This window comes from Adiantum capillus-veneris, chromosome 19 (assembly GCF_014529385.1).
Source record: "Adiantum capillus-veneris isolate H3 chromosome 19, ASM1452938v2, whole genome shotgun sequence".
In the NCBI taxonomy this organism is placed as follows: domain Eukaryota; kingdom Viridiplantae; phylum Streptophyta; class Polypodiopsida; order Polypodiales; family Pteridaceae; genus Adiantum; species Adiantum capillus-veneris.
Window position 1 is genome coordinate 108,866,788 of NC_140949.1, and position 144,179 is coordinate 109,010,966.

At 42.5% G+C, this 144,179-nt stretch overlaps 2 protein-coding genes and 1 pseudogene across 5 annotated transcripts; 1 reads left to right on the top strand and 2 right to left on the bottom strand.

Moving 5' to 3' along the window:
- Window positions 1-17,578: 17,578 nt before the first annotated feature.
- Window positions 17,579-18,143, bottom strand: LOC147434636 (uncharacterized; annotated as a pseudogene).
- Window positions 18,144-60,558: 42,415 nt separating this feature from the next.
- Window positions 60,559-112,141, top strand: LOC147434637 (uncharacterized protein At2g27730, mitochondrial-like). 4 transcript variants are annotated; one of them, XM_086491091.1, is made up of 4 exons: window positions 60,559-60,800; window positions 111,531-111,569; window positions 111,718-111,831; window positions 111,981-112,005. In XM_086491091.1, exons 1-3 carry the CDS (start codon window positions 60,579-60,581, stop codon window positions 111,823-111,825), a joined length of 369 nt encoding a protein of 122 aa, XP_086347217.1. In that variant the 5' UTR covers window positions 60,559-60,578; the 3' UTR covers window positions 111,826-111,831; window positions 111,981-112,005. The 4 variants fall into 4 exon arrangements, with proteins under 4 accessions (XP_086347217.1, XP_086347216.1, XP_086347215.1 ...); XM_086491089.1 differs by having other exon boundaries at window positions 60,609-60,800; window positions 111,714-111,831; window positions 111,981-112,141; XM_086491090.1 differs by having other exon boundaries at window positions 60,594-60,800; window positions 111,718-112,141.
- Window positions 112,142-135,187: 23,046 nt separating this feature from the next.
- LOC147434638 (uncharacterized) lies at window positions 135,188-137,307 on the bottom strand. The gene is made up of 2 exons (XM_086489658.1): window positions 137,248-137,307; window positions 135,188-135,811 (listed from the first exon to the last, which is right to left on the bottom strand). The coding sequence occupies exons 1-2, from the start codon at window positions 137,305-137,307 to the stop codon at window positions 135,188-135,190; spliced, it is 684 nt and encodes a 227-aa protein (XP_086345784.1).
- Window positions 137,308-144,179: the final 6,872 nt, after the last annotated feature.

Sequence of the window (144,179 nt, forward strand, 5' to 3'; positions counted from 1 at the left end):
TAATTGAAGATATTGTTGAGATCATGATATAAGTGAATAGTATAACTAAGAAAATCAAATATTGAGGGGTCTAAAAAATATGTACATGTCAAATATAAATAATATAAGTGGAAAAAATATAAAGGGGTCAAAAGAAATCTCTCTCATTATGAGGCTACCATAAAAAGATAAATATTTTGGTGTTCTAAATTTTTAGAAAAAAAAAAATAGATGTAGGAAGGGAAAAATCACAATAGTGAAAAATATACACATAAATAAAACTAGTTTTTTTGGATTTTTGTTGGGGTGGAGTTACACCAAATATAAGAGAAGCTTACAAAATATTTCTATATGGAATAAAGAGTATGAAAAATGGTAAGAAAAATTGTGGTAATTGTGAGGCAATGTACAGAGCATAAATAACACACACCTAGGTAGAATATTTAAATAAATACCAAAATAATTATGAAAAAATCTTTTATTTAGGCCCTATATACAAAGAAATATTTACATATGCATGGGCCATAATATACTTATTTTTTTTATTTTTTTTATTTTTTTTGGCTCAACTAGCCCAATGACTAGCTAATTGAGGGTTTTTTAACAAGATATGGGAAAAGTCCCGTGACTCACGCACGCCTATGTACAGTGAAATGGTAGGGATAGCCATAGTGTTTGGGTGATTTTGGTAGGGTGAGGTAACTCACTGTGGCAATTACAAAGAGCCGAAAAACGGCTATCAGCGTCAACATCAACATCATAGTCTCCTTTCACAAAAGACTTAATAATAGCTACATTTGTAGTGGAACCAGCCTCTTTTTCCTTCAATTTTGGACATTGCTTGACCAATTTAGCTTTACAATAATGGCAACACATCTTCTTGTTGTGCTTATCACTAGAATTTTCAAACAAATTGTTGCCATCAAAATTATTAGGAACAAGTGATTTACCATTCGCAAAAGAACCATGAGAAGTGGCTACATTGCTGTTACCACCTTTTCTTTGAGCATCAATAAAGGCATGTTCAATTTCATGATGTCTAGTCCTTCACAAACATGTTTGACAAGTGCTTCAAGAGGCGACAAAGAAGCAACCACATCAGATTTCTGCAAACACAAAAATTGGCAAAATTCAAATGCCCAAAACGTGCATGCCAAAGTTTTGCATCTGAAAGAGCCTTGGAATCCACAACTACATTTGCAAAATTTTTCCCACACTTGTCATACAAAGTGAGCTTATACAGCTCACAACATAAAATGCCTGATGCAATAATCTCATTACCAAAACTAAGATCTAGAACTATACGTCTATCATCCACAAATTTCACAACAAGACCAAGTCTAGAAAGTGCAGATATAGACAAAAGGGTCTTCTTGATCCAAGGTACATAAAGTGCATCAACAATTGTGAAATTTCTTCCATTTGGAGCAGTTAGCACAATATTTCTAACTCCCTTGATGGGATAAGAGGCATTTTTGACACAAGTGATTGAATTTCCATGAGGGACATCCTCAAGAGAGGTAAACAAGTCATGTGATGAGAGGTAATGTGCTTTGTAGCACCACTATCAAAATACCACACATGAGCATAAGTGTACTATGCACTAAAAGCCCATTTTGCGTCAACATCAACATCATAGTCTCCTTTCACAAAAGACTCAATAATAGCTGCATTTGTAGTGGAACCAGCCTCTTTTGCCTTCAATTTTGGACATTGATTGACCAATTGATCATTAGCTTTACAATAATAGCAACGCGTCTTCTTTTTGCGCTTATTAGTAGAATTTTCAAGCGAATTTTTGCTATCAAAATTATTAGGAACAAGTGATTTACCATTCGCAAAAGAACAATGAGAAGTGGCTACATTGCTGTTACCACCTTTTCTTTGAGCATCAATAAAGGCATGTTCAATTGCATGATGTCTAGTCCTGTTTTTTTGGGGAAGTGACTCTTGCAACAGCAATGTGCATAATGCATCAAACTTGACAACTTTTGGATTTCCTTGGGTCATAAGTCTCCAAGTACTAGCAAAAGTCTGGTAAGTATCTAGCAAAGCATCAAGGACAATCTGCACAAGGAAACTGTCAGAAATGACTTCGCCTGTAGAAAAACATTGCTCATTGATATCCTTGATACCAGCAAGGAAAGTGCTTAAATCATCTTGCTCCTGAATAATCTTTGACTCCATCTCTTTATGTAGCAATGCAAGTTTAGGGGATGGCCTCTATAACACCTGCCATCACAATCACAAGATGAGGATCAAGAAAGGGATCTTCAAAGAGAGGTATGGAATGCACTCTTTCCTCTACACCACTCTCAAAGTCAACACCTCCCCTACCCTTGACTAGTCCCTAAATCTACACATTTGCAGAGATCGTTATGGCCAACTCCCATGCAACGCCAAGAAGGATACTAAAACTCTTAAAAAACCCAAAATCTATGTAAAGATTTTATTTTTTTATGCTACTACACTTGGTTTACAACTTATCCACTTCATGGTGACCATAGGTGCTCATGAATACACACCGTATTGGGGAAAATCAAACACAAACCAAGAGGAATTAAAAACCTAACAAGCCCAAAACCTGAGGTAATCTCTACATTTTCATGTATGAAAAATTAAGGCTTCTATCCACAAGACTTGGCCTCGACTACACACAAGAAGGAGGGTAGAACTCACCAAGCTGGTTCAAATTGTAGGGGTACTTTTTTAGGGCAGATAATTAAAGGAGCCGCTCATAATTAAAAGATAGTAATTAACTATTAAAATAACTTGAGGAAGATGACCAAATACAAATGCAAAATTAGGTACTAGATTTTTTATTGAAGTTTGTACAAAAGTGCTCTTATATAGAGCTACAAAGGACACACAATATTGACACACAAGCTAACATATGGTTGACACACACTGGCTAACACATCGTTGTGCATATAGTCTGACACATGAAGAGCGGTTACACATGGGGATTGTTGCAAAACCCGCAATCCTTACAATCCTCCATTTTTTGTGGGTTTTGGATACACAAAATAGCACTCACATATTTCACAATTGCCTCCCCTCAAAACACACTACGGTGATGCACACAATTCACAAGCCTCCTCTTGAACACAAAGTTGCCTCCCCTCAAAACACACTAGGGTGAGGCACACAATTCACAAACCTCCCCTTGAACACAAAGTTGGCTCCCCTAGACACAAAGGGTGTAGGCATACAAAACAGCAGGGTGTAGGCATACACAATCCTCCCTTGGAACACATGTAGGGTATGAAACATTAGATCCCCAACACAAGGTGAGATCACACAAATCCTTCCCTTACAAACACATACAAAATAGGGATCAAAAGTTTAAGACTTTGTTGAGTAAGCTATGTGCATAAGCTTTATTTTCTTGGTCGAGGTCACTTTCGCCGCATTCTTCCACAGGTGTAGGTATCGGTGTTGATAGAGCAATGGGAGGTTGAGGATTCCACAAGCATATATCCTCTTGAATTGGTTGGTGCCGCAAGACAAATTTACCTCTTAAATTCTTGGACTTGTGTTCGGTTGATTTAGATGAATATTTCGGCTTTGATTTTGAAGTATTGTTGATGGTAGCCATATAATTATCAGTGTTTATGTGAAGCACCTCTTCACCTATAGCGAAGCCACTCTTCACAAAAAAACTCAAGCTTGCGTACCGCCGCAAGGAGTCACACTTGGGGTCGTGCAGGTATTGATTTTGAGGCTTTGATGAGCTAGCTCTGAATGGTTAACCTTTTGTAAGATCCTTCTCCTGAGTGCTTTGAACTCACGGTGGCTCTTTGTGAATATTGTAGAATATTATGCGGGAGGAAGTAGTGACCGCTTGGAGCTCGGTGGAACAAGGGCTTTGATGGATAATAAAAATAAAATACAAAATAACAACAAGGTTGCAATTGATCGATATTTTTATTGGGTCACCACGACGGACGTCTGCAACATAGCTTTTTGGTACTAACATAATGTCAATACTTAGGGAAATGACTCGGATGGGGCACGGAGACTCTTTGAGATCGTCAATCTCAAGAAGTGAACCTTAACAAGCAAACACACTAACTCGACAAGCAAACAAACACCCAAAGATCAGGGAAATTTGTCTATGTCCTTTCTCACAGCTCTAGGTCCATCATGCCATTATGGCACTCAAACGGAATCGAAATGCAACGAAAGTTTAGGAGGAGATATAGGACACCTAGGGGCACTATCCTACCAAGTCTGGTTGCAATCCAACAAGGTACCAAAATCATGATCCGTCATGGAAAAGGTCCTAAAAACTATGATCGATCAATCCATAAAGGTCGCCCTATGGTCTAGGAACACTCTCCTATTATCAAAAATGACTAAAAACAATGATTTAAGCACTCAAATCTGAAGATTAGGCTCACTAACGCGTAGTCATGAACCGCAACAAAACTGACAATGCTTATACTTGAATGAAAGAGCAAAGAGAGAGGAACACAATGCAAGTTTCAGAATTGAAAAGTGATTACCCAATCTTTAGTTACGATGATTGCATGTTGGAGCTGCTCCGTAGCTTAAGCGTACGTTTTCAGAGCTCCCTTCTTCTCTAAAGATACGCCTCCTTTTGACATTAAGGTTATTGACCTTTATACCTAGGGCATTCTAAATGGCCAATGGACAGCTCACATGGACCTTTACAAATGTCGTGATAGCATTACAACTCAGGAAATTGATCCGCTACTCTGGAATCAAGATTACACAGAGTATCACTACACTAGCTCGGAAAAATAATTGACTGCAAATGTGGTGTCCGGCTACGTTTTTGACCAGGTGGACACCCGTTTGATCTGTCTCTTAACATTCCCCCCTTCCTAATTCGTGTCGTCCCTTGACACGACCTTGTGCAGTCTTGTCATAGGGTTGTCTTCAGCTTTGTCTTCAAGGTAGGACTTCAGCTTGGGAAGTGTTGGAGTGATTCATATATGCCATGTTGTTGATACGTGATTGGATCTTTGATTATCGAGATAACTTTTCCTCTCATTGCACAGTCTTCTCTTTGTTGCCAGTCTTGGCCACCATGAAGAAGGATTTTAATGTTTTTGAGTTTATAGAACCAATCCTCTTTGTGGCGTGGATTTTATGATGGGTATGCTTTCCATGTCCGCTGTAATTTGAGTTGTCTACAATAGGTCACCAATGTTGAAGCACTATGTGAGCTACTTTTGATTGTTGTTGATGAATCTCTTGTGGAATTTGTCATTGTTTGTCATTGTAGGCCATTCTTTGACTTGCCTTTTTTGATGGAGATTTGTTTTCGACCTAGGAGATAAAAGATTCTCTTGATAAGCATATGGAGACCTGCAGTTTTTGCTCCAAGTCGTTGTCAATTGATTTGGGTAGACATTTCCTTATTGTTGATGTAGAAGGAATATATGCAAGAAGTCGATGACGAGGGTTTCTAGATTAGGGTCTTAAAACCTGGATGACCAAAGGGGAAAAACCCGGTGGAAAAAAAGTGTCTTTGGTATACGCTCTTATTGGAGTTCAACATTTGGACTTGAAGTACCTGTCATGCAAGGTGAGTGCTTGGGAGAAACAAATGAAGAGTGACTAATGCAAGTGCCAATTATGGAACACTCTATATGCATATGAAAATTTATCAAACAAAAGATGCAGTGTAAGAGATGGAGATGATGGGTGTTTCAAGGAACAAATGTAGGCACGTGTGAAATCAAAAAAAGTCTCAATAGCTTCCACATTTTCAAGAAGGGTTTTCAATGTAGAAGCTTGTCCACTCATACCTCACTGTGCTAAGTGTATGAGTATCTTTTGGACTTCCTCCTTCACTTACCACTATACTACAATGACTTTGACTCTTATGCTCACCTATACCAGTATGAGCAACACAACGTAATTATGCTCAACTCTTCCATCTCGATGTAGAAGCTTGTCCACTCATACCTCACTGTGCTAAGTGTATGAGTGTCTTTTGGACTTACTCCTTCACTTACCACTATACTACAATGACTTTGACTCTTATGCTCACCTATACCAGTATGAGCAATACAACGTAAATATGCTCAACTCTTCCATCTTGAACAGTACCTAGAATAACTAAGATAATATTACATGAAGGTTTGGGACTAACGCCTTGCTCATTTAGTGGCGTAGCTGCCTGACGTTTATGCCATATATTTTTAATGGCAACTTGGACTTACCTGTTCAAGGCCAGAAACCCAATTCCATAAGTTCTAGAAATTTAGGCCTTTTCCATTGTGTTGGTCTCTGGATGCCACCATTTTTTTTATTAGGCTGGCATATTGTGGCTCCACGTGACTCGCTTGTTGTATGTTCACACTGCTTTTTGTGAAACAAGTCCTTCAGCGCTTGTAGGGACTGATGTAGTTTTTGCTTTATCTCCCATGAGAAGCGATTGTTGATTTGTGTGGGTTATTTGTGATTGAGTTTCTACCAACAATTTTGGAACCCACCTTGTCTTTGGTCCTTGTGTGACCGTCTTTTGCATTTGATTCTTTTTCTCAATGACTTGATGGACACTAAACTTCGATATCCATAACTGATTGTTTCCTTTGTAGAAGCCCTAATTCTCTAATTGATGACGAGGTATCCATCTATATATTGGAGCAGTCTTGGTTGCAATTGGCTTCTGTTGGCTTTTGGTTGTCATTGCTTGCCTTTGGATAGAAGCTTGTGCTGCCTGCTTTCTCTTGGTTTTTCCACATTGAGCTACAAATTTTGGCAACCATATTTGAGTGTTACCTTTGTAAAATCCTTGTGATTCAAGTATCTTGACTGGAATCAACCACTGCTTCACCTGTTTGTGTTGGGTAGCTTCGCCGAGGTCTGACTTTGGTACCCAAACTTGTCTCATTGTTTGTTGCTTTGATGTTTGCTTTTGCCTTTTGTGGTTGTTCTTTCTCCTAATTGAGTTGATGGTCTTGCATTTATAGCTCGACTTGCTCTTTGCAGAACTCTTTGATTGAGGAGAGAAAGATACAAGCTGTTACTTTAGGCTTTTTGGCCCAAACACTGGTGCTTCCTTGGAAGTAGCCATGAGCAATGATTGACTCATTGGATGCTACCCACCCTGTCACCTTTTGTTGTTGTGGTCGAACTTGTGCTTCATGTATCCAAACTAGGTCTTTGACATGGATGTGCTCTTTGGATACTAACACTTGGTTGATTCCCTTTGGCTTCTTCTTGATTCTTTTTTGTGATGGAAACTTTGGTTGATAGACTTTTTGTTTTGGTTTCCATTGCATTGTCCATGGTTTGGCTCTTGATGTAGAGTCTTTGCAAGAAGTTTTTTGTAAGCTCATTGAAGGTAAAGTAGTCTTGCGAGGTTGATATAATTCAGTGTTTACCTTTGCTTTATCTTTTTCCGCTATGCTTGGTTGCTTCTTTTTTGCATTGACTTGAGGTTCTTTTGGGGCTTTTGATGATGTTGTTGTTGAAGCTTTTGGTTGTTGTTGAAAGAAGATGTTCCTCTAGCTCTCTGTCGGGATCAGACTCTCTTTGATATGATGGGAGTCAATTATGTGGAAAGTATCTTTGTACTCCCCGATACTCAACTTGAGTACGGCTTCTGCCATGCCAAAGCTAGGAATTAGCATTTTAGAACTTGTGTATACCATGTCCTCTAGCTCGTTGATTGGTGGCTTTTCCATCATTATCCATGTTCCATAAGTCATTAGATGCTTTGTCTCTTTTGGATCTATCACTGCTGCACATGTAATTTTGAGTCATGTTTCTCCACATATGCTAAATCTGATTGTCATAGGAGACAATCGATCTTTGTCCTTATCCTTGTTCTTCTTTTGATCGTTGAACTTCAAAGTGGAGTGTACTATTTCTAGACAAGAGATTGACAACCTCTGAGCATGCCTCCATGCCCTAGTCAAGTCACTTGCTTCCCAAGATTGAAATTTTACTCTTGGTTCCATCTCTTTTGGAGATGTGATAGGTATTGGCCATTATGGTCCCTAGACATTTGCGTCATTGCCAAGGAACAAGTACCTATACTAGTGTCAACATAGTCCAGCAAGACAAAGTTGCCTTAGGTAGATTAGTAGATAAAATAGGTTAGAAAAGGAGATAAGGGTTTCCTTGGTCTTTGTTTTGTGTGATTGTGATTAGGGTAAGTGTTTTATATAGGTTTAGAGCTTGGTGCAAGAATTCATTGATTAATAGAATGGTAAAGCTTGTAGCAAGCGAGAAAAACAAATGAAAAAAAAAATAGATTTTAGTTAGGGAGTTGTTTGTTGAGCATTTGGAGCCTATTCTCAATGGATTTCTTTCGTCTTGGGAGTAGGGTAAGTAGACAAGTGCGACCAGTTCTCTCATCATTCCACATCTGCATGTTGCTGAAAGATCTTTTGTCCAAAGTACTGAAATCTCAAAGGAGGATAGTGCATCTTTGAAAGTTGGTGATTTAGAGCATGAGATGTAGGAACAAGAGTGTGTGAATGCACAACCGCCCTTAGAATTCTCAAAAAGTTACTCATCAGCTATTATAAAAGAAAATTGTGATTTTCTCCTACAGATTCGAACTGGAGATAATTGTATGCTTGGTATTTAACCAGTGTGTTTAACTTGCTTGTTTAAGCACATAAATGACGTTTTGTTGCAAGTTGATTTGCAGAAGGTGAGAAAAAGCCAGTTTGGGGGTGTCAAGAGGACTAACCACTTGTTGACTCCAACCTACAAGGCTAAAACAAGCTACAGGCTGGTAGTTATGACTGAAAGAGAGTTATAAAGATCATAGATCTAGGAAAAAGGACAAAAAGTGCATTCTTGGGATAACTCCTAGACTTGCGCGGTTATGTGACTATCACATGAGTGCAGCAGAAGGAGTTATTGAATTAATCTTTTCTCACATTTTCACATACAAAAGGGTACTTTAAAATAGAATTGAAAAAAAATTTACAGATTGAATAGAAAAAGGGTGTCTTTTATATGTCAAAAAATTACAAATAAGCAGTCTTAAAAATAGTCCTTGAATGCATGTGATATACACAATTTACACATAGTTTACCCCCCCCCCCCCCCCCCCCCCCCCCCCCCCCCCGAGCTCCTAGAGAAAATCGTGTTTTTCTCTCTTTTCCCAGCTTTGGAGCTTAGAAGTCTACAAGGTTGAGATCAGGCAATCACCTCGATCCAAGAAGGCCAACCATCAATTCCAAAATAAATTTGGGCACCAAGAGTGAGGGTGGAGCCAAGAGTTGGCTTTTAGACCAAAAAATTTGTTTAAATTGTACTTGCGGTCATATCAATTGTTCATTTAGGGTGAAAATTGATAAATGTACTCTTAAAGAAGGGTAAAACACCTTGGGATTGCCAGAGTTTGGAAAAGTGGTCAAAGCAGGAGTGAGAGGAAAAATCATGATTTTTCCTTGAAATTCTACTAGAAATGGAATGTTTGGCTAAGTTTCATCCTAAGAGCCTATCTTAGGGTAATAACCACAGTCACTGAGAGTTGAGGTTGCAATTGTGCATTTTTCTAGTTAGGGTGGAAAAAATCACAATTTTCCAGTGGTTTTCTGCTATCTCAAGCATTTTGGGCCGACACTTGCACCATAGGAATCCCTTAAGGCAAGGAACGCATCCATAGAGTCAAATTTGGAATTAAGTCTATGTACATGAGATTAAGCCAATTTCCATCTAGGAAGTAGACAAAAAGTGGGTTGAGTGACCCTTGAAACCATCAGAGGAATCTAAACCTTAGGGTTGCTGAATTGAGTTTTTGGGAGTGTGTGGTATGCCTCTAAGAGAGATGAAGTGAAAAATATCTCAAAAGGCCCCAAGGGAGGAGAAAATCGTGATTTTCTCCTACATTGCAAGAAGCAAAACTTTTAGGCAAACTTTGGTTTCACCCACTGAAATGAGATATGTAGAGCATTAGTGGGCCTTGAGATCAAGAAAATTGTGCATGAAGTCTTGTGGTTTGCTAAAGTTGTGTATACATCAATTACCAGCTTGACATAATTCCATCAGTGCTCTAGTTTTTCATGAGTCTTGTATAAGCAAGGAGATTGGTACACGTGTTAAGTATGGAGCCAAATTCAACCCTTGTAATTTTAAGTCTCAAAACCACACATTTTTAAGGCCCCCGTTATGAGGAGAAGCCATCGTGCGTGAGAAAAATCACTCACCGAAAAACCAAAGATTCACGTCCAGTTTTGAGAGCTTTGTTGGAGACTTTGTTTGTTAGAATATTATTTTTTGCCGGAATATTATGGCCAGATGGCGCGCGAAAAGTGATCAAAAAACAGTCGGTGGTTGGCCGGTTGGCCGATGGTCGGAAGTATTTGGCTAATGGCCGAATTCAATGGCCGATAGAATAATTTCAGGCGGACTTGACTACAACTACACATGGGTACATAGACAAGTTTCAGGCGGACTTGTCTACCAAAGGGCGGCCACACATGGGCACATGGGAGAGTTCAACTTGGACTTGTCTACACAAGAGTGGCTACACACATGGGTGTCTCTCATGAGAGAGGGAATCCCTTTTGTCCTATAAAAGGAGGCCTCTTCTACACACAAAATGGATTGTGGTGTTTCATTTTGAAGGTGTGTGAGTTGGTGAAGTGTGAAGTGGTGGTGAGAGTGAAGCAATGTGGGATTTCCATAAAGGGTTTCTAATAACTTTTGTAATCTACTTCAAGATTGAAGTGTAAAGCCATTAAGTGACTGCTTTCCCATGGATGTAGCCCACATTGGGTGAACGACGTATATTGTTCTCTCTCTCTCTCTCTCTCTCTCTCTCTCTCTCTCTCTCTCTCTCTCTCTCTCTCTCTCGTGTGTGAAAATTATCTCTCTCCATTAAGTAAAATACTCTAATCTCTACTTAGCTACGGCTTTTTTTCCTAACAAAGGGTTGAAGTACAAAAAAGGTTCCAAGGGATCCAAAGAATTCTAGTTAGTAGGTCACGTTTGAAATTCATAAATTGTTCATGTTCTTCAGATCTTGAGCTTGGTATTGGTCAGTGTTGGCAGACTGCTGCTGCCGAGAGATAAGGTAATTCAAGGGTCTATTGAAGTGAGTGTCAATCAGGTAAACCTAGAACACTTATCGACTGACCAAGAAGAGGTGGTCTCTAACACTTCTTCTGAACCAGCCTTCATTGTCCTTATGGCCAAGAAAGCACCAAAAATGAGCTATCATAGTGAGGGAAATGAAGCGGGTACTTCACAAAGACCAAAAATTCCATCAACCATGCAGGTGTACTTAGCACCATTACACTAATGGCAAGGGAGCAAGAACCTCTATAGACATCCATCATAAGTGCTATGTTTGTGAAGACTTGGAAAAGCCTGAGTAATGAGAGCAAGTTGAGGTTGGTGATAATGGAGACCGATATATTGACAAGAGAGGGGTTGCCTATCCTAGGACTAATAATCTTGATCTAGTAGATGCAACGAGCATGGCTGAAACCAAAGACAAAATTGATGAACGAATCAAGAGACCTCTTTGGAGAATAATCCAAGAGCTAAGTTCATAGCTACTAAAGAGCTAGAGAGAGCACATGTAGATGACCCTCGAGTGGGGTTATACAAGTTATGACTAGAGAAGGGGAACAATATTACATCAAGGAAGATGTGAGCCTGATGGAGCTTACTGACATCAAGCAGATGTACATGTATGTCTACATTTTGAAACTCAAAAATAGCCTATTTTGGTAGATAGCAAGGGGCATAAGTATAGGTACGCGTATGTGGCAAACATGGAAAATCTTTCCTGTTGGGGAGAACCTTTTCCGGTCATTTACTTAAATCAACTGGCCCACAAAAAACCTATTGAGGAAGATATAAGTTTTATGGATAGAGTCACTAAAATTCCACCCCATGTAGAGAGTACCCTTGGGATAGTATCGGGAATACCAGACGTTCCAGATCCTTGGATAAGAAGGAGTCACTTTCAAAACTAGAGCCTATTAGAGGTGGCTATATGATTGTTAAGGGGTCATTTGTGCCACACCATACTAAGCAAATAAGGCCCAATGTGACTATGAGAGAAGGACCCAGAATGTCAGCATCTCCATACAAAGAAGTTTTGCAGGAGCTCCAAGAATGGTGAGATATGTGGTTGAGCCAAGGTCCATGCACCCATCCCAAGTTGTGAAATGCATGGATTCAAAGTATAAGGGATCATGTGATCCCCATGCACATTTAGCATCATTCAAACAGGTATTGATAGTTGAGTATGTCACAAATATCCACTTCTAGTTTGAAGGATTTGGGTTGAGGCAGAGCCCGCACTTGGTTCCAACCTCTAAAAAAGAAAGACTATGGGAATATAGAAGCATTGCTACAGGCTTTTGTAGAGAATTTTTCCATGAGAGGAATCAAGCACAATAGAGTGTCTCGCTTTCATTTCTTCAAGCAGAAAGAAGGTGAAAAGAGAGTCCACCTTGCAATTCAAGCAATGCATTGAGAGATTTCCACCACATGAGAAACCTCAAGAGGATTGCCAAGTGGTGTTATTCATTGAGGAAATCAAGAACGAGCACTTCAAGAAGGATTTTCACTTGAAAAATTGTATGCAAAACAAGTCATCTCCTTAGTGGAAAATTGTCCAATTTATGGAGAAGTGTCACAAGATGTAGATGTGAATACGATAGATTATTGATATGTAGCTAGTAGATCAAGTACGACAAAAACACCATCACAATAGTAGATACCTATGAATACTGAGCAGCTTGCAAATGAACTTGTGAAGATGAACTTGTGAGGAGAATGGGGTAGAAGCTGGGGTTTTAAAATTAGAGAGTGCCACAATTGACATGTGGAGGGGACCATCCAATGCCACAGTGCACTATGTTGCCAGAGCCATATATCCTAAGCAGTAATGGTGTGTCATTGAGAGCAATTGAACAGACCATACCAATGAAGAATGCTACTATGATGGAGGACAAGTTAGGCCTTATCATCCTAACCCTCAGTACCAGCAAAACATGCCAATAAATCCTCAGTATCAACAAGAACAGACCAGTATCACCGCCATTGAGGTATGCCTCACGGCCAATTAAACCACAACTACGAGTAGAGAGTCTTACAAGATGGTGAGCAAGTTTTTTTGAGCGACCAAAAAAATGAGCAAGTCCCTCATTAAAGTTATTTGTGAATTAAATAGATTTTCAAACATCATAAGGAAAAAGAGGCATGATAAGTATGATTACATTGTGATAAGTGGTTGTAGAGTATAATAAAGAAATTCATCTAATCTACCCAAGCTAAATATGTACTAACATCCAAGCAAACTTTTTTGTCCCCAATATATCAAGTACATCATCACAACCATATGCTCTACAACTACTTGATCTTGTCCAAAGAGCTTGTTGCTTCAAAAACGAAACAACTATCAAAAAGACTTAAACCAATCAATTAACTACTTGTCCTCTTAACAGTGAACAAAACATACGAGCTTGCGTGGTTCTACTAGATGCAAAAGGGAAAGAGGGTGGATAAGCTACATCCATGGGAAATGACGGCTTTGAACGATGCTCCCCTAAACTGTGCATCATCATGTAACTTGTGCTCTATAGCAAGAGCATGACCTCTTTCCATATTGATCCACCATAGAGAATGCTCAATCTCTCATTAAGAGAGATGATCCATGGTCAATGGATACATGCATCCCTTGTCGCTCTTGACATGAGCCCAAGAATATGCAAGCATAGGCATTGCTGCAATGTGGCTCATGCTCAAAAGATGAGCAAAGTATCTGCAACATGACATATTTTATGGCATGCTCAAAACAACTACAAATATATACAACTCTCAAATGAAATATAGAGACAACTTAACTACCATCTATAAAGTAGGAATCGAGATGCCATGTGGTAGTACTAGATTTTCTTCAATCCTTGTAGCTCCACATCCTTCGTTTTATTTTCTAAGTGGAAAAATATATTTTCCACCCTCCTACAATATCTATGTGTAGTACATTTGCATGGTGCATCCAAGTGGGATATTAATCCCTTCAGGCACATCAGCATAGTCAATGAGGAGCTTGCTAGATCTATCTAAGATTATATGCAAGGATCCAAAGTTCAAGCTACATGAAAAGACACAAGCTCCAAAGTAGCGTCTTGCCTTGTTTTGATTATTGTCTAGCTTCTCCAACATGCTCGGGGCATTTCTTTTCATACAAATGTGATTAGGCTTAACCAAGAAGCTTATTTCATAACCAAACAAAAACAAAAAACATCCTCAGCAACGCTCAATCCCATTGTAACACCACTAGGATCCACCATCTTCGACAATTGCACCGCCTTGTGCTAGAACCGGTCCGAGCTGGTGCGGATTGATTTGGACTAGTTTCACCAAGGCCATATGTAATGATTATCTAGATTCATATAGCCAATTGAAGACAATTGTATAAAAAGAACAAAAAGGACATTGACGAGCTAATTAGGTGTTGAAGCTTTGCATTAGAACAATGTCTCTCTCGTTGTCTCGCTTATATATCTTTAAGCTCTCTTAAAAGTCTTCATACAACATCAAAATTCACTTCTTCTCCCTCCCTCCCTCTCTCTCTCTCTCTCTCTCTCTCTCTCTCTCTCTCTCTCTCTCTCTCTCTCTCTCTCTCTCTCTCTCTCTCTCTCTCTCAAGTTCCTCGACCAAGTGATAGTAAATAACCGTGGTCTAGCGTATTTTAACCCACTGAAATTGTAAAATCCTGGTTAGATTTTGAGCTTGCCTTTAAGAAAGCAGGGACTTTTGCACAAGTAAATATCTACAAAAGCTTCATATTTTGATCTAAAAATGGGAGAATTTCAGGTTTTCCCTTATTTTCACCGGCTGGGATAATGTATTTTTCTACCCCTGCCTCGACCATAGCATCTTTGTGAAAGTAACTTTAATTTGAAGGTTTTTTCAAAATTTGTATGAGCTCATCATGCATCAACCTACGTTGAGCTCATAACTTTAATTTGTGAAAGTAACTTTAATTTGAAGGTTTTTTCAAAATTTGTATGAGCTCATCATGCATCAACCTACGTTGCATGAAGCCTCAGGCATGTACTCGCATCAAATTACTGCGCCCGCATGCGTGTACACACACAAACACACAGGATTAGAGTGCTTGCTCATTGGTCATCTCTATGGAGTCAACATGTGCACAAACTAGCCAGCTTCTCTCTCTCTCTCACACACACACACACATACTCTCACTCTCATGTGTGTAGACTCAATAGTCCTAGGGATCTCACAATCCATGTGCACAAACTGGCCAGCTTCTCTCTCTCTCACACACACACACACATACTCTCACTCTCATGTGTGTAGACTCAATAGTCCTAGGGATCTCAAAATCCAAGTAGAGAGTGAAGTGGATGAAGTGCAGCTTAATGATGTGTTTTATCTGCAAGGCAATGGTGACATCACCCACCAAATTTGGATGAACGTGCCTAATTTGGTGGCCCAACTAATTTTATTTTCCGATTTTGGAATTCATAGATTTTGGCTTTACACCTTCATTTGATCCTTATTGTCTGCATTTTGCAACTCTTATAGCAATCAGTATGGGTTGTTCAATGGTGAAAAAGGTCTATTGATGTTGGCGCCAGGCGGCTACCCCCTGCAATGATCACAAGAGAGAGAGAGAGAGAGAGAGAGAGAGAGAGAGAGAGAGAGAGAGAGAGAGAGAGAGAGAGAGAGATTGGATTACCGTCCATGAAGGTCAGATATGACCTATGGGACCATCAAAACAAAAACAAAACATTACAACGGCTTGTTGCTTCTAAGTGAAGCTATCAGATGCATATCGATTAGGGACTGAGGGTCCATCGTTAGGGTGAATAAGGAAGAAATAGAAACAAGACCTAAGAAGGGTTAGGTAAAGCCTTTTTAGGGGCTCGAAATTGTTGGATAATGGCTTTACCACCTCGATATACTGCCCATTTGTAATGAAATTGGCCTATTTAATTTGAGAGTAGCGGAAATTAATGAGAGTAGTTTTGATAAATGACTTTGTGAGCATAGCGGGTGAACATAATTGAAGATAGCAACATAATCATAGCAATTAGCTAACTTGGCATGAACAATACTTTTGCAAGAAAGAGAATTTAGAGAACATGACAACAGTTGAGGACCGGATTTATGTGGATCCGGTCCCCCCTCCAATAGGCATTTGTATTATGATTTCTCCCATTAAGAGACTTGTTACAATACAATCTTTGTGTTCCTTGTGACCTAGGTGATGCAATGAAGATGGAAAGCTTCATGCATCACAAACATAACATAAACTTGAAGAAAGCTTTAACTATCCCAAGCCTCAGTCCCAAGACCTCAAACACCTTCGAAGGTGGAGAGAGCTACCAGGGAATGAGGGTAGGGAAGAGGAAGAAGAAACATTTCGTAGGAGAAAGAATTAGTTCCTCACTTATCATAACTCTTGTTGCTAGCATACATAATAGCATAGTAATGAAGAAGAAGGAGATGGCAAGCTTAAGCATTGAAGCATGGCTCTTGGTTGGATTTTCACTCCATATCCAAGAGTGTTGGTGTAGGCTCTCAACCTCTACTTGCTTGGAGAAGGAGAGGGAGCTCTTGCACTTTGCATAGCACACAATGAGAGTGTTTGTGAGTGTGTGTGGGTGAGTATACCCCCTAAGCAACCCCCTAGCTTGCTTGGGTCGACCCCCCCTTGTAGCTCATGCTTGAAGCTCATTGGACCCCTCCAAGCCTAGCCAATCACAAGCAGGATGCATTACAAGCAGCAAGGGTAGCCTTGAGACAAGTGTCCCCCTTTCCCCTTTGAGAGAGAGGGCTAGATAAATGCTAAATCAATTAATTAAATCTCCTAAATTATTATTGGACCCCTTGGGTGGCCAACCAATAGGCTTCAGGCACACCATGAGGGCAACATGAGGAGGAACTTGACAAGTGTCCCTTTTGCTTTCTTTGTACCATGCATGCCTTGTGTGAGTGTGTGGGTGTTCTCTTTCATCCCCCCTCATGTAGGGCTCGCCCCCTCCTTGTAGGGATTGAATCTTTGACTTTTTGACACCTCAAGCCCCTCATGCATAGGCCCAGTTCCCACCACAAGCTTGGCTCATAAGAACTTTAAGCTTGGGCTGGGTTCTCACCTCAATTGCAACCCTAGCATCTCAAGCATATCAAGCACCTCAAGCATCTCAATAATTAAGCACCTCAATCATCAAACACCTCAAGCACCTTAGTCATCAAGCATGACAAGCAGGACAAGCACCTTGAGCTGGGTCGTGTTCCCGCGCCTCAAGCTCAGCCCTAGCTTACCTAAGGTCAAAGGCCTTTTACACACATTATTGGAGGTCTTCAATGAAGCTAAACCTAAGGTCTTACGCTCCATTTGTTAGCCTTGCTCTTTGATAGACCATCTCTCATTTGGGCCCCTTTACCATTGGCCCCGTGTTGAGATAGATCTATAATCACATGTCTATATCTTAACACTTGTTCCCGTTTATTCTCCCACATTAAGTGATCAATGTAATATGAGAAAATCATTTGGGTTGGTTAGATATTAGATATTAGATTTTATGACACCATTTACCTTGCTTGCAGGCTTCATGCATCTTCTTGAGCTCACTCTTTTTTATTTTTAGTTGATTCATTGTCAGCTCCTTGCTAATCCAAACCTATGTCCCATTGAGGAGTCAAGATTGCCATAGCAATTGCATCCAATCCTCTTTGTCCTTGAGAGTGAGAAGACAATGCTCGAGCGGCACTTGTTTATGTGTGTCGTTGATCCAAGAAACTGTTTCAGGTTTGATGTTAATTGGTTGAAGGATGTCGTTGAGCTTGGTGATTGCTTCTTCAAGAGTGTCCTTGGTGGTGCACCATGATGAGGGAAGCCCCCCTATGTGAACCTTGAGAGTGTTTTCTTCTTGGAGTTTTTGTTCGGGGAACTCCGTTGTCACACAAGTTTGTACCTTGGCAAAGGCAGCTAAGTGGGCTTGATTGACCTTTGCTTCTACTTCTTTTACTTTGTCGGTGGTGAGATGGACAATCGAGTCGAAGCGTGCCTCGAGCTTACTAAGTCGATTTTTGAGATCATGGTTCTCGTCCATAACCCGATCAAGGGCTTCTTAAAGCTATCCAATCTGCATGAGCTTGCTTGGAGCTACTACAACTACCGTAAAGCTTGGCCAAACCCTTGCGGTGAGCTTCGGGGTATTCATCACCGGAGATAAATCTGAACTGTTGTGTGACCAAGCTCTAGGAAAGTAGGCTTAGTGTGTATTAGGGTTGAAAATGACAAACCCTCACAGGTTGGGCATTTTGTGGCGGGTTGGGGCAGATAGAGGGTTTGTGGTAGTGAGGGGGACCACACAACGAGCAGCTAGCTCTGTAGAGCATCGCCCAAACCGTACAAGCTTAGGCGGAATTGTTGTGCAGAGCTGATGTAGAATCGGGTTGTGAGCAGCCCAACAGAATTGGTGGGAGGAGCTACAAAGCATGGAGGGTGGGGGGTTTCCTCAGCGAGGAGGGTGAGGCTTGTGAAGCAGCCCTCGCACCCAGCGGCTGTAGGGGTTGTTCGTCTACTTGGGGGGGGGGGGGGGGGGGGGGGGGGGGGGGGGGGGGGGGGGGGGGGGGGGGAGAGAGAGAGAGAGAGAGAGAGAGAGAGAACCTATACATGATAGGTGCAGCCCATGATTAGCATTCGAGCATGCATGCACGAACCAATCCGCATCAGTGCGGATTGGTTCTGACATGTTTCACAAGGGTAGAGACACAACAAGGAGAGTGGTAATAGCACATGCTGCACAACAAAGGATAGCTTGAGAGTAGTAATATCACATCTCTCATTAGTGTGTAGTTGAGTATCACATGATCTCTAATTACTCAGAGTCAAGTCTTAAATACTATTGATCACTAATACTCTTAATCCATTTTGACTAATAGCACGCTCTCTTAGTAAGGCATGATAGGCCATTAGCCTTTCACGTAATAGGCACAACCCATCATTCGGGAGGATGCATGTTGGAACTAGTCCGCATTGGCGTGGACTGATTTTAACATGTTTCACAAGAGAGGAGACACACAAAGGGGGGTGGCCACAATCAAATATTGATAACTAATAATGTTACTCCATTTTGTCTCCTTTTAGCTCGCTCTCTTTGAGCCTCTGCTCCAAAATGCATGAGGTGTATGCTCTTTTTGTGTCCAAAATTCTTTACTGGTGATGGGTGCGATGATGACGTTGGTCACCCTAACTCCATGGAAGTAGCTCTCCTTCACAATGCAGCATCCCTATCATGTGTAGCTCAAGCTTTAGCTCCATCTGCTTATCTCCAACTACCCAATGCATTATGTTTCCACCCTTGTCACTAGCATTTTCTTCTTCGGCCAACATGTTTAAGTCAACACTCCTCATTTGAAGAAGGGTGAAGGAGGATATTTCAGAGGGTGTAGGATTAAACACTTGTACCCAAATCGCCCTCAAAACTTAGACAAAAGGGGAAAAGTGATGATAAACATTATGGAGGTCTTACCTTCTTCAAGTGGGCCAGACTGAGAGAAAAAAATAACATTGAAAGCAATAACGAGAGCTCATGAAAAATAGAAAGCGACAAGCGAGAAAGAGGGTAGCAACTCTCAAAAAAAAATTGGTGCAAAATCAGCCAAAAAAGCCACACGAGATAGAGTTAGATCCTAGTATCATAAGAAGTTAAAGGCTGTTACAATTGAGCTGCCACATGCATGAGAGCAATCACAACAACAACCAAAACCCATGTCTAATGTTATACTAGAGGAAGTACTTGAGAATGAACAAAAACCAAGCAAAACAAAGACGAAAGAAACTAGTTCCAAAGGTTTGGTGCTAGTCGATAAGAAATTTGATCCATTGGAAGCAATTCTCAAGGCATATGAAGCCAGACTAGACAACTATGTGTGAGTGCGCAAATGCGGTGCGTGTGTAGAGAGAGAGAGAGAGAGAGAGAGAGAGAGAGAGAGAGAGAGAGAGAGAGAGAGAGAGAGAGAGAGAGAGAGAACACAGGGTGGGTGGAGTAGCTCAACACACTATGTGTGAGAGAGCCCCTTATTCTTCTAACTAGTAAAGAATAAGGTGTGTACAACTAATGGACGGTTGGACGTCTCTAGCGTGTTCGACCGGGATAAGAGGCACACCGCCTTTACCCCAATAATCTCCCACTTAAAGGAAAATGTGTCGATAAGTGGTACTAATATAGGACCCAGTAGTATGTACATTAGGTAAGGGAGGAATCTCATCTCAACCTATGCCCATTGGCTCTGTCAAAGCCAATGCATGCCGCCATGTAGACTTTAGCAGTGTGCAAAAGCACATATCCGTGCTAGAATCAGCATGCATAACTTCAAGGTATCTTGTATTGACCTACACCACTGGGACACCACTACATGATGCATCATGCTAATGTCAACCATCACACGACTGACAACCCCAACTAGAAATGCTCCCATTGCAGCTGCTATGTCAGGTCTCGACACAAAGAGGTCATACATGAGAGTCCCGAAAGCTGATGAAATTCGTGCAACCTTGGCTAGCATGTCCCTATCAACCACCTCCAATTGTGTCAATCTTTGCACCATCAGGAATAGACACAATTGAATGTGACAAATTAGGGGTGCTCAACATTGCCACCGTCCCTGCATCCATCACACCATGCTCTACCTATCCCGACATCACCATGTCACCATCTAGCATGGGCATGTCAAAGAACTCCATATCTCTCATCTCCATGGTAGGAGGTATCTCTGTCCTAAGAGGATCAATCGATGTGTCTCGCTAGAGCATGGCCACTCTTAACTCTGCATCTATAGACATGTCATGCACAACACTCTAGAGCTCATTTGCAAAAGTACATGTCTGCAAAGTCATTGAGACTACACTGTCTCGTACATGTGACTCATTGTTCTGTTACCATAAACATATGGTAGTGATGTGTGTGAACACACTAGGACCACCTGGGCATTCTTTCCCTCTTTAGGAGGTTTTTTCCCTCGAGCATTATATATACGCCCATCACTCTAGGGCTATCTATCTTTCCATTGCACACTAAGTAACACACTCTCTATTGTGTGCCTTGACCTTCCTTCGTCTTCTCCAAGCTGTGTGTGTTTCTTTGCAACCCTAATTCCAACAATTGGTATCAGAGCAGGTTATGTCCTGTCGGGCTTAGTCGCGAGCTGCTCCACCACACGCCTGCTCACTTTCTCCGATTACAATGAGGTTTGGCGAGAGTTCGAAGGTCAACAAATATTTTGGGATAACTTGTAGAGCTCAGTCTGCTCAAATTTCTGATTAGGGCTCATTTCGGCCTCCGTTTCCACTACAGGCAGGTCTACACATGCAATTTCATCATTTTGTGCAGAATTTTTGTCAGTGCCAATTTTTGCATAACAGGTGCCTTATAGTCCTCTATGGTTTGTGCTATATAGCATGTGTTGTTTCCGCTCAGTTTCTCTTATTTTCGGGCAATTTTCACATCAAGTGCAGCATTTACCATGGCAGACAACAACACAGATGTCTTCAAGATGTTTGCTGTTGAGGACAGGTTGGATGGGGACAATTACCCTATGTGGGCTTATATGATGCAACACGCTCTTGTGTCAAAGGGCGTCTGGAATATTGTGCAGGGCATTGATGTACGTCCTGGTGCTGAGGATGTAGGCGATGTTGAGGATGTTGCAGGTCTTGCTGCAAGGATTGCTGCTATTAGAGTTGTTTCGTTGGGATGTAAAGGATGCACAGGCTCATGCATTGATTGCGTTGTCTGTGAAGCGCACCATTGTTCCTCACATTCGTTCAGCAAAATCTCCAAAACAGGCTTGGGATATTTTGGTTGGTCTTTATGCAAGTCTCAATGAGGCTAAAATTGCTTTGCTACGTAAAGAGCTGGAGTCGAAGATTATGCATGAGGAAGATGATATGGACACTTTACTTGCTAGTGTCAAGGATATCAATGAGCAACTTATTTCTGCAGGTGAAGTCATTTGAGACAGTTCCCTTGTGCAAATTGTTCTTGATGCCTTATCAGATTCTTACCAGACTTTTGCTAGTACTTGGAGACTTATGACCCAAGGAAATCCAGAAGTTGTCAAGTTTGATGCATTATGCACATTGCTGTTGCGAGAGTCACTTTCCAAAAAAACACGACTAGATAGCGTGCAGTTGAACAGGGTTTTATTTCTTCTCAAAGAAAGGGTGGTAACAACAATGCAGCCACTTCTTATGGTTCTTCTGCGAGTGTCAAAACTTATTTTCCCAATGCTTCTGCTGGCAGCACTTCGTCTAGCAGTTCTGGTGATAGGGGAAATAAGAAGATGCATTGCCATTATTGTAAAGCTAATGATCACTTGATCAAGCAGTATCCTAAGTTGAAGGCCAAAGAGGCTAAGCAGAAAGAGGGTGGTTCCACTGCAAATGTTGGTTCCACTACAAATGCAGTTGTTGTTGAGTCCTCTTTGGAAGGAGAATGTGTTGCTGATGTTGATGTAGAATGGGCTTTTAACGCAACATGCTTATTGCATATTCACATGTGTGGTATTTTGATAGTGGTGCTACAAAGCACATTACCTCACATCGTGAATTGTTCACCTCTCTTGAGTCTGTCCCTCATGGGAATTCAGTCACTTATGCCAACAATGCCTCTTATCCGGTTCAGGGATCTGGAAAGATTGTGCTTACTGCTGCAAATGGCAGTTCCTTCACACTTGTTGATACACTTTATGTACCTCGGATCAAGAAGAATCTCTTGTCTATATCCGCACTTGCTAGACTTGGACTTGTAGTCAAATTTGTGGATGACAGATGTACAGTTCATGATCTCAATTTTGGTGATGAAATTGTTGCATCTGGCCTTTTGTGATGTGGGCTATATAAGCTTACTTTCTATGACAAGTGTGGACAAAATTTTGTAAATGTTGTTGCAGATTCAAGGGCTATTTCAGATGCAAAACTTTGGCATGCACGTTTTGGTCATCTGAATTTTGCCAGTTTGCTGCGTTTGCAAAAATCTAATATGGTTGCTTCTTTGCCGCCTCTTGAAGCACCTATCAAACATGTTTGTGAAGGCTATATTCTGGGTAAAATGCAACGTTCTAACTTTCCAAAGAATGGTTCAATTAGGGCCACATGCACGTTGCACTTTGTGCATAGTGATGTTTGTGGGCCCATGCACACTCCGTCCTTGGGCAATTACCTGTACTTTGTGACTTTCATTGAGATTACTCTAGGCATGCATGGGTATTTCCACTTAAAGCGAAGTCCAAAGTTTTTATGCGCTTCAAAAAATTTCTAGCTATGGTTGAAAATGTATCGAAATGTACTATGGGCACCCTCCATTCCGATAGAGGGGAGGGAGTAAATGTCTCATGAATTTAATGCATTTCTGGCTAGTTGTGGGATAAAACACAAATGTATAGTGCCTTATACACCTCAGCCAAATGGTGTTGTTGAGAGGAAAAATAGGTCACTTACGAAAATGGCACGATGTATGGTCAAAACTCAAGCTTTGCCGCATTCTTTTTGGCTTGAGTACATCATGTGTGCCACTTATGTACTAAACAAGTATCCTACGAAAGCTTTGCAGTCTATTACTCCATATGAAGCATGGCACAATAGAAAGCCTTCTATTGAGCACATGCGTGTTTTTGGCTGTTTGGCATATGCTTTGGTGCCACAAACGCAGCGCAGAAAATTGGATGATAAGGCTGTCAAATGTATTTTTGTTGGTTATAGTGCTGAAAGCAAAGGTTACAGGTTGTATCATCCACAAACAAAACGTATTCTGGTTTCACAGGATGTAGTGTTTGTGGATATCTGTTCAGCCTTTGTTGTCATGTACTAGAGACAGTAATGTAAGCTCAGAGGACATTATGACACTTTGTTGCCTCTTTTTAATGGTGGAAATACGAATGTAAGTTTCAATGAGGCAAATGTACAGCCTATAGGGGTTTCTGAAAATGTTACAGATCAGCCTATTACTGATGTAGATGTACATGATGTACTTGATGAGGAAAGGGCTGAAAATGAGCAGGCTAGAGGTATGCCAAAATGGTTGGTGCACACTTTGTGTGACAGTAAATTGGATGCACCTTTGTCTAGTCGTACACGTTCAGGCTCTCGCCATGCATCTTATGCATCAGATTGTTATGCTTTGGCTGTGTCTAGCTTACATGATGTTGAGGAGCCTCTATCTTTTGATGAAGCACAAAATTCAAAAAATTGGATGGCTGCCATGCAATCAGAATATGATGCACTAATAGAAAATGACACGTGGACTTTATGTGATTTCCCTCCTGGCAAAAAGGCCATTGGTATGAAGTGGGTTTACAGGTTGAAACGCAAGCCGGATAGTGAGATCGATCTCCATAAGGCTCAACTTGTTGCAAAGGGTTATGCACAGCAAAAAGGCATAGATTGTGAAGAGACTTTTGCTCCCACTTGTTGTATGACTACTGTGCATTTTCTACATGCATTGGCAGCTCATTTTCGTTGGGATGTACATCAATCAGACATTGTTACTGCTTTCTTGAATGGTGACATATTTGAGGAAGTTTATGTAACGTAGCCTCGCGGTTTGTCATAAAAGGACAAGAGGACAAAAGTGTGCAAATGTAAGAAGGCTTTGTATGGGTTGAAGCAATCTCCTCGTGCTTGGTATGAGAAAGCTGACACTCATTTGGTCAAACGAGGCTTTCTTAATAGTCCAACAGAAAGCACATTGTATGTAAAGCGTGAGGGTGATATACTTCTCAATGTGGTTCTTTATCTCGATGATTTGTTGATCACTGGACCAAATAAGAGACATATTGCTGAATTTAAGGCTGATTTGAATGATACTTTCAAGATGAAATATTTGGAGCTATTGCATCATTACTTGGGTATACAGTTTAAGTAGTGTGATGGTGGTATTCCTTGTGCCAGAAAAGTTACATAAAGATATTGCTATGTAAAGTTTGGACTTGAGGATTGCAAACCTATTGCCACTCCCATGGAAACAGGTTTGAAGTTGAGTCTACATGATGCTGGCAATCCTGCTGATGTCACTCTTTACCAAACTGTTGTTGGCTGCCTCATTTATGTATGCAACACGAGGCCAGATATTCACCACAACCAGTGACTGCTCTAGTCATGCACTCAAAGAGTTGTTCTGATCTACATATCTTTACCAAGAACCTGCATGCACAATGAGCAAAGTGTCACACCGCTCATCAGCAAAGTGTACTCGCCTAGACTGTTAATGTATGCATGGCAACGGACTCACAGAGACTATGTCTCTGATACGAAGAACATATAGAAGAGTCAAACAAGCACCAGAATGGCCTCACGCTATCACAAGCAAGCCTCTCCTCATCAAGTAAGCCTCATCAATCAACTGGACATGACACCCATGATCTCTGAGCTGTGAGATGGAGATCAAACTCATATGAGCATCAAGCACATACTGAACATCATGGATCACAAGCATACTCCCACTAGCAAAGTGAAAATGAATGTCACCCACACCATGAGCACCATCATGTCTGAAAGCCAAAAATGTACTAAGCCACTCCTTGCAAGGAGTAACATGGTGTAAATCACTACTCTCTAGCTGCCAATCATGAGACAAAGTCCACGCATGTGTAGGTGAACCTAGGGAAGCAATGGATACCTCTGTTGTCTCCAATGCCATAAAAAGTGTCTCCTCATGTGCCTTGGTTTGTCACAATGCTAGCAAACCACATGTATGCACCTCTGGGGTCTATCTAATACACCAACCTATGTATCCAATGACAAATTATCAATACGAGATGCCATAACTAAGAACAAAATGAGTCTACAGATCCGCCCACACAAAGTGTAAATGCACTATCCACAAGAGCATAACCGCTCAACACAATGCAAAAGAAAACCAACTAATCAAACACCTTCAACAAAAACTATGGCAAAGATTGCATAAAGTGCATAACCCTCTGCCAAAACCAAGAACCAATCATGCATAATATGTGACCATACACAATGAGAGCGCAAGTAAAATGACCATCTGCATAGGCACAAGTCAAAACTTGGCTAAAATAACTCTCTACTAGCACCTATCACAAAATGCATAAACCTGATGAAAGACGACAGAGTCTCCTCTATAACTAGAGAAAATGTCACCAAAATTTGAGGAGATAAACAATTTCAAAACACTATGGCACAATGCTAAACACAATGGAAAACAATCTGTGAATCCCTTGATCAGAATCAATGAGCGTAAAGCTCTCACAATGTCCATACATGAGTTCTACCTGCTACATAAGACACTGCAAATATGTGAACTAATTACCAAGATCATCCAATGTGGTATTAAGGTACAAACACACTAATCTCCCACCTATAGAGAATATTGCACAAGCCCTGAGTGCAACTTGCAATCACGACTTCACTACATCAAATCATGCGCATAAAACTGCTGGAAAAAAAAATTACTATAGTTTCGTCAATATTTTGGCTATTTACCATAAATAAACATACGTTGGTGTAGCTATAGTTGGTCGAAGCTAGCAAGTGGTCTATGCCAAGCCAAGACATCAATCGAGTGCAGTGTAGAAGACTAAGGTAGGTGCCAAGGCCCTTAGCATCCAAAGGGTAGCGGGAATGTATGCTTAAAGCGGTTTTCTAGGCCAAAAAGGCAGCATAGTAGTCCAGATGGGATGGCAGATGAAGGTGTCCAAAATGCCAAGTCAAAGCTCTAGAATGTAGAGTTCAGCATGCTCTAGAAGCCCGTTCAGACGGCTCGTCAAACGGAGCCCTGGTGCCCAAGATATTGCAGTTTAAAGAAAGGGTATGTAGCAGATCCCCGACGGACAGGGTAGCTGGGGACAGGTGGCCCGGGCTGATGTCAGTGTATATGTGTGTGTTGCTCGAGTTGTGAAGCATGCCTGTCTTTTCGGATCGTAAATCAGAGTTCTGGATAGCAAGTTAAAGTCAGTTGAAGATTTTCCGGGGGTCGGGTCTGAGCCCACTTGACCGCATTGGGAAATGGGCCATTTGGCAGTTTTTTGGCCTCGCCAAGATTCTCGGTCAAAGGGTGTACCATATGGAGCTAGTCAGAATCGACTACACGTCAATCGGATGCTCGGTCGGTCAGATACAGCAAGATGAAGTCGAGAGCCTTGGGCGGTAAAAAGCTTGAAGGTAAATTTCCCGTTTTCTGGCGGCCCCGGACGACGAACCTAGAGAAGTCAAAGGGCGGTGAAGTTTGCATGGCATTGGCCTGATAAAGTGAAAATCCGGTCCGGCTCAGCAGCTTGTGGTTCCGACCTTCGGGCAATGTATGGAAGCCTGGGAGAAGAAGGCCACAAGAGTGGTTTTATATATATATATATATATATGAAGGTTTTGTTGGAACATTGAGGGCCTTGGAAGGTGAGGCTGCCACGTGGCGAGCACAGTGGTCCCACATGCGCGCGCAGGTCGCGGACTCGGGCTATTTAGGCTGGGCCGTGTGCCCCTTATTGAGCATGAAGGGGAGTGTGAGGAGCTCCCCTGGAGTGTGGCTATGACGTTGTCCGCAGGCGACGCCAGGGGCGCTGCGCAGGCGGAGACGTCAAAGGTTTTGGCAGTGGCCGATGGCGCCTGAATCGGTTGGCGGTGATGATGTGGTGCCCGGCATGAGGCAATTCCCACGGGCCCATGGGGCCTCAAAGTTTTAAAGGAAAAGGGAGGGGGCAATAGCGACATCGCTATTGCCTCCACCCCTCAGGTAAGAGGTGAGTCCCGCAGCAGCAGAGAGGGGAGGCGAGAAACTCGGAGATAACCAAAGTGGGCAAAGCCAAGCAAGGCCAAGTGGCAGGGCAAAGGGGAAGACCAAAGAAGCCAGGCAAATCAAAGGGTGCAAAGCCAAACCAAGTGCAAGGCCAAAAGAGGACAAAGAGGAGCCAGATAAGGAGTGAAGGTCAGAGTCAAAAAATGAGCAGTATAAGGCTAAACCAAAAGAGGGTAAAAGGTGAAAAATAAAAAATAAAAAATGAAGAGCCTATGGGGCAATAGCGACATTGCTAATGCCCCCCTCTCAAGTGCAAAGAGTGAAGAAGAGAGAGATAGAGCAAAGCGGTGCCCTCCTTCCCAAAAGATACCAATTCAAGATGCCATGTGGACCAATTGAAATGCAAATTCCCAAATTAAGGGCCCCCCCTATAAAAGTCAAAAAAGGATCAAATCAAGGGCTTTTTTCTTGGCCTTTGAAGGTGCCGTTTGAAGCCTGCAAAGTGGAGTTCTCTAGCAAGCTAGCCCCTTTGTAACTGTTGCTTGAAAATGGCCATGGTGATGGCATTGCATGCCGGTGTATGTGTTTTTTGAAGTGCAATCAAGCCACAGCTGCCTCCCGTGCTGTTGTTTCCCCTTCCCCCCTTCTCTTTCTCCTGATTTCATGTCCCTCCTCGGTGTCGGCTGTGTGGAAGTGTGTGCCCCCCCGGACCGATGGTGTTTTGAGTGAGAGAGTGAGATTGAGTGGCTGTGAGCGTGTGTAAGGGTGGAGACAGACAGTGGTAGTAGGTGTATCTTGTGTGGTGGTTTGTAGAGTGTGTGAGTAGTGGAAATTGAGTAGGCGGTGGTCTGCTAGTGTTAAGTGTTTCTTTGAAGGTGTTTTCTGAGAGGATAGAGGTGTTGTGAATACCCTGAGCTATAGAGAGGCCCTTTTGTTTGTGCCGGGCGTGTTCCCCCATTCCCCCTCTCCATCTTCTGGTGCCCCCACTGAGGAGCACACTGATTGTTCCCAGTTGATCGAAAAGAAGCGGGTTTTCGTGTTGGAAGTCATGACAGCTAGAAGCTATGGACCGATTTTTACAAGAGAGGAGAGCCCTGACAAGTGGATGTCAGATTTTGAGTTGTACATGCTATCGTTACGTATGCCGAATGAGGATAGCAAAATGCAAACTTTTCCTCTGGTGATGCGTGGTAGAGCTAAAGCATGGTAGGACGCATTGGAAGGCGAGCCGAAGCAAGAATGGCCGGCTCTAAAGGCGAGGTTTCTTCACGACTTTCGCAAGGAGACTTCCCCATTCGAAATGGATGCAAAGCTGAAGGCGCTTAATCAAGATGTAAGTGAAGAGTTCAATTTGTTTTTAGGTCATTTTGAAGAGTGTTGGGCAAAGTTAGCGGCAGCCATGCAATTGGCTAATGGAGACTACTTTAAGCTGGACAAATTCATGGCGTGTCTTCTAGGATAATCCTTTGGATAGTGTCCACATTTTTCTACCACATTACATTCAATAAGCCTCAATTGGCCCAACATTCTTATCATGCTATGGACAATCATTTTTCTAATGATCATCAGATCTATAGTTATGGCAATTTCTTATTCTTGGTTTTGGTTTGTTTCACCATGGGTGGCCTAGCTCCTTGGTTTGCAATGAAGTAAAGTGTTGTTGCCTCTAGGAGTGCTTGATAGACTGGTTCTCCCATTGTAGTTTGTGGTTGAATATGCCACTCTTCCTCTACTTCCTCAATTGACGAACTAGCCTCATTGTAGGGCATAATCGGTACTATGGATTACTCCTCCTCTGGGTGCATGTACTTGACTTGCACAACATTGTTTCCTGATAGGGGTGGTTGCTAACCTACCACTCATTGTGGTCTCTCCATATGCATGGGTGGTTTGTGCATTTGCCCCATGTTAGGTGGATACCTATACATAGGTTGTCCCTATTGCCTCATAGGCATAAATTGGACAATTCCATCGTATTTGGGTGTATAATAGCACTCGTTGGTCTCATGGTTTGTCCATTTCCCTTCAACGGCACACCACTTAGATGGCCTTGCTGGTCCCATGGGTTGTCCTTGTGATGGACCTTGTAAGATCCCCAATTTTTGGGTCTCTTCTAAAAATAAGAAAAATAACTTTCAATATCTGTTTCATCGAATTTTGATGCTTGATTGAAAATATTGGAAAGTCATAGTTATGTCAGGATATTACGGTGTGGTGTAGTCTAGCTACGGTTTCCATTAGTTGGCCAGATACTGCTCGGATGGTCAATTTGATGTAAAAATTGAATGGTAAGTGGAAGAGTTGACCACCAAAAAGCAAAGGTTTGTTTTTAGGAAAGAAAGAGTCTTTTTAGAAAAGAGAGGAGGAGCTTAGTTTAGAGCTCTTTTCTTGGAATCCAAGCTTCTTCTTAGAGTCTCTAAATCGTGCATCAAAAACTGTGCCCGCAAGAAGAATTTTTTAAAAAAAGAAGATGTGAACGTGCGCGACCTTGTCTCTCTTTGCTCACTCTATTCTTGACTTGTGCTTTTGGCGTTGGGAGCCTATATAAACACCTCTCTTCCTTCACTTGAAGACACATAGATACACTCTCAGATGCGGAAGCTCTCTTGCCTTGACGTCAGAATTACCTATCTATTATATGGAGTGGTGCAAGCTCCTCATCACCATCTCCATAAGTTCTTCTCTCTCAAGAAGAAGAAGAAGGATACCGTCTCTCTACTTGCTTATTATCTTCTCTCTCGTTTCACGGTGTACGCACTCTCCGGAAGCTTTCGTGGCAGATACCTCTATGTAGCTCTCATCACTGCTCTCTTGCGGCAAAGCAAGAAACCTTTTGACAACCCCAAATCGATTCTAAAGCACGGTGAGAAACTGTAAAGTCCATAGTCATCATCTCTCTCTCTCTCTCTCTCTCTCTCTCTCTCTCTCTCTCTCTCTCTCTCTCTCTCTCTCTCTCTCTCTCTCTCTCTCTCTCTCTATGTCGTTTCTCTGTGTAATCACCCTCTCGGTGATTGTTTTTTCTCATACGAGTGCATGTATGGACTAACCAAGTACATACAAAGTTTCCCCATGATTATTTTCTCATGTTTAACACGTTAATTTATGCACATGATGCATTTATGATCACGTGCGTGCATAAAAAGCGCTTTTTGTTTCACGTCATGGAGACGGTAGGAACACTGTTTTGGTCATAAATCACAAACCATTATGAATCAGCCCGAACCTTTCATACCAAAGATAGAATACATCATTTATAACATTTTTTCTTTTTGGTGTCATGCAAAAAACACGCACAAGCTAAGAGATATGGTAAAAAAACAGATAGCTACCCACTACACAACCAAAAAAAATTTACTCCAGGCTCCTTGGAGAACCACTATATAGATTCATCGGATGGACAAACCCACTTAACCAATTGAAAATATTGATGAAACTTGATGATAAATGAATTTAGGTCTCCATTATCACATCGGGAATGCGAGTTATTAATCACTATATTATCGGTTTTACCTAAACGAGTAGGAGTACCATCAAGGGGGGATACCATATGACGTCGTGAGTTAACCGAGCCGTTTTGATATGTTTTATGGTTTTTTTGGTGATTTCAATTATTATATGGCCATAAAATTGTGTGGGAGTATATGGTTAAACATCCTGAACCGCATAGGCAGATATGAATAAAGTGCCTTTTTTGGGGTTACCGTTTCTTGTGTGAGTACCATATGGTCAAAGTGATGTGATGGAGTGGTAGTCTATATTATGGAGCTGAAGTTGATGCATTGGTTTGAGGTCAAACACTTTCATTTGCATGTTTTGCATGCTCCCAAAAATGTCCAAGAATTGTTTTTTGCATATGTGTGAAGTAATGGTTTATGGTTGACCTAAAGGTCGGAGTTGTTTTGCATCATGCTTATGGTGTTGGAATGATATCATATGATGTATGGAAACTAATGGATTGATGTGGATGCCTCATATGCATGGTTATGATAGCTTTCTATCTTTGTAGGTCAAAACTAGGTGAAGTGCAGATGTGATGAATCAACTTTGCATGATTGGATGTTGTCAAAAATTGGATTTTATATCATGATTAGTTGCTGGTCGAACTCTTTTTATGCATGAAAGAATCACATCTTAAGGGTCACATGTGTGTAGACTCCGATTGATTGCAGGAGATGGGTCAAACTCCAAAGTGTGGGAGTTGGTTCAATGTGATTATGATTTATGGTCAAAGGCTGAGATCCCTCATGGATTATGGTTGAAATTTTATGGTGGAAGCCGGTGTGGATTATGGTTTTTTTTTTTGGATTGAGTTATGCTACCAAATCTTTTGCAGCCATGTTATGTTCTAAAGTGATTATGCAGGATTGGTCGTGCCTCACCCAAGTAGGGTGGAGTGCTCAACCATGTGGTGTGATTGGACTATGGTTTATGGTTTTTGGATTGGATCATGAAGTGATCAAGATGTTCTATGGTAGACGTGTAAGGGTAGAGACCCTGTACAGTCTAACTGTTTGGAAAAGGATTGTTTGTGCATCTGGGAAGTGCTATTGTGATTGGACTCATGTGTTGTGTTTCTCATGGCAGCGTTGCTACAAGACTAGGATCACCTACATCACTTAGCCTTAGACTAAAGGGTCATTGACCTGGGGCTTTGCTGGATTGGGGGTTTTGCCTAGGTCTTCTTCTTTTTGTTAGGCTCATCTACACGGTTAGTGCGTCGGGGGTTGAATGACCTACACGGCTAACATGTCAGGGATCTTGCCTTGGCTTGGCCTAAACACCCAATGCTAGGCATCGAAGAGGAGTGGCGCCTAAACTGATATGGTTGGTGTTGATACCCTACCACCTACTTGTATTTGGGATCCTTTCAGAGCTCATGTTCATGGAGGGAGGCGAAGCGGCCTCACCTATGTCTAGCTCAGGTAGGATGGAGGTGTTCTGGCTCGCTCCCAGCGAAGTGAAATTCTCTATGTCCGTAGTAGAGCGAAATTGGATTGGTGGACCGGTCGATCCCTACACAGGGTCCGGTGCTCTGCTAGTTGTTTTGTCATAAACTTTTTGATGTTATGGTATACCCAGATTTTGTCATTGCATTAATACATGGTTGCTTGTTCCATTTAGATGGGCATTTAAAGATTCCCTATTGTCATCTTCTCATGTCTCTATGCACTCTATTTCACCCTCCACCATATTCTCTCTCTCTCTCTCTCTCTCTCTCTCTCTCTCTCTCTCTCTCTCTCTCTCTCTCTCTCTCTCTCTCTCTCTCTCTCTCTCTCTCTCCGCAACGCGGTATACACATATATTCACCCTCCACAATGTTATATTTTTCTTGAGTATGCTTTCATTCATAATACCCATTCAGGGGTAGCACTAGTCGCTAGGTACCTCTGGATGCAGTCCGGCTTATGGCCTAAACTCCATGCTTGGTCGGGCGATGAGAACTCCTCCCCTATGCAAATGCTTCCGCAAATCTAATGTATATTGAAAATTGTATAACAGTGTAAATTGTATATTTTGTGCATAGACCCTTGGGGAAGGGTATCTCTCAGACCTGGTCCTAGACCTCTCATTGACATTGGTTACATTTTTCTCATTGTATCATTCATGCGCTTGAGCATGTCTTTGATGGCATTCATAGGAGCCACCACAATTAAACTTGTGTTGGCATAGTATATGTGATTGGCTCACTTTGCATGATGTCCTTAATAGTGCTCTCTTCATTAAAGATCTCACAGTTATTCCTCAAGTCTATAGCATCTAGAATGCATGCTTCCAGGGTTGTATGTTTCTTGCTATACAAAATACCGTGCAATTCCTTGTTGATTAAGCCTTCAAGGAACAATGAGAGACATCTCTTCTTGTTTGGAATTCCCAACTCCATACATATGTCTATGAAATGTCTCATTCAACTTACACAGTCTCTTACATACTCCCCTTGTTTTTTGTTGAAGCTATAGATTTGTGATACTATGTTGTGCTTGATTCCCATTTTTGAACAAGCAACAACCAATATCATTGCCAATGATGGAAACTCTGTAATGGATCCAGGAGGTATGGTCTGAGACCATGTTAAAGCCTTACCTTCCAAAGTCATTCCAAATCCCTCGAACTGAGTATGGAAAATCGATATTCTCTCTGCTCTCAATAATTGCCTGAAGCTTGCTAGGTGGTCATATGGATCCCAAGTCGAATGTACTTTTTGGCCCTTTTTTGGAAATCAGATGGTCTGACTCTACTCTTATGTTAAGCACCCGCTCTTCTAGATGGTGGTCCTCCATCTAGGTCTTCAAACTAGTTGCTTGGTGGTGGGGACTTATTTGGCCCTATTTTGGTCTTGGTGCCACCCGCTCTTCCTTGCTTTGCAGTGGCTTTCGCACCTTTCACCCAATTCTCATCATTGAGGTGGCTTCCTTGGGCAACATTGCTTTGTTGGTCGGACATACTTCTAAAGGATCTCTCTTGCAGTCCAAATTTCTATTCCATCTCATGTACCATATGCGTGATCATCTTTCAAATTGATTAGCCCTGATACTTGGTCAATTCAACCTCATTTGTAGTCATCATAACAAAGTTATTGTTATAAGAATCCCTAAAGAGGTGTACGAAAACGTTTGTTGACCCTTTTTCTTATTCTTAAAAATGTACATGCTTTTCGAGGGTGTTAGTAGCCCTAGTTTAGAGTGAGCTATCCACAAAAAATCTGTAATATTATTGTCATCCCAACAATAAACTCCATGTCATGGATTGTCCATCGGTATGTGTTTTAGAGATTTAGCATCTACTTGGTCATACCTTCTAGGTCTAACACTGGTGGTCCTTCTTTAGTGATTATGTTTGGAATCAATACATCAACTTTCAAACCCCATTGGTCCATAGTGTTGGGATTTCCAATTTCTAGATATTACACTCCATTTTAGTCCATGTAGAAGGTGCCATGTTTGCTGGCTCTAACCTCTTCCTCATATTCAATTGTGTGGCCATCGACTCTAACAAAGTACTCTTCATTAGGGTCCAAATAAATTTGATCCACATATGTGTTGGTTTTGTAGATGGTCAACATGTGTTTGAACCTGAGAGAGGTTCTCATCCTCAACTGAGTGGAAAAGGAATACATCTATGAGCTTGAGTCGTCAGAGTAAGTGTCAGGCAGTTCTTTCACTATAATCTGTAAGATTCTCCCTTGGTTTTTCCACTCCTCATTAGATACTCTACTCTCAGTTTCTAAATGATAATCCTGATTTGCTATGATACACCCTAATCTAAGGTGCGTAAAGACCCAACACACTCAATGAAATGAAATACCTAGTATTTAGAACCAATAGCAATCCATTTAGTTGTCATAACTCCAAGTTGGCTATAACTTAAGCTTGATCTCAATCACTCCTATACAATCAACAGTATACAAGATCTACAAGTATATACAAAGACACTTGGTCAAATTTTTTAGCTTAACTCCTACCAAACCAGCCAAAGGACCATTTGCAACCTTCAATTCCAAAAAGCTCAATTTCTAGTGGCAAACAGTGCCCAATGACTCCAATTTTTTTAGGCTATCTCTATGTCTACTAACCTTGGAACCAAAAAATGTCAAAAATGAGTTCTATGGCTAGCAAGAGATAATAATAGTGCTTAATGTCTACTTACTCAAAAAAGCATAATTTTCCTCTCTAGTTGATGCCCATTGGTCAAGTGTGTGGTCAATAAGCTCTAAATGGAGTTTTACAATTTTTGGGCAAATTTGGTTCAATTCCCTAGCAAGTTTTGTGTATATGCAATTAAAGCGGCCATGCAAGCCAAAAGTTGTTCAAACTACTTGAAACTCCTCACGCAAGTACTCTATTACTACCCTAGATCCAATCCCCTTTGATTTTTTTTCCAAAAGTTGAAGTTTTACAATAAGAGATTATAAACGCGGTTATTATCTCTTGGGTCAGGATGAAAAGTTTTTGCCACTTTTTCTACTTGTACTGGATGTTTACACTATAAACAAGTCACTCATTAAGTTTGGTTTAGTTTCCAAGTCTCTAGGCCAGATTTTGTATATGTAGTTGGATCTTAGTGAATTCTAGGCCTATCTAGAGACACTCAATCCAAATGAAACCAAACATTATACTATGTTCAAGCCTATGATGTTGTTAAACGTTTCCAAGCCCCATCATAAAAATCGCGATTGATATCTAGGTGCCCAATTTTGCAAGTTATTTCCACTTTTTTAACTCGCCCAGTTATAACAAGGTATTTCAAGACCTATCAAGAGGTTTCAACAATTTTTGCTGAGTTTTGAGTGTTTTTATTGTCACTGACATGTCTATCCGAGATGGAAGTTGTTTTGGCTCAATTTTTGCACTCAAATGGAATCAAATTTTTTAGAGCCTTCAAAAAAGTATTAACACTTCACCTAGGTAAGATGTGCTTGTGAAAAAAGTTCAGTTATGGACCTTAAAAACATCACTCATTATTTATAGGCTAGAATATGATGCAATTTTTTGAAATTCTGATGGCAATCAGGTCTTATGCAAGCTATTGCAAGTACTTTTGGCAAAAAAAAAAAATCACATTTGCATGCATCTAACATACAGGAGTTAATACTATTGAGCATTGAGGTTTTGGATAATACTACTGAGCATTGAGGTTTTTCCCTAGTTTAGGTCACCTCGTACCTAGCACTAGGTAAACCTAGAGGATGTTTTGGATACTACTACTAGGCATTGAGGTGTTTTTCCTAGTTTAGGTCACCTTGTACTCGACAACAGTGCCAAAATGTGAGCTCGTGGTTGCCAAGCCTTGCTATCTTATTGTAGAGACAATGAGAAAAACATACATAAATGTCATACGGTGGGGTGGAGTCAACTCGACTAGTGCATGGAGGCTACAAGAGGTTGTCAAAATATTGAAAAACACACTTAGTCTCTATCTACTCAAAGCTAGGTTCAATTGAATGTTAAGTAGCAAAAGATAATTACAATATCCGCAAGAGGAGGGTCTTTTTGATTCACTTTGACCATGTTGATGAGGTTAATGCATTTTAAAACACTATGCTATGCAAGAGGAGGGTCTTGAGGTGATTGCCAAGGGTTTTTTATGTCAAGTTTCCTGCTGAGTACGTACTCATTCTTTGATATTTTGTGGGGAACAACCATCTATTTCTGCTTGATTATTCTGTGGAGAGATTGGTTGTTGCTTTCATGGCTGCTGAACCGTTGGCACCCATTTGTAAACCAATTTTCTTGATTTTTTGAATTCTGACTTGTCTTTTGGTATCCACTTGTAAACCATCTTGGTGGTTGCTTTGCTTCATGCCTCATCGTTGGCACCCACACCCACTTGATCTTTGGTGACGGCTCTTTCTTGCTTTGTCGGGGTTGTGGAGTTGGTTGTGGTGATTTTCTATGCTTAGTGATTGTTTTCTAGGCATCCAAATCTGTTTAATATTTTCTTGCAGTTGCACTTTTGGTAACCAATATTGCATGGTTCCTTGCATGCCTGAGTTATGAGGATAGATCTTGTGTTGAACCGCTCATATAGGTGTTGTTCTTGGACTTTGTTTTTCCAATTTTGAGGCCATTAGGTTGACTTTCCACTCTTCCTTCCTATAAGAAAATGCTCATCTGGAATGTAGATAAATGTGTGTGGACAAGGAAATCCTGCACAAAGATATCTAGGTTGATCGTTACCAATGTTAGAGTAAACTCTTTATGACATACCTTCGTAGTCTAATTTATGTAATTCTAATAACTTATCGCGTTTTTTGTGGCACCTATATCTACTAATGACTTTACTTTTAATTTATATTTTAGGGTCTCTTTTATCCTCATATCTAGTCCATCCAACCATTCATCATACGTCTCTACCTCATCCTCTGCTAAGGCTTGAGTGAAATGTAGAGTCTAGACTTGAAGCATATAAACTAGTATTACTTTAGAGTTTGGCGGCATTGTCACTTTTCTCTTTACAACTTGAATGTGAGCTTCCTCCTGGGCTTATTCAATGACCTATTGTTGCTTGATCTTGCATTCTTTTGCTACATGCATCCTTTGTAAGAGATCATTAGTCAGTGGTACGATAGTGACCATTTGACTCCCATTTGGATTGGAACAATGTCATAGCTTTCATTCTCACAGAACAAGGTTGGTGTGGACTCATTGACACAAACATCCATTGTAGAAAAAATTTTACTCCACTCAAATGGCTCAAAAAAATGTTAAGGAAAGGTTTATGGCACGTAATCGGCATCGTTTACTTCTTGATCCAAGATAAAAAGTAAACTACCCTTCTTTGAAGCTCTACACATCCAAATAGGTGTGTCCTTGTTCAACCATGATGGTAATTTAGTTTTGGTTGATGTTTTTGAATCAAGCTCCTGGATTGGTGTTTTTAGGACATCCTTGTACGCGTGATCTTTCAATTTTACATGTGTAATTGATTATTGTTACAAGAATAAGTAGTCAATTTCCTAGTCATGGATCACTTGTATTTGCCTCATGAAAGGTCATCCAAAAATGATTTCATAGTGTTTTTTTTTAAATCTACAATGGCTAATGTGTGTTGTTAGTCAATCTCACATGAGCTAACTATCAAATTTTCTAAAAATCCCATGCGTCGTTCGATGTGCCCATCCACCCCGGGGGGCCATCTTTCAAAAATACCTATAGCACGTGCATTAAAGAGGTAATTTTAAAACCCCTCTACACACACACACTTCATCATGAATTAAAAGACTCCTCTTCCTTCATAAACCTGTAACTTTTTTTCAATTTTTCATTTTTAAACACCTCTTGTACATGTAATTCTATAACTGTTTGGTATATTAAAACCCCCTCTGGGTGAACTCACAGGCTACACTTACATATTTTGAGGTGGATCCCCTAGGCCATCCACCAATTGCAGCTTCATTCTTATCTGCCTAATTGCAGATCTTCTCCAGGCTTCCGAGACTGCTTTTGTTGCTATGGCAATGCTTGCTCCATTATCTAGTACTACCATGGAGGTTACATCATTATATTGCATAAGAAGAGTTATGTCTCCTTCATTTCCTTCGCAGCAATCTCCTACCTTGTTCATAGGAATATATTTGACAAGTTTGCTTTGAGATTCTTCTAAGCTCAACTCTTTGGCTTTTTCTTTTGCTAGTCATATTATCCCCACTTCGTCTAAAGTTCTTTGCATATCTTTTCATAGATGCGGTCAGATCTTTAACAACTTACCCAATGTTACGGTGCATTGAACAGGTGTTGACATGATAGACTGTAGGTTTTGTACATCTAGAGTCTGCTTTTCAAGGTTTAGTTTTGTGGTCTTGCATACCAAAAATGTTTCTTCATTATCTCCCAAATATGAGGGTAATGTTTTGGGGGGTTTGGGATTTTGAAAAGCTCGACCCTTCTGATCCCCAATCTTCATACAAAGACTATCCATCCAACACCATGGGTGGTTGGCCTAGTTAGGCTTCTTTGGTTGGAGATGATTTCAGAGTCAGGCTTCCATCGTTAACTTCTCTAAATCTTTCCCATAGGTGATTTGGCCAATCCTCCTCCACTAGGGAGATTCCATCTAGCCCGTCCTCACTACCTGGTACTATCAGTTCAGGGTTGTCATTTTTTATTAAACCACGTTTATGGGTTCATAAAGTTTGTCTACCAACACTGATCCTCCCAATCTTGGCTTCGATTCTTTGAACTCCATCGACATCGACTTCATTCTTTTCTCAAACATTTTGTGGGCTTCCTCTTCAACTTCCCTTCAGTATTGTTCTCTTCTAAGCCTATAGCATTGAAATATCTCTTTCTTGGAGTCTTTAGAAGAGTTCTTGCTACTACCTGAGTTGCAAGATTTTTTCTATTTGTTTTTCTTGGCATGTGTCCTTGTCATTATCTTGAATGGAACCGTAGGTTCACTCGCTAAAGAGCTAAGCAGCATGACTTGTACTATGTTTATGGCCATGTTCCCCTTATTTGCAAGATTTCTAAGACAATCCTTTGCATAGTGTCCACCTTTTCTACCACATTGCACGCAATTAGCCTCAATTAGCATGGAATTTTTATCAGGCTGTGGCAAATCATTTCCAATGATTACAGATCTGCAGTTATGGAAATTTCATGTTCTTGCTTTAGCATTTGTTTCACGATGGAACGTTTAGCTCCCTAGTTTGCAATGACGTAAACCGGTGTTGTCTCTAGAGGTGTCTAATAGAATGGTTCTACCATGGTAGTCAGCGATTGAAAATACCACTCTTCCTCCTCTACCTTAGTTAATGAATTGCCTCATTGTAGGGCATAAACAATACTATGGCTTGCTCCTCTACTTGTCCTTCAAGATGCATGTACTTAAATCACAAAGTATTGTCTTCAGGCAAGGGTGGTTGTTAACCTAACACTCACTGTGGTCTCTCCATAGCCACCCACGGGATAGTTTCTACATTTGCCCATGTTAGGTGGATACCTATACATAGGTTGTCCCTATTGTCTCATAGGCACATATTGGACATTTCCATCATGTTTGGGTCTATAATATCAATTGTTGGTCTCAACACTCGTCGGTCTCATGATTTTCCCCCCATTTTTCCATTTCCCTTCAAAGGCACACCACTTAAGTGGCCTTGCTAGTCCCACAGGTTGCCCTTGTGGTGAACCTAGTCTTGGCCCTCTCATTGGTGACATTCTCTACATATTGCTCATTCATATGCTTAAGAATGTCTTCAATGTAATTCATAGGAGCTACCACAATAGTTCCCACTTGTGTTCCCCTTGTGTTGGCACAATAGATGCGATTCGCTCACTTTGCATGTTCTTAATAGTGCTCTCTTAATTGAAGATCTCACAATTATTCCCCAAGTCTATAGCATCTAGGATGCATGATTCCAGGGTTGTATGTTTCTTGCTATACAAAATAGCATGCAACTCCTTGGTGAGTAAGCCTTCAAGGAATAATGAGAGACGTCTCTCCTCGTTTGGAATTTCTAACTCGGATCATTTGTTGATGTACTATCTCATTCAACTTACCTACATACTCCCCTCGTTTTTTTTTTGACGTTGTAGATTTGTGCTAATATGGTGTGCTTGATTCCCATTTTTGAATAAACAACAACAAATCTCATTGCCAATGTCAAAAGATCTATAATGGATCCAGGAGGTATGGTCTAAAACCATGTTAAAGCCTTACCTTCCAAAGTCGTTTCAAATCCCTCAAACTGAGTATCAAAACCCAATATTCTCTCAGCTCTTGGTACTTGTCTAAATCTTGCAAGTGGTCATATTGATCCCAAGATCCAATGTGCTTTTTGACCTGTTTTTGAAAATCGGACGGTCTGACTCTATGGTTATGTTCAAAACCTACTCTTCTCACTAGTGGTCCTGCATCTAGGCCTTCAAACCACTTGCTTAGTGGTAGTGACTCATTTGGCCCTATTTTGATCTTGGTGTCACCCGTTCTTCCTTGGTTTGTGGCGGTTTTTGCACCTCTCACCCAATTCTCATCATTGAGATGGCTTCCTTGGGCTACACTGCATTTTTGGTTGTACATACTATCAAAGGATCTCTCATGCGATCCAAATTTTGGTTCAATCTCAGGTCCATATCCATGATTATCTCTCGAATTGAGTAGCCTTGATACTTGGTCTATTTAACCTCCTTTGGAATCATCATAACAAAGTTATTGTTACAACAATCCTTACAAAGGTGTACAGGAAGGTTTGTTGGACCCTTTTCCATGATCTTAAGAATGCACATGATTTTCAAGGGTGTTAGTTGCCCTAGTTTAGCGTGAGCTATCCACAACAAATCCGTAACATTACTGTCCTGCCAAAATTAAACTCTGAGTCATGGGTTGTCTATCGATATGTGTTTTAGAGGTTTAACATCTACATGGTCAAACCCTTCTAGCTCTAGCACTCATGGTCCTTCTTGAAATCGATATATCAAGTTCCAAAGCCCATTGGTCCACACTGTTGGGATTTCCAATTTTCAATATTGCACTCCGTTTTAGTCCATGTAGAAGGTATCATGTTTGCTGGCTCTAAGCTCCTCATTGAATTCAATTGTGTGGTCATTGACTCTAACCACACACTCTTCATTAGTGTCGAGATAAATCTGAGCCCGTGGAACTTGGTTTTATAGAAGGTCAACATGTGTTTGAACCTAAGAGAGGTTCTTGTTCTCGATTGAGCAGAAAAGGAATGCTCTTGCTGAAGGGGAAGGATGGTTTAGTCACATGTGCATAGACTACCAATGTTTGAACAAGGTTACTAAGAAAAATAAGTATCATATGCCTATAGTTGATGATATTTTAACTCTATGTGGATGTCTACTTCATGAAGATTGATTTGCGATATGGATTTCATCAATTACGAATTGATGCAAGAGATATTCCTAAAACAGCTTTCCAAACACGGTTTGGATATTTTGAGTTTTTCATTTTCCCTTTGGGTCGAAAAATGCTTTAACGTTGTTTATGACTCTTATGGACATGGTTTTACAACCTTAGTTGGGAAAATTTGTAATTGTCTTTCTCTTTATTACATACTTATTTATACCTGTTCTAAGGAATGATATTTAGATCATTTAGGTTTTTGCTATGCTTAGGAAGCATGCTTTACATGCCAAGAAAAGCAAATGTGCTTTTATTCAAAGAGAAATGCAATATCTTGATCTTATTATTTCAGCTGAGGGTCTTAAGATGGATCTCAACAAAGTAGAGGCTATTTTGACATGGCCTTCTCCCAAAAAATTGGAATTTAAAGCTTTTTTATTGTGTGGGGATGGATGGCTTTTATCGCACGTTCATAAAAAATTATGCAAAGATAGTTGTGCCTATGAATGAACAATTGAAGGGCTAGGGTCATCAATTTTCTGGCAAGTAGGGCAATAGAGTAGCTTTGTCGAGCTTAAGATAGCTTTAGCTACTACTCCTTTTTTGAACATCATTGATCAATAAAACCTTTTGTTTTGGAGGCTTATGCTAGCAATAATGCTATTGGTGTAGTACTATTTCAAGAGGGTAGACTAGCTGCCTTTGAAAGTAAGAAATTAGATAGTGCTCAATAGCATTACTCTGCATACGAGTGTAAGCTATATGCCATTATACATGTCCTTCACATATAAAGGTATTATTTATATGGTGCAAAGTTTGAGATTGTGTCCGATGTTGGGGTATAAAGCCCAATGTGGTCGCCCAGGTAAGTGGGCGGGCCGCCAGGTATGTACACATATTCTTTTGTAAAAACCTAATAAGAACTCACTATGCTCTACACATTACAGTAGATCGAGTTCACCATATCATCGTGCTCTTCTTCTCGCACTCTCTCTCGTGTCGTACTTCCGCTCGTACTCCTTCAACTGGTATCAGAGCTCAGATCGAGGCTCGGGGCAGCACTACAGGAGGCTAGAGTCACCAACTCAGATTGGAGTGAAATTCGACAGGCGAAGACACGGCCCCAAATCCTGTGGGACAACCCGAAGGGCTTGGTGTTCTTAGAATTTCATTCTGAGGTCATCTCGGCCACCCTTCGGCTTCGACAAAGGTCTGCGCAGGCCATTTTCGACTACGTGGTCTCGACGGGTGCATATCCGACTCTGCAAATTTGGGGTTTTTCGGCCTACGACTGCAGGTGCTGAGGATATCGACACTCCCAGAGTGTTGATTTGTGGCTGTCTACACATCGAAGGATGGCTCACAGTTCTTGGAGGTGTGTCACATACGACACGGGCGCATCTACACACAGACTGTAGGCGACATCCACTAGTTCATCAGGTACCTTGTGTTTGCTGCTTGATATTCCAAATTTCATCCTGACATTGCAGGTACTTCCACATGGGATGTATTGTCAGAGATGATGTATGTCTGTTGAGGGTTTGCTGGCTGTGAGTCACGCAGCAAACAACCGCCACAGCGGTTATAGCATACAGTGGGAAATTTGTGGATGTATGACTTTGTGGGAAGTCTATGTACTGTCAGATTTACTGTAGCCTTTGTTGAGGGTCGAGTGAGGTTTTATTGAGCTGGGGGATTCTCGAATGTTGAGATCCTTTCGGTGATACAGGTCTTGGAGCCATCCCTCGAGCACCCTTAGATAGGCAGCTAGGATGTATTGAATGTGAGTTAGACAGTTGGGATTGCATCTTTGCTTTACTGCCGTTGAGGCATTGTCGCACTCTATGCTTATAGGACAGTGACAGGACAGTGAGAGACAGTACAGGTGCAGGACAGGTTTACCCGCAGCTTACAGTGTCAGAGAGACAGGGTTTTCTGAGCTGTTTTTTGGTCTGTTTTTAGTACACCAGAGCCATTTTACAAAGGAGACTCTGCCAAAATTTCTGCAGAATCTGAAGCTTTCTTGGTTCATTTGATAGGTTGATATTGGTTCAGAGGTCAGTTTACAGGGGAAACTCTGCCGAATTTTTCCCAAAAAAGTAAACTACTGTGAAGCGTAGCTATGGCTGGATCATAGGACATTGCTCTTTACAATATCAAGAAGCTGGATGGAACCAATTTCCCATTGTGGAAGAAGCAGATTTGGCACGTGTTGGTACAAAAGAAGCAGATAAAACCTATAAAGCTCAAGGGGATAAAACCAGAAGATATGGACGAAGATGAATGGAGCGAAATGGATGAATTGGCACTTTCTACCATTATGCTGACTTTGGCAGAAAGCGTTTACTTCAATGTAGCAGACGAGATGTCGGCTTATCAAGCATGGTTAAAGCTGAGTGATCTTTATGAGAAGCAGAGTGCAGCTTCACAGGTATACTGGCTTAAGAAGCTTGTTGACTTGAAGATGAAAAAAGGGACACCTATGTCCAATCATCTGAATGAATTCAACACAATCTATAGTCAGTTGTCAGCTCAAGGTGTCAAGTTTGATGAACCTGTTAGAGCTATGTTCCTGTTGATCACATTGCCGGAAAGTTGGGACACTTTTCGCACAGCTTTGAGTAATTGTGCACCTCCAGATGGTTTGAACATAGCAGGTGTAGAAGGAAGTCTGCTTACTGAAGCAACCAATAGAAAGACAATGGACAAAGGCGAAGGAACAACCTTAGTTGTCAGGGGAAGGACCAAAGAAAAGTACAAAGGTGGAAAGAGGAATCAGTCTCGTAGCAAGTCCCGTAGTGCTAAAGGCAAGAGTGACATAGAATGCTACCATTGTGGCAAGAAGGGTCACATGAAAAGAGACTGTAGAGAATGGAAAGCAGAAAAAGGCAAAGAGAAAGCTGAAGACCATGGTGAGAAGAACAAGTCCTCAGTGAAGATTCAAGAAATAAATGTGACACAGTGTTGCAGAGGATGATAGTCTAGTGTCAGGAGACATCTACTTCTTGAAGAATACAATGGACTCAGCTCTTCTTACAGCATCTGATGGAAATGCACTGAGTGACTGGATTATAGACTCAGGGGCATCACTTCATGTGTCTCCAAACAAGGAGTGGTTTACTTCTTATGTGACCACTAAAGATCATGTTCGGCTAGGCAATGGGCAGACATGTGAGATCTTAGGTGTTGGAGATGTTCAATTGAAGTTTCAGAATGGCTCTTCTTTCACGCTGAAGAATGTGAGACATGTTCCCGCAATTACAAAGAGCTTGATCAGCACATGTTTACTTGATGATGCTGGCTACGTCACCACTTTTGGACAGAACATGTGGAAGATATCCAAGGGTTCTATGACAGTAGCACATGGAGTAAAGTCTGGAGGACTTTACATGATTTATGTATCAAATGTCTCTAAAAATGTAATCAATGTAACCGAGCAGCCGAACGTTTCTTTGTGGCATAGCCGGTTAGGACATATGTCCAAGAAGGGAATGGAAATCTTGTCTCGTTCTGGTTATTTGCCTGGCTTTTCATTTAATGATTTTGAATTCTGTGAACATTGTCTGTATGGTAAGCAAACACAACAGCCACATAAGCATAGAAGCAGTAGAAGAGATACACAATTGGCACTTGTTCATAGTGATTTGTGTGGACCTATGCCTAACCTATCTCTAGGGGGAGCTTCTTACTTTATGACATTTATAGATGATTACTCGAGGATAGTATGGGTTTACTTTCTCAAGCACAAGGATGAAGCGTTTAGTGTTTTCAAAACATTTGTGACACTTGTGGAGAATCAGAGTGGCAAGAAGCTTAAATGCTTACGCACTGACAATGGTGGAGAGTATGTTTCAAAGGCCTTTCAGGACTTTTGTGAGTCAAAAGGTATAAAACGTGAACTTACTACTCCTTACAATCCTCCTCAAAATGGTGTTGCTGAGAGGATGAATAGGACCATACAAGAGAAGGTTAGAAGTATGTTGTCTAATGCACAACTGCCAAATGGGTTTTGGGCTGAAGCTGTTCATCTTGTAAATAGATCTCCTAGCAAGGTTTTGCAGAAGGATTCAATGCCAGAGATGGTATGGTCAGGCAAAATGCCCTCATACAAGCATCTCAAAGTTTTTGGCTGTGAGGCATATACTCATGTTCCAAAGGAATTTAGGAACAAACTTGAGCCAAAGAGTAGAAAGTGCATCTTTCTAGGCTATGGTAATTCTAGTGAGATGGGGTACAGACTTTGGGATCCCGAATCCAGAAAGGTTGTCCGCAGCAATGATGTTCACTTTAATGAATCCAAACATCATTCTAAACCAGAGAGGGTTGAGGAGATTAGAAGAGTTGTCTTCCAAGAAGATGGACCTTCACGTGCAAGACATAATGTCAGGGCTCAAGAGGAGCAAGGATAGGATAGAGTGGAACCACAGGTTGTGGCTGAGCCTGAGCCACCTATTGTGCGTAGATCTGGACGTGTCACGCGACCTCCTGATAGGTTTGTTCCATCTATGAACTATGTCATGTTGACTGATTGCAATGAGCCTTCATGTTACAAGGAAGCAGTGCAAATAAAGGACTCCGGGAATTGGCAATTGGCCATGCAGTCAGAGATGACAGCTCTGCATAAAAACCAGGCATGGAAGCTAGTTAAATTACCACGCGGCAAAAAGGCTCTACCCTGTAAATGGGTTTACAGGTATAAGATCACCACTCATGATAGTCAGCCAAAGTACAAAGCAAGGCTTGTTGCCAAGGGCTTTAAGCAAGAACAAGGCATTGACTTTGATGAAGTCTTCTCTCCGGTGGTCAAGATGACTACATTGAGATGCTTTCTTGCATTGGTTGCCATATTAGATTTGGTGTTGCACCAAATGGATGTCAAGACAGCGTTCTTGCATGCTGATTTAGATGTGGAAATTTACATGCAGCAGCCAGAAGGGTTTGTTGAGAAAGGCAAGGAAGATTGGGTATGCCAGTTGTTAAAGAGTCTTTATGGCTTAAAACAATCACCGAGGGCATGGTACCATAAATTCCACAAGTTTATGCTTTCTCAATGCTACAAACGTAGTGAGTTCGATCACTGTCTATATACAAAGAAGGCTAAGGATGGCAGTTGGCTGATCCTTATTTTGTATGTGGATGACATGTTGATTGCTGGCAAGCACTTGGAAGAAATTTCAGCTTTGAAGTCAAAGATGGCAAAATCGTTTGACATGAAAGACATGGGTGCGGCAAGTCATATACTTGGTATGCGATGTGGAGAAATTTGCGGTCTTGCCAGGAAAGCACCGGGCTTATGGCTGTGAGAGTTTGTGAGAGAACTCAACAAAAACTATATGAAGGAGTTAAACCATAGATGCCATGAAGACTAGGGTTTGGAAAGAAGTGCAATCAAAGAAGACTCACTCTTTCTCTCTTGCATTCATACACACAAAGAAAGAACGCAAAAGAGAATGTCAAAACAATATGAAGATGAAAACATCAAGGCTATGTTCATATCGTATCATGGGTAATATGAAAGGGTTAATGGATGAGTTAATGGCATTCAATCTTGGCTGACCAAATAGGCTACGAATTGTTCTTTGGAATTGTAGTTTTGTGCTTACCATAATATATATATTTTGTCTAGTGATTGGGATTAATTGTGTGTACAAATCCTCTTGGTTCATAGCAAGATAACTACGCTTACATCAAAAGAAAAATTATAGTCTATGAGAGGTAGTATGATGGGATCCGGTGATAGAAGTATTTCATTAAGCCTTTCTGGGCCAAAGAGAAACACTATACGTTGTTGAAAGTGTATTTTTCGGCTAATCCATACGTTAATTCTAATAGATCGTACAGAGTGAAAGCGATAGAAATGATCATCATGTGGGTTATTCATCTAGGATAGTATGTGAGAAATGTAGATATGAGAGAAGTGAAGAGATGAGAAGTTTCCCTCCCAAGCCCTATTCTTGCCCGTAGGCAATAAGGATACTGCGGGGAGAGATGTACCTGTAGCAAAGAGAACCTAGAGAGGATGAATGAATGGGAGAGATTGGTTTGGTTAAGGAGATGAGATTAGATACATATATATAAGTTTGATTAGAGATGAAAATGAAAACAACAAGAAATCAAGAAAACATCAATGTAGAACACATCTTACTTGAAACCCTTCGGCACCATTATTGATGGAGAGAGAAGAAGAGTGGATAATTCCACTTTGATTGATACGCCAAGTACAACACCTTCTTTGATTAGAGTTGATCCTCCAAGGATGGCGTACAAGAATGGCTAGTTTTCCTCTAGGAGAAAGTGTAGGCTTGGGCTTATGTTAATGGGGCTAAGTACAATTAGGCATTACTACTCACTCCCTCAAGAATTCCTCTCATCAATGGCTTGAATGCTTGAGTTCCTTCCAAGGAAGAAGAGGTCCCCTTTTATAGGTGAAGGGAACCCACAAGGGTTTACACAAGAAGAGAGGAGCCAGTGTGAACAGGAATTGGAAAAGTTGGAAATGAGCTGTCCCTGCATGATGTGGGCAGATTGGGGTCCAGTATTTTGATCATATCTCCTCAACCGTAGCTCCAAATAAAAAAATAAAAATATGGGCAGAAACTTCAGCTCATTAGCTACGATTTTCATTTTAAAATCATTCTCCAATTCGGATTGGAACCTTGTGTAAAAAATTCATCAAAATAGGGTCCATTTATGGCAGCAAAAGTCTTCATGTGGTCTCCTTAGCCTTGACTTTCATTTAATTCTCAAGGACACCTCATGCCATATGAAAGCATGACATTTCTCCTTGACAAAGTTTTGTAACCATGCTTGCAATAATGCATTAAAATAAGTGTATCTTTGAAATCATGCCACCTAGTGTCCCACTAGGATTTGATTCTCTCCTAGTAGCTATTTAAAAAGAAATATAAGAAAAGTATAAAAAATACATATATATATATATTGGAGTTTACCCTAGATATAGGATCTAGCTAGGGTGTGAGATGATAATGAAATAGTAGAAATAAAGAGTCAATGCTTTTTGCCCCAAGTTAAAGAGGCGGAGCTATTGACACTTTTCCCATAGTATTTTTTGATGGTAAAGTAAGAATACATTACCCTTGAGATAAATAATAAGATGAGATAGAAAGCTTATTTTTATACTTACATATGCATATGTACATTATAGGAAATATAATTATGTATCTAAAAAGTTACAAGATATCTCTTGTAGCATGTGTTCCCACTATGTACATGTCACAGCACGACATCCACCCCCTCTAAACCTGCACATCCTCCGGTATGTGCCAAATTATTTCTTTGTAAGATCAGCCCTCTTGTACATCTTCCTTGCTTTCATCTTCACTGGATGATTCCAGAGCTTCATTTTCACTTTGATCTTCACCTGTGTTTTGCTCTTCTTCCTCATCAGCATTTTCTGGATCATTGTCTCCTCTTGTCTTAAACATTTTGATCCTTTTTCCTGCAATGGGAATCTTTACTTCTGTGCCATCTAGTTCAGACAAGCTATAAGTAGCATTTTCATGCACATGTTTTACAACATATGGTCCAAACCATCTTTTTGAAAACTTACGCATGACTGTGTGTTGGTTATCAAGGCTACTATCATACACTAAAACCCAGTCACCTTTGTCAATTGCTTTGCTCTTGAGTCGATGTCGCTTATCAAAATAGTCCTTGTTTTTCAACCTTGCATTTTTGAGTCGTTCTTTTGCAGCTTCAATGTCTCCAGGTCTTCTCTCTAGCTGCCTTATACGCAGTGCAAGGAGATCTTCCCTACTAAGCCCCTCTTGCCAAGGTAGTACATTCCATGTAGGAATTGTATCTTCAATCGGCATCACTGGCTTTTGACCATACATTAGCTCCGCAGGCATGTAGCCAGTTACTGAGCTATGTATTGTACGATCAACCCATAAAGCATATGGTAACAGTTTTGGCCACTCACCAACTCTTCCTTCGCAAGCCTTGGCCAAAGCTTTGATGATAGGAGGATGCCCTCTTTCACTCTTTCCATTGCCTTCAGGGTTGTAAGCTGTAGTAAGAGAAAGCTTGATCCCTAATCTAGAAAAGAACTCCCTTGCTTCTTCGGCATCCAGTTCACCTCGATCTGCAGTGATTTTTCCCACACAACCATAACGGCAAATCACCTCATCAAGAAGGAATTTGCACACAGCTTCTGTGGTCTTAGCTCTTAATGCTCTTCCTTCAACCTGGTTAGTTAGGTCCTCTCGTGCAAGAACCAAGTATCTCATCTGCCAGAGTCCTAAAGGCATCGTGACTAGATCCACAACCCATTTATAGTGCATGGCTAGTGGATATGTAGGGTGCAATCCATCACGATGTCGAACATTTGAATACATTTGACAAGTTACACATGACTCTACAAATTGAGATACATCTTTATACATACCCTTCCACCAGTATTTTTCTTTCAACTTGGAGAAGGTTGCCCACACACCCCTGTGTCCAGCCCATAAACTCTCATGAAACTCTTGCATGAGCTTTACTTGAGTCTCTTTTTTACATATAACCCTTTGTGGTGTAGCACCCTTTTGTTTAGGATGCTTCCACAGGTAACCATCCCTCAAAAAGTAACCATATGCTTTCCTGCGTATCCTCTTGAATTCTTGTTCAGACCAATCATCCTGTTTTGTTAGAGTACTCAAGTACCTTCCAATAGAAAGCCAATCACCTTCATAAAGATCTTTCAAGAACAATTCAAGTGAATTAGTCATGCAGACATTGTTACCTTTGACATGAGAGATAGAATAGAATTTTGTGCCTACATCATCTCCCTCATCAATCATTTGTGACTCATCTTCATACCTTGCCCTTGATAGCATATCTGCCACTGTATTGTCTTTACCTTCAATGTGCTTAAACTCGGGATTTAAGGACTTAATGTAGGCAATCCACCGCAACATAGCAATGTCTGGTGTTGAGCAGCTTGTAATCATCCCAAGAAGTGGTAGACAATCTGTTTCTACAACCACACATGCACCAATTAGGTACTCTTTTCCACTTTTCAAGGCTGTAACCATACCCCATAACTCTCTCTTTATCTGTGGATAGTTTCTTTGGCGAGCACTTAGTACCTTTGCTCCAAATCTTACCACATACCTGTGTCCTTCTTTGTCATCTTGCCCTATTGCCCATCCAATCCCTGTAGGGCTGGTATCTACTGTCACAATCACTGGACTTTGACACTCATAGTCTACCTTTCTCAAAGTCGTTGCTGACTGGAGTAACTCCTTTAGCTTTTTCATGGATTTTACATGTGCTTCTGTCCATTTAAACTTTTGATTCTTTCTAAGCAGCTTATAAAGAGGATCAGCTACATGCGCATAATGTGGAATCCAAATAACATAGAAGACACATGCTCCCAGAAACCTTCTAACCTCAATGATGCTAGTGCATGTTTCTTTCATTCTTTGGATGGCATCTACCTTTGATGGACAAGGTTTCCTACCATATGGCCCGCACATGTGCCCCACAATGAGCACTTCTTTGACACCAAACATAGACTTTTTCCCTGACAATGTAAGATTCACTTCTTCCAACCTAGACAAAATTCTATCACAATCATTTATGTGATTTACCACAAACCTGCGACATCCCTTGAGATCCAAAGCTTCATCTTTGTCACTTTCTTCACATCCTTTTATAGGCAAATCATCAATGAAAGGCATTGTGATTTGAGGAATAAAGTCATGTAAGACCTTATTCATCCCATTCATCATATGTGCAACCGAGTTGGTTGCTCCCTGTGGCAAGGTACACATCCTTACCAAACCCAAAGGTGTCCTCATGGTTGTCAAGTCTCTGCTTTCGATTGCAAGTTGAAATTGATCATACCCTGAGTAGAGATCCTCCATTGAGTAGATTGCTCTCCCTGCAAACGCCTCTGCAAATTCATCCACAATTGGACCTGTACCTACATTTCTAATTGTCACCTTGTTCACTGGTTGCATATCTTGGATGAAGCGTAGAGAACCATTCTTCTTTGGAACTGTGAACCACCTGTTTGAGTATGGAGCACAAGAAGGCTCCAAGATTCCCATTTTGATTTTCTCATTCAGTAGCTCTACTAACTTTCGCAAATGAGCCTTTGGAACCGGAATAGGCCGCAGATTCCAAGGCACATGAGGTATTGTGAAAATTACCATAGGAGCTACAATATAAGGATCCACACATCCTATCTCATGTGGCTCAAATGCAAAAGCCTTACCATGCTTTGAAAGCATTTCTTTGAAGCACTTTGTCTCCTCCTGTGTTAGAAACTCCTCGCAACCAATCTGCAACTCTTGAAAGGACTCCTTTGTGAAGGTATGCCCGATCTTTTTAGGATTCCGCAAACTTGGTTGTAAAGAAGCCTGTTCAATCTTTTCTCTGTTGTTGGGTGGTAAGGGTGAAGCTACTGGTTTCACCTTCTTTGCTACACTCTTGTATTTAGTTTCAACATGGACTTCTGGGCCTACTGTTTGGCTTTCTTTAAAGGCTTCTATTACTTGATACATTTCCATAGAGCAAACTTCCACAACTTCATTTTCAAGATGCAAACTAGACCTCATTATAGCATCAAGCTCACCCATAGTATCTACAAAAGAAACTTGTTCACACAAACCCAAAACATTTTCAGTAGGCTCTAGCAACCCACTCTATTTCATGCCTATTTGTACATTATGCACATATTGCTTCTCATATCTCTTCAAATCTTTAAGTTTTGTAAAACATACTGATCCATTCCTTGTTACCAAGGAGCTCATCGAGAAAGTTTCACCTATTTTTGGTTCAAGCGAGACCCTTTTTCTTTCTGTACCACTGCAATCCCGCTTTACAATGGTACTTGGCCAAAACCCATCATTTCTCTATGATCATGAAACTCTTTGCTTACCTTTGGTAGAGGATGTTCTCTGAGGTTGTCACGATTTCTTTCATGGTTTACACAGACTGTGAGAAATTGGACAGCACGTTTACCATCTTTGCTACGTATCCTAGCATATGCTGAACCATCGTCCCTTACCTTTGTTTCCATTCGAACTCCCACACTGTAGGGCTGTCCAAGGATGAGATGATATGAAGATGTATCCTGTACAAAGAAGTTTTGGTCAATCTTTACATCACCTATTGTTACCTTCACACCTGGACATGCTGCATACAATTCACCGGATGAATTGTTTGCCACTTTTACCATCCAGCCATGATATGTGTCCATCGGCCATTTGCACTTGTTGTAGAGACTTTTTGACATTATGTTTATTTTTGAACCATGGTCAATCAAGGCAACAAATGGCTCTTCAAGATCACCTACCTTGACCAAAGTTTCTGTAGTAGCCCTTGCCCAATGACTTCGTGAATAGTAACTCTTAGGAATATCTTCAACTTCTTCATCATCATTTGAGAAATACACTTGCTTCACTCTCCCACTAGATTGGTAGCATCCTACCACAGCTCCATCATTCTCCTTATTTTGCAGTTGCATCCCTTGTGTCTTTGAGGTTTCCCCTTCAGCCTGTGGACGAGAAACTTCAGCAAGGGTTTGCCTCTTTCTCTTGATGATGTCAATGATCTCCTCATGGAATTCACGCTTTGCAATGCCAAGAACTTCTCCCAGAGTAAACCCAATCTTGCTATTCAAGATCCTTTCCTCCAAGACTTTCTTTAAATCTGTAGCAACCTTAATATCAGATTGTAGTTTATAAGTTGGGCCTTTTGTCTTACCTTTCGTTGGCTCTTTCTTCTTTCCTGTTGTAGACTCCTCCATGAGTACTTCAGGTGGAGATGCTCCTTGTGTTGAGGGTGTTTGAGAAGGCATTGAGTCGCTTCTTCCCCCACTTCTAGAAGCTCTTTTTGATGGTCCTTCATCATCATTCTCACGTCTGCGCTTCTCTTCTACAATTGCCTCATTTTGTTGGCATTTTGTAATGTAGGCATGCACTGACAATGAGTCCACTGGATCATTCCATCCTGTTTCTAGACGTATGCAATCACCTGCTTCATGTAGAATCTCTTTTGTAAGCTTTCCCTTTTTAGCTAATTGCATGACATTTGGCCAAATTTGACCATGATGGTCACTCACCTCTTCATCACAAAAATGTTCAATTTTTACTCCATAAGTAGCTGCCTCAAGTGAAGAGGTGGCATGCTTGGTTGCCATATCTTCAACTAAGGTTTGCATTCCCCCCTTCCCAAAGTTAGTTCTTAAGGGTAGACCTGTCTCTCTTAAGTGGATTTTACCATCCTTAAAAAAGACAACATCTTTTGACAAAGCATCACTAAAATCATCACAATCCCTTCTTACATGGTTTGTACTATCACACCAAATACATCTATTAACAAACCCTTCTTTGGGCTGTTATCTTTGCCTAGGAAGTGACCCTGATGGTTGGCCTTTTTCTTCAAGCTTTGCAAACTTCACCTTCAAGTCACGCATTCCCTTCACAAGCTTATCTAGCATGGACTCATCAAACTTAGGAGCGATAAAAGTAAGCTTTACCATTTTGTCAGAAGTTGAGGTGGAAGGACTTGTAGTGTTTACTACCATCTTGTCCCTTCTTCTTTGTCGTTTGGCAAGCAGTGAGACAGCACCTTCAACCTCATTCCAGTCGGTCTTTAGTCCTTGCTCAGCATCTTTATCTTCAAGAAGAAGCTCCAAATTTTCTTGAAACTCTTTACCTGCAGCTTGTAAGAAAAGATCTGTCTTTTTTGCATCTAGTGTGGCCCTTTCTGTCCTAGTGAGTTGTGCATAGCGCCGCTCAAATTCCCTAAGTAGCTTTGTTATTGATAGTCCTTGCTTTGGCTTGACTACCCATTCTAAGAATGTCCTTTTGGTCACTCTCTCAGAGTCCTCCATGAAATATTCCTCCTTTAAAGCTACTTTGAGTTCTTCCCAATTTCTCCCATGCCCATCTTTAATTGCCCTAACATGCTCCCTAATTTCTGGAGCAACAACTAGCTCAAAGCTTTGAATCATCTCACCTTTTGACACGCGATGCAGCTCCATCTCCTTCACATACTCGCGTAAGTACTTGGTTACATCTTTGCCATTGAACTGATCCATTCTGTTGACGACCGCTTGTATGGCCTTCGTTGCTGAAATCTCCCTTCTTTCAGTAGCATGTTGTCGTTGCATGAACATTGCAAATGCTTGAAACATTTGCATTGTTGCTGGGTCAAAATGCATACCCTGTTGCTCAACATGATCACCCATGGTTACCCACAAACTCTCACCCTAGCAGTTTCGCGTCGGGTTCACCAAAAATATGTCGAGGAATTTGCGGTCTTGCCAGGAAAGCACCGGGCTTATGGCTATGAGAGTTTGTGAGAGAACTCAACAAAAACTATATGAAGGAGTTAAACCATAGATGCCATGAAGACTAGGGTTTGGAAAGAAGTGCAATCAAAGAAGACTCACTCTTTCTCTCTTGCATTCACACACACAAAGAAAGAACGCAAAAGAGAATGTCAAAACAATATGAAGATGAAAACATCAAGGCTATGGTCATATCGTATCATGGGTAATATGAAAGGGTTAATGGATGAGTTAATGACATTCAATCTTGGCTGACCAAATAGGCTACGAATTGTTCTTTGGAATTGTAGTTTTGAGCTTACCATAATATATATATTTTGTCTAGTGATTGGGATTAATTGTGTGTACAAATCCTCTTGGTTCATAGCAAGATAACTACGCTTACATCAAAAGAAAAATTATAGTTTATGAGAGGTAGTATGATGGGATCCGGTGATAGAAGTATTTCATTAAGCCTTTCTGGGCCAAAGAGAAACACTATACGTTGTTGAAAGTGTATTTTTTGGCTAATCCATACGTTAATTCTAATAGATCGTACAGAGTGAAAGCGATAGAAATGATCATCATGTGGGTTATTCATCTAGGATAGTATGTGAGAAATGTAGATATGAGAGAAGTGAAGAGATGAGAAGTTTCCCTCCCAAGCCCTATTCTTGCCCGTAGGCAATAAGGATACTGCGGGGAGAGATGTACCTGTAGCAAAGAGAACCTAGAGAGGATGAATGAATGGGAGAGATTGGTTTGGTTAAGGAGATGAGATTAGATACATATATATAAGTTGGATTAGAGATGAAAATGAAAACAACAAGAAATCAAGAAAACATCAATGTAGAACACATCTTACTTGAAACCCTTCGGCACCATTATTGATGGAGAGAGAAGAAGAGTGGATAATTCCACTTTGATTGATACGCCAAGTACAACACCTTCTTTGATTAGAGTTGATCCTCCAAGGATGGCGTACAAGAATGGCTAGTTTTCCTCTAGGAGAAAGTGTAGGCTTGGGCTTATGTTAATGGGGCTAAGTACAATTAGGCATTACTACTCACTCCCTCAAGAATTCCTCTCATCAATGGCTTGAATGCTTGAGTTCCTTCCAAGGAAGAAGAGGTCCCTTTTTATAGGTGAAGGAAACCCACAAGGGTTTACACAAGAAGAGAGGAGCCAGTGTGAACAGGAATTGGAAAAGTTGGAAATGAGCTATCCCTGCATGATGTGGGCAGACTGGGGTCCAGTATTTTGATCATATCTCCTCAACCGTAGCTCCAAATAAAAAAATAAAAATATGGGCAGAAACTTCAGCTCATTAGCTACGATTTTTATTTTAAAATCATTCTCCAATTCGGATTGGAACCTTGTGTAAAAAATTCATCAAAATAGGATCCATTTATGGCAACAAAAGTCTTCATGTGGTCTCCTTAGCCTTGACTTTCATTTAATTCCCAAGGACACCTCATGCCATATGAAAGCATGACATTTCTCCTTGACAAAGTTTTGTAACCATGCTTGCAATAATGCATTAAAATAAGTGTATCTTTGAAATCATGCCACCTAGTGTCCCACTAGGATTTGATTCTCTCCTAGTAGCTATTTAAAAAGAAATATAAGAAAAGTATAAAAAATACATATATATATATATTGGAGTTTACCCTATATATAGGATCTAGCTAGGGTGTGAGATGATAATGAAATAGTAGAAATAAAGAGTCAATGCTTTTTGCCCCAAGTTAAAGAGGCGGAGCTATTGACACTTTTCCCATAGTATTTTTTGATGGTAAAGTAAGAATACATTACCCTTGAGATAAATAATAAGATGAGATAGAAAGCTTATTTTTATACTTACATATGCATATGTACATTATAGGAAATATAATTATGTATCTAAAAAGTTACAAGATATCTCTTGTAGCATGTGTTCCCACTATGTACATGTCACAGCACGACAGCGCATTGAGAGAGACAGATCAAAGAAGTTGATTTGGTTATCTCAAATAGAGTATATTGACAACGTTTCAATATGGAGAAGGGAAAGGCATTGAGTGTTCCATTGCCACCATATGTGAAACTTAGCAAACAAGATTGTCCTGTGTCTGAGGAAGGACGGGCTGAAATGGATAAGATTCCATATGCGTCTGCAATGGGTAGTTTGATGTATGCAATGATTGGTACTCGCCCAGACATTGCATTTGCAGTGGGAGTAGTAAGTCGATACATGTCAAACCCAGGCAAGAAACATTGGGAGGTAGTGAAAGGAATATTGAGATACCTGAAAGATACAAAGAGTATGCGTATATGCTATGGGAGTCAGGAGCTAAGTGTAAAGGGTTTTACAGACTCAGATTATGCAGGTGACTTAGACAACCGAAGGTCTACGTCAGGGCATGTCTTTACATTGGATGGTGGAGCAGTATCATGGCGTTCTAGATTACAAGATTGTGTTACTCAGTCTACTACAGAGGCTGAATATGTTGTAGCATCAAAGGCATGCAAAGAATCAATTTGGCTTAATCGACTAGTAACAGATTTGGGAATCAAAGAAGAGATGCCTGTGTTATATTGTGATAGTCAAAGTGCTATACAATTGGCTCGCAATCCAGTTTATCACTCAAAGACAAAGCATGTGGATGTGAAGTATCATTTCATCAGGGAAATGCTCGAGGATAAGCAACTTCAGCTTGTCAAAGTTCACACCACAGAAAATCCTGCTGATCTACTTACAAAAGGACTTCCCTTATAGAGCTTTGCGCATTTTCGCAAGCAGTTAGGTGTAGGGTAGTACATCACTTCTCTACATCTCTTGTATATTAGCTTGTATAGTAGCTTCTCTCACACTTAAAGTACCACATTGGACTTTAAGTGGGAGGTTGTTGGGGTATAAAGCCCAATGTGGTCGCCCAGGTAAGTGGGCGGGCCGCCAGTTATGTACACATATTCTTTTGTAAAAACCTAATAAGAACTCACTATGCTCTACACATTACAGTAGAGCGAGTTCACCATATCGTCGTGCTCTTCTTCTCGCACTCTCTCTCGCGTCGTACTTCCGCTCGTACTCCTTCATCCGATCACCAAGAGAGCATTAAGCCGTTTATCAATCAAGCAGATTTGAAGTGTTGAAAGGCTAGATCAATAGAGATCCTTCAAGAGTATGATTGCTCTTTACTATATCCTAAAGGTTGGTACAATTCTTGGATTCTCTTTAAGGGAAGTACACGATTCATTGTATAGTACAATGTGGAGTCATGTAGAAATGAGGGATCCTTCTCTCTAATGTGAGCGTACCAGTTAACTCTACACACAGTTCTGCTTTTTCACAAGCAGAACTACACTAATGGAAGAATTTTTATGCCAACAATGGGTATCTACTAGACAAGGGGAGAGCATGTGTACCCATGGACTTATACATTAGGTTCCAAATTCTATTTGAGTGTCACAACAGTTCAAGTGCAAGCCATTGTGGTATTAGAAAGATATATGCACTAGTCAAAAGGAAATTAGTGTAGTGGGGTAATCGGTATTTTACTCTAGTGGTGGTTCAAAATGTAGATATTTCTCTAGGGTTATGGCTCTTTCTGAGGGAAGATGCTAGCTTTTTTACGTTTGTCCCTTTTTTCAAATTTTTCTTTACTGGCCAGGTTTACATAAGGACGTACACGAGTACCTGATAAATTTCCCAAAGTGTCAAGTGACAAAAGTTGAGCATCTCAAGGTAGCAAGCTCTTACATCCATTAGAGATCCCCAATGAAAAATGGGAAAGCATCTCTATGGACTTTATTTATGGTCTACCTATGACAACTTATGGGCATGACTTTATTTGGGTAGTAGTAGGCGGATTGACCAAGATGTATAGATTTATTCTGACAAGCCTAGTCTCCTTTCGAAGAGAGAATGGGTATTTTTGAAGGTTCTGGAGCATTCAAAAAAGTTAAAAACTGGCCCTATACCTAAACTTTCACCTAAGTATTATGGTTAATTCTTAACAAAATCGATGAGCATGCTCACAAAGTAGATTTGTTAGCACATTAACAAGTTCATTCTATGTTTCATGTCATACGTTTACATAAGCAGTTAGGACATGCAGATGATGTTGTTGATTCGGATATTTTGGTTGACATAATTTAGCCAGTCGCTCAACCTCATGAGCCATAAAATATTGTGGATCATCAAAGTTTACGAACATGAAATCATGTTCACCACAACAAGTTCTCATCAAGTGAAAGACATGAGGAAGTTGCCACTTGGGAAAACATTAGTGTACTTAAGATTACTTTTGTTTTCTATGTTTTCAAAGATGAAAACTCTTCTCCAAGGGTAGAGTAGTGTCATGACAAAGGTCTTAAACAAAGCTAAGATGGGCAAGGCTCAGTGGCATGGCCACACACAAGACGACATGCACAGGGACTCTCCTTAGACCAAGGGCTATATATATAGGGAGGGATCGGCAAGGAGGATTGTTGGTCATCACCTCAGAGGCCTTTAGCCTTTCATAAAAGCTCCCCAATGTCACTAAAATAGTCTTCTTTAGTTAAGGGTGGTAGCCAAGGATGCAGGCTACTAACAGAAAAGATTTTGGGGGCATACATTGCTTCTGCTAACAAAAAATATTTTGGGGCCACACATTGCTTTTGCTAATAAAAAAGATTTTGGGGCCATACATTGCGTCTACTACTAGCTAACTGTGAAGTAGGACATACAGGTTCCTTCTTAACATTATAGCTAGATCATATTGTCCTCATTGTTGGCAAGTAGGTTGTTCTATTGACATTGCCTTCCTTTGTTTCTTGTTTGGTTTTGTGATGGTAGCAATAACAAGGACAACCTATATTTTATGATTTTGGTGTCATTTGAACTCTTGCCCTCTCACCTCCCTTTCTTCTATTTGCTTTTATCCATGCCCTTTTCATATACTTGCTCATAAACACGTGTACTTTTGGCCCACTCTCCTGTCTATCTCAATGTCCATTCTCCCGACTTTCTTTTTGATGTTTTGGAGTAGTAGTACAACACCTTTGGTGTCTTTTCATTTACACACACACACAAACACCCTCAACACACTCACACAAAGATGGGCTCTGTTGATTGTTCTTTCTAAGCATTTGAATTGCTTAGAGAGGTCTACATGACATAAGTGGAGATACAACATAGATAGGTCCCAATACAACGGTCCACGTTTTGTGAAATAACGCATGTGTGTCGGCAAAGAAGGGTGCCATCATTCCTAACCCTCTTCCCTTGATCCGCTCCACTTCACTTCTTGCATTCAGGTTGAGCCAAGAACTGTTGCTAGATGCTCTCCAAAAAAAAACATGCATACTATCGCAAATCCATTTTGGTCAATAAGCCATTGCAATTTAATCGAAGAAGGTATGAGATCCCGGTGCTCTTTTTTGATTATATCGCAATGGCCATGCGAGCTACAGCATCGCGCTTTCGCCTTCTCCAACGCGCGACATCTCACAATGGCCCGTTCCAGTCCTGTCGCTTCAGTAGTGGGTCTGGTTATGTAAAGGTACCATTTCTGTCGGAACAGGTTCTTGTATCGTCTTTTGGTTTTTCGTACTGCTAAGTAAAGCTTTCAACAGAAAACTGAAGGACACAATCTTGGCTGCAAGCACATCTTCAGTCTAATGCACAGCATGTAGGGCACGGGCATGTGCAGAGCTTGACAGTGAATGCTAGACTCGATTACAACCTCTAACTTTATAGGTCAAGCATGCATTGGCCTCCAGTGTAAGCTTACAGTGATTTGATAAACGAGCACTATGATCGTTGATTCTTGTCATTTCACATTATTGTTAAAATGCAGCAGTATTTGGCATTACATACCTCTTTGGAATGGCTACCGTGCATGTCAGTCACATTTTTGTGAATCACTAGTGACAACCTCGTCCAACCTTTAGGGCCTGTGTTGTGAGATGAGTGTTTGCACAGTTACTTGCTGGGTAGGCTATTGATTGGTTCATATGCCACACAATTGCAATTTGTACTTTGAGGTATGCGCATAGTTGGGCTCACATTATGGGGCCTGAACAAGAGCTGTAGATCAGCTAGACCTAGGAGTCTACTTCAATTTGAAAAAGCTGAAGGAGGGATGGGGGATCACAAGATATGGTGGCAAACACAAAGGAAAACAAAGCGGAATAATTTAGAACACAAGATATGGTGGCAAACACAAAGGAAAACAGAGTGGAATAATTCTAGAGCAATAACTCTAGCTGAACTAATGCAAGGTAACCTAAAAATGTAGGAGAGCCGATATAAAATGAGGGCAATGTCACATATGCTTGCGATGGCAGATCTAAAAGATGACCATGGGATGAAACATGTTTCCTAGTCATGTGGTTGGCAGTAGTCGATTAGTTAACGGACCAAAATGGCCAAACCACGCTTTGACCATTGACGTGATCATAACGTTTTATGAGATCCTCACTATTGAATGGTCCCTCTTGCTTATCTTCTAGCTCTACTAGACACAAGTGTTAACCTAAGGGGTCGAACTAGAATTGGAAGCAATAGAGTCAGGCTCAAATTTTTTATTTGATACTCCTTTTCAATGTGACCTTTATTGTGATAACGGAAACACCTTTGCTCTTTAGCATATAAAGTTTCATAAAGGGAGAGTTAGGTTTTACCCGTACCCTTGTCCTCATCCTTGTCATTACAACTAGAGGTAAAAGCAAATTGAGGAGTTTTGTTTGATGTTACCCCCAATCCATAGTGTTGTATTTGCAGTGCCACCCCCATGGGGGGGTGCATTTTCATGGTCACCGTGCCCCTTTGCTTCTCTCTCTCTCTCTCTCTCTCTCTCTCTCTCTCTCTCTCTCTCTCACCTTTCCTTCTCTTTCCGCTTCCGTTGCCACTCTGGCATGGTATCAGAGCCTAGGTGATGGCTTCCTCCTAGCGTGGCTTTTCCCCCCTCTTGATTGCCTCCTGCTTACGGCAGCGTTTTAATAATGCTGACGGCTGCATTAAAAAAAACAACTGAGCAAGCTGTGTTTTTTTATTATTAAAAACCCCTTACGCTGGCTCATGGGGGTTTTCATGTGGAGATTCGAGGCTATGGCCCTAGGCTCATGCTAAGCCATGGGCAGCCCCTCACCAGGCCCTTCCCCTATGTCGGATGCTTCCTTGCAGTGCCATCGACTGGCTGCAATTTTCCAGCACCATGGCAGTTTTATAGGCATGTGCGTGGCTGCCCCCGCCTCAGGGAGCCTTCACCATGTGTAACGAGACGTGCACCACCTCTTAATAGAAAAGAACAGACTGAACAAACTGAGAGATGTAGACTTCACACGAGACACTGAGTGGCGTAGTTCCACCCTTAGAGTGCATTGGCCCCAAATTGTGGTCTTTTGGTATTTCTTTATATTGCTTCAACAAGGTACAACACCCGTGGGTTTGCTCTGCATCTCTCGTGGGTAGAGTGCCACAGAGAGAGCCCACAACTCATATTTAAAGGCCCTAGCCCCTGAAAGTAGTTTACATGAAAGCAAGAGTTCTAAAAGCTAGTGGTGTACGAAACCTTGCGCCTAGAGGGCTGTCTATACACTGCTGCCACGTCACCACAGCCAACGCAAAATGCAGAGCGTCCGTACAACAACCACGTCATCATCCCTCCAAGCTTTATTGTGTGTGTGAGTGAGGTTCTGCTTTATTTAATGGCCTTAGGCCCCTCGACAAAGGTTGTGCAAGTTAGTCGGGGGTTAGGATTAAAAGTCCTAACCCAATTATTATTTGGGCCACTTGGCCATAATTCTTAAGTTGGGATTTGTTGTGTATCTACTTCTCTTAGGGTTTAGGGCCCTCGGTCAAGATTTGCAGGTTAGCTAGGGTTAGGCTCAGGGAGTCCTCAATTCTGGGCCTTAATTGGCTTGACACGTCAGCAGTTTGTGACATCCCCCCCCTTGAGAGAAGAGTAATCGTCCCCGATTATTTCTGCAAAACAACTCAAGTTAGGTCAAAAATATCGGAGGGTCAATCTCGAGGGTCATTCAATTTTCTCATTCCATATCAGAGCTCTTGATATTCTGGCGCATCAAAATTAGCCATCATAGCCAAACCGCGCTGATCTTAAGAGGGGTGTCTCGATGCACAAGTTACATACCCAGGTAGTCTCACCCAATCAGGAATATTCAGTGGTTGGCAAATCATGATGCAACACAGATGATTATATGTCACGTGCACATCTAACCCTATGTGCATGTGGACAAGCTACTTCATGACAAGGGTTCGGTTAGCTTAGGAAGTGTTCTGGCACCTTTGTGAGTCTGTTCGCAGACCGTGCATGTCCAAACACGTAGAGTAGTTGCATTTCCTCTAGTTGCACATAGCATGATCATCAGATTACATTTAGTACCCATCAGGAGCATTTTACAGTGCATAGAACCCATTTTCCCTATTTTAGCCATTTTTTCACTTATTATTATTAAGTGACTTTGTTGGCAAATTGGGTAGGGCGATTTGGCTAAGGAAATATATAAGAAAGCTAGCGCTAGCACTTTTTGGTAGAAGAGGCAGCAGGAGTCCACCAACTCAAAGTGCACCTTCTTAGCAAGACCAACGTTTTGGCTCTGGACCAGCCTAGCGTTTTTCATCAGATCAGCCAAAGCGTTTTGCAGATAGCAGATCAGCCCTACCGTTTTTGCAGACCACAGATCAGCCTAGCAAATTTGCAATTGCAGATTTACATCAGCGTTTTGCAGATTCCCGGCGATGACAGAACCATCCCTAGTAGTAGCGTTTTCAGTTTTCAGCTCTCAGACTCCGCACCGCAACCCCAAACCTCGCAGATCTCACCTTCCCATAGTAGATCCTCGCCGCATGGTCAGATCAGCCAGCGTTTTGCCACTCGCTATTTGCAGATTTCAGCATCTGCGTTTTGAGTGCATCGTTGTCGTGTCGTCGTCATCGCCATCGTCATCGACATAGAGTCATAATTCAGCAGATAGAAGATTTGCAAATTTCAGTCCCTAGCGTTTTCAGATTTCAGCCCGTCTTGTCGTCGTCATCATCGTCGTCGACATTGTCGGCAAGACCATTGCATTTAGACCATTGTACAAGGATTGTGCAATCAATAGCATAAACCTCTCTCGCCATAGAGAGTGGGGCCCTTGGAGGAGGGTTTGATGTCACAAGGCGGGCACCACGTGCCAATAGAAAAGAATAGACTGAAACAGACTTTTAGCACTTCAATAACAACTGAATGGGGAGAGAGAGACGATACGCGAGATGGAGTGGCGGAATTCCACCCCAGAGAGTATTGGCCCCAAACCTTGGCACCCCTTTCGGTATTTCTTTATATTGCATCATCAAAGTACAAGCCGGTACTCGAGAGTCGAGACTCTGCACCTTCTCCAGGAAGCATGCCAGAGAATGAGTCCTAACCTCATATTTAAAGGCCCTAGGCCCCAAAAGCAAATTACAGTAAAAAGCCTTTAAAACTCAAAAGCTTCTGGTCCAAAAAGCAATGCCAAAAGCTGTCAGCGTAATTTACGGAAATTTGTACAGCTTGCCACGTCATCAGCTAGCGCAATTTTCAGAAATCTTCCTACTGCCCTTAGGGTTAGGGTTAGGGTTTCTGTAGTTTTAGGGTTAGGGTTTCCAAAATTAGGGTTTGCAGGTTTTAGGGTTAGGGTTTCCAGAATTAGGGTTTCCGCAGTTAGGGTTTTTGGCAAAAATTAGGGTTAGGGTTTCTGCTCTCGAGCAACCATGTCATCACTTTGTGACAGTTTAGGCCCCTTGGCCACATTTGTAAGTTGGCTCCATTCTTTAGGCTTTGACACGTCAGCAGTTAGTTACATTTGACAACTTTCTGGTGTCGTATTCTTCTCGCTCGCTCTCTCTCTCAGTCTCAGCACCTTCATTCACAGTGTTTATCCACTTTGTTTGTGATCATTGCACTCTCTCATTAAAGGAACGGAAGGCTCTCCCTTCCATAAGTAAAAGGAACCCTTGAGCACAGTTCGGAGCACTCATCTTGAGCAAAGTTCAACATTCACTTCCGCTGCACCTTACATTATAGATACATGTTACAGAACATAGAAACATATAGTCATCGATGAACACTCCTCCCGTAAATAACCACGAAGGTTCGGGCCATAAGATATTCAACGACTCCCTCATCACTACTCTTGCAAACAACCTAAAAAGTCCGGGCCTGTAAGGTGCAGCAGAAGTGAATGTTGAACTTTTCTCAAGATGAGTGCTCCGAACTGTGCTCAAGGTTCCTTTTACTTAGGGAAGGGAGAGCCTTCCGTTCTTTAATGAGAGAGTGCGAGTGATCACAAACAAAGTGGATGAACACTATAAATGAAGGTGCTGAGACTGAGAGATAGAGAGAGAAGAGAATACGACACCGGAAAGTTGTAAAACCCACCTCCAAGGGCCCCTCTCTTGATGGCAAGAGAGGTATACGCTATTGATTGCAGAAATCTGGTACAAGACATTGATGCAACTCTAAGTGATGCTAAGGCTGAAAACTGAATGCTGCGAAGATGATGGTGACGACGATGAGCCGCTATCTGTTGCGGTGGCTTGACGGCTGAAAACACTGTCTCCTTGCTGTCAAAAACGCTGGATTGGATGATGGATGGATCGCTGATTTTTCCGCTGTTTTACTACTGAAGAAAACGATGTTATGCTGCCGTGTAAAACGGTGAATGCTATTTTTCAAAAACGTTGAAAGCTGTCCTTCAAAAACGCTGAATCTGCTGTTCTTTAGGGATCTTCAGGTTTGCTAGGGCTATGGCTAGGGTGCCCAACCCTCCAGGTCTTCAGTGACTTGACATGTTAGCAGTTTGTGACACCGAGCCGTGAATATAGTACATCTTTTCAATGCCCGAGCCATGAGTATCAAAAAGTTTCCAAAACTATTGAAACTAACATCAAACCCGTAATCAGCAATGTCAAATCGGCACAAAACAAGGTTAAAACAGATAAAATCCATTTCAAACAAATTCTAGATAGTATTCTCAAACAATTTCTCAAGCAAATTTTCAAGCAAATGGTTCTCGTTGCAAATGAGTGGAACTCCAGCTCCATGCTTCCAGTATTACCTGCTGTCTGCAAAAAGCTCCCTAGACGTAATTTTGACCCATGCTGCTAAAACAGGTTCCTCCCGTGCGTGAGCAGGTGGCTAGAACTCCGATTCTATAGGTTATGCCAGTTCAGTCCGCCACGTTTCAGAGCCCGCATGCTGTCTTGAATGGAAAGGGAACTGGTAACCAGGCGATGCATCCAGTTTTTCCACCACCCACGGTACATCTTGGGTATTTCGAGGGTGGAGCTGTGTTCCAGAGTATGGCTGGTTATGCACCTGGAAGTCAGCCGTACATGCCAGGAAGAGTGTTTGGGGTATGCAAGGCATGATGCCAAACCCCATGTATGGTAGTATCGACATGCAACAAGGTTTTCAGTGCAACCAGGGCCAGTTTGGGGTGCCACAGGGTCATTTTGGCATGGCCGGTTTTTCTGGACAGCAGCCAGATATCGCACCTCTGACGCAAAATGTCAATGGCCAAGATGTGCCGATCATACTTACTACAGTGCCCATGTTGCAGACTATTCCTTATGACAATTTGGGGGCAGTGGAAAAGCCGAAAGCTTACAAAGAAGGTGGTGCAGCTGTAAAGTTCAACACTTCCAGTGGCTTCGAGGATAAAGCAAAAGCTCTCACTTTCCTCTAGCAGTTTGATACAGCTTATGCAGGTGGGAATTTTACAGAGGCCTCTAAAGTAAGAAAAGCTACCACTTTCTTAAAGGACAATGCGCTTACATGGTGGACGACACTGCTAATGCAAGTACAGGCACGCGCCACTTGGGTTTACTTCAAGCAAATGTTTACATCTGCTTGGCTGTCAAATGAATTTGAAGCCGACGTCATGACAAATTGGCACCAGCTTACTTCGGCTACATGCAAGAGCTTGCTGGAGTACAATAGGAGGTTTTGTAAAGCGTTACTCTCAGTGACCTCCTACAGATTTGTGCCATTGACAAAGCAGATAGAGAAATACTGTTGTGGGCTGCCTAAAGGGCTTCGTGATTACTGTACTGAGAACAGAGTGGCTACCTTCATTGAGCTTATGGAAGTTACTAACACTGGTCTTGCCTTGTTGAAAGGAGAGGACAGTGGGTTTCCGAGTAACGAGAAAGGAGGGCAACAAAAGAAAAATTCAGCGAAGCAGCCCTTTACGAAAGCGGCTCCTAAAGCGTTCAGGGGCCAGCGAAGTTTAATAAAGGCAAGGGTTCAGCCGAGACTTCTAGAGCGCAGGCAAAGAAGCAGAAAAGGAAGCCTTTTATGCGTAAGACGCCCGAGGAAAAGAAGGGGATGGCTTGTGGCGCATGTGTATTGACTGTCGTACGTTGAATAAGAATCCCATCAAGAATAGGTTTCCTATTCCAAGGATTGATGATATTCTTGACCGCCTAGAGGGTGCGGCGATTTTCAACAGGATCGACCTTAAAAGTGGGTACCATCAGATTCGAATTAGGCCCGAGGATGTGCACAAGACTGCGTTTAGAACGACATTTGGTCTCTACGAGTTTTTAGTGATGCCATTTGGTCTTACGAATGCTCCTGCTACGTTCAATAGGATAATGGATAGGATATTCCGTCCATATCAAAACTTTGTTGGCACATTCTTGGATGACATGATAGTCTACTCGAAGAATGAAGAGGAGCATAGGCATCACTTGACCATTGTGTTTGAAGAGTTGCGCAGGAACAGATTTTTCATCAATGGCAAGAAAAGCGAGTTCTTCTTGGAAGAGATCCACTTTCTCGGACACATTGTGTCAAAGGATGGTGTCCGAATGGATCCTGCGAAGGTAGAAGCAATCAAGAAATGGCCAGCTTTAAGGACTGTGCACGATGTCCGTAGCTTCTTAGGGCTATGTTCTTACTACATAAGATTCATTGGCAACTTTGCAGAGATTGCTTCACCTTTACATGCTTTGCAAAAGAAAGAGGTCACTTTTAGATGGACCCAAAAAGAGATTTCAGCTTTTAATCTCTTAAACGAAAAGATGACTTCAGATCCAGTCATTGTTTTGCCAGATCTCAGGAAGTCATTTATGGTCCTGTGACGCTTGTGGCAGTGGCATTGGTGCAGTGCTAATGCAAGATGGCAGGGTAGTACCCTATGAGAGCAGAATCTTGCAAGGGACAGAGATGACCATGCAGGTCTATGAAAAAGAGTTACTGACTGTGATTCATGCGCTCTTAAGTTGGAAACACTACCTGCTAGGTGCTGATTTTGTTGTCCAAACGGATCATTAGACCTTGCGATACTTTTTGACACAGTCAAAGCTATCGAAAAAGCATATGCGATGGGCAAACATTCTTTCCATGTTTCACTTCCAAATTGAGAACTGGAAGATTCACAATGCCTTTCATGTGAGTCTTCTCAGACCATTTATTGGTGATGTGCCAGAGGATATGCCAGTTGAAGAGCATTCAGAAGTTGAAGAGCTTGATGAAATTTTGGTCCCAAGGGCCAGAACAGACCATGGCACACAAGGAAAGAAAAGTCAAAGGCAAGGTTACAAGGCGATATTTGGTGAAGTTCAAGAACTATCCACCTATGGATGCAAAGGGGATGGAAGAGAGCAAATTGTTAGTCACCAAATGTATTGCACCTTTACCTTGAAGCCTTTGGTTTACCACCTACATATTCTCCAACTCAAGTAGAGCAAAGGTCAAAAGAAAAGAGACCTGCGCTAGGGGGGGTAATCCAGGAGCTAGCACTTCTCATGTATCCATGGATTTAGTGCAATAGAAGTGTACCCTGCTTGGAAATTGCCCTTGGGGAATAAAAGTCTTGTCCAAAAGTTTGTTCAGTGCTATAGAAGTATGTGTTGTCAGTTGTCAAGAGTACAGTAATTGCTTCTAATGAGTACATGTTGACGCATTTTTAAACTGTTGGTTTATTATGCTTGAAAGGGTTCGAAGTGTACTAAAAGTATGGACTCTATTAAAGCCAGTGGCACAATGTGAAAGCTATCCACTATGTCAATGGAACAGTCTTACAGGTAGACCATACATGAGTTAACAAGTGTTGAATACACAAGAGTGTTAACTATGAGCATGTATATCTCGTACCATGTTGACCAGGTGTGTACACACGAAAAGGTTGACAGTCGTGATACGGTGTCCATGAAGTGCTGTACACACTAATGGAGTGATATTCATGCAAATGAGGACGTTCGCAATTTCAAGAGGGGGGTATGTCACGTGTCTATGGCAACTAACTTTACTTGTTGATTTCTTTTTGGGGGAATTTTATTTGACTTGTTTTAAAGCACCCCTCTGGAAATGCCAATGCCCGAGTTGCATGGTGTGAAATGGACAGTGAGAGTCTAGGCCGGACGGCCAGCGAGCACTAAAGTTGGACAAATGGATTAAGGTTAGCCACGGTGGGGCTAGGAGTGTAAATCACCTGATAGCTGGCCGACATTGCATTTTTCGATGTGGTTCCAGCAGTGATTGATGGTCAGACGATCCGTATGAGTGCCATGGAAGCATCTCCTAAAATTTAGGAAACTCCTATTTTGGACCAAAAAAAGTGCTCGCGTCATTAGCTCTGGAATGACAAGGGGAACATTTTATTGCTTTGTTGCCAAGTCCACTAACGCACCAGTTGAGATATTTTTAGCCAAGTTGGCCAAAGTCGGCAGAAACTGGGCGAGGTGTCACTCTGGGAGCAATTCTGCCACTCTGGGAGAGATGGGGCGAGCCTACAAGAGAAAGGGGGCGCAATTTTCAGCAAGAAGGTGGATTGCAAAAGGTACAAGAGCTATGGAATGTTTGCTTACCCTCTTATGTACAATGCGGTGCTAGGAGTGATGCCCTGCACGCTACGCACTGCTCTCTCTCTCTCCCCCCTACGAGCAGTTATGTTATGCCCCTCAAGTGGGCTTCTCATTTGACCAATGTACAGTTGTGGGGATTTATGCTTCTGTGCCGAGGCAAGAGCCTCTCTAAATAGGAACAGGTGTAGCTAATTGCTACACCAAAGCAGGCACCGGTGAGGGTGATAACCTCACCAAACAGGTGCGTTTTCAGCGCTGCGTACATGCTGAATTTGGACTGTTTTGCAGCCGTCTTGATGCCGGGAGCATTGGGAACAGTGTCCCACTGTTAGACGACAGTTTGGGGGACTGTTTAGGGCTGAAAACAGAGAGAAATTTAGAAATTACAGCGTGCTGTAATTACTGTTTTTGCATAGGAAACATGCGGTCTATGCTATTGGAAACGAGTCGGAGCTTGGGAAACTGTCCAGGGCAAGTTTTGGGGCCGTTATGTTGCTGAAATTTTACCTGCACAGGTGCCATCTAGGTGGATGCACATGAAAGTCTCAAGGACTTAGGTTTTGTATTTATTCCTCATTCTTGAAGAGTAATAAAGAAATACCGAAAGGGGTGCCAACCTTTGGGGCCTACAGCTGTCATTGTCTGCTTGGGAGCATTCTAGCTTCCTGGCTGTGCTTTTGTTTGAAGTGTAATTCCAGTCTGAGTTACAGTTTCCTTTTAAGTCATTGCTTTGTGTCGTAAAGTCAAGCATAGTAGTCTCGTACGGTCCCGTACGTTTTGTACGCGTACGATGATGTGCGGTACTAAACGAACTAAAAAAAATTATGATGTACGATGACGTTATGTACGTTCAAATTTAAAAAAATAAATAATTCTCAAGTCGAAGGGCCTAAGGCTAAGGGACCTTGAAGGAGAGAGATGGTAGACCCAATGGAGACTCGAGAGCTTGATGGCTTGAAGCTTCAATGGAAGCACATGGAGATGAGAGGGTAGAGCATTGAGAGGCTTAGGGCTAAAGCTTGTAGCTTGTAGTTGTAGGTTGTGTTGGATAACAAAGGGGAAGGGTTGCTTAAATAGGAGAGGAAGAGCATGTGAGGCTTGACATTTGAGCAATGGGCATTGGCCCTTGGGCAATAAGCATGGCAATGTGCCAATGGCCCATGGGCAATAAGCATGGCATTTGGCTTCAAAACTACCCGCAAACGGCTCCAAAAGGCCTATAAACTGGACGTTGCAAAACGGTCAAAATGCTGCCAACGGTCATAAACTGTCGAAAAAAACAGGCCGGACGGAACGAACGGAACGCACGGGACGGGACGGGTCCGGCCGGACGGAACGAGAGGTTCCGTTCGACGTACAAAAACTACCCTGAAGTCAAGTGTTAAAGAATTGGGTGAAAGCTAACGTCCACCGTCCTACGGGCCGGTTTTAGACCTCTTCGACTTGCGCTTGAGGCTTGAATAGCCTCTCAACTTCAACTTTCAATGCACGGTGCCAAGAGGGCTGTAACAAACTTGGACACCCCAAGTCAAGATTCTACCGCGACACAACAGAGATTCACTTCAAAACAGTTCACAAAATTGACACGGCCCAACGTAGTTCCGTGTCCTGAGGTATTGGCCCCAAAGACTGGTGTCCCTTTTGGTATTTCTTTTTGTATTAATCTGTGCTCAAAGTACAAGAGAGCAGGCAAATGCTCACTCTCAGACTCTACGTCTAGATGCTATGAGAAGTGAGGCCTTGCCTACTTATTTAAAGGTACAAGGGATGCCCAAAAGCAGAGCCCCAAAAACATTAAACTCAAAAGCTTTTAATCTCAAAAGCAATTGTCCCAAAAACTGTCATAAAAATTGGCCAGCGCAATTTACGAAAATCCGTATAGGTTGCCACGTTGTCGTGCTGTGACATGTACATAGTCGGAACACATGCTACAAGAGTTATCTTGTAACTTTTTAGATACATAATTATATTTCCTATAATGTACAGATGCATATGTAAGTATAAAAATAAGTTTTCTATCTCATCTTATTATTTATCTCAAGGGTAATGTATTCTTACTTTACCATCAAAAAAATACTATGGGAAAAGTGTCAATAGCTCCATCTCTTTAACTTGGGGCAAAAAGCATTGATTCTTTCTTTCTACCATCTCATTATTATCTCAATCCTATCTAGATCCTATATCTAGAGTAATTTCCAATCTATATATATTCTATGTATTTTTCATATTTTTCTTATATTTCTTTTTAAATAGCTACCAGGAGGGAATCAAATCCTAGTGGGACACTAGGTGGCATGATTTCAAAGATACACTTATTTTAATGCATTATTACAAGCATGATTACAAAATTTTGTCAAGGAGCAATGTCATGCTTTCATATGGCATGAGGTGTCCTTTGGAATCAAATGAAAGTTTAGGCTAAGGGGACCACATGAAGACTTTTGCTGCCAGAAATGGACCCTATTTTGATGAATTTTTTACACAAGGTTCCAATCCGAATTGGAAAATGATTTTAAAATGAAAATCGTAGCTAATGAGCTGAAGTTTCTGCCCATATTTTTACTTTTTTTATTTGGAGCTACGGTTGAGGAGATATGATCAAAATACTGGACCCCAGTCTGCCCACATCATGCAGGGACAGCTCATTTCCAACTTTTCCAATTCCTGTTCACACTGGCTCCTCTCTTCTTGTGTAAACCCTTGTGGGTTCCCTTCACCTATAAAAGGGGACCTCTTCTTCCTTGGAAGGAACTCAAGCATTCAAGCCATTGATGAGAGGAATTCTTGAGGGAGTGAGTAGTAATGCCTAATTGTACTTAGCCCCATTAACATAAGCCCAAGCCTACACTTTCTCCTAGAGGAAAACTAGCCATTCTTGTACGCCATCCTTGGAGGATCAACTCTAATCAAAGAAGGTGTTGTACTTGGCGTATCAATCAACGTTGAATTCTCCCCTCTTCTTCTCTCTCCCATCAATAATAGTGCCGAAGGGTTTCAAGTAAGATGTGTTCTACATTGATGTTTTCTTGATTTCTTGTTGTTTTCATTTTCATCTCTAATCCAACATATATATATGTATCTAATCTCATCTCCTTAACCAAACCTATCTCTCTCATTCTTAGTAATTCATCCTCTCTAGGTTCTCTTTGCTACAGGTACATCTCTCCCCGCAGTATCCTTATTGCTTACGGGCAAGAATAGGGCTTGGGAGGGAAACTTCTCATCTCTTCACTTCTCTCATGTCTACATTTCTCACATACTATCCTAGATGAATAACCCAAATGATGATCATTTCTATCGCTTTCACTCTGTACGATCTATTAGAATTAACGTATGGATTAGCCGTAAAATACACTTTCAACAACGTATAGTGTTTCTCTTCGGCCCTGAAAGGCTCAATGAAATACTTCTATCACCGGATCCCATCATACTACCTCTCATAGACTATAATTTTTCTTTTGATGTAAGCGTAGTTATCTTGCTATGAACCAAGAGGATTTGTACACACAATTAATCCCAATCACTAGACAAAATATATATATTATGGTAAGCACAAAACTACAATTCCAAAGAACAATTCGTAGCCTATTTGGTCAGCCTCATAGAATATAATTTTTCTTTTGATGTAAGCGTAGTTATCTTGCTATGAACCAAGAGGATTTGTACACACAATTAATCCCAATCACTAAACAAAATATATATATTATGGTAAGCACAAAACTACAATTCCAAAGAACAATTCGTAGCCTATTTGGTCAGCCAAGATTGAATGCCATTAACTCATCCATTAACCCTTTCATATTACCCATGATACGATATGACCATAGCCTTGATGTTTTCATCTTCGTATTGTTTTGACATTCTCTTTTGCGTTCTTTCTTTGTGTGTGTGAATGCAAGAGAGAAAGAGTGAGTCTTCTTTGATTGCACTTCTTTCCAAACCCTAGTCTTCATGGCATCTATGGTTTAACTCCTTCATATAGTTTTTGTTGAGTTCTCTCACAAACTCTCACAGCCATAAGCCCGGTGCTTTCCTGGCAAGACCGCAAATTTCTCGACATATTTTTGGTGAACCCGACGCGAATCTGCTAGGGTGAGAGTTTGTGGGTAACCATGGGTGATCATGTTGAGCAACAGGGTATGCATTTTGATCCAGCAACAATGCAAATGTTTCAAGCATTTGCAATGTTCATGCAACAACAACATGCTACTGAAAGAAGGAAGATTTCAGCAACGAAGGCCATACAAGCGGTCGTCAACAGAATGGATCAGTTCAATGGCAAAGATGTAACCAAGTACTTACGCGAGTATGTGAAGGAGATGGAGCTGCATTGCGTGTTAGAAGGAGAGATGATTCAAAGCTTTGAGCTAGTTGTTGCTCCAGAAATTAGGGAGCATGTTAGGGCAATTAAAGATGGGCATGGGAGAAATTGGGAAGAACTCAAAGTAGCTTTAAAGGAGGAATATTTCATGGAGGACTCTGAGAGAGTGACCAAAAGGACATTCTTAGAATGGGTAGTCAAGCCAAAGCAAGGACTATCAATAACAGAGCTACTTAGGGAATTTGAGCGGCACTATGCACAACTCACTAGGACAGAAAGGGGCACACTAGATGCAGAGAAGACAGATCTTTTCTTACAAGTTGCAGGTAAAGAGTTTCAAGAAAATTTGGAGCTTCTTCTTGAAGATAAAGATGCTGAGCAAGGACTAAAGACCGACTGGAATGAGGTTGAAGGTGCTGTCTCACTGCTTGCCAAACGACAAAGAAGAAGAGACAAGATGGTAGTAAACACTACAAGTCCTTCCACCTCAACTTCTGACAAAATGGTAAAGCCTACTTTTATTGCTCTTAAGTTTGATGAGTCCATGCTAGATGAGCTTGTGAAGGGAATGCGTGACTTGAAGGTGAAGTTTGCAAAGCTTGAAGAAAAAGGCCAACCATCAGGGCCACTTCCTAAGCAAAGACAACAGCCCAAAGAAGGGTTTGTTAATAGATGTATTTGGTGTGATAGTACAAACCATGTAAGAAGGGATTGTGATGATTTTAGTGATGCTTTGTCAAAAGATGTTGTCTTTTTTAAGGATGGTAAAATCCACTTAAGAGAGACAGGTCTACCCTTGAGAACTAATTTTGGGAAGGTGGGAATGCAAACCTTAGTTGAAGATATGGCAACCAAGCATGCCACCTCTTCAGTTGAGGCAGGTACTTATGGAGTCAAAATTGAACATTTTTGTGATGAAGAAGTGAGTGACCATCATGGTCAAATTTGGCTAAATGTCATGCAATTAGCTAAAAAGGGAAAGCTTACAAAAGAGATTCTACATGAAGCAGGTGATTGCATACGTCTAGAAACAGGATGGAATGATCCAGTGGACTCATTGTCAGTGCATGCTTACATTACAAAATGCCAACAAAATGAGGCAATTGTAGAAGAGAAGCGCAGACGTGAGAATGCTGATGAAGGACCATCAAAAAGAGCTTCTAGAAGTGGGGGAAGAAGCGACTCAATGCCTTCTCAAACACCCTCAACACAAGGAGCATCTCCACCTGAAGTACTCATGGAGGAGTCTACAACAGGAAAGAAGAAAGAGCCAACGAAGGTAAGACAAAAGGCCCAACTTATAAACTACAATCTGATATTGAGGTTGCTACAGATTTAAGACAGTCTTGGAGGAAAGGATCTTGAATAGCAAGATTGACTTTACTATGGGAGAAGTTCTTGGCATTGCAAAGCGTGAATTCCATGAGGAGATCATTGACATCATCAAGAGAAAGAGGCAAATCCTTGCTGAAGTTTCTCGTCCACAAGTTGAAGGGGAAACCTCAAAGACACAAGGGATACAACTGCAAAATAAGGAGAATCATGGAGCTGTGGTAGGATGCTACCAATCTAGTGGGAGAGTGAAGCAAGTGTATTTCTCAAATGATGATGAAGAAGTTGAAGATATTCCTAGGAGTTACTATTCACGAAGTCATTGGGCAAGGGCTACTACAGAAACTTTGGTCAAGGTAGGTGATCTTGAAGAGCCATTTGTTGCCTTGATTGACCATGGTTCAGAAATAAACATAATGTCAAAGAGTCTCTATAACAAGTGCAAATGGCCGATGGACACAGATCATGGCTGGATGGTAAAAGTGACAAACAATTCATCCGGTGAATTGTATGCAGCATGTCCAGGTGTGAAGGTAACAATAGGTGATGTAAAGATTGACCAAAACTTCTTTGTACAGGATACATCTTCATATCATCTCATCCTTGGACAGCCCTACAGTGTGGGAGTTCGAATGGAAACAAAGGTAATGGACGATGGTTCAGCATATGCTAGGATATGTAGCAAAGATGGTAAACGTGCTGTCCAATTTCTCACAGTCTGTGTAAACCATGAAAGAAATCGTGACAACCTCAGAGAACATCCTCTACCAAAGGTAAGCAAAGAGTTTCATGATCATAGAGAAATGATGGTTTTTGGCCAAGTACCATTGTAAAGCGGGATTGCAGTGGTACAGAAAGAAAAAGGGTCTCGCTTGAACCAAAAAATAGGTGAAACTTTCTCGATGAGCTCCTTGGTAACAAGGAATGGATCAGTATGTTTTACAAAACTTAAAGATTTGAAGAGATATGAGAGGCAATATGTGCATAATGTACAAATAGGCATGAAAAAGAGTGGGTTGCTAAAGCCTACTGAAAATGTTTTGGGTTTGTGTGAACAAGTTTCTTTTGTAGATACTATGGGTGAGCTTGATGCTATAATGAGGTTTAGTTTGCATCTTGAAAATGAAGTTGTGGAAGTTTGCTCTATGGAAATGTATCAAGTAATAGAAGCCTTTAAAGAAAGCCAAACAGTTGGCCCAGAAGTCCATGTTGAAACTAAATACAAGAGTGTAGCAAAGAAGGTGAAACCAGTATCTTCACCCTTACCACCCAACAACAGGGAAAAGATTGAACAGGCTTCTTTACAACCAAGTTTGCGGAATCCTAAAAAGATCGGGCATACCTTCACAAAGGAGTCTTTTCAAGAGTTGTAGATTGGTTGCGAGGAGTTTCTAACACAGGAGGAGATAAAGTGCTTCAAAGAAATGCTTTCAAAGCATGGTAAGGCTTTTGCATTTGAGCCACATGAGATAGGATGTGTTGATCCTTATATTGTAGCTCCTATGGTAATTTTCACAATACCTCATGTGCCTTGGAATTTGCGGCCTATTCCGCTTCCAAAGGCTCATTTGCCAAAGTTAGTAGAGCTACTGAATGAGAAAATCAAAATGGGAATCTTGGAGCCTTCTTGTGCTCCATACTCAAACAGGTGGTTCACAGTTCCAAAGAAGAATGGTTCTCTACGCTTCATCCAAGATATGCAACCAGTGAACAAGGTGACAATTAGAAATGTAGGTACAGGTCCAATTGTGGATGAATTTGCAGAGGCGTTTGCAGGGAAGGCAATCTACTCAATGGGGGATCTCTACTCAGGGTATGATCAATTTCAGCTTGCAATCGAAAGCAGAGACTTGACAACCATGAGGACACCTTTGGGTTTGGTAAGGATGTGTACCTTGCCACAGGGAGCAATCAACTCGGTTGCACATATGATGAATGGGATGAATAAGGTCTTACGTGACTTTATTCCTCAAATCACAATGCCTTTCATTGATGATTTGCTTATCAAAGGATGCGAAGAAAGTGACAGAGATGAAGCTTTGGATCTCAAGGGATGTCGCAGGTTTGTGGTAAATCACATAAATGATTGTGATAAAATTTTGTCTAGGTTGGAAGAAGTGAATCTTACATTGTGAGGGAAAAAGTCTATGCTTGGTGTCAAAGAAGTGCTCATTGTGGGGCACATGTGCGGGCCATATGGTAGGAAACCTTGTCCATCAAAGGTAGATGCCATCCAAAGAATGAAAGAAACATGCACTAGCATCACTGAGGTTAGAAGGTTTCTGGGAGCATGTGTCTTCTATGTTATTTGGATTCCACATTATGCACATGTAGCTGATCCTCTTTATCAGCTGGTTAGAAAGAATCAAAAGTTTAAATGGACAGAAGCACATGTAAAATCCATGAAAAAGCTAAAGGAGTTACTCCAGTCAGCAACGACTTTGAGAAAGGTAGACTATGAGTGTCAAAGGCCAGTGATTGTGACAGTAGATACCAGTCCTACAAGAATTGGATGGGCAATAGGACAAGATGACAAAGAAGGACACAGGTATGTGGTAAGATTTTAAGCAAAGGTACTAAGTGCTCGCCAAAGAAACTATCCACAGATAAAGAGAGAGTTATGGGGTATGGTTACAGCCTTGAAAAGTGGAAAAGAGTACCTAATTGGTGCATGTGTGGTTGTAGAAGCAGATTGTCTACCACTTCTTGGGATGATTACAAGCTGCTCAAAACCAGACATTACTATGTTGCGGTGGATTGCCTACATTAAGTCCTTAAATCTCGAGTTTAAGCCATTGCAGGTAAAGACAATACAGTGGCAGATATGCTATCAAGGGCAAGGTATGAAGATGAGTCACAAATGATTGATGAGGGAGATGATGTAGGCACAAAATTCTATTCTATCTCTCATGTCAAAGGTAACGATGTCTGCATGACTAATTCACTTGAATTATTCTTGAAAGATCTTTATGAAGGTGATTGGCTTTCTATTGGAAGGTACTTGAGTACTCTAACAAAACAGGATGATTGGTCTGAACAAGAATTCAAGAGGATACGCAGGAAAGCATATGGGTACTTTTTAAGGGATGGTTACTTGTGGAAGCATCCTAAGCAAAAGGGTGCTACACCACAACGGGTTATATGTAAAAAAGAGACTCAAGTAAAGCTCATGCAAGAGTTTCATGAGAGTCTATGGGCTGGACACAGGGGTGTGTGGGCAACCTTCTCCAAGTTGAAAGAAAAATACTGGTGGAAGGGTATGTATAAAGATGTATCTCAGTTTGTAGAGTCATGTGTAACTTGTCAAATGTATTCAAATGTTCGACATCGTGATGGATTGCACCCTACATATCCACTAGCCATGCACTATAAATGGGTTGTGGATCTAGTCACGATGCATTTAGGACTCTGGCAGATGAGGTACTTGGTTCTTGCACGAGAGGACCTAACTAATCAGGTTGAAGGAAGAGCATTAAGAGCTAAAACCACAGAAGCTGTGTGCAAATTCTTTCTTGATGAGGTGATTTGCCGTTATGGTTGTGTGGGAAAGATCACTGCAGACAGAGGTGAACTGGATGCCGAAGAAGCAAGGGAGTTCTTTTCTAGATTAGGAATCAAGCTTTCTCTTACTACAACTTACAACCCTGAAGGCAATGGAAAGAGTGAAAGAGGGCACCCTCCTATCATCAAAGCTTTGGCCAAGGCTTGCGAAGGAAGAATTGGTGAGTGGCCAAAACTGTTACCATACGCTTTATGGGTTGATCGTACAACACATAGCTCAGTAACTGGCTACATGCCTGCGGAGCTAATGCATGGTCAAAAGCAAGTGATGCCGATTGAGGATACAATTCCCACATGGAATGTACTACCTTGGCAAGAGGGGCTTAGTAGGGAAGATCTCCTTGCATTGCGCATAAGGCAACTAGAGAGAAGACCTTGAGACATTGAGGCTGCAAAAGAACGACTCAAAAATGCAAGATTGAAAAACAAGGACTACTTTGATAAGCGACATCGGCTCAGGAGCAAAGCAATTGACAAAGGTGATTGGGTTTTAGTGTATGATAGTAGCCTTGATAACCAACACACAGTTATGCATAAGTTTTCAAAAAGATGGTTTGGACCATATGTTGTAAAACATGTGCATGAAAATGCTACTTACAGCTTGTCTGAACTAGATGGCACAGAAGTAAAGATTCCCATTGCAGGAAAAAGGATCAAAATGTTTAAGAGAAGAGGATACAATGATCCAGAAAATGTTGATGAGGAAGAAGAGCAAAACACAGGTGAAGATCAAAGTGAAAATGAAGCTCTGGAATCATCCAGTGAAGATGAAAGCAAGGAAGATGTACAAGAGGGTTGATCTTACAAAGAAATAATTTGGCACATACCGGAGGATGTGCAGGTTTAAAGGGGGTGGATATCGTGCTGTGACATGTACATAGTGGGAACACATGCTACAATAGTTATCTTGTAACTTTTTAGATACATAATTATATTTCCTATAATGTACAGATGCATATGTAAGTATAAAAATAAGCTTTCTATCTCATCTTATTATTTATCTCAAGGGTAATGTATTCTTACTTTACCATCAAAAAAATACTATGGGAAAAGTGTCAATAGCTCCACCTCTTCAACTTGGGGCAAAAAGCATTGATTCTTTCTTTCTACCATCTCATTATTATCTCACACCCTATCTAGATCCTATATCTAGAGTAATTTCCAATCTATATATATTCTATGTATTTTTTATATTTTTCTTATATTTCTTTTTAAATAGCTACCAGGAGGGAATCAAATCCTAGTGGGACACTAGGTGGCATGATTTCAAAGATACACTTATTTTAATGCATTATTGCAAGCATGATTACAAAATTTTGTCATGCTTTCATATGGCATGAGGTGTCCTTTGGAATCAAATGAAAGTTTAGGCTAAGGGGACCACATGAAGACTTTTGCTGCCAGAAATGGACCCTATTTTGATGAATTTTTTACACAAGGTTCCAATCCGAATTGGAAAATGATTTTAAAATGAAAATCGTAGCTAATGAGCTGAAGTTTCTGCCCATATTTTTACTTTTTTTATTTGGAGCTACGGTTGAGGAGATATGATCAAAATACTGGATCCCAGTCTGCCCACATCATGCAGGGACAGCTCATTTCCAACTTTTCCAATTCCTGTTCACACTGGCTCCTCTCTTCTTGTGTAAACCCTTGTGGGTTCCCTTCACCTATAAAAGGGGACCTCTTCTTCCTTGGAAGAAACTCAAGCATTCAAGCCATTGATGAGAGGAATTCTTGAGGGAGTGAGTAGTAATGCCTAATTGTACTTAGCCCCATTAACATAAGCCCAAGCCTACACTTTCTCCTAGAGGAAAACTAGCCATTCTTGTACGCCATCCTTGGAGGATCAACTCTAATCAAAGAAGGTGTTGTACTTGGCGTATCAATCAACGTTGAATTCTCCCCTCTTCTTCTCTCTCCCATCAATAATGGTGCCGAAGGGTTTCAAGTAAGATGTGTTCTACATTGATGTTTTCTTGATTTCTTGTTGTTTTCATTTTCATCTCTAATCCAACATATATATATGTATCTAATCTCATCTCCTTAACCAAACCTATCTCTCTCATTCTTAGTAATTCATCCTCTCTAGGTTCTCTTTGCTACAAGTACATCTCTCCCCGCAGTATCCTTATTGCTTACGGGCAAGAATAGGGCTTGGGAGGGAAACTTCTCATCTCTTCACTTCTCTCATGTCTACATTTCTCACATACTATCCTAGATGAATAACCCAAATGATGATCATTTCTATCGCTTTCACTCTGTACGATCTATTAGAATTAACGTATGGATTAGCCGTAAAATACACTTTCAACAACGTATAGTGTTTCTCTTCGGCTCTGAAAGGCTCAATGAAATACTTCTATCACCGGATCCCATCATACTACCTCTCATAGACTATAATTTTTCTTTTGATGTAAGCGTAGTCATCTTGCTATGAACCAAGAGGATTTGTACACACAATTAATCCCAATCACTAAACAAAATATATATATTATGGTAAGCACAAAACTACAATTCCAAAGAACAATTCGTAGCCTATTTGGTCAGCCAAGATTGAATGCCATTAACTCATCCATTAACCCTTTCATATTACCCATGATACGATATGACCATAGCCTTGATGTTTTCATCTTCGTATTGTTTTGACATTCTCTTTTGCGTTCTTTCTTTGTGTGTGTGAATGCAAGAGAGAAAGAGTGAGTCTTCTTTGATTGCACTTCTTTCCAAACCATAGTCTTCATGACATCTATGGTTTAACTCCTTCATATAGTTTTTGTTGAGTTCTCTCACAAACTCTCATAGCCATAAGCCCGGTGCTTTCCTGGCAAGACCGCAAATTTCTCGACAACGTCATTAGCTAGCGCAAAAAACGGGGTTCCGTACAGTTTGCCACGTCAGCCTGCCAACGCATTTTGCGGGTGACCGTGCTGCTGCCACGTGGCATTTCTGCCGCAATCATTATGTGTTTGTGTCTGGAAGCGTTCCACGTCACCAATTTGTGACATACCCCCCTCTTGAAAGAATTGTAATCGCCCTCGATTATGCTTGCAAAACACACAGGCTATAAACTGTCTTAGCTGACATTGACTGTTAGTACCGACGCACTAGGCACAACACATCTAGCACATGTACCCATCGATAGTCACATCATCGGACATCACAAGACATCACTTGACATCACATGACAAATCACATTCAAATTCATTCCAAATCTCAGACCATGATTAATTGGCAACGTATTTAGTAATCGCATCTAGTTCCAGTCGGGACCTCACAGATGCCCGATTAACTAATCCATATTGCAATCATGTCTATAGAGATTTATGAGACCGAAATGCTGCAGTCTTTCGTCTTTCAGTTCCTGCACTCAAACAAGTTTAGTACAAATCAATTATTTTCATTTTTTGTAAGGATTCTAGGTACTAATCCTTAATTAAGTACTTAAACTCATGATTAAGACTTAAGAAACTTGAACTGAACTCAGAAACAAGACTTAGAAGACTCTTTGTTGATTGATTGAATGACTTCATCAAAACTGAGTACAATAGGCTCCTTATATAGGAGACGAAGAGACATAAATGAAAAGACACGTCTCTTGGTGAAGAGACATGACTTTAGACGTAAAGACACATCCTTTCGGCGAAGAGCTGCAACCATTGGGCGAAGAGTCGCGCCCGTAGAGCGAAGGGGTGTGACCAGTCGTCGAAGGAGTGTGGCTTTTGGCAAAGAGACACGTCTCTTGGACGAAGGGTGTGACTGTCCAAGCGTAGGGGTCCTCCTTGGCATGGCACTTCGCGTATCTGCAACTAGGAGTAGATGTATTGCTGTTAACATAGTCACAATCGTGACATTCCCTCCCTCTTTAAATAAAACCCAGGGTAGTTGAAGAAACTGTGGGAGAGGGAAATGTATTGTTGTTGTGCTTCTGCATCCAAAGCTTTTTCTGTTAAGTCCCACGTCATGGCACTGTTATTGACCATGACTATTTTACCAAACTAAAAACTATCATATCTGCAACTTGTCTCATTTGAGTTTTTTTTGGAGTAAAGACCAGTGGTTGGAAATTTGTAAGGTATTCCATTGGTTTATTTTAGAGAGTAAAATCCTCCTGAAGGGATGACGTAGAATCAGACAGAGTAGTATTTGGAGGTATATCCATTTGTAAAATTTTATCCATAGAACAAGTTGTGTCCAAAGATTCATTTGCAGCGACTAAAGTCGTGCTGCAAGAGTCTCTATCTACTTTATCCTTTGCATTGCTGAAGGCAAGGACTGGAGTCTTCAAGTTTGAAGAATTATCATTCACCATAGCATCTGGTATCTGTTTAAAGACAAAGATTTTATTCTGCAAGGGCGGTGACGAGGCGAATTTTCCCGCTTGGATCACGGCCAAAGAAGGGGTTATGTGCTTGTTGGTTGTCACATAAGAACTGGAATCTTCTGAATCTTTAGCTTTCTCAGCGGGTGTTAAGGCTTCCAATTGACAAGGGGGTGGTTGAGGAAGATGTTGCCTCTTAGACCTCTGAAGGATCCTCTTGCACAAGGAAAGGATCAATAAATCTTCAACTTTACCACCATCAGATAAGAAAGACTTAGATGTAGGGCATAGCTCGCGAGGGGAACTTGTCCATGCCGCGAAGACTTAAATGTAGGGCATAGCTCGCGAGGGGGAACTTGTCCAGCGTCGCGGCATTCACGATCGAGTACTCGACTAGGGTCGGATATATGTGCCACTAAGTAAGCCCATCTTGATATTGCTGATGATCCGTTGGAAGCTTCGTATTGCTGCTTTTGTTGTTGATGATTCGAATAAGAAATTGGTTGCTGAGAACTGTAACATTTCCAAGAATATTTGTCTCTGAGAAACCATGCTTTGGGTGAGAAAATTTGAGTTTCGAAGGCTTTTGTTTGAGTGGTTCTTCCTGGTCGACCACTAAAGCGTCAGAAGAAGATGCATGTATAGTCCGAGAAGCTGTTGGGTGACTCCGAGGAGAGGTTTGTAATTGAATTTGATCCAAGCGAGTGTGAATCGATGCGAGGCTTTGATGAAATTGCTGCCATCTCCTTTTTGAAAATTGCTATCGGGTGTTCGGGTAAAATATTGTCGTCGCCATCTTGTGATTTGGCCATGCCGACTGTTCAACGAAAGTAACTGTTTCTTTGAATAAGCTTAAGGACTGATACTTCGGGAGCGGAAACTACGTCTGGAACGGGTTTCAGCTTTGGAGTCGGGGAATCGAGAATAATGATAACCTCCAGCTTGGGTAGGGGGAATTCGGAATGACAAGAATCTCGTGAAGGGAACAAATTTGCCAGTTTTCTTGCGAGAACTTTATCTATGTACAAAGATAGGGTGTCGGAACGTCGAAGTCCTTGTCCATGGTAGAGGGGAGCCTCATACGTGCAAGGAGCTAGTGGCGAGGGCTATGTGGGAAGAGAACACACGAGGAATACGGTTGCCCACAAGGGAAAAACCACATTGTTGTTCCATTTTCTTTTAATATAACTCTTAGTGAGTTCACATTGGGTAAGTTTAGAGGTGGTCACTTAAAAGGGGTGTCCACATGGGCTTTTAAATTGGGGCTGGCTGGCCAATTTAAATGAAAACCTTTGGGCTGAGTTTTTTTAAAGTATTACGCTGCTGGAGTTTACACAAAAGGCTGGCGCTGCTGGTTTTAGACATTGCACGTTGCTGAGGTTTTATGTATAGTAAAGGGCAGCGAAGAGGCATGCCAGCGAAAGGTCACAAGGGGTAGCTAGCGTAAGGGCAAGGGCAGCCAGCGAAGAGGTGTAAAGGCAGCCAGCGAAGGGGTTTTTTTCAGCCCAGTGATTCAGAAATTGCAGCCAGCGCTTGCAGAAGTCAGCCCAGCGTTTGCAAAATTCAGGCCAGCGTTTTCATAATTTAGCCCTTTGGGTTGTGTGGGGAAGGGTGCCGCGAAGGGGCACATCACCTTGGGAAAAGGTGCGAGCAAGGGAGAGGTGGGTGGCCTTCTGCCGGGTCAATGTCCTTTCGCATGAAAGGGTGCACGAAGTTCTCTGGGTACACCGCGCACACCCATCTTTGTTTTGTCTCTACTTGTAGAATTGGAATAGAAAAAATTCAAGTTACCTCATGCTCGTATGCACGTGTACCACCTTTCTTCTGCTTCCATGCAACTCCGGGAAGGGTGGGAGAGGGTAGCGGCGAGGGTGAGAGGCTCACAACCTTCGGGTCTTGGGAAATTCTTTTGCTCTGATACCACTGTAAGGATTCTAGATACTAATCCTTAATTAAGTACTTAAACTCATGATTAAGACTTAAGAAACTTGAATTGAACTCAGAAACAAGACTTAGAAGACTCTGTGTTGATTGATTGAATGACTTCATCAAAACTGAGTACAACAGGCTCCTTATATAGGAGATGAAGAGACATAAATGAAAAGACACATCTCTTGGTGAAGAGATGACTTTAGATGTAAAGACACATCCTTTCGGCGAAGAGCTGCAACCATTGGGCGAAGAGTCACGCCTGTAGAGCGAAGGGGTGTGACTAGTCGTCGAAGGAGTGTGGCTTTTGGCGAAGAGACACGTCTTTTGGGCGAAGGGGAGTGACCATCCAAGCGTAGGGGTCCTCCTTGGCATGGCACTTCGCGTATCTGCAACTAGGAGTAGATGTGTTGCTGTTAACATAGTTACAATCGTGACATTTTCATTTTCGGGAATTCCGGTTCATATGACATAAAGTCATACAACAAAATACTATCAGCCAGCAGTATCCCTAAAACCCAAAGGGACATTAGTGACTCTATGTCAAAATCGGGGTAATCTGTTGACAAAGTAGCGGAGTGACTCCCCTCTTGTGCAAGCCCGTTGCGTTGGGGTTCTATCGGAGTAGGCTATGCTAAACCGAATGCTTCAAGGTAAAGTTCCACAATCTGAGGAGTATCTGCTAGGTTCTCCTCCTCCATCCACTTTGCATCCAATGCAGGATAGTTCTTGAATTTAACCAAGAACCGCCTAATCACTTCACCTTTAATCTTTCTATCTTTATGTGCCAATATCTGTTATGGAACGAGGATCTCCTTGCTTTCCTCCACTTCGGGTTACTCATTTGGCTCCCCATCATCGGGCACATCGCCTTTAAAAGTCACGTGCACATCTAACCCTATGTGCATGTGGACAAGCTACTTCAGGTCTAGGGTTCAGGTCAGCTTAGGAAGTGTTCTGGCACCTTTGTGAGTCTGTTCGCAGGGGTTGCATGTCCAGGCACTTAGAGTAGTTGCATATCCTCTAGTTGCACACAACATGATCATCAGCATTACAGTCAGTAGCCATCATGAGCATTTTACGGTGCACAAAACCCATTTTCCCTATTTTAGTCATTTTTACTTATTAGTAATAAGTGACTTTGTTGGGAAACTGGGTAGGGCGAAGTTGGTAAGTTAATATATAAGAAACCTAGAGATAGCACTTTCTGGCAGAAGAGGTAGCAGGAGTCCAACTCACAGGCACCTTCTCAGCAGGACCGGCAAGAGGCCTAGCATTGCTAGCCAACAGCAGCTCAAGACTAGCCTAGCGTTTTCAAGCAATCGCAGATCAGCCCCAGCGTTTTGTAGATTGCAGATCAGCTTGGTGTGAGCAGTTCACAGGATCAGCCTAGCGTTTTTGCAACTTGCAGATCACCTAGCATTTTGCAGATTTCCGGCGACAGAACCAGCCCAGTCATTAGCGTTTTCAGTTTTCAGCAGTTAGACTCCGCAGATTAAGTCCCAAACCTCGCAGATCTCACCTTCCCGCAGCAGATCCTCGTCGCACGGTCAGATCAGCTAGCCTTTGCAGATTATGCCCGCTATTCACAGATTTCAGCATCTGCGTTTTCAGTGCCTTGTCGTCGTCCTCGCCGACATAGAGTCATAATTCAGCAGATTGAAGATTTGCAGATTTCAGCCCCTAGCGTTTTCAGATTTCAGCCCGTCTTGTTGTCGTCCTCATCTTCGTCGACATCGTCGGCAAGTCCATTGCATCTAGACCATTGTACGAGATTTGTGCATAGACCTCTCTCGCCATAGAGAGTGGGGCCCTTGGAGGAGGGTTTGGCAACATACTGGTGCCGTATTTCTCTTCTCTCTCTCTCTCTCTCTCTCTCTCTCTCTCTCTCTCTCTCTCTCTTAGTCTCAGCACCTTCATTCACAATGTTTATCCACTTTGTTTGTGATCATTGCACTCTCTCATTAAAGGAACGGAAGGCTCTCCAAAAGGAACCCTTGAGCACAGTTCGGAGCACTCATCTTGAGCAAAGTTCAACATTCACTTCCGCTGCATCTTACATTGGTATCAGAGCTTTGGCAGTGTTTCTGTATCACTCAAGGAAAGAACCACATTTTTTTTTTGCTTGCTGTGGTCGCACGTAACCCAAGTCCACTTGGGCGTTTCGATTCCTAATTGTGTTTTTGCAGAGTGACAGGTAACCCAAGAAAGAAGGGCTTGTCCGGTCTCCCCTCGTTCCTCTTTTCACTCATTGAGAGCGGACCGTGCACTTAGCGGCCGGCCAATCAACGTGAGGTGGGAAAAAGCAACCTTGGTGTGAGCGCAAGACCGCCAAGGGGTGCGCCCGTAGGGAAGAGTAGAGCTCGGGTAAGAGAAGATCCTTCTCTAACACAGATTGCAAGCTAAAGAAAGACCTCAAGAACCTCAAGAACTCAAGGACTCAAGAACTCAAGAACCCAAGAACCTCAAGAACCCAAGAACCTCAAGAACCCAAGTTCCTCGTGGACTTAAGTACCAAGAATTCAGTGTATGGTCATCACCCGAAGCTGAATGGATACTTCGCGTGAAGGTTATGAGTATGGAGGTGGGGAAGAAGAATTTTCCCCACCAGGAGGTTTTTCCGACCCTCCCCCCTCCCCATCTACGCCAAGGATTGCACCAAATCCTATGGAGGCTTTGGTCAAGACGATGATGGACATGATGTTACAACAAGAAGCGCAACGCGCTGCTTTAGAGCACGAGTGCGAAGAAAGAAAGGCAGAATTGGATCGCGAACGCGAAGAAAGAAAGGCAGAATTGGATTGCAAGCGCAAAGAAAGAAAGGCAGAATTGGATCGCGAGCGCAAAGAAAGACGATTAGCCTTGGAGCGTCAGTGCGAGCAAGCGCGCTTGGCGGCCGAAGAGAGAAGGGTAGCCTTGGAGCGTGAGCGTGAGCAAGCGCGCTTGGCGGACGAAGCCAAACGAGCAGCCTTGGAGTTAGAACGTGAGGCGCAGAGAGACCAATGCATGCAAGAGTTGGTCCTACAGGTACTCACCTCGAAATCTGAGCCGGTCAAAGATGTTGGTAGTTCATCAAGTAGCAGAGACTTGAACTCCAACAACCCCGTCACAGAGAAGATCACGTTCAGTAAGTATGACGGTAAGATGGATGCTAGTGTTATTCATTCTTGGTTATATCAATTTAATGCTTATTTTGCGACAACTAAGAAGACAAGAAATAGCAAGGTTTTGACGGTAGCCATGTACCTTGCCGGTGATGCTATTAATTGGTACCACGCATGGCAAGAGACACAATTGGCCGCGCACCTAGAGGAAGCCGACGAAGGCGCGCCCCTTTGCTTCAATTGGGCCGACTTCCAAGACAAGCTCAAGGCGCGGTTTATGCCACCACAATACCTAGCACGGTTGAAAGATGATTGGCACAGTCTCAAGCAAAATGGTATGCCAATTATGTCTTTCTCTAATCGTGTTTTGCAGCTCGGCACCTAATTACGCAAATCGGATGATGAGCGTAGGGAGGCATTCCTTTATGGATTGGACAAGTATATCAAGTATGATGTCGAGGTACTCGATTCAATCGATCTCAACAAGGCGGTAGCGATTGCTCTCGCACATGAGATGAAAGCCTATGGAGAACAAGTCGTCTCAAAGTACCTCTCAGACTCCTCAGAACCCTCAGAACGGTAAGAATGGTAAGAACGATAACTCTTCTAGCCAATCTTCCAATAGTCTCTCGGAAAAGAATACTCAAAATGAATTTAAGGGTAAAGCTAACACACTTGCTAAACCTAAGCTCACCCCAGATGAAAAAATTGCACATGGAATCATAGGAGGATACATCATGGCAGAAGGACAAGTTATTTATTCTAAGGAAGGTCGTTGTTATCACTGTCACGTCAAGGGTCATATAAAGAAAACATGTCCTAAGGTTGAATCTAACGAATCTAACAAATTTAAAGAACCCACAGAACCCACATTCTCTGTTAATGCCATGAATTCTCCAAGTATCGGGCAACTTCAATCTAAAGGAGACATCATTTATCTGGAAAGGTCCATAGTATCTCATGCTAAGCTTTGGAAAAAGCCGCTCCTTTCCCTTTTTCTTTTTGAGGCGTGCCTTCTCAAATCGTAAGAGCACCCAATCGTCTTCCTTAAATTTCAAATCGTGACGGTGTCGATCTGCTGCCTTCTTGTGTCTTTCTTGAGATTTCGTTGAAGCCTTCCGGACCTTGGAAAAAGTAGTGTCCAAGTCCCTTGTGTACTGGTCGGCTTCAAAAATCTTATCTTTCGTGCTTAGGAAGGGTGGAACCTTCGTAGCACCTTCGATAATCTCAAATGGCGCCTTCCTAGTTGAAGAGTGGATCGTGTTATTGTAGGCAAATTCCACCAAGGGCAAATTTTTTTTCCATTGAGTCTTCTGATCAGAAATGTAAGACTTGAATAAATCCAGTACGATTGAATTTGCAATCTCAAATTGCCCATCTATCTACGGGTGGAAAGATGACGAGAACTGCAACCGTGTGTCAATGTTTTCCCAAACATAGTTTTTTCATACGTCAACCATGCGTCTCACTCGGGCGGGTATAGAAGCTCGACATAAGCCTGATTCAGATCGCCCCCCCCCGAAGATTCCATACGTGGAATACCATACGACACTAAAAAAATCAGTAAGTATATATATATATATATATATCATAACAAATAGCAATTAAATTTAAAACACTAGACTCTAGAGAGCAGCCCAAAGCCATATAATGCATTAAAACATTATAGAAAATGTAGAATCTAGCTATATCAAAGAGTTGGGAGTCGAGACACAGATGAAGATCTCTGATCAATAGATACATCAATGATCATACTAGAGGCTAGAGCAAAGCAGGAGATGGCAAAATATGGAGCCTCCAAAACCAACAAGACTGCATGCTGAGTACTCCAAATGACAAAACATAAATAGAGCCTAGAGGGTGGAGTCCAGCCGCTCGATGCTAAATAGTGAATCCAAGACATAAGTAGAGGTAAGAGGAGTCAGGACCGAGGCTAGATCAAAATGCAATGAGCTCTAACTCTCATCGCAGGCCACCTCCTCATCATCCTCATCCTCATCCTCATCCCAAGCCTCATCCTCAGCAACGGAGCATGAAGTCCCAATATTGCTGGGCATGCTAATTGGAAGAGACTCCATAACATCATCAGTGCTCTGTGCAATAGCCTCCTGAATCTCCTGCAACTCAAGCAAGCGCTTCTCATCCTTCACTTTGTTAAGCATCTCCAATGTCACCTCCATTCTCTCATAGCTTCTCTCTTTGATCTTGCATAAGAGCCTCAAGTTGGTGTGTATGTAGAGAAGCTTCTCGGTATGAGCAGGAAGTAGCCTATTTCTTCTCTTGGTGTGAATGAGAGAAAAGGTGCTCCAATTTCTCTCACATGGAGAGGCACATGTCCCTTGAGAAAGCACCTTAAGTGCAAGAGTTTGCAATGTGGGCGTGCAAGCCCCAAAAGTCTCCCACCATTTTACACCCTCTTGCATTCTCTTTGGATCCTTTGCAATAGGATGAGCAAATGACTTTCTTTCAGTGAGGAAAGTGTCCAACTCATCAATGAGGGTACCCTGCATGGTCAAATTACCCTTGGTATACCTGTCCAAAAATGTCATCCACCCGTCATGAACCTCACTATCATTGAATTGCCCTCTTCCTCGCCATACAGGATGCAACAAGTATCCCACAACATGCAATGGTGTGTGTATCATATTCCATCTATCAACGTATAGGTCCTTGATCTCTTGCATCCTTGCTGCATCAATACCTTGCATGTTTTGAATTTGCTCAACCATGCGATCTGTAAGCTCATACACAAGCCCCATGGTGGCTCCTTCCCTATCAGCCAAACGAAGTATCTTCAAGATGGGAGCACAAATCTTCAAAATCAACTTGGCCTCTTGCCAAAAGGATGCATTAAACACAATGTCCAAGACCACTATGGCCTTTGCAGTCCTGGATGTCTTCATTTTAACAAATTTTACATCAATCATAAGCCTACGCACACCTTGCATACATCTCTCATCCACAAGACTAGCCAACATGATGAAGTAGTAGGCAAATCGAGTGGCCGATGGCTTCAACAATTCCTTCTTGCTAAGCATTCGAAACAATGCCAAGACAATGGACTTCCTTGTGACAAATGTGATAGCCTTTGTTGCATCTTCAAGAATTTTTGCAATCCAAGGGAGCTTCCCAATATCCTCAAACAAGAGGTCCAAGCAATGGCATGCACATCTCGTGAAAAAAATGTGTTTCCATTTCTCTTCCACCATTTGCTTGGCCCCAACTAGTTGCATTGTCCATGCATACCTGCACAACATTGGAGGGTCCTACCCCCAATAATCACATCCTTAAGCTGCTTGAAAATAAATTCTGATGTCTTTGTCTCCCCAAATGTGTCCACAGATTTCAAAAACACAGAACCATGTATAGAGCATGCAAGAAAGTTAATGATAGACCCGAGTCTAGTGTTAGGCCATCCATCACATACAGTTCTTCCATTTCTCGCGCACACCCATGATCTCATGACCAATGCATTTGACCTCATCATTTAACTCTGTGGTGCGCAAAGCATTGTATGTGGGAGGCACAAGATGGATCAACTTGTCCAATTGCCTTGACCATTTCCAAAAAGAAAGGACTCCGCACTTTCCATTTAGGAATGTCCTCTGCATAAAAAAACCTGCGCAAGGCTTGATCTGCTTGCTTGCGTGCTTGCAAGCTAATGGCACTTGCCAAAGGCCCTTGTGCAACCTTCCTCTTCTTGCTCGAGGACCCCACATTTGATTTGGAAGCCGAAGTCCCAGTGGCACTTACATGTACACTCTCTGATGCATGTGTACTCATTGAGCCTGAGGCACCTCCTTGAGATAGAGAGGCATTACCTTCCAAATCATCCACCAAAGCATCTACATATGCATTTGGGTCCTTCCCATCATTCTGTACATCTACATGCAATCTTGTGACCACCTCTTTGACGTCCTCTCGCACACTGTCACATGGGCCTACACCATAGCCAGAGATGGACAATAAATGTGCACGAATACGAGAGGAACCTCCGTCCCAAGTATGCCCACAATACTTGCGTTTACATGTAAATTGCCCTTTCTTTTGAGGCTTCAATTGTTCTACATACTGCCATTCGGGACACTTCACTCGGCCCATCTGGATTCTGCAAAGTTGCAAACCTTGACAAAGTGGAGGCCTCACGAGTCAAGAGCAGCCCACGGGTAAACGGAGAGCGTAGGTGAAGATGGTGAACCACGGGAGAGAGTGTGTGGGTAGGGCTCACGGTCTCAAGCCCACAATGGCCTCAATCAGGCCGAGTGTGCAGAAAATGCAGCGCTGCAGGTTTCACAATACTCGCGCACAGGCGATTTTACAAGCATATGTGAATTTGGGGGAAAATTTGCCACGTCGTCAAAGTGACCTGCCCACGTCCGAAATCCCCATTCTCACTCCAATCGCACACGGACGCGCCCGGAAGTGAGGTTGCCCAATCAGACGCGTCAGAAAAAAACTATGCTCCCAAATAGCCCTCCAAAACAAACTCGTGAATGAGCGATCTCTGTCAGAGACTATTGTCTCAGGCATGCCATGTAATCTGAATATCTGGGCAATGAACAATCTTGCTAAATGATTCGGCTTGACCGTTTTCTTCACTGGAATGAAATGAGCTTGCTTGCTAAATTTGTCAATAAGAGCTTAGATACCATCGTGCCCACGGCCCCACTCTATGTCTTCAAGAGATTAAAAAATGAAATCCATAGCAATACTTTCCTAGGGGCGGGTGGGAATGGGTAAAGGCTGTAACAATCCCTGTGCTTTATGCGTGTCAAACTTCACCTTTGGCATACCAAGCAACTGCGTACAAAATCGTCCACGTCCTGCTTGAGTCTCGGCCAAAAGAAGTAACGCTCCACACCTCTCAAGGTGGTGTGAAGTCTCGGTGACCCGTAAATGGTGGACAATGGCATTCAGTTAGAACCTTTTCCCTCAACGGGTGTGTAACACACAACATCATTTCCTTCATCAAGTAGCAATCCCGTATGGAATAACCCGCTACTACCTCCCCATTTTGTATTCGTGTGAACACATCCGAAAAATCTGGATCTGTGGCGTACTGATCGACCATGTCCTCGAAGCTTCTATGATGAATCGCGGAAATAGCCAAGACCAACGGCTTCCGGGACAAAGCATCTGCCACCAAGTTCTTCTGTCCCTGTACATGGACAATCTGGAAGTGAAATTGTGACAAGATGGTAGCCCACCTGAAACCGGCCCGTAGGGTGGCGGTAGGCGTTGGCACCCGAAATTCTTTACTTTAAACACACACACAGAGCACTTTGCAAAGAGAACCTGCGACGGGAGTTAACACTTGAATTCACACGGCTCGGAAGCTAGAATGCTCCGAGCAGACGCCGACAACCTATAGGCCCCAAAATTGGCGCCCCTTACGGCATTTCTTTATTCTTTAGGAGGGTAAATTACAAGGTAAGGTCCTGGGAATCCTTCACGTGTATCCACCTAGATACCATTTGATTTGGCCAAATTTCGGCAGCATAACAGCCCCAAAACTTGCGCGAAACCAATTCCCCTGCTGGAACTCGCTTGCACTGTCGTATACCCTCTGATTCCTGTCCAAAAACAGTAAATTCAGCACGCTGTATTTACTGGTTTTTGCCCTGTTTTCAGCCCCAAACAGTCCCCTAACTGTCCTTTGCCGGTGGGGCACGATTCCCAATGATCCTGGCGTCCGTACGGCTGAAAAACAGTGAATTTACAGCGCATACACAGTGCTGATTTTGCACCTGTACGGTGAGGTTATGACCCTCACCAGTGCCTGCTTTGGAGCAGCAACTAGCTACCCCTGTTCCTGCTCAAGGAGGCTCTTGCCTTAGCACAAAAGCATGAACCCACACAACTGTACATCAGTCAAATGAGTAGCCCTCTTGTGGGGCATCACATAACTGCACGTAGGGGAGAGAGAGAGCAGTGTGTAGTGTGCAGGGCATCACTCCTAGCACCACACTGTACATGAGAGGGAAAGGAAGCACTCCATAGCTCTTAACCTGTGACAGGTTCTCAATGAAGCATCCTCCCAGCATAAATCGAGCGCCCCCTCTGCTGCCCTTGACCTGTAATGCATCTATGAACAAATAGATGCAAAAAGGGGAAGATTTCCATGGCTGCCAAAACCTGCGTATCGCTGAAAACGCAGCAAAACAGCCCTGTAAACACGCATCTGATGCCTTCCAATGCTGAAAATGAGCTCCTTGGACCTAGGCAAAGTCATGGGAAGCTAAAAAATGGAGAGAAATGGCTGAAAATCCAAGTTAACAGCCTCCAAAACTGCTCTCAAAAGTCAGTTACGGGTTCTGTTCTCCCAGACTTGGTAAATTGACCACAAAGTGCCACTTGGCCCTCATACATGCAATTTCCCTGCATTGGGCTTCTTGCTTAAAAATCTCTCAACTTGTGCATCAGTTGACTTTGCAGCAGAGTACTAAAATGTTCCCTTGGTCATACCGAAGGTAATGACGCGAACACATTTCACGGCCCAGAATAGCAGTTCCCTAATTTTTAGGAGATGCTTCCGTCGGGCTCCCGCTGGTCTTCTGACCATCTATCCTCATTGGGACCGCATCCAAAAGTGCAATGTGGCCCAACTGTCGGATACTTTCTGTTGGTGATCCCACCTTGACTTTATGCCTTTATTGAGTTCACTTCCTAGTATCCACCAACTTGCTAAGTGCGACGGGGGGGACCTGTATGATCTTGCTCTGAGCCTAGACATCCTCTTACTGTACGAATTCCAGTGCCGACCAACTTCCCGTCTGCGGGTGAAACTACCGTTCACATTGGCCATACAATGTCCGACCATTTGCAACTTCAAAAAGAGGGTCTCAAAAATAAAACAAAAATCATTGGAAAGAAACCAACAACTAAGGTTAGCAATTGCCACGTCCTCGTGACATATCCCCCTCTTGAAATCGCAAACGTTCTCGATTGCATACCATAAATACATGCCATAGATGATCTTGTGTGGTAAGCACCCTTTTATCATCGCATGTATCCGCAAGAAAGACTGTCAAAACATATGTACAAATGACTTAATGAGACCTTCATACTTTTGTCAAACTGTACACTGCTGTTGCACTGAATCCACGAGTACATTTGATGTGCTATCTCTATCATTACCCCTCATTTGCAAACATTGGGTTGGGGCATACGTAGGCTGTAACCCAAAGGCCTCAAGGTAAAGCTGCAATACATTTGGTGACTCTGACAGTTCATGCTCTTCCATCCACTTTGCATCCATAGGTGGATAGTTCTTGAACTTCACCATAGCATCTTGCAACCTGTCCCTTAACTTTTACGTGTTGCAAAAGGCTCTTGCCTCTGCAAACGAACATAATTCCACAACCTGACGTACCATCCACGACCAAGCAAGCTCAAATTTCAAGATGATTTACCAATGCGTCATAGAATCCAAGCAATCGCCTCAGAGAATCGGCAAGCAGCATGTCACCTCGCAGACCCACATCACTCCCGCAGGAGATCTAGTGGCCAATCTACCACCGTGAGACCTCTCCCTATCTCATCTTGGTTCATACTTGCAAACCCTAAAACGCAGCAGAAAATCAGCCCTAATTTGACCACTTTTTGGCAGGGCGAACATGCGGAATTCCTTGTCTGTCTTGTAAAGAGGAACCCTCTTCCATAATTCCATTCCCTTTGTCGGCCATAGTGTAATCCCGTATTCCTGCACTGTGTGTCTTTACCCTGAACAATCCAGGCTCACTCTTTGAGGAAAAAGTGATTGATATCCCGGCAGCGGAACCATGTAACCGGCCCGTAGGGCGGCGGTAGGCGTTGGCTTTCACCCGAAATTCTTTACTTTAAACACATAAACAGAGCACTTTGCAAAGAGAACCTGCGACGGGAGTTAACACTCGAATTCACACACGGCTCGGAAGCTAGAATGCTCCGAGCAGACGCCGACAACCTGTAGGCCCCAAAATTGGGCCCCTTACAGTATTTCTTTATTCTTTAGGAGGGTAAACTACAAGGTAAGGTCCTGGGAATCCTTCACGTGTATCCACCTAGATACCATTTGATTTGGCCAAATTTCGGCAGCATAATAGCCCCAAAACTTGCGCGAAACCAATTCCCTTGCTGGAACTCGCTTGCACTGTCGTATACCCTCTGATTCCTGTCCAAAAACAGTAAATTCAGCACGCTGTATTTACTGGTTTTTGCCCTGTTTTCAGCCCCAAACAGTCCTTTGCCGGTGGGGCACGATTCCCAATGATCCTGGCGTCCGTATGGCTGAAAAACAGTGAATTTACAGCGCATACACAGTGCTGATTTTGCACCTGTACGGTGAGGTTATGACCCTCAGCAGTGCCTGCTTTGGAGCAGCAACTAGCTACCCCTGTTCCTGCTCAAGGAGGCTCTTGCCTTAGCACAACAGCATGAACCCACACAACTGTACATCAATCAAATGAGTAGCCCTCTTGTGGGGCATCACATAACTGCACGTAGGGGGGAGAGAGAGCAGTGTGTAGTGTGCAGGGCATCACTCCTAGTACCACACTGTACATGAGAGGGAAAGGAAGCACTCCATAGCTCTTAACCTGTGACCGGTTCTCAATGAAGCATCCTCCCAGCATAAATCGAGCGCCCCCTCTGCTGCCCTTGACCTGTAATGCATCTATGAACAAATAGATGCAAAAAGGGGAAGATTTCCATGGCTGCCAAAACCTGCGTATCGCTGAAAACGCAGCAAAACAGCCCTGTAAACACGCATCTGATGCCTTCCAATGCTGAAAATGAGCTCCTTGGACCTAGGCAAAGTCATGGGAAGCTCAAAAATGGAGAGAAATGGCTGAAAATCCAAGTTAATAGCCTCCAAAACTGCTCTCAAAAGTCAGTTACGGGTTCTGTTCTCCCAGACTTGGTAAATTGACCACAAAGTGCCACTTGGCACTCATACATGCAATTTCCCTGCATTGGGCTTCCTGCTTAAAAATCTCTCAACTTGTGCATCAGTTGACTTTGCAGCAGAGTACTAAAATGTTCCCTTGGTCATACCGAAGGTAATGACGCGAACACATTTCACGGCCCAGAATAGCAGTTCCCTAATTTTTAGGAGATGCTTCCGTCGGGCTCCCGCTGGTCTTCTGACCATCTATCCTCATTGGGACCGCATCCAAAAGTGCAATGTGGCCCAACTGTCGGATACTTTCTGTTGGTGATCCCACCTTGACTTTATGCCTTTATTGAGTTCACTTCCTAGTATCCACCAACTTGCTAAGTGCGACGGGGGGGACCTGTATGATCTTGCTCTGAGCCTAGACATCCTCTTACTGTACGAATTCCAGTGCCGACCAACTTCCCGTCTGCGGGTGAAACTACCGTTCACATTGGCCATACAATGTCCGACCATTTGCAACTTCAAAAAGAGGGTCTCAAAAATAAAACGAAAATCATTGGAAAGAAACCAACAACTAAGGTTAGCGATTGCCACGTCCTCGTGACACCACCTGTCACAAACTGCTGACGTGTCAAAGCCCTGAAGAATGGAGCCAACTTAGAGATGCCGGCCGAGGGGCCTAAACCCTAAGAAGAACAAGTAACAGAAGAAGAAGTCGTACCAACTTATGGGGACCCCGTCCGATGGGGCGCCAAGTGACATAAAGGATTCAAATAAAGCAGGACCCACTAAGAGGGACTTGCGCAAAAAAAACAACTGACGACGTGGCAGATTTTCGGAAATTACGTTGATAGTGCTGACGTGGCAGGCTGTAAGGATTTCCGCGTTTTGCGCTGACTGCTGATGTGGCAGTTATACGGAATTCTGTGATTTACGTTGGCAGCTTTTTGACATTGCTTTTGGACCAGAAGCTCTTGAGTTTAAAGGCTTTTCATGTAAATTGCTTTTCATAGGCCAAGGGCCTTAAAATATGTGCTAAGGGCTCATTCTCTGGCATGCTTCCTGGAGAAGGTGCAGAGTGTGGAGTTCCGGCTTGTACTATGTTGATGCAATATAAAGAAATACCGAAAGGGTTGCTGAGGTTTGGGGCCAATACTCTCTGGGGTGGAATTCCGCCACTCCGTGTCGCGTGTCGTCTCTCTCTTTCAGTCCAGTTGTTATTGAAGTGCTAAAAGTTTGTTCAGTCTGTTCTTTTCTATTGGCAGGTGGTGCCCATCTTGTGACAGTGGTATCAGAGCATCAGGCGTGTGCTTTTCTAGAAAGCATACCGGTCCCACCAAAGAGCAGACAGAGGAAGATCGCACTTCCAAAGTTCATTGGAAATTTTAGCTTCGTGCTCCGACCGCGGACTTATCAGTCACTCCCGCCATTACTTCATCGCGTATTAGGCGCGCTCCCGTCTTCACCGCTCATGTCTTACCGGGCATAAGCCATAAAGATCACTTGCAAGAGAAGGATCCAAAATTTGTTTCGAGTCACTGTTTTTCTCAAAAGCAGTGCCATGCAGATGTTGATGTCTATAGCTACCAAGCAGCACACTCCAAGGACTTGGCAAGCTTTCAAGAATTTTTTTTGCTCGAAGTTATATGGTTTCTGACATCTTCCTTCGGAGTGCGACTTCTGGCAGAGTGGGGTATCTTGAAATGCTTGCCATGGAAACCCTAGCAGATTATAACTTGAAATTTCTAGACATCTCTCAAGAGGTGTCTCTTGTTGATAACCTCGGACTCTCGGAGGTCCAGTGCGATTGCTATCTTGGGACTATCGCCGCCAAAGAAAACACTGTTTGTCCAAGAGTTGATGGACCATGTTGTGCTCGGCTACGACCTTATGGAATGAACCTAACCCTAATTTTTGCTGCAGGATTCAAGATGGAAAGTCAATCGACTTTTCGAGCTCGACTGTTGTCGAGATTGCTGTTTAAGTTTGAAATCTGTTTGAGAACTTGCTTGGTGATCGTGTTGGAATTTGTTTGAAATGGATGGTATTTGTTTTGAACCTGTCTTGGTGCCGATTTGAATTGTTTGACTCCGGTTTTAATATTGGTTTCATTGATTGATGATTTTACTCCCGGGTGGAGAAGTGAGAAATATTGTTTTGGTATTGTTTGAACCTTGGAACGACGCAGACCGATGCTTGGGGAGCGTTTCGTTGTATGTTTGAAAACCTCGGAACGACGCAGGCTGATGTCTGGGGAGCGTTCCGTTGTATGCTAGAAAACCTCCGAACGACGTAGATTGATGCCTGGGGAGCGTTTGGTTGTATGAGTGTAAAATAATTGTGGTTGTTACTCCCGGCCCGGACTTGGATGGTTATACGGGAGGAGTATTAAGAAGTCTGAGCAGTGGTTACTCTCAGCACCTCCAAACGACGCAGACTGCGGTCTGGGGGGCGTTTGGTTGTAAAGGGCCTCTATATCTCCCGGCCCGGACCTTTTTAGGTTATGGAGTGATGAGGGAGTCGTTGAATATCTCCAGGCCCGGACCTTGTCAGGTTATGCTGGAGGAGTGTTCATTGGCGACTTTATGTTTCTATGTCTTGTAACATGCATATGTGTGCATTTGTGCTGCATTGTGATGTGCCAACCACTGAATATTCCTAATTGGATGAGATTGCCTGGGTATGTAATTTTAGTGTATCAAGACACAGGTGGAAGATCAGTGCGGTCTGGGTGCGATGGCTAATTTTACTGCGCCGGAATATCAAGAGTTTCGATCTGGACGAAAGGAGAAGCCAACTCCTTGATCAAAAGAGCCGAAAGGAGAAGCTAACTCCTTAACAAAAAGAGCAAATTGATTGTCCCGGAAAATTTTTGAGCTAACTTGAGTTGTTTTGCAGATATGCTTTAATCGCGGACGATTACTCTCTTTCAAGAAGGGGGGATGTCACAAACTGCTGACGTGTCAAAGGCGTCAAGAATGGAGCCAACTTAGAGATGCCGGCCGAGGGGCCTAAACCCTAAGAAGAACAAGTAACAAAAGAAGAAGTCCTACCAACTTATGGGGACCCCCTCCGATGGGGCCCCAAGTGACATAAAGGATTAAAATAAAGCTGGACCCACAAAGAAAGACTTGCGCCAAAAAAAAAAACTGATGACATGGTAGATTTTCAAGAAATTACGCTGACAGTGCTGACGTGGCAAGCTGTATGGATTTCCGCGTTTTGCGTTGACTGTTGATGTGGCAGTTGTACGGAATTCCACGATTTACACTGGCAGCTTTTTGGCATTGCTTTTGGACCAGAAGCTTTTGAGTTTGAAGGCTTTTCATGTAAACTGCTTCTCATAGACCAAGGGCCTTTAAATATGTGCTAAGGGCTCATTCTCTGGCATGCTTCTTGGAGAAGGTGCAAAGCGTGGAGTTCCGGCTTGTACTGTGTTGATGCAATATAAAGAAGTATCGAAAGGGGCGCCAAGGTTTGGGGCCAATACTCTCTGGGGTGGAATTCCACCACTCCGTGTCGCGTGTCGTCTCTCTCTTTGAGTTCAGTTGTTATTGAAGTACTAAAAGTCTGTTCAATTTGTTCTTTTCTATTGGCACGTGGTGCCCGTCTTGTGACACCACCACATCTGCTTTTCTGAAAGCTGCTTCTGTGACAAGAGGTAGCGTAAACTCTGATGATCAATGAAGCTCCGAGTAGGTAATGTCGCCACTGAGTAAGAGCATGGATAACCGCCAAAAGCTCTCTCATAAATCTGTGCTGTCAATTCCGGCCTTGACAACAAGGCTCTCATAGGCATTGACATGGCCTTCTTGCATTAAGACCACACCCAGACTACGACTACAAGCATCACAAAATACTTTGAATGACTTTTGCAAATCCGGCAAAGTCAAAACTGGTCCCGTAGTCAATTTCTCTTTCAAAGTTTGAAAGGTAGTCACCTCTGTGGGTCCCCACAAGAAAGGGACTCCTTTCTGTGTCAAAAGATTCAAAGGGGAAGCAACCTTTGCAAATTTCTAATGAACCACCGGTAGTAAGAACATAAGTCCAAAAAGCTTCTTACTTCATGTGTCACGTGACACATCTAACCCTATGTGCACGTGGACAAGCTACATCATGACCAAGGTTCAGTTCAGTCAAGTCAGTCTAGAATAGGAAGTGATCTGGCACTTTTGTGAGTCTGTTCGCAGACTGTGCATGTCCAAACACTTAGATTAGATGCATATCCTTTGGTTGCACACAACATGATCATCAGCATTACCATCAGAATCCATCAGGAGCATTTTCCAGTGCATTAGACCTATTTTCCCTGTTTTTGACATTTTTCACTTATTATTTTTAAGTGACTTTTGTTGGGAACTAGGTAGGGCAAATTTACCAAGTTTGTATGTAAGACACCTAGCGCTAGCACTTTCTGGCAGAAGAGGCAGCAGGAGCTTCGGTTCAACAGGCACCTTCTCGGCAAGGAATCCCCCCCCCCCCCCCAAGGCCTAGCGTTTTTGCAACACAGCAGAGACACTGGTGTTTTGGCATCAACAGACCAGCCTTGGCGACCACAAGACACATCAGATCATCGCTAGCGTTAGCAGATTCCCACAGTAGATAGCAGATTTTCCCGCAAGATCATTTTCAGCCCTAGCATTTTTGCATCAGCCTGGCAGTCCAGCGTTGTTGTAGATCTTCGCGACAAGACCTCAGATAGCATCAACGTTTTCAGTTTTCAGCAGTCAGTACCCGTAGTAGAACCCCCAAACCTCGCAGATCTCACCTTCCCGCAGCAGATGCTCGCCGCACGGTCAGATCCCGCGAAGTTTGCAGTTCCAGCCCGGAAAACGCAGATTTCAGCATCTGTGTTTTCAACGCGTCGTCGTCGCATCATTGTCATCGGCATTGTCATCGACGTAGAGTCAAGATTCAGCAGATAAAGATTTGCAGATTTCAGCCTTAGCATTTTCAGATTTCAGCCCGTCTCGTCGTCGTTGTCCTCATCGTCATCGACATCGTCGGCAAGTCCAAGCATTGTAGAGATTTGTGCAATCATAAGTAGACCGCTCTCGCCATAGAGTGGGGCCTTCGGAGGAGGGTTTGACAACATTATGGTGTCGTATTCTTCTCTCTCTATCTCTCAGTTTCAGTACCTTTATTCACAGTGTTCACCACTTTGCTTGTGTCCATTGCACTCTCTCACTAAAGGAACGGAAGGCTCTCCCTTCCGTAAGTAAAAGGAACCTTGAGCACAGTTCGAAGCACTCATCTTGAGCAAAGTTCAACATTCACTACCGCTGCACCTTACATCATGAACATTCTTCAAATCAAGCCAATCACGTATAGTCTCAATCTTGGCCGGGTCCATCTGTACTCCTGCTGCTGAGACGATGTGTCCCAAAAAGTGTATCTCCGATAAGAAAAATTTACTCTATTGATTACTAACTTGTGATCTCGAAATGCGTGAAAGACTTGTAGCAGATGTTGTCTATGTTTTGCCTCATCCTTGGAGAAGACTATAATGTCATCAAAGAAAGTGCCAACAAAAGATTTGTACTCTCTGAAGATCCTATCCATCATTCGGTTAAAAGTCGCTGGAGCATTGGTAAGGCCAAAAGGCATCACCAAAAATTCATATAAACCGAAGCTCGTCCGGAAAGCTGTCTTGAGGATATCTTCTGGCGTGATTTAGATCTGATGATATCCGCTTTTCAAATCGATCCTGCTGAACAAGAGGATCCCTGTAATCTGTCAAGAATATCATTTATCCTTGGAATGGAAAATCTGTTCTTGATGGTGATTTTATTGAGAGCTCTATAATCAATGCACATTCTCCAAGATCCGTCTTTCTTTAAAACCAACAACACCGGAGAGCAGTAGGGTGAAGTACTCCGCTGGATAAGACCCTTTTCCAAAAGGTCTCACTTGGTTCATAATCTCTTCATTCTGGGCTCGGCTCATACGGTAGGGTGGCCGGTTCGGTGGTGTACTTCCAAGTATCAGATCAATAGTATGATCCTCAGGACGAGATGGTGACAACTCGCCTGGCAGGCCCTCAGAAAAGCAATTGGCATGAGTGTGGAGAAAATCTTTGCGTTCTTTATCAAGTTCAGACATATTCGTCCTGTGTTCATCACTTAACTCTTTCAAATAGATCGAGTAAACAAACAAACTAGATTTCATTAATTTGGAAACGGCCGGAGCCGATACAATTGGGACAGACTCGCCCTTCAATTTCACATCCAGTACAATTTTTCGGCCCTTTTCATTTGTCAATCTCGCTTTCTTCGCCCGATAATCGACTACGGCGTTGTTCTTATGGTACCACGGCACTCCAAGGAGGACGTCACAACCTTCCAAGGGCATTATGTAAAAGTCCTCGTGCCCCAAATACCCCTGACAATGCAACCGAAGTTTACCAATGACAGGTGTAATGGCTATGTCCCGTCTGGGTGCCGCTAGAACTGCCTTTGCTTGTAGTCCCATCCGATTGGGTGTAATCTCGAGCCTCGCCGCCAATTTAGGTGTAGTGAAGTTGGCCTTGACTCCTCCATCAAAGAAAATCAAGGCTTCTTGATCTTTCACTTTGCCCCAAGCTCTGCAAAGTTTTGTACTTTCATCAATCGTGCTTGGGTCAGTACCCATGCAATCTGGAACCAGTCCTGCTTTCATCTTGCCTTTTGTGCCACGTTCCTCTGCTGCTCTCAAACTCTTTGGCCTATCTTCATTCTGTTCTTGCTGTGCCTTTTTAGGGCACTTTGCGAAGACGTGCCCATGTTCCCCGCATCCAAAACACTTCCCCTCTTTGATGTAGTTGGCCCTCTCTCGAAGAGTGAGCCGGGTCGTGAATCCTTGTCTTTCTTTTCTTGGGAACTCTTTCTCTTTCTACTTTCATTGTTAGAAGTCTGTTGGGTTCTCTGAGTCAAGATCTCATCAGTGGGGTAAGTCAAATTGCTTGAATGTATCGCAAAACCCGGTTTCGCATGACCATCAATTCTTGAATAGAATGACTTTTGTTCCAAGCAGTAGTCTCGGATCTCTATAGGAAGTCCGCAACAAAACCGCTCAATCTTTTCTTTAAACGAGACCACCTTAAATGAAGAGGCTGGTAGAAAAGAGTTCCAAAATCTCTCGCAATAAGCGTCCAGAGAATCTCCCTTGGTCATCTGAAGATGATTCCAAGCAGTTCGTATATCTCGTTCGTACTCCCGAGTCAGCCAAGAAGAAATAAAAAGCCTCTTGAATTTTAACCATTTAACTGGAGCTTCCTTTCTCAAAAGAAGGGAGGACCACCATGTTCGAGCATTTCCCTAATCTTGGAGTGCTATGAGTAATGCCCTTCAGAGAAAGCTATGTTAAACTGTTGTATGAAGGCCAAAGCCCTCAGAGCATCTCTGAATCCAGAAAAGAGTCAAACTCAATTGAATGTCCACCTTCTTTGAATTCTTTTACTTTCTTGCTTTTATCTTTGAGGAAGTCATATTGGTTGGCTTTGTAAAAATGCTTCTTCTTTGCATAAAACATGTGATCGTCGGAGTCCGAACTATCTGAGGATGACTCCTCTGTAGAATTGTCAGAAACTGGGCGAAATCTAGGCTTCTTTGCCTTTTTCTTTCCCTTTCCGAAGCTTTGCTTTTTGCTTCTCTTTTTGCCTTTTCTGTCTTCTTCGCTCGAGTCAAAAGAGCTAGAAGAACTGTCAAAAGAAGAAGAAGAAGAAGTGGGTAGTCCTTCAAATCGTACACGCTTCTTCTGCTTTGTTGCCGATGCAAAAGAAGATTGGCGACCCAAATAACCCGGGAAGTCAGTTCCTTTCTTGTGCTTTTTCTCGTGCTTTTTGGATTTGTTTTTTGCGTCCAAAAGCCTGCTAATCTGTGTCTGAACCACCTCTTGTAATTCTTGCTCTATAAACATCCTCGGTGAAGGAGGTTTCTTGATTGCCGGTTTGATGGGTGGCTCTGCGGCCTTCTGCCACTGGGTGTGTACTTCTGCGAGGGATTGCTGAGAATTTTTTTTTGCAAATTTTGGATCCTTCACAATTTTAATCATCTGCTTTGTTGCCTCGTCAACCAATTGTCGACGTTCCATCTCTTCAATCTAGAATTGAATAGGCCGAGGTGGGCCGTATCTTCCTCTGTTTGCTCATGAGAATCTTCTTCGTGATCCCCTCCCGCATTCGCAGATGCAGAAGAAGTCGACTGTTTCTTGTTGGAATCCATAAGTGCTGCGAGAAAAGGATCGGATTTCCAAGAGAAATCGGCCGCACTGTGATACCATTGTAACAAACTTGGACACCCCAAGTCAAGATTCTATCGCAACACAGCAGAGATTCACTTCAAAACAATTCACAAAATTGACACGGCTCGACGTAGTTCTGTGCCCAGAGGTATTGGCCCCAAAGATTGGTGCCCCTTTTGGTATTTCTTTTTGTATTAATTTGTGTTCAAAGTATAAGAGAGCAGGCAGATGCTCACTCTCAGACTCTACGTCCAGATGCTCTGAGAAGTGAGGACTTATTTAAAGGTACAAGGGATGCCCAAAAGCAGAGCCACAAAAGCATTAAACTCAAAAGCTTTTAATCTCAAAAGCAATTGTCCCAAAAACTGTCATAAAAATCAGCCAGTGCAATTTACGGAAATCCTTACAGGTTGCCACATCATCAGCTAGCGCTAAAAGCGGGGTTTCGTACAGTTTGCCACGTCAGCCTGCCATCGCATTTTGTGGGGGTCCGTACTGCTGCCACATGGCATTTCTGCCGCAGGCACTGTGTGTGTCTGGAAGCCTGCATGTCACTAGTTTGTGACAAGGGCTTGTCACAAAGTGTTGACGTGTCAAAGCCTTGAAGAATGGAGCCAACTTGCAGATGCCGGCCGAGGGGCCTAAACCCTAAGAAGAACAAGTGACAGAAGAAGAAGTCCTACCAACTTATGGGGACCCCGTCCGATGGGGCTCCAAGTGACATAAAGGATTAGAATAAAGCTGGACCCTTACACACACACGTGGAACTGATGACGTGGCAGATTTTCAGAAATTACTCTGACAGTGCTGACGTGGTAGGTTGTATGGATTTCCGTGTTTTGCACTGACTGTTGACGTGACAGTTGTACGGAATTCCGTGATTTACGTTGACAGCTTTTTGGCATTGCTTTTGGACCAGAAGCTTTTGAGTTTGAAGGCTTTTCATGTAAACTGCTTTTCATAGGCCAAGGGGCCTTTAAATATGTGCTAAGGGCTCTTTCTTTGGCATGCTTCCTGGAGAAGGTGCAGAGTCTGGAGTACCGGCTTGTACTTTGATGATGCAATATAAAGAAATATCGAAAGGGAGCGCCAAGGTTTGGGACCAATACTCTGTGGGGTGGAATTCCGCCACTCCGTGTCGCGTGTTGTCTCTCTCTTTCAGTCCAGCTGTTATTGAAGTGCTAAAAGTTTGTTCAGTCTGTTCTTTTCTATTGGCACGTGGTGCCCGTCTTGTGACAGTGGTATTAGAGCATTAGGCGTGTGCTTTTCTGAAAGCATACCGGTCCTACCAAAGAGTAGACAGAGCAAGATTGCACTTTCGAAAGTTCATTGGAAATTTTAGCTTCGTACTCCGACCCCTGGACCTATTAGCCACTCCCACCCTTACTTCATCGCGCATCGGGCGCGCTCCCATCTTCAGCGCTCATGTCTTACAGGGCATAAGCCAAAAAGATCACTTGCAAGAGGAGGATCCAAGATTTGTTTTGAGTCACTGTTTTTCTCGAAAGCAGTGCCATGCAGATATTGATGTCTATAGCTACCAAGGCGCACACCTCCAAGGACTTCGGCAAGCTTTCAAGAATTTTTTTGCCCGAAGTTATATGGTTTCTGACATCTTCCTTCGGAGTGCAACTTCTGACAGTGTAGGGTATTCTGAAATGCTTGCCATGGAAACCCTAGCAAATTATAACTTGAAATTTCTCGACATCTCCCAATAGATATCTCTTTACACATGACCTTGGAGGTCCAGTGCGATTGCTATCTTGGGACTACCATCGCCGTCAAAGTAACACTGTTTGTCCACTATGCTGTGCTCGGCTACGACCCTATGGAATGAACCTGACCCTAATTTTTTGGTGTAGATTTCAGGATGGAAAGTCACTCGACCTTTTGAGCTCGACTGATGTCGAGATTTCTTTTTGAGTTTGAAATGTGTTTGAGAACTTGTTTCGTGATCCTGTTTGGAATTTGTTTTAAATGGATGGTATCTGTTTTGAACCTGTCTTGGTGCCAATTTGAATTGTTTGACTGTGATTTTAATACTGGTTTCAATGATTGGTGATTTTACTCCCGGGTGGAGTAGTGAGAAATGATGTTTGAGAATTCTTGTTCATACTCATGGCTCGGACCCTTGTGGTTATTTGCGGGAGGAGTATTGAATGATTGAAAAGTGTCGTTTTTACTCATGGCCTGGACCCTTGTGGTTATTTACGGGGAGAGTGTTGTTGTTGTGACTCTCTGCTCGGACCTAGATGGTTATGCGGGAGGAGTATTAAGAAGTCTGAGCAGTGGTTACTCTCAACACCTCCAAACGACGCAGGCTGCGGTTTGGGGGGCGTTTGGTTGTAAAAGGCCTCTATATCTCCCGGCTTGGACCTTTTTCGGTTATGCGGGAGGAGTGATGAGGGAGTCGTTGAATATCTTCCGGCCCGGACCTTGTTAGGTTATGTGGGAGGAGTGTTCATCGGCGGCTTTATGTTTCTATGTCTTGTAACATGCATATGTGAGCATTTGTGTTGCATTGTGATGTGTCAACCACTGAATATTCCTAATTGGATGAGATTGCCTGGGTATGTAATTTTAGTGCATCAAGACACCCGTGGAAGATCAGTGCGGTCTGGGTGTGATGACTTTACTATGCCGGAATATCAAGAGTTCCAATCTGGACGAGGAGAAGCCAACTCCTTGATTAAAAGAGCCGAAAAGGGGAAGCTAACTCATTGACAAAAAGAGCAACTGATTGTCCCTCGGAATGACCTTCTTAAATTTTTGAGCTAACTTGAGTTGTTTTGCAGATATGCTGTAATCGCGGACGATTACTCTCTTTTAAGAAGGGGAGTTGTCACAAACTGTTGACGTGTCAAAGCCTTGAAGAATGGAGCCAACTTGCAAATGCCGGCCGATGGTGTAAGGTGCAGCGGAAGTGAAAGTTGAACTTTGCTCAAGATGAGTGCTCTGAACTGTGCTCAAGGTTCCTTTTGCTTACGGAAGGGAGAGCCTTCCGTTCCTTCAGTGAGAGAGTGCAATGGACACAAACAAAGTGGTGAACACTGTGAATGAAGGTGCTGAGACGATGCGACGACGACTCGCTGAAAACGCAGATGCTGAAATATGCGTTTTCCGGGCTGAATCTGCAAACTACGCAGGATCTAGCCGTGCGGCGAGGATATGCTGCGGGAAGGTGAGATCTGCGAGGTTCGGGAGTTGTACTGTGGTGTCTTGATGCTGAAAACTGAAAACGTTGGTGCTATTGCTGATTCTGTCGCGATGGAATTGCAAAATGTCGAGGCTGATCTGCAAACCAAAAACGCTAGGGCTGAAAACTGTCCTTGTTGAGGAAATTTGCTAATGCTAGGGCTGATCTGCTGTGTCTTGTTGTCGCCGAGGCTGATCTGCCATGCAAAAACGCCAAGGCTGGTTTGTGGATGAAAAACGCTAGGTCCTTGCTGTGATGCAAAAACGCTAGCCCAGCTGGGGTCCTACTGAGAAGGTGCCTGTTGAACCGAAGTTCCTGCTGCCTCTTCTGCCCAAAAGTGCTAGCGCTAGGTTTCTTTATGTACTTGCTTTCTAAAATTACCCTACCTAGTTTCCAACAAAAGTCACTTAAAAATATTAAGTGAAAAATGTCAAAAATAGGGAAAATAGGTCTATGAATTATAAAAATGCTCCCGATGGGTTGTGATGGAAATCTGACGATCATGTTGTGTGCAACCTGAGGATATGCATCTACTCTAAGTGTCTGGATATGCACGGTCTGCGAACAGACTCACAAAAGTGCCAGATCACTTCCTAAGCTAACTGAATTGAACCGAACCCTAGTCATGAAGTAGCTTGTCCACGTACACATAGCGTTAGATGTGCACGTGACAGATGGGCCTAAACCCTAAGAAGAACAAGTAACAGAAGAAGAAGTCCTACCAACTTATGGGGACCCCGTTCGATGGGGCCCCAAGTGACATAAAGGATTAGAATAAAGCTGGACCCTCACACACACACAGCGTGGAATTGATGACGTGGCAGATTCTTGGAAATTACGTTGACAATGCTGACGTGGCAGGCTGTACGGATTTTCTCATTTTGCACTGATTGTTGACGTGGTAGTTGTAGGGAATTCCGTGATTTACGATGGAAGCTTTTTGGTATTGCTTTTGGACCAGAAGCTTTTGAGTTTGAAGGCTTTTCATGTAAATTGATTTTCATAGGCCAAGGGTCTCTAGATATGTGCTAAGGGCTTATTCTCTGGCATGCTTCCTGGAGAAGGTGCAAAGTCTGGAGTACTTTGATGATGCAATACAAAGAAATATCGAAAGGGGCGCCAAGGTTTGGGGCCAATACTCTCTGGGGTGGAATTCCGCCACTCCGTGTCGCGTGTCGTCTCTCTCTTTCAGTTAAGTTGTTATTGAAGTGCTAAAAGTTTGTTCAGTCTGTTATTTTCTATTGGCATGTGGTGCCCGTCTGGTGACAGGGCTCCTGCGTGCATCAAGCTTAAAAGTGACAATGGGCCGTTTTCTGGACGGGCCCTCCATGAGCCGCACCAAAGGAGACGCGAGTTAGCAGAACGCGAGCCTCCCAACCTACGCGCCCAAAGTTGCGGGGACTTGGCCTCTCGGTGAAGGTTCCACCTTGAGTGTCCCGGGCACACCCACAACACTTGGTATCAGAGCTAAACGGCGGGGACTCATAAGCAATGTACGCAAGATCTACTACTAGGAAAAGTCACTAAAGGTGTGAGCTAGCGATGCAAACCCACTCGGTCACCAGGAGCGTGTCCGGGGTTGCAAAGTGGCGTCACTTTGCAACCCTGGTCACGTTCCTGGTGACCCTGAAGCCTGAAAGTGAAGTCGCTTCACTTTGCACCCCGGTCACGTTCTTGGTGATCCAGTGCGTTTGCATCGCTAGCTCGCACCTCCGCGTTGAAGAATGGAGGGGGACACTCCCGTTACCGGGCCCTCTCAAACCCAATCACGCATCCGTAGTACCTAGACGGTGAGTTGAGGAGAAAATGTTAGGTCAGGACTATGCCCCATCGTCTGTCGTCCCTACCAGATCCATTGTGTGCCACGCGGCACCGAGTCGTGGTTTGCCGAGATCAGGCGTTGGCCGTCACCTTGGAGCCCCGAAACCAACCGGAAAGAGGGAGACATGCCTCATGTAGAGAACATGGAACACTTATTCTAGTGGATCACATCCTCTCCGTGTAGATGCTCTGAGGAGAAAAACGCAAAGAGGATGTCCTCGCTGCCCATCAACTGCTGTGGGTTTCCCTACTCTTGGATGGGAAAAATGCTAGGGATGGAGAAAACACTGCGGCTGATCTGTAGCAAAAACACTAGCATGCTGCCCATCTCCCTGCCCATCGAACACCCTAGGGCTTCCCCCTAGGGGCACCCTGCACCCCTGGGCCTGTGCACACCTATACTCCCTTAGTGCCCGTGCCCTCTCATATCTATGGTTTCTCTCATGCTGTATTGATAGTCAAATGTTTTCCAATAGAAAGAACATCTTTGAGAAAATGCTACCAAATGCTGGAAGCAATGATTCTGTTTGTAAAATGTAAAAGAGTACACTTCTGCTTCCAAACTTAATTTTCTCTTCATTGCCTGCACATTTTCTATTTTCTCTACATCCGTCTGCATAAACCTGGAGGTATAATTTGGCTACGAGTGATTTCAGCATCAAATTTCCTTCGGATCGTCTGTTCTCACATTCTCTTGCTACATGTTTCTTGCAAAAGCACTCACATGCAAGCTGAATTTGGTGTATAACAGAAAATGGAGAAAGAGAAGCTGGAGAAGCTAGCTGCGCAGGTATTCGCTGTTGTTTTCTAGAGATTCTGTAGAGTGCATAGTTGTGTCAGCATTCATAGAGGTTGATAGACACGAGTCTTTGGAAGAGCAAAATCTAACGGCAGTTTTACTGTTGTGTTTCTTGCATCAACTGGGGGGGGGAAGGAAGGAAAGACTGAGGCAAGCATCTCAAATAGTGCTGCTCCAGGGTCTCCAGCACTCCCACGTCCTGCGGCTACAGGGGCGTCTCCAGATCAAAACAAGAATGTGGCTGTAGCTGCAGGTGTGGTGGCTCTAATTGCATCAGGGTTGTGGTATTATCGGGTTAGAAAGAATGTGCCGCCAGAGGAAACAGATGAATTAGCAGGGTTGTAATCTCCACTCACCGTTCTACTCTCAGGTGTCTCAAGTTTTGTATGTGATTCTGTGCAGAAGAGGAGCTTCTTGGGTGTGCTGCCCTATAGAAATGAAACAATTCAACCCCAGGCTTTACTTTCTTAGTGGAAATTCCTCCTGGCTTCTCTGGTTCTTTTCCACAAACGAACGAGGAAAGTTAATAAAAATTCTCAGGTGAATGGCCATTGTGCTGAAAAGATTTTCATGATTGTTTCATAAGCTTTCTTCATCCTTTCTTCTGCAATTTTTGGTTGCTCCTTTGTTTTACGCTTGAGAGGACAAGCCATAAACTGTTTTGAAGCTATGGTACTTGTATTCAATTATGGCAAAACATTACACACATGTATGGACATGTCTTTGTGTGCGGGTATGTGCAACAAACCCTTTTCAGGCGCACATATGCAAACAAGTATAAGTAAAGTTGGACTTGGCAAAGTTGTGAGATATAAAACCTCGAAATGTGGTAAAGTTGGTCTCATCAGACCGGAATATTTTGTCACGAAAGTAAAGTATTTTAGCGTAGCAGTTAGAATCAGTGAAAGCCACATGTTTCTGTTGAATATTGCATGTGTTGTGCAAATATTTCAGACAAGTATGGGGCTAGATGCTAAGCATTGCCTTTTATCGATGTCTCCTTGATTTGGGAAGCTTCTTGTCTTCTCTCTCTCTCTCTCTCTCTCTCTCTCTCTCTCTCTCTCTCGCTTGTGTGTGGAGTATGGAGTCTTGAGTTGAAGACACCGATAGATCTTGGAGGTCTCCTGGGATTGTTCCTACGGGGTAAGAATCTGTCTTCGCTGCTTCTTCTTTCATCCTCATCTGAGCGGCAGCCAGTGGCTTGAATACATGTCTATACTTCTTCCCACTTGTGCAGTAGCAGCATTCAATGACCTTATCAATAGAGCTACTAGGTCTTCTAAATAAGCCCCCCCAACCAACCACACACACACACACACACACACACACACACACACACACACACACGTTTTGCTAAGCCAGGTCTGCCTACCTGCTTATAAGTTTCTTGCACTTGACATTCTCATTCTCATAGGAAAGAAAAAGGCAAAAGGGTTTCTCATTTAGGAGACTATAAAATAGGCTAGCTATTTCTTAGTTGTATTCTTGACATGATTTGGAAGACTTTGAAGAAGCGGCGAAGTCTTTGTCGCAGACAATCTTGTCATAATAGGTAAGGGAGTATTCTCAAGTGGTCCATTTTTGCCCACTCATTTCTTCAAAGCAGAACAATTTTGTAGGCATAATAGTTTGCAGAGTGGACAAGGTCCAGTTGAGGGAAAAGCTACGAATCAAGAGATTCAACTGATAAGGTTGTCAAATCATTGGAGAGATCTAAGGAATAGGGTCAAGTGGTGTGTTGCTTTGTGCCTTCGGCATGCAACTCCTACCTACTACGAGAATAGATGTGTTGTTAAAGCACTAAACACCGTATAGACGTTGACTAGGCTTTCATAGCCCAAAGGAGGAGGTGTCAAGCTCTAAATGGACAGGTTAAGTGGAACATATCTAATTTTGGAGCATTGGATAACTAATATAGGCAAGCTAGACCTACATAGCGCAAAGACGGAAGTCTGAAGCTCCAAATGGAAGGCAATGTGGACTAAGAGGGGGCTTAGGTTGAATTGTCAAAGCTCAATAACACTAAAACATGAAGGGCATTGAAATCACTAGGCTATTGCAAAGAGAAGAAAAGCCAATTTAGAACTTGGCATGTACACCGACTCTTACGAATATTGCCTTACATGCAAAAAAAATGGGGGACTATTATTGTACATTGTGAGAGTACAAATAGAGTGAATACAATGCTCTAGGGAAAGGATATACAAGTTCAAGGTCACTTGAAGGGAAGTGTTGCCATGAATCCTCGGCTAACTCGTATATGACATGATCTGATAACCTTGATCATCGGCTCATTGCTAAAACTTGCCCCTTTAATGGAGAAAAGGATCTAATGAGAATCCCTTTATTTTTCAAACAATGCAAATATATCCTTTTCATTCAAAACTGTTGAATTTCATGTTGGAATTAGGGTTGCAGAGAAACACACAGCTTGGAGAAGATGAAGGAAGCTCAAGGCACACAATAGAGAGTGTGTTTCTTAGTGTGCAATGGAAAAGATAGATAGCCCTAGAGTGATGGGCGTATATACAATGCACGGGGGAAAAAACCTCCTAAAGAGGGAAAAAATGCCCCGGCGGTCCTAGTGTGTTCACACACATCACTACCACATGTATATGATAACAAATCCCCCCTGGAGTGATGCGGTGAACGAGAGCTGGCACATGAGTAAAGGGAAGTGCCATGCCCTGAGGACAAGATCAGTCCACAAAGGGGAGTAAGCCCAAAGCTTCAAGCTTCTCACGAGACAATGCCTTTGTGAAAAGATCTGCAAGGTTGTCATGTGTTGGCACATAAGCCAAGCTGATCTCTCCTGTTGAGAGCCTCTCCCTGACATAGTGGTAATGCACCTCAATGTGCTTTGTGCGAGCATGAAAAATTGGGTTCCTCGCAATTGCCAATGCGCTCTGACTGTCAGTGTAGATAGTGCTGGCAGTGTTCTGTCCAACACCCAAATCAGCCATAAGGCGTCTGAGCCATACACACTCAACCGTAGCTGTGAAGACTGCCCTGTACTTAGCCTCACAACTCGAAGTGGCCACAGTAGGTTGCTTCTTGCTCAACCATGATATACATGAACTGCCAAGCATGAAACAAAAACCACTTGTGGACACTCGCGTGTCAAAACAACCAGCCCAATCTGAGTTCGAAAAAGCATGTAAGTCTGGCGGCAATGATCCCCCCTTGGGATAAAACAAGCCAAGATGTAAAGTGCCACTAAGGTAGCGGAAAATCCTGCCTGCCAATGCTTAGACCCTGGGCTATGCATAAATCTGCTGACCTGTGAGGCTGCAAACTGAATATCCGGCCTCGTGTTGCATACATAAATGAGGCAGTCAACAGCAGTTTGGTAAAGAGTGACATTAGCACGATCACCAGCATCATGTAGACTCAACTTCAAACCTGTTTCCATGGGAGTGGCAATAGGTTTGCAATCCTCAAGTCCAAACTTACATAGCAATGTCTCTATGTAACTTTTCTGACACAAGGCAATACCACCACACACTGCTTAAACTGTATACCCAAATAATGATGCAACAGCCCCAAATCTTTCATCTTGAAAGTAGCATTCAAATCAGCCTTAAATTCAGCAATATGTCTCTCATTTGGTCCCGTGATCAGCAAATCATCAACATAAAGAACCACAATGAGAAGTACATCACCCTCATGCTTTACATACAATGTGCTTTATGTTGGACTATTACGAAAGCCTCGTTTAACCAAATGAGTGTCAGCTTTCTCATACCAAGCACGAGGAGATTGCTTCAACCCATACAAAGCCTTCTTACATCTGCACACTTTGTCCTCTTGTCCTTTTATGACAAAACCGCGAGGCTGCGTTACATAAACTTCCTCAAATATGTCACCATTCAAGAAAGCAGTAACAATGTCTGATTGATGTACATCCCAACCAAAATGAGCTTCCAATGCACATAGAAAACGCACAGTAGTCATACGACAAGTGGGAGCAAAAGTCTCTTCATAATCTATGCCTTTTTGCTGTGCATAACCCTTTGCAACAAGTCGAGCATTATGGCGATGGATCTCACCATCCGGCTTGCGTTTCAACTTGTAAACCCACTTCGTACCAATGGCCTTTTTGCCAGGAGGCAAATCACATAAAGTCCATGTGTCATTTTCTATAAGTGCATCATATTCTGATTGCATGGTAGCAATCCAATTTTCTGAATTTTGTGCTTCATCAAAAGACAGAGGCTCCTCAACATCATGTAAGCTAGACACAGCCAAAGCATAATAATCTGATGCATAAGATGCATGGCGAGAGCCTGAACGAGTATGACTAGACAAAGGTGCATCCAATTTACTGTCACGCAAAGTGTGCACCATCCATTTTGGCATACCTCTAGCCTGCTCATTTTTAGCCCTTTCCTCATCAAGTACATCATGTATATCTGCATCAGTAATAGGCTGTTCTAAAACATTTTCAGAAAGCCCCATAGGCTGTACATTTGTCTCATTGGAACTTACATTCGTATTTCCACCACTGAAAAGAGGCAACAAAGTGTCATAAATGTCCTGTGAGCTTACATTACTGTCTCTAGTACATGACAGCAAGGGCTGAACAGAATCTTCCACAAACACTACATCCCGAGAAACCAGAATACGTTTTGTTTGCGGATGATACAACCTGTAACCTTTGCTTTCAGCACTATAACCAACAAAAATACATTTGACAGCCTTATCATCCAATTTTCTGCGCTGCACTTGTGGCACCAAAGCATATGCCAAACAACCAAAAACACGCATGTGCTCAATAGAAGGCTTTCTATCATGCCATGCTTCATATGGAGTAATAGACTGCAAAGCTTTCGTAGGACACCTGTTAAGTACATAAGTGGCACACATGATGGCCTCAAGTCAAAAAGAATGCGGTAAAGCTTTGACTTTTGACCATACATCGTGCCATTTTCGTCAGTGACTTGTTTTTCCTCTCAGCAACACCATTTTTTTGAGTTGTATAAGGCACTGTACATTGGTGTTTTATCCCACGACTAGCCAGAAATGCATTAAATTCATGACACCCCCTCGATCAGAACGGAGGGTGCCCATAGTACATTTCGAGACATTTTCAGCCATAGCCAGAAATTGTTTGAAGCACATAAAAACTTCGGACTTCGCTTTAAGCGGAAATACCCATGCATGCCTGGAGTAATCATCAATGAAAGTCACGAAGTACAGGTAATTGCCCAAGGACGGAGTTTGCACGGGCCCACAAACATCACTATGCACAAGCTGCAACCTGCAACTGGCCCGAACTGAACCATCCTTTGGAAACTTAGAACGCTGCATCTTACCCAAAATACAGCCTTCACAAACATGTTTGACAGGTGCTTCAAGAGGTGGCAAAGAAGCAACCATATCAGATTTTTGCAAACGCAGCAAACTGGAAAAATTCAGATGACCAAAACGTGCATGCCAAAGTTTTGCATCTGAAATAGCCCTTGAATCTGCAACAACATTTGCAAAATTTTGTCCACACTTGTCATAAAAAGTGAGCTTATACAGCCCACGGCACAAAAGCCCAGATGCAACAATTTCATCACCGAAACTGAGATCATGAACTATACATTTGTCATCCACAAATTTGACTACAAGTCCAAGTCTAGCAAGTGCGGATACAGACAAGAGATTCTTCTTGATCCCAGGTACATAAAGTGCATCAACAAGTGTGAAAGAACTGCCATTAGCAGCAGTAAGCACAATCTTTCCAACTCCCTGAACTGGATAAGAGGCATTGTTGGCACAAGTGACTGAATTCCCATGAGGGACAGACTCGAGAGAGGTAAACAATTCACGATGTGAGGTAATGTGCTTTGTAGCACCACTGTCGAAATACCACACATGTGAATCTGCAGCAACTAACAAGCATGCATCATGGACAGTATGATTGTAATTGCACTCTACGCTAAACGCCCATTGTGCATCAACATCAGTAACAAAGTCTCCTTTCACAGAAGACTCAACAATGGCTACATTTGTAGTGGAAACAACATTTGTAGTGGAACCACCCTCTTTCTTCTTAGCCTCTTTGGCCTTCAACTTAGGACACGACTTGATCAAGTGATCATTGGATTTACAATAATGGCAACGCATCTTCTTTTTGCCCTTATCACCAGAATTGCCAGACGAAGTGCTGCCTGCAGAAGCATTAGGAACAAAGTTTTTGCCACTCGCAGAAGAACCATAAGAAGTGGCTGCATTACTGTTACCACCCTTTCTTTGAGAAGCAATAAAAGCCTGTTCAACTGCACACTGCCTAGTCCTGTTTTTTCTGGAAAGTGACTCTTGCAACAGCAATGTGCATAATGCATCAAACTTGACAACTTCAGGATTTCCTTGGGTCATAAGTCTCCAAGTACTAGCAAAAGTCTGGTAGGAATCTGGTAAGGCATCAAGAACAGTCTGCATAAGGGAACTATCTGAAATGACTTCACCTGCAGAAATAAGCTGCTCATTGATATCCTTGACACTAGCAAGGAAAGTGTCCATATCATCTTCCTCATGCATAATCTTCGACTCCATCTCTTTACGTAGCATAGCAATTTTAGCCTCATTGCGGCTTGCATAAAGACCTGCAAAAATATCCCAAGCCTGTGTTGCAGATTTTGCTGAACGGATGTGAGGAACAATGGTGCGCTTCACAGACAACGCAATCAATGCATGAGCCTGCGCATCCTTAACATTCCAACGAGCTTGTTCTACCGTAGGCAAAACAACTCTAATAGCTGCAATCCTTGCAGCAACATCCTCAACATTGCCTACATCCTCAGAACCAGGACGTACATCAATGCCCTGCACAATGTTCCAGACACCCTTTGACACAAGGACATGTTGCATCATATAAGCCCATATAGGGTAGTTGTCCCCATCCAACCTGTCCTCAGCAGCAAACATCTTGAACACATTTGTGTTGTTGTTGTCAGCCATGGTAAATGCTGCACCTGATGTGAAAACTACCCAAAAATAGGAGAAACGGAGCGGAAACAAACTGTGCTATATAGCACAAACCGTAGAAGACTATAAGGCACCTGTAATGCAGAAAACGGCACTGACAGAAATTCTGCACAAAATGACTAAATAGCCTGTGCAGTACTGCCTGTAGTGGAAACGGATGCCGAAATGAGCCCAAATCAAAATTCTGAGCAGACCGAGCTCTTCGAGTCCCCCAAAAGTTTTGTCGACCTGCGAACGCTCGCCAAAGCTCACTGAAATTGGAGAAAGTGAGCAGGCGTGTGCTGGCGACTAAGCCCGGGAGGACGTGACTTGATCTGATACCAATTGTTGGAATTAGGGTTGCAGAGAAACACACACAGCTTGGAGAAGACGAAGGAAGCTCAAGGAACACAATAGAGAGTGTGTTTCTTAGTGTGCAATGGAAAAGATAGATAGCCCTAGAGTGATGGGTGTATATACAATGCACGGGGGAAAAAATCTCCTAAAGAGGGAAAAAATGCCCCGACGGTCCTAGTGTGTTCACACACATCACTACCACATGTATATGGTAACATTTCATAACTCTAAGATCTTCCTCTATTTACCGGTTATAAATATCTTCATGGTGAACATTGCAATTCAAGCTTTTTTAGTCGTAATAATACCAAGCAACCCCTTGACCATATCCATTCTTCAAATGCAAAAACATAGTTTGCACTTGCCTCCAAATTGAAGGTAGCAAGCTATAGAAAACATATAATCTCACTATAACAAATAACAGGGCATCCAAATCGTGGTCGTGGGTATTGCTCATTTTTAGGAATCTATGAAGTTCCTAGTTCTTCCAGTTTTTGCAATTGGAGTGAAACAATGGATTAAATGAAGTTGATATTTCTTAAATAGCAAGTTTGATTGTGATTCACTAGTGCTATGGAGGTCTCTTGTCGTAGAGATTGTATGCGTGTGTGCATGGGCGCGTATGCGTGTTAATGGGAGACTCTCTCTCTCTCTCTCTCTCTTTATTGCGTGCTCTCACTTTTAGAATTTAACCTTCATTTCGCAGACTTTGAATCTCGCAGACTTTGACACATGTAAAGGGGACTCCCATCAAGTGAGGCAAGTTGCGGTGAGGGCCTCTCATCCTGGGCTAGAGGTGCTGTGTTCGACTTGTCTAGAAACTTCATGAGAGACTTATGTTGAACTAAAGAGCTTTCACATGTGATCACAAGGCCACTTGCAGATTCCCAATAGCACTTTGCACAAGGGAGATACAAGCACAAGAAGCAAGAGGGTAGAAAGAGTACTCAAAACAATAGAGCTTATTTTCATTATTCAAAAAATTAGTTTCAATTTACAAAAAATGGCCTTTATACTTTGCCAATGCTAAAAATTATACTCCTTTGGACAATATGGCTCATAAAAGTTGGCAAACTAAGTGCCCTAGGTAATTCAATTATCACTTGGAAGCCATCAGCCCTAATCTACTAAAACTAAAGCTTACATATAAAACCATATATACAATAATTATAGTTATGAATCCTACTTTGATCGTATGTGGTCTCACTTGCAATGGCATGTGTTTGCTTGGCTGCTAACACTTTCTCTCTATCCCGATCTCTATCTCTCTCAAATTCTCAAACTTTCTCTCTTTTTGAAACACACAAAGTTCTCTCTCTATCACTCAAGCACACATACACACACAAACTCTCTTTCACGCACACATACACAAACTCTCCTCTATCTCACAAGTACACACATAAGACACTCTCCCCACATATGCTACTACTTCTTGAATCGAGATCTCTTACAATTGAGGTTATGGGCATGGAAAGGGTTGTGGAGTACATGATAAGTATGTGTCAAAACCCCTCACGTCAACTTCCTACAATTGCATGGGAAACTAGCAAAAAAAGTTCAAAAGACACATAAAAGCAATATCTGGAGGATGGATGCAAGACATAAAGAAGTAGTTTGGGAGATGGGATGCATTACACTTGCTACATGATGCTTCAATTGACTTCCAAGTGAATGAAGCTTTTCTACAACGCCAATGTATTACTGCTTGGGAGGAATCCAGTGGGTCACGCTCATACATTACACCAGCCATATTGCCCCAAACTACAAAACCATGTTCTTTGCTGAAAGAGGAAACCATACTCACACACACATGCTTGATCCTTTCCTCTTGTCAGAGATACACACTGTCATAATAACTAATATCTAATTCTCCTAAGTAATTTTCTCATGTTAAACTAATCATTTAATATGGGGAAGTGCTAGGGGAGAAAAATCTAGAATGTTGATTAAGCTGGCGACCGGCCACAATAGGGATCCAAAGGAAGGAAAATAGGGATCCAAAGGGGGGGCCATCTGCAAAAGAGCAATGTGCAACAATGGGCTTAAAAGACTCTAAGGTTCAGCCCATTAAGACTTCCAAAATGCTAAGGTTCCAAAATTCAAAGGTTGTGTCCAAAGGTCAAACACTAGGAAAATTGGATGCTTAGTGTGTGTGTAAAAAAAGTCTTCATAATCCCTACATAGGAGGGGGCGATCCCTAGAAGTAGGGGATGAGAGAGAAACACACACACACACACACACACACACACACACACACACACACACACACACACACACACACACTCACACTCACAAGCTCCTGTACACAAAGGGAATGAGGGACACATGTCAGCTCCCTAGCCCAGATGCCCACAAGGTGTACTCAAATCGTATTGGATGGCCATGGAGGTGGACAAATGAGCATTAGACTAGAGTAAATCTAGTTTAATTAACTTAAAAACACTTAATAAAAGAACCAATAAGAATTAAGCTCTCTAGAAGACTATTGGATAGTCTCCCAAGGGGTCCAATGAGCATTCAGCAGGGGTCCAATGAGAGTTTAGTTGCATTAATTAATTACCTAAAGCTCTCACAAAAGGGGACACATGCCACAAGGCTATCACTTATGCTCTTGAAATTCCATTGGCTAAGCTTGGAGAGGTCCAATAGGGTGTGAGCATGAGCAAATAGCAAGAGGGGTCGACCAAGAGAGATAGGGGGCTGATTTTCTCAAGGCATTATTACATACACACTCACACTAGTCCACGTGTGGGGTAAGAATACTCTCTCTCTCTCTCTCTCTCTCTCTCTCTCTCTCTCTCTCTCTCTCTCTCTCTCTCTCTCTCCTTCCTTCTCAAGCTTTAGTGGAAAGCTTATAACCTACTCCAAGCTTGTGAGAAGGGAGGCCTACACCAACAACTCTTGGCTTTGTGATGCAAATCCAACCAAGAGCCAAGCTTCAATGCATGCTCGTCTCCTCTACCATGCTAATTACTAAGCTAAGCTATGCTAATATGAGTGATTATGTGAGGAGATGTATATATTTCTCGTAAGGCTACTCCTTCTTCCTCTCAATATACTCTCATACCCTGCTAGCTCTCACCATCTTTGAAGGTGTGTGAGGTCTTGGGTTTGAGAACGTGAGGGAATTGATGTTATGTTTAATAAGTGTTTTTCTTAGTGCTTGAAGTTTCCATCTTCATTGCACTAACTAGTATTGAAGGAACACAAAGAATTGTATTGTAAAATGTCTCTCTTGATGGGAGAAACCATAATACAAAGCCTTTTGGAGGGGGGACCGGCTCCATGTAAATCCGGTCCTGAATTATTGTCAATAGCTTAATTTCTCTCTTATTTGAAGTATTGTTCATGCTATCTAACAGGTGCTATAATTTTTGTTGCTCTCTCCACCCAATTAGCACTCTTGCTATTCTCATTAGGAATTTATTCTAATGAAAGGCTCACTATGTTCATGCTATTTTTCTGTTGCACACAACTTACTAGGCCATTAAATGCTACATTGATATTAGAGCACACGGTTTCTCTTTTATTGCTCAAGAAGGGAGGTCCTCAAGCTAGCTATAATGGTTGGTATTATTAATTGCAGTTGAGTAAGTAGAATAGGGATTTTTCAGCCTTGTAGTGCGCCTACCTTCATGCAGATAATGGGGCATCACCATCGAGAGCTATGGTCTTAATAGTGGAGTCCTACAGGGATTGCCTATGGCTTAAGCACTATTGAGCTATTAGAAGCTTGAAAGGAACCAATGCTGTTTTGGTGTTGAACGACCCTCTCTTTTATTCCCTTCAATTAATGGTATTTGAGCCACGGGTACAATATCTTGAGTGCTTTTTCTAAAGGGGTAAAGAGGAGTAGCAACTAGGGCTTGAAGTGCCAAAGTACACCTAAAAAGTTTACACCTAAAAGTTGCTAGAATGGCTGACAATAGTAAAGAGAGTGAAATTAATGTTGATAACTTTGATTTTTCTAGTGAACAGGCTACTAATGATGCCCCTATGCTTGTTAACTACCTTGTTTCTAGGCTTCAACAAGCTATGAGAAATCCATCCCTCCAAAGTGAAGTGCAAGGGCAGCTTCGTGCTCATGATTCTCCAAGCTCCCCACCATGACGAGAGAGTACCTAGGAAGCCTCCTTGTGAGACTCCCAAAAGAGGCCTCTCTCCGATTTGGAAAAAGAAGAGGATCCATACGAAGGGCTCGGAAATTTGGTTCTTGATGATGCATCTCCTTTTCAAAGGAGAACTCAACAGCCCCCATCAAAGGAACGAGAAAGAAGTGAGTCTCCTCCCACCTCGACAGAGATGGCTCCACAAAAACGGCGGGCTAAATGCTCTCCATCACCTCCTAAACGAAGAAGACCATCGCACATATCTCCACACCATAATTCAAAGAGGGATGACAAAAAGCAAGAGAAGAAAAAGGCGAGAAAGAGTACACCCTCTTCTCCATCTTCTTCATCCTCTTCCTCTTATGAAAGTGATGGTGTAGACAAAGAAGATCAAGGCAAGAAAAAGGCGAGAAAGAGGTCACCCTCTTCTCCATCTTCCTCAAATTCTTCATGTTCCGAAGAAAGTGATGGTGCACCTTTTGAACCATCAAAAAGAAGAGGCCATAGGAAATCGTATGCCGGGTGGAAGAGGTCGTCCAAGCTCAAAAAGTTCAAAGAGAGAGGGAAGAGCATCTCTTTCCTTACCTACAATGGCACCTTTGGTGCTACGGACACAGTGTTGGCCTTCATCCATCAATTTGATGTGGCGTTTGGAGATGAGGGCTTCATGGAGTCCTCTAAGCTACACCATGTAGCTATGCACTTTCAAAAGTCCGCTAGGCAATGGTGGTCTAGCCTACGGCCCAACGGTGAAGCTCCACGAACATGGAAAGCTTTAAGAGCTTCTATTATGAAGCATTTTTTGGCCATCGATGCCAAAGACAAAGTACTCACCGAATGGCGAAGCTTGAAGCTCTCTCCCTACAAATCCATTCACAAATATGTAGACAAGTTTTGGGACCTACAACTTAAAGCCACCGTCTTCAAAAAGTAGGATTTTGGAGAGCAAAAGCAACAATTTTGTGCGGGCTTAACTGAAGAAATGGCGGAGTATGTCAACTCCCAAAGGCCACACACCATATCCGCGGTTATATACCATACTATGGTGGCTTCTCAAATCAATTTCCAAACAGGGGCTAAAAGAAACTCTAAGACCACGGAAAACAAGGGTTGTAATGAGCCTAAGGGGAAGGACAATGTCCAAAAGTCTCCTAAGGGCAATTCCAACAAAGCTAAGGAGAAGGGAGTTTACAAAGGTAAAAATAAACTCTCTCTTGAAGAGCTTGAGCGTTATCGCAAGGATAACCATTGTTTCAAGTGCGCCGAGCAAGGGCATGCGTACCTCACATTTCTGGCAAGCATAATCAAGTAGATGATGCACTCTCAAGACGACCGAGAGTGAATGCGGTTTCCATAGCAACTCACAATGATCTATCTTCTATGATAGATGAGTGTGCTATTGATCCTGATTTTAGAGATGTGATTTCAGCCCTTGCATTAGGGAAGAAAGAGGAACCATTTATTTTACAAGATGGTTATCTTCTCTATGGCAATAGACTATGCGTTACTGACTCACTATGTGAGAAAGTAATGTATGAATCTCACACTCCTCCTTATGCGGGGCATAGAGGGATCCGATCTACCCTAAAAGGGATTGCAACATATTTCTATTGGCCTACCATGAAAGCAAACATACAAGAGTATATTTCTAAATGTGTGGTATGCCAAAAGACGAAGTTTGATAGAGGGAAGAAACCTGGATTGCTTCAACCTTTGCCAATCCCTAATTCACCATGGGAGAGCATGTCCATGAATTTTATCTTTGGATTGCTTAAGTCTATCCATGGGAATACGGGAATATGGAAGATAGTAGACAGGTCCAGTAAATTATACCTGTCAAAAAGACTATCAAAGCCCATCAAATGGCAACCCTCTTCATTTCACAAATCTTCAAGTATCACGACTTGGCAATGTCCATAGTGTCGGATAGAGATCCTAGAATGACCAGTATTTTCTGGAAGGATCTTTTTGAGAATTTAGGGACAAGGCTAAACTTCTCTTTGGCCTATCACCCACAAACGGATGGCCTAAGTGATATAGCTAACCTAACAATTCTTGATCTACTAAAAACCTATGTAACGGAAGTAGATCAAAGGTCCCAATGGGAGAAGTACTTACCCTTAGTGGAGTATGCCTACAACAACACTGCTGACAAGCACAAAAGAGCCCAAGCCTTTAAAGAAAATGATTGGGTCTTACTCAAATTTCCCAAGGCTCGAGTAAGGCACACGACGGGCAAGAATCCTATGGGACACCAAAAGTACTATGCTAAGTTAGCAAAAAGGTACTATGGTCCCTTCCAGATTCTTAGCGAATCAATGAGATGGCCTATCAACTAAAGTTGCCCAGCCATTGGCTCATACACAATGCTTTCTATGTGAGCCTACTAAAGCCTTACAAAGGAGAGCCACCTCAAGAACCAATTATTGAAGACCCACTGGAGATCAAGGACCAAGAAGAGGTGCTGCAGCCCAAGTCCATTCTCAGAGATGAAGACAAGGTACTAAGAAGCGGTAAGACTATCCGACAATATCTTATTAAGTTTAAGAATTATCCTTTTGAAAATGCTAGATGGATGCAAGGCATACAATTAAAGGATAACCTAAACCTTGTCAATGCTTACAATGCTTCCTTAGAGTAAGCAAATGTACAAATGTTAAAAATGAACAAATTTTTTGTCTTATGAGACTCTCTTTTTCTTTATTGTGCACAAAAATGAATTAGTATGCATGCTTAGATCAAGTTTGCGGAGACGACGTCTCCCAAACACCAAGTAGAGCTTGTCACTCTACTATGGAAGATTGATAGGACTAATGTGCAGACATGCTTGCGGCAGCTTAGGCTCTCAAGTGCCAAATGGACTAGTCATCCATTCTGGAACGATGTCACAAGGTAACATAGGGATCCTCTACCCGCTAGAAAAAGGACTAATGAATATGGTTTATCTTCTCTATCCCATAGTCGAGGACGACTATGATTTCAAGAGAGAGGTAGTGTCATAATAACTACTATCTAATTCTCCTAAATGATTTTCTCATATTAAACTGATCATTTAATATGAGGAAGTGCTAGGGGGAGAAAAAGCTAGAATATTGGTTAAGCTGGGAGACCGGCCACAATAGGGATCCAAAGGAGGGAAAATAGGGATCCAAAGGGGGGGCCATATGCAAAAGACCAATGTGCAACAATGGGCTTAAAAGACCCTAAGGTTCAGCCCATTAAGACTTCCAAAATGCTAAGGTTCCAAAATTTAAAGGTTGTGTCCAAAGGTCAAACACTAAGAAAATTGGATGCTTAGTGTGTGTAAAAAAATTCTTCGTAATCCCTACATAGGAGGGGGCGAGCCCTAGAATTAGGGGATGAGAGAGAAACACACACACATACACACTCACAAGCTCCTGTACACGAAGGGAATGAGGGACACAGGTCAGCTCCCTAGCCCAGATGCCCACAAGGTGTACTCAAATCCTATTGGATGGCCATGGAGGTGGACCAATGAGAATTAGGCTAGAGTAAATCTAGTTTAATCAATTTAAAAACACTTAACAAAAGAACCAATAAGAATTAAGCTCTCTAGAAGACTATTGGACAGTCTCCCAAGGGGTCCAATGAGCATTCAATAGCCCAATGGCTTGCATGATTCCCATTGTCCAGGAGACAAAGGGGTCCAATGAGAGTTTAGTTGAATTAATTATATACCTAAAGCTCTTGCAAAAGGGGAAAGGGAGACACATGCCAAAAGGCTATCAGTTATGCTCTTGAAATTCCATTGGCTAAGCCTGGAGAGGTATAATAGGGTGTGTGCATGAGCAAATATCAAGAGGGGTCGACCAAGAGAGAGAGGGGGCTGATTTTCTCAAGGAATTATTGCATACACACTCACACTAGTCCATGTATGGGGTAAGAAGACTCTCTCTCTCTCTCTCTCTCTCTCTCTCTCTCTCTCTCTCTCTCTCTCTCTCTCTCCTTCTCAAGATTTAATGGAAAGCTTATCACCTACTCCAAGCTTGTGAGAAGGGAGGCCTACACCAACAACTCTTGACTTTGTGATGCAAATCCAACCAAGAGCCAAGCTTCAATGCATGCTCATCTCCTCTACCATGCTAATTACTAAGCTAAGCTATGCTAATATGAGTGATTATGTGAGGAGATGTACATATTTCTCGTAAGACTACTCCTTCTTCCTCTCAATCTACTCTCATACCCTGCTAGCTCTCACCATCTTTGAAGGTGTATGAGGTCTTGGGTCTGAGACCATGAGGGAATTGATATTGTGTTTAATAATTGTTTTGCTTAGTGCTTGAAGTTTCCATCTTCATTGCACTAGCTAGTATTGAAGGAACACAAAGAATTGTATTGTAAAATGTCTCTCTTGATGGGAGAAACTATATTACAAATCCTTTTGGAGGGGGGACCGGCTCCATGTAAATCCGGTCCTCATCTGTTTTCAATTGCTTAATTTCTCTCTCTTTTGAAGTATTGTTCATGCTATCTAACTATGTGTTATACTTTTTGTTGCTCTCTCCACCCAAGCACTCTTGTTATTCTCATCAGGAATCTATTATAATGAAAGCCTCACTATGTTCATGCTATTTTCCGCTACACACAACTTACTAGGCCATTAAATGTTACACACACTATCGCAGCCATTTGGCGCACACTTACCTACCACTCAAGCTGATATGGGTGCATGTAGATCAATTGACTGAGCTAGAGGACGTAGGTTGAGAGAGTCTCTCACCTGTTTTCTTGTACATACTAGTAGTTTAAGCTAGTAGGATCCACTTATCGACACATTCGCCTTTAAGTGGGAGATTGTTGGGGTACAGAAGTATGTGCCTTGCCCGGTTGTCCAAGCTATGGACGATCACCCATTGACCACCTTATTCTTGTACATATACCAACAATAAGGAGTAGCTCACTTGAGCTCTACTCCACCCACACATTGTCTACCTCTCCTTCTCCCCTTCCCGCACGTACACCACACTGCACCGTGCACACAGGGATCCACGCACATGCACTCTTAGAAATCTACAATGGATACGTAAGAGGAAATTCCAAAGCAATGAGAGGCTTGAAGTCATCTCTAAGTCCATGAAAAGTACAATTAATGATGGTAGCATGGATGATGGTGCTAACCAACCTTGTACCATAAAAACAGTCAAGCAAAGGGATCAAATCATTCAAGCTATACTTCATGGTAAGAGATATCTTCAATGAAGTGAAGCTGGCATGGTGGTGCAACCAAAGTTGGTTGGGGCTATGAGGAGTGCAATGCAAGGTTATGTGTGCTCAGAGGGGCATGCCAAAACTGGTCAGGTAGATCTAATGGTCAAGGGCATGCAAAGGGCAGTGGATGTGTATGATTGATGTGGTTTGTTGGGCCCAATTACTCTCGTATAGTGCCTATTAAAGGTGGAAGGTATAGGTTTTCAAAGTACATAAATTAAAGTTCCAAAGGTGTCCCTCGATGTGTTCTCCAAGTTGGTATAGATGGCTCATCAATCGAAGCTACAGAGTGCAAGTTATGGCAGTTTGAAGTTTAAAGTGGTTTGCAAATCCCCGTTGGATTGGGCAGCTGCAGATTGTTGTTCAAAGTGGATGTGCGTGCATGGTTGCAAAGTGCTTAATTCATAATGCATGTTGTTCTTTTTGGATTAACAATTAGAGTTTCAAATGGCCAAGTTATGAGCAATTAAAGTTTTGCCGAGGACTAGGTATGTACCAGCTTGACCACCTTAGTAGGCATGTCATCGAGGATTTTCCAACCTTGCTAGGGTTTGCATGTGTACTATGCAACATGAGAAGGCCACAAGAATTTATAGAGCATTGATTGGAGTTTGGAGTGAAAGATACAAGTTAAGGTCAAATTTGGGAGCAATTGCCAGCAGGGAGATGGTGGCAGATGCTTTTTGCCAAGTTTTGGCCCATGGTTCGAGATTGTGGAAAAGTCAAAAGGTGGCAAGGTCCTTAGGGTTTGAAGGGGGTGTTATGAAAATTTTTAATGGATTTACAGGGTGTGAATCCAACCCTGGTGTAGAGAGTGGGGATGATTCAAAGAAGGACAAAAAAAGAGTTATCTTGCATTGGTTCATTGGTGCTTTTTTTAAGTTTTCTGGAGGAGTGTCGTGTGTGCCATGTGGCAAAGGAAATAGTCTCATATGTGAATGCGTCAAGGAAAAGGGTGGATATATATGTGACCCCATGACCCTCATATAAGCATCAAGGAGAGCGAGAAGCTCCCATGGAACTCTCACATCCCCCCACGTACATGCGGCCTTTGGCATTGCATGAGTGCTCAATTCTCAATGTTGGCGGCATGTTGTTGGTCATAGGCGACGGAGTGGCACCCACTAGCATTCTTTGACGGTGGTGTTTGGAGGTTGGTAGTGCCCATGGGGACTCTATAACACGGGAGCCCTTACGGCCTTCCCCTTTTATTGAGGATAAGAGGTTCCTCCCACCTAGTAGTGTCGGGCGCTATTGCCTAGTTAAGAGCTCCGCTCACCCACATGCGGTGGTAAACTTAGAAAGTGGGGATAAAAGCAGTGCTTTGCATGCAATCATGTTAAAGATAACATGGAAAAGTGTCCCCGGCAAGGAGAAGAAGTTGCTAAGAATAAAAATGTTGCCCTATGAGGGCCCCTTCTTTTGCCATTTGGGTGTGCTTCTGAAGCCAACAAGGGCTGTCAAGGGAGATCTTGAGAGCCAATAGTGGGCTGCTCATTGAGGTGTGTGTCGATGGAGCCAAGACAAGAGGGAGGTGTGTGCCCCTATACACGAATAAGATGGCCATGGTGCGGCCCAGTGGAGTATATCAATATATATGGTGTTTTTTATTGGAACTAAAGCTATCATTTCCGACTCTGGCACCATCTTTCCCCCTTTCTTCTTTGCTTGTCTCATGTGTGTGTGGTGCAGGCACGTGTGCCCCTGAACCGTTTGTGTGTGAGAGAGACAAAGAGAGAGAGAGGTGTTGTGTATTGTGGAAGTGCTGGCATGCAAAATTGGGATATGTGATGTCTGGTGATTTTGCAGAGCGTGTGTGCATTGGTATGTGTGGAGGCAGTTTTTTGTTAGTGGAAGTACAAAGTTTGAAGGTGTTTTTGACAGGAGTGGGGTGAGCATTGAACTTTGAGGCCGGGAAGGTCTAATTTAAACTGTAAATCTAAATGTTTTGAAGAGTGCCTCTATGAATGCATACGATAAATCTTTTTGCAATTAGGACCCCCCGATCTCGAAAAAATAAGAATCAAAACATCCTTTTTATTTTTATTTTGCAGAACTCACAATTGTGAGTAGTATGTTAAATATAACATCAAAAAAATTTACATTATAAGCCATGCTCAGAATGAGCCATGGCGTCATAGGATCCACCCATAACATCACCATAACTAAGACACCATTACAAAATCGACTATGAGGTTTTATAGGGAGCCCCCGAACCCTCATATAGATCATGTATCAACCACCAAAAGACCAACATAATTCCTAGCGGGATACTTGCAGGGAGGATGCCACCATGATGAGCAGTCTCACACCCCGACCCAACATGTCCTCCGTGTAGGAATCGACTCAATCGTCAAGAGAAGACCACATATTGCCATAGGAGGGGGCAGCCCTTAGTCTCCATCACTTGCCAAACCACTGTTGGTATACTTGCAATGCCCACATCTCTCAGTTTTGCCCCCACAATATCTGATGCACAATTTTTAAGGCCCCCATATGAGGAGAAGCCAATGGTGGACATATATTTGGTGGATTCCAGCTTTGCACGCTGATGAGATCTCTATTTGTGATTGTGTGGATAGTATAGAGAAAATTTAGGGCCAACTTGGGGGGGGGGGGGGGGGTGTTCCCGAGACTTTTTATTTGCCGGAATATTCCTTTTGCCGAATTATCTTGGCTGGACGACGATCAAAAGACAATAAAAAAATGGTCGTCCGATGGCCGGTGGCCGATTGTCCATGCTCTTTGGCCGGTGGTTGACGGTTGGTGGCTGGATTTCCTTGGCCGGTGGCCAAGTTGTACTAGGAGGACTTGTCTACCCAAAAGAGGCTACACATGGGCACATGGTAGAGTCCTTCTTGGACATGGTTACACAAAGGCGGCCACACACGTGGACACATGGCCAAGTTCTACTTGGACTTGGCTATCTAAGGGTGGCTGGCTACACATGGGCGTTTAAGGCTCCCTTACATCTATATAAGGAGGCCTTCTCATGAGTAATTTGGTATAATGGTGTGCACACTTGACACACACAATACATCCTTGTTGAAGGATTGTTAGGCCCTTGTATTGCTACTTGCTCTACTTGTCTAAACCTCCATCTAAGCTCTACCTTGAGAGCACATGGGTGGATGGCGCATCACTTTTTAATTGTGTGCTAATCTAAAGTTTTTGATTTGCCACTAATCTACTTTGCATCGTAGCTCTCTCTACTCTCCTTGCTACCAGATTCTTATTGTATTCCACATCTCTTACAACCACCACCCCAAAGCAAAGCCGGGATTGGAGGCCAAAATGGAGCAACATCCATGAGCACCCCAAGCCTGCACAATAGATCAAGCCACTCAATAGAGAAATCGGGGATGACCACCACAAACCACAGGGCCACCAATGGTTGAGAGTTCCACCAAGAAACCCCAGTTTACACCTTGGGGTTGCTTGCCCTCAAAACATAGCAGATCGGCACACCAAATGGGCAAGGCGAGCAGTATTTACCCCCACATGAGGGAAGGGTTTTCGCCATACCCTCTTGCAAGAAATTGGTTGTGCGAAGGAGCTGCAAGCACAAAGAGGCACATAATGGTTGGGGTCCCCAACCTCGGGGAGATCGTCCACTTCTTTGCTCAACAAATCCTCCCTTCATTGACGACAATGCAACCATGCCCAACACCAACGAAGACGTTGGAGAAGACGAAGTAAGCTCAAGGCACACAACTGAGAGTATATTACTTAGTGTGCAAATAGAAAGATAGATAGACCTAGAGTGATGGGCGTATATACAATTCTCGAGGGAAAAAACCTTCTAAAGAGGGAAAAAATGCCCCGGCAGTCCTAGTGTGTTCACAGACATACTACCACATGTATATGGTAACAAGTCCCCCTTGGAGTGATGTGGTGAATGAGAGCTGTAACATGAGTAAAGGGAAGTGCCATGCCCTGAGGACATGATCAGTCCACAAAGGGGAGTAAGCTCAAAGATTTGTGGAGAGCTTCAAGCTTCTTACGAGACAATGCCTTAGTGAAAAGATCTGCAAGGTTCTCCTGTGTTGGCACATAAGCCAAGCTAATCTCTCCTACTGAGAGACTCTCTCGGACATAGTGGTAATGCACCTCAATGTGCTTTGTGCGAGCATGAAAAACTGGGCTCCTCACAACTGCCAAGGCGCTCTGACTGTTAGTGTAGATAGTGTTGGCAATGTCGTGTCCAACACCCAAATCAGCCATAAGGCATCTGAGCTATACACACTCCACGGTAGCTGTAAAGACTGCCCTGTACTCAGCCTCACAACTCAAAGTGGCCACAGTAGGTTTCTTCTTGCTCAACCATGATATACATGAACTGCCAATCATGAAACAAAAACCACTTGTGGACACTCGCGTGTCAAAACAACGAGCCCAATCTGAGTCCGAAAAATCATGTAAGTCTGGTGGCAATGATCCCTCCTTGGGATAAAACAAGCCAAGATGTAAAGTGCCACTAAGATAGCAAAAAATCCTCTTCACAGCCTGCCAATGCTTAGAACCCAAGCTATGCAAACATCTGCTGACCTGTGAGACTGCAAACTGAATATCTGGCCTCGTGTTGCATACATAAATGAGGCATCCAACAGAAGTTTGGTAAAGAGTGACATCAACAGGATCACCAGCATCATGTAGACTCAATTTAAAACCTGTTTCCATGGGAGAGGCAATAGGTTTGCAATCCTCAAGTTCAAACTTACATAGCAATGTCTCTATGTAACTTTTCTAACACAAGGCAATACCACCATCACACTGCTTAAACTGTATACCCAAGTAATGATGCAACAGCCCCAAATCTTTCATCTTTAGAGTAGCATTCAAATCAGCCTTAAATTCAGCAATATGTCTCTCATTTGGTCCAGTGATCAGCAAATCATCAACATAAAGAACCACAATGAGAAGTACATCACCCTCACGCTTTACATACAATGTGCTTTATGTTGGATTGTTACGAAAGCCTCGTTTAACCAAATGAGTGTCAGATTTCTCATACCAAGCACGTCAACTTTTGCAAAGGGTGAAGTAACTCCGAGGCTAAGTGAATGAAGCGTGACATATACTTGACCTTTTGAATGAATGAGATGACCTCCTTAAGACTCTTTGGTGATGGTAGCTCAATGAGAGCTTTTGCCTTTGCTAGATCCACCTCAATACCTTTATAGGAAACCTTGTGACCAAGCAAGATCACTTCATCCTCACCTATGTGACACTTGTCGGGGTTGAGCTGACCTCCCATGTCATAGAGCTTCTTTAAACCTTCTTCTACCCTTTGTAGATGCAATGATTTTGAGCTATAAATGCAAAAATCATCAATGAACACCCTAATTGACTTTCCAAAGAATGCTTGAAACACCATGTTCATGAAACGTTGGAATGTTGCAGGAGCATTTGTCAGACCAAATGGCATGACTCTAAAAGCATAACAACCCCAAGGAGTGATAAAGGTTGTTTTCAATTGATCTTCCAATGCGATACCTATTTGAAAGTAACCTGAGTAGCCATCACACACAATGTACTTCACTGCTTAACCTGTATCCCCAAGTAATCAACATCCCCAAATCATTCATCTTGAAAGTAGCATTCAAATCAGCCTTAAATTCAGCAATATGTATCTCATTTGGTCCAGTGATTAGCAAATCATCTACATAAAGAACCACAATGAGAAGTACATCACCCTCACGCTTTACATACAATGTGCTTTTTGTTGGACTGCTACAAAAGCCTTGTTTGACCAAATGAGTGTCATCTTTCTCATACCAAGAACAAGGAGATTGCTTCAACCCATACAAAGCCTTGTTACATTTGCACACTTTGTCCTCTTGTCCTTTCTTGACAAAACCATGAGGCTGCATTACATAAACTTCCTCAAATATGTCACCATTCAAGAAAGCAGTAACAATGTCTAATTGATGTACATCCCAACCAAAATGAGTTGCCAATGCACATATAAAACCCACTAAGTAGTCATACGAAAAGTGGGAGTAAAAGTCTCTTCATAATCTATGCCTTTTTGATGTGCATAACCCTTCGCAACAAGTCGAGCTTTATGGCGATCGATCTCACCATTTGGTTTGTGTTTCAACTTTAAACCCACTTCGTACCAATGGCCTTTTTCCCAAGAGGCAAATCACATAAAGTCCATGTGTCATTTTCTATAAGTGCATCATATTCTGATTGCATTGCAGCCATCCAATTTTCTAAATTCTGTGCTTCATCAAAAGAGAGAGGTTCCTCAACATCATGTAAGGTAGACACAACCAATGTTATGAGCACATATAGAGCTAGAAGAGAGCAAGTGGAGGCACTCACAATGTACAAGAACTTGGGACTTGATGATAAGCTTAATCTTCATTACAAGACTTAATACTTTATTAAGAGAGCTAGATACAAGACTTGGATTACATGACTTGAGTACAAGACAAGGCTTGATTGCAAGGACAAGACTTGAACATAAGACAAGAACTAGGAGAAAGAGAGCTAGATACAAGACTTGGATTACATGACTTGAGTACAAGACAAGGCTTGATTGCAAGGACAAGACTTGAACATAAGACAAGAACTAGGAGAGGGCTTTCCTCATAGGAGCCTCACAACTGGTGTTGGAAAGACTGAGGGGCTTGTGGCCCAAGACCCCTATTTATACTAGTTCTTGAGGAGGTTAGAACTTTCTAGGTTCTTCTTGAGGAGGCTAGAATCTTCTAGAACCTTCTTGATTCTTCTTCAACTTTCTAGAGCTTTCCAAAACTTCTAGATTCTTCCGAAATCTTCTCCAAGCTTCTAGAAACTTCTTGATCCTCCTTTATACTTTTGAATCCTTCTAGAATCTTCTAGATCCTTCTAGATTCTTCTAGAGCCTTCTAGTGATGATGTAGGCAATGACACAGTGATGATGCAGGCAGCAAGACTGACTCTCAAGCATCCATGACATTACCCCCTCCTCTAGCGACGAGTTCCACAAGGAGCAGTGGTGTTTGTTGACTGGGGCTTCCATGGATACTGTTGATGGAACTCTTGGACTTTGAGAGATGCATGCTGAAGATTGTGTGTTGGTTCCCAGGTTCGTTCACTGACATCATAGCCTTTCCAATGCACCAAGTACTGTAACCTGCCACGCGAAACTCGAGAATCTAGGACTTTCTCGACCTCATATTCGTCATGTCCTTGAATCTCAACTGGAGGAGGTGCTTGTAGGGCTCTTCCTCGCATCTTAGATGTGTGACAAGGTTCTAGGACTGAGACATGAAAGACCAGATGGATTTTCATGGATGAGGGCAATCGGAGTCGATAGGTGACTAGATTGACTTGAAGGATAATTTTAAACGGCCCAAGCCTTCGATAATCAAGATTTTGATAGGGACGAGATGAACGCAGATCACGCTGGAGGAGCCACACTTTATCCCCTTCTTTGTATTTTGGATGCTGGATGCGATAGAGATCTGCACTTTCCTTATACTTGGATTGAGCTTCTTTGATATGAATTGTAAGTTCTTTGTGAATTGCAGATAATTGTTGTGTAAGATGAAAAGAAGATGTATTGTTGACTTGATGGTGTCTGTGGATATCCTGTTTGGGATGTTGACCATACTTGGCAAAGAATGGAGTGTGACGGGTGGAGGCATGAAAACCATTGTTATAGAAGAATTCTGCTAGTAGTAGGAGCTCGACCCAATTATCCTGGTGATAATTGATAGTACAACGGAGATACTATTCCAAAACTTGATTTACTCTCTCTGTTTGTCCATCACTTTGTGGGTGATTGGCTGAGGAGAGGTTGATTTGTACTCCAAGTAGCTTGAATAAGCTTTTCCAAAAGCTAGAGATGAATTGTGGGCCTCAATCAGAAACTATGTCATCCGGTAATCCGTGATAATGATAGATATAATGTAGAAAGAGTTTGGCCGTACCTTCGTCGGTGATGGTTTTAGTGGTTGGAATGAAGTGTGCCATTTTTGTAAACCGATCCACAACTCCTAAAATGGAGTCAAATCCTTGTGACAAGGGTAGCTCTACAATAAAATCCATGGAGATGGATGACCATGGTTTGCTTGGAATGGGCAAGGGATGGAGTAACCCATGAGGACGATGACGAGGGGCCTTTGATCTATTGCAAGTGTCACAAGTTCCTACATACTCATTGACAAGCTTACACATTTGAGGCCACCAAAAGTCACGGGAGAGAAGCTCAATTGTGTTATTAACCCCAAAATGCCCTGCTGCCTGCTGATGGAAGATCATGACGTTTTGCTGAAGTACCTCCAAGTGTGTTGGTCCTGGCGGAATATAGAGAAGACCCTTATAGTAAATTAGTCCATCAATTTCTTGAAAGTCCTCATTAACCTCTTGTCCTTGTAGTTGTTGTCTAATATTCTGAGCAAGTGGGTCTTTGGCAATTTGTGTCTTCACCTTAGACAAAAAAGTAGAATCTTCAGGAGCTTGGCTCATGGTGTCGTTTAGCTTAAGATGCTCAGGTTTCAAAATCACTAACTCTTGTTGATCAAATGCTGCATCGCCTTCTCTAGGTGCAAGGTAGGATCTTCTTGATAAGGCATCTGGCTTACCTTGTTGACGGCCAGGTCTATAAGAGATAAGAAAATCAAACCTTGATAGGATACCACTCCACCTGGCTTGGCGACAATTCAAGACGCGGGATGCCATGAAGTATTCCAAATTCTTGTGATTTGTATAACATTGATCTTATGAGGACCTCCTTCAAGTAGGTGACGCCAAGTGTCGAAGGAGTTGATGATTGCTAAGAGCTCTTTCTCATGAATTTCATAATTGATTTCTGCAGCTGAGAACTTGCGGGAATGAAAAGCCACCACTGGATGTACTCGACCATTCTTGTGATTTGTATAGACATTGATCTTATGAGGACCTCTTTCAAGTAGGTGACGCCAAGTGTCGAAGGAGTTGATGATTGCTAAGAGCTCTTTCTCATGAATTTCATGATTGATTTCTGCAGCTGAGAACTTGCCGGAATGAAAATCCACTGGATGTACTCGACCATCCTCTCCTACTTGGGATAGAATAGCGCAAATGGAAAAATCTGAAGCGTCCATTTCTAGGATGAAAGGCTTTGTAGGATCTGCTTGAATTAGAATGGGTGCGGTCGTGAAAGCTTGCTTGAGAGTCTGAAATGCTTTCACGGCCTCTGAGTCCTAGAAAAACTTATTAGGGCATGTCAACCTTGTGAGTGCTGTATGTTACCATATACATGTGGTAGTGATGTGTGTGAACACACTAGGAACGTCGGGGCATTTTTTCCCTCTTTAGGAGGTTTTTTCCCCCGTGCATTGTATATACGTCCATCACTCTAGGGCTATCTATTTTTCCATTGCACACTAAGTAACACACTCTCTATTGTGTGCCTTGAGCTTCCTTCGTCTTCTCCAAGCTGTGTGTGTTTCTCTGCAATCCTAATTCCAACAATTGGTATCAGAGTAGGTCACGTCCTCCCGGGCTTAGTCGCTAGCTGCTCCAGCACACGCTTGCTCACTTTCTCCGATTTCAGTGAGATTTGGCAAGTGTTCGCAGGTCGACAAATGTTTTGGGCGAGCTCGTAGAGCTCGGTTTGCTCAGAATTTTGATTTGGGCTCATTTCGGTCTCCGTTTCCACTACAGGCAGTACTGCACATGCTATTTCGTCATTTTGTGCAGAATTTTAGTCAGTGCCGTTTTTTGTATAACAGGTGCCTTATAGTCTTCTACGGTTTGTGCTATATAGCACAGGTTGTTCCCGCTCTGTTTCTCCTATTTTCGGGCAGCTTTCACATCAGATGCAACATTTACCATGGCTGACAACAACAACACAGATGTGTTCAAGATGTTCGCTGCTGCTGAGGACAGGTTGGATGGGGACAACTACCCTATGTGGGCTGATATGATGCAACATGTTCTTGTGTCAAAGGGTGTCTGGAACATTATGCAGGGCATTGATGTACGTCCTGGTTCTGAGGATGTAGGCGATGTTGAGGATGTTGCAGGTCTTGCTGCAAGGATTGCTGCTGTTAGAGCTGGTTTGCCTATGGTGGAACAAGCTTGTTGGGATGTTAAGGATGCCCAGGCTCATGCATTGATTGCGCTATCTGTGAAGCACACCATTGTTCCTCACATCTGTTCAACAAAATCTGCAAAACAGGCTTGGGATATTCTAGCAGGTCTTTATGCAAGCCGCAATGAGGCTAAAATTGCTTTGCTGCGTAAAGAGCTGGACTCGAAGATTATGCATGAGGAAGATGATATGGACACTTTACTTGCTAGTGTCAAGGATATTAACGAGCAACTTATTTCTACAGATGAAATCATTTCAGACAGTTCCCTTGTGCAGACTGTTCTTGATGCCTTACCAGATTTCTACCAGACTTTTGCTAGTACTGGGAGAGTGATGACCCAAGGAAATCCTGAAGTTGTCAAGTTTGATGCATTATGCACATTGCTGTTGCAAGAGTCACTTACTAGAAAAAACAGGACTAGGCAGCGTTCAGTTGAACAGGCGTTTATTGCTTCTCAAAGAAAGGGTGGTAACAGTAATGCAGCCACTTCTTATGGTTCTGCTGCGAGTGGAAAAAATGATGTTCCTAATGCTTTTGATGGCAGCACTTCGTATGGAAATTCTGGTGATAAGGTAAAAAAGAAGATGCATTTCCATTATTGTAAAGCCAATGATCACTTGATCAAGTCGTGTCCTAAGTTGAAGGCCAATTAGGCTAAGAAGAAAGAGGGTGGTTCCACTGCAAATGCTAGTTCCACTACAAATGCAGCCATTGTTGAGTCTTCTGCGAAAGGAGACTGTGTTGCTGATGTTGATGCAGAATGGGATTTTAGCGCAGAGTGCACTTACAATCCTGCTGTCCATGATGCATGCTTGTCAGTTGCTGCAGATTCACATGTGTGGTATTTCGACAGTGGTGCTACAAAGCACATTACCTCACATCGTGAATTATTTACCTCTCTCGAGTTAGTCCCTCATGGGAATTCGGTCACTTGTGCCAACAACGTCTCTTATCCTGTTCAGGGAGTTGGAAAGATTGTGCTCACTGCTGCTAATGGCAGTTCCTTCACACTTGTTGATGCACTTTATGTACCTGGGATCAAGAAGAATCTCTTGTCTGTATCAGCACTTGCTAGACTTGGACTTGTAGTCAAATTTGTGGATGATAGATGTACAATTCAAGATCTCAGTTTTGGTGATGAAATTGTTGCATCTGGGCTTTTTTGCCATGGGTTGTATAAGCTCACTTTGTATGACAAGTGTGAAAAAATTTTTCAAATGCTGTTGAAAATTCAAGGGCTATTTCAGATGCAAAACTTTGGCATGCACGTTTTGGTCATCTGAATTTTTCCAGTTTGCTGCGTTTGCAAAAATCTAATATGGTTGCTTCTTTGCCGCCTCTTGAAGCACGTGTCAAACATGTTTGTGAAGGATGCATTTTGGGTAAGATGCAGCGTTCTAAATTTCCAAAGGATGGTTCAGTTCGGGCCACATGCAGGTTGCAGCTTGTGCATAGTGATGTTTGTGGGCCCATGCAAACTCCGTCCTTGGGCAATTACCTGCACTTCGTGACTTTCATTGATGATTACTCCAGGCATGCATGGGTATTTCCGCATAAAGCGAAGTCCGAAGTTTTTATGTGCTTCAAATAATTTCTGGCTATGGTTGAAAATGTCTCGAAATGTACTATGGACACCCTCTGTTCAGATCGAGGGGGGGAGTATATGTCTCATGAATTTAATACATTTCTGGCTAGTCGTGGGATAAAACACCAATGTACAATGCCTTATACACCTCAGCAAAATGGTGTTACTGAGAGGAAAAATACGTCACTTACGGAAATGGCACGATGTATGGTCAAAAGTCACGATTTGCCGCATTCTTTTTGGCTTGAGGCCATCATGTGTGCCACTTATGTACTTAACAAGTGTCCTACGAAAGCTTTTTAGTCTATTACTCCATATGAAGCATGGCATGATAGAAAGCCTTCTATTGAGCACATGCGTGTTTTTGGCTGTTTGGCATATGCTTTGGTGCCACAAGTGCAGCATAGAAAATTGGATGATAAAGCTGTCAAATGTATTTTTGTTGGTTATAGTGCTGAAAGCAAAGGTTGCAGGTTGTATCATCCACAAACAAAACGTATTCTGGTTTCATGGGATGTATTGTGTGTGGAAGATTCTGTTCAGCCCTTGCTGTCATGTACTAGATACAATAATGTAAGCTCACAGGACATTTATGACACTTTGTTGCCTCTTTTCAGTGGTGGAAATACGAATGTAAGTTCCAATGAGGCAAATGTACAGCCCATGGGGGTTTCTGAAAATGTTTTAGATCAGCCTATTACTGATGCAGATGTACATGATGTACTTGATGAGGAAAGGGCTGAAAATGAGCAAGCTAGAGGTATGACAAAATGGCTGGTGCACACTTTGCGTGACAGTAAATTGGATGCACCTTTGTCTAGTCATACTCGTTCAGGATCTCTCCATGCATCTTATGCATCATATTGTTATGCTTTGGCTGTGTCTAGTTTACATGATGTTGAGGAGCCTCTGTCTTTTGATGAAGCACAGAATTCAAAAAATTGGATGGCTGCCATGCAATCAGAATATGATGCACTTATAGAGAATGACACATGGACTTTATCTGATTTGCCTCCTGGCAAAAAGGCCATTGGTACGAAGTGGGTTTACAAGTTGAAACGCAAGCCGGATGGTGAGATCGATCGCCATAAGCCTCGACTTGTTGCAAAGGGTTATGCACAGCAAGAAGGCATAGATTATGAAGAAACTTTTGCTCCCACTTGTCGTATGACTACTGTGCGTTTTCTATGTGCATTGGCAGCTCATTTTGGTTGGGATGTACATAAATTAGACATTGTTATTGCTTTCTTGAATGGTGACATATTTGAGGAAGTTTATGTAACGCAGCCTCGCGGTTTTGTCATAAAAGGACAAGAGGACAAAGTGTGCAGATGTAAGAAGGCTTTGTATGGGTTGAAGCAATCTCCTCGTGCTTGGTATGAGAAATCTGACACTCATTTGGTTAAACGAGGCTTTCGTAACAATCCAACATAAAGCACATTGTATGTAAAGCGTGAGGGTGATGTACTTCTCATTGTGGTTCTTTATGTTGATGATTTGCTGATCACTGGACCAAATGAGAGACATATTGCTGAATTTAAGGCTGATTTGAATGCTACTCTAAAGATGAAAGATTTGGGGCTGTTGCATCATTACTTGGGTATACAGTTTAAGCAGTGTGATGGTGGTATTGCCTTGTGTTAGAAAAGTTACATAGAGACATTGCTATGTAAGGTTGGACTTGAGGAATGCAAACCTATTGCCACTCCCATGGAAACAAGTTTGAAGTTGAGTTTACATGATGCTGGCGATCCTGCTGATGTCACTCTTTACCAAACTACTGTTGGCTGCCTCATTTATGTATGCAACACGAGGCCGGATATTCAGTTTGCAGTCTCACAGGTCATCAAATTTATGCATAGCCCAGGGTCTAAGCATTGGCAGGCTGTCAAGAGGATTTTCCGCTACCTTAGTGGCACTTTACATCTTGGCTTGTTTTATCCCAAGGGGGGATCATTGCCGCCAGACTTACATGCTTTTTCAGACTCAGATTGGGCTGGTTGTTTTGACACGCGAGTGTCCACAAGTGGTTTTTGTTTCATGCTTAGCAGTTCATGTATATCATGGTTGAGCAAGAAGCAACCTACTGTGGCCACTTCGAGTTGTGAGACTGAGTACAGGGCAGTCTTCACAGCTACGGTTGAGTGTGTATGGCTCAGACGCCTTATGGCTGATTTGGGTGTTGGATAGGACACTGCCAACACTATCTACACTGACAGTTAGAGCGCATTGGCAGTTGCGAGGAACCCAGTTTTTCATGCTCGCACAAAGCACATTGAGGTGCATTACCACTATGTCAGGGAGAGGCTCTCAGCAGGAGAGATCAGCTTGGCTTATGTGCCAACACAGGAAAACCTTGCAGATCTTTTCACAAAGGCATTGTCTCTCGAGAAGCTTGAAGCTTTCCGCAAAGGTTTGGGCTTACTCCCATTTGTGGATTGATCCTATCCTCAGGGCATGGCACTTCCCTTTACTCATGTGCCAGCTCTCGTTCACCGCATCACTCCAGGGGGGATTTGTTACCATATACATGTGGTAGTGATGTGTGTGAAACACACTAGGACCGCCGGGGCATTTTTTCCCTCTTTAGGAGGTTTTTCCCCCCGTGCATTGTATATACGCCCATCACTCTAGGGCTATCTATTTTTCCATTGCACACTAAGTAACACACTCTCTATTGTGTGCCTTGAGATTCCTTCGTCTTCTCGCTGTGTGTGTTTCTCTGCAACCCTAATTCCAACACTGTAACCACCTTGGAGTATCGCCGTATAAAGATACGATAAAAATTTACAAATTCGAGAAAACATTGAACATCTCTTACCGAGCTGGGTGTCTCCCAATCAAGGATGGTTTGAACCTTCTTTGGATCCATGGAGATTCCCTATTCAGAAATTACATAACCAAGAAATTCTACCTTAGATTGATGAAAAGAGCACTTCTCCAACTTTGCATATAACCCTGATGCATGAAGCTTTTCAAGCACTAATCGTACATGGTGCTCATGCTCATCTCTAGCTTTTGGAAAAGCTTATGCAAGCTACTTGGAGTACAAATCAACCTCTCCTCAGCCAATCACCCACAAAGTGATGGACAAACAAAGAGAGTAAATAAAGTTTTTGAACAGTATCTCCGTTGTACTATCAATTATCACCAGGATAATTGGGTCAAGCTACTACCGCTAGCAGAATTCTCCTATAACAATAGTTTTCATGCCTCAACCCGTCACACTCCATTCTTTGCCAATTATGGTCAACATCCCAAACAGGATATCCATAGACACCATCAAGTCAAGAATCCAGCTGCTATTCATCTTACACAACCATTATCTGCAATTCACAAAGAACTTACAATTCATATCAAAGAAGCTCAATCTAATGATAAGGAAAGTGCATATCTCTATCGCATCCAGCATCCAAAATACAAAGAAGGGGATAAAGTGTGGCTCCTCCGGCGTGATCTGCGTTCATCTCGTCCCTATCAAAAGCTTGATTATCGAAGTCTTGGGCCGTTTAAAATTATCCGACCGTCAAGTCAATCTAGTCACCTATCGACTTCGATTGCCCTCATCCATGAAAATCCATCTGGTCTTTCATGTCTCAGTCCTAGAACCTTGTCACACATCTAAGTTCCGAGGAAGAGCCCTACAAGCACCTCCTTCGGTTGAGATTCAAGGACATGATGAATATGAGGTCGAGAAAGTACTAGATTCTCGAGTTTCGCGTGGCAGGTTACAGTACTTGGTGCATTGGAAAGGCTATGATGTCAGTGAAGGAACCTGTGAACCAGCACACAATCTTCAGCATGCATCTCTCAAAGTCCAAGAGTTCCATCAACAGTATCCATGGAAGCCCTAGTCAACGAACACCACTGCTCCTCGTGGAACTCGTTGCTAGAGGAGGGGATAATGTCATGGATGCTTGAGAGTCAGTCTCGCTGCCTGCATCATCACTGTGTCATTGCCTACATCATCACTAGAAGGCTCTAGAAGAATCTAAAAGGATCTAGAAGGTTCTAAAGTATAAAGGAGATTCTAGAAGTTTCTAGAAGCTTGGAGAAGATACCGAAAGAATCTAGAAGTTTCTCGAAAGCTCTAGAAAGTTGAAGAAGCATCTAGAAGGTTCTACAAGAACTAGAAGGATCAAGAAGTTTCTAGAAGCTTGGAAAAGATTCCGGAAGAATCTAGAAGTTTTTGGAAAGATCTAGAGAGTTGAAGAAGAATCAAGAAGGTTCTAGAAGATTCTAACCTCCTCAAGAAGAGCCTAGAAAGTTCTAACCTCCTCAAGTAACCTCCTCA

What these genes read in the sequence shown, in the direction of transcription:
- LOC147434637 (XM_086491091.1), top strand. Translation starts at nt 60,579, where the DNA reads ATGCTCTCCAAAAAAAAACATGCATACTATCGCAAATCCATTTTGGTC. An exon ending in GTGGGTCTGGTTATGTAAAG is followed by an intron (nt 60,801 to 111,530) that starts GTACCATTTCTG and finishes GGTGTATAACAG; the next exon opens with AAAATGGAGAAAGAGAAGCT. An exon ending in TGGAGAAGCTAGCTGCGCAG is followed by an intron (nt 111,570 to 111,717) that starts GTATTCGCTGTT and finishes GGGGGAAGGAAG; the next exon opens with GAAAGACTGAGGCAAGCATC.
- LOC147434638 (XM_086489658.1), bottom strand. Translation starts at nt 137,307, where the DNA reads ATGGACGCTTCAGATTTTTCCATTTGCGCTATTCTATCCCAAGTAGGA. An exon ending in AAGTAGGAGAGGATGGTCGA is followed by an intron (nt 135,812 to 137,247) that starts GTACATCCAGTG and finishes CATCCCAAACAG; the next exon opens with GATATCCACAGACACCATCA.